This window comes from Callithrix jacchus, chromosome 2, assembly GCF_049354715.1.
Source record: "Callithrix jacchus isolate 240 chromosome 2, calJac240_pri, whole genome shotgun sequence".
Classification (NCBI taxonomy): domain Eukaryota; kingdom Metazoa; phylum Chordata; class Mammalia; order Primates; family Cebidae; genus Callithrix; species Callithrix jacchus.
Window position 1 is genome coordinate 58,950,603 of NC_133503.1, and position 142,976 is coordinate 59,093,578.

A 142,976-nucleotide genomic window follows, 5' to 3' on the forward strand; every position below is an offset into this window, starting at 1 on the left:
AATTACGGTGAACGCTGCACGCCAGGCCCATCTTGGTGGGGATGGGAGAGGTGGGCATGGTTGGTGTCCACCCCAGAAGCTGGGCTACCTAGCAGCTGTGAGTAATGCCCAGCCACGTCCCAGAGCTAGGGGGAGGTTAGGCTGTGTGTGGGGTGACAGCCACTCCCTGATTCGGTAGCCCTGGGATCCAGAATATTTCCGCTTTCTCTGACACTTGCTCAGGAGTCGAAAAGAACCACAGCTTGGGGGCAGAGGAGGCCTTGAGCCTGTGCCAGTGAACCTCCAGGTTAGAGGATGTCATTCTGCCCTCTGCCGGGCATCCTGGGCTCCTGGGATCAGGGGAATATGGCCTCTGTCCCAGCAGGCTCTGAAAGGCCTCTGAGCCTCAGTTTCCTCCTCTGCACCACTGAGCCGTGGAATCCCCCTCATGCTCTGCTTACAGGGCTGTTGGGGTTAGGGGAGGGTGGGACCCCTGTGAAAGAGCAGAGCCCTGAGGACTGTGCTTCTTTACGTGTCAGCTTAGTCTGAGGCTCCCTCTGCACCTGCTGGAGCCAGGAACTGTACTTCTGAGGATATGAGAGCAGCCCCAAGCATCCTGCCAGGGGGTCCATGGCCCACAGCCCTGAGCATCCTACCAGGGTCCCAAGGCCCACAGCCCCGAGCATCCTTCCTGGGATCCCACAGCCCCAGCCCGGAGCATCCCACTGCCTGCAGCCCTGAGCTTTGCACTGCAGGGGACGGCACCTGCTCTCTCTTGGACTGTCATTCCATCGTCCCCTCTCAGAGGGGAGAGCTGAGGGCCCTGGGAAGTGGCGGCACAGCCCTGGAGGCTCGGGTGCATAGAGACCTGTCTCCTGTCCTCCAAGTGGCCTGGCCATCGGTCACTATCAGCGCCGTTGGCGACCCTGTGGGTCCCTCCAGACCATTTGCTGACCCCTGAGCTCAGCCTGCTCTGCACACTGGCCAGGCAAGTGACCCTTTCCAAGTCTCACGGGTGCACTGGAGGGCATCATGTTATTGACTCCATGGGGTCCTGGGGGGTGAGTGTAATTACCGTGCCCAGCACATGGAGAGCCCTGGTAAACGCCAGTCCCTGTTTCTACCAGGCTACCAGGCTTAGGGTGCCCTCCAGGGCTACCCCAGGACACTGGGCCTGGGTTTGTTGGGACGTGGCACAGTCTTTGTGAATGACTTGACTTTCCTGGCCATCCCCTCCCTGAGAGAAGTTTCTTCCTAAGGACCCTGTGGATTTACGTATCGTCTGTGTGCAGGGCACCCATTGTGTGCAGAAGAGGAAGTGACCCATATGTAGGATTTCTCAAGATCGAATGTGCTCTGTCCACTGCCTCCCAGCACCTCCTCTCACTGCCCTGCAGGCTCGAGTCTCATCACCAACGCCAGGGCAGGCATTCTCAGTAGATGCTTAGTGTGGGACCTCAGCCTGACCAAAGGCCCTCGAAACCTTGCTCCCCCGAGTCCCATCTTCAACCAGGTTTTGTCGATGAGATCCTCAGTATCACCCCGGGGGGGCCGAGGCGCTGGACATGAGCAGTTATTTCGGGTGCAGTGGCCTGAGTTCAAAGCGCAGTCTCCCATCTGAGGAAGCTGCCAGTGGCCCCCAGACTCCTGGCTGCTGGAGGCTGGCTGTGCCCTCATTCTGCCCGCTTCCTCGTCCCTCACTGACTGGGGTTGGGGAGGCTTGGTTCCTGGAGGCCTTGCAGCCAGGATGCAGCATCCCCTCCTCTGGCTGCTCGAGGTGGCCCTCACCCCTCCCCAGGCTCCCCAGGCTCCTGTGACTTCACAGCCCCACCTCCACCCTCTGGGGGTCTCAGAGCCTGGAAGCCAGGGAGTGCTGCACCCCATCTCCCCAGGACCATTCATTCCTCATACCCTGACCTCCCGAGGGGAGGCCAGCCCTGTACCTCCTCTACTACAAACTGAGAGACCCTAAGTAGGCACCCTGAGTCTGCTCAGACCAAAGCTGGAATTCCAAGCTGGCCTGGGTTGGACTTCCTAGACCTGAAAGTGACTAAAAGCTCCAATGTGTGCCCTGGTGCCAAGAGGAGGCTCCGACAGAGCCTGGAAGGTGAACAAGGCACCATCAAGACCCAGTACCTGTGTGGAGCTGTGGGGCTTGGGGGACAGGAGGCTAGGGGACCTGGGGGCCAGGAGGATCAGGGGGTATGGGGCTGGTGGGGGCAGGAGAGGCCTGGGGCCTGGGGGCCAGGAGGGTAGGGGGCAAAGGGCTGGGGCGCAAGAGGGACATGGAGGCTGAGGGTACAGGGGGACCAATAAGAATGGGGGGAGATAGGGACTGGGGAGGATGGGAGGGTCGGGGAGACAGGAGGGACCCTGGGGGAGTCAGAGGGCCCAGGTGGGGCCAGGAGGGGCCTGGAGAGCCAGGACAATTGGGGGAGCACAAGAGGCAGGGAGGAAGGCTGGAAGGGCTTGGCATTCAGAAGGGGCCTGGGGACCTGGGGGTGTCATAGGGCCAGTAAGAGTTGGGGAGAGAGAGGGGCTGAGGGGGAGAATGGGAGGGGCTGGGGGGCAGAAAGGACCCAGGTGACCAGGGAGTGCCAGGAGGGACCAAGGAGAGGCAGAGGGGCCAGGAGGACCAGGTAGGCTGAGGGCACCAGGAGGGGCTGGGCAGGACCTGGGGGAGGTATGTGGGGGGTACAAGGTGGGGCCTGGTAGGGCCAAGGGGAGCCTGGGGGATGTAGGGGTGGTCAGACAGTGCCAGGAAGGGGCAAAGTTGGACCCTGAGTCCCACCTGCTGGGACGCTGTATCCCCAGGCCGCAGGCAGCTTCAGGCAAGTCCTGTGATGGTTTTCAGTTTCATATTTTGGTGAGAAACAGCCTGTTTGGGTTCCTCCTCTGGAATGTTTACACAGAGAGACTCCAAGACCCTCAGCATGGAGATAAACTTGGTCTGGCCCTGGCATAGGGCTGGGGGCCAGAGGGTTAGAACTGAGGAATTTCAGGAGCCCAGCCCTGTCACAGCCTGGGGTGGTGGCAGTGGGTACCCCTGCTCCCCAAACCCAGTCAGAACCACAGAGGAAACCCAGGCCAAGTGGGGAGGGTCTCTCAATCTCCACACAGAGGTCAGTGTCGACTGCTCAGAGTAATCCGGGAGGGAAACACCGGCTGTGTCCTCATGCCAGTCCCAGCCCACCTGGGGCCATGTCCTCTGGCCCCTCACTGGCCCTCACTGCCCTGGTGCCATCCTGAGGAAATCCTTGTCCTCTGGCCTGCCAGTCTGGTGGGAGGTGCCCAGGGGCAGACCACGGGGTCCCAGGGAAAGAGGCAGGGAGTCCCTGGCTGCCTCCAGGAAGGGAGATGCCCAGAGAGCTGCCCCAGCCTGGGGTCTGTGGGGAGCCAGGTTCTACGGGAAGGCCCAGCTCAGGCCTTTATACCCCAGGGAGCCAGTCCCTTCCCTTGATGGGTCCCAGGGCCAGAGAGATGCACAGGGGCGTGAGATGAGAGCAGAGCTGGGCCAGGGCCTGTGGGTCCAGCTGATGGCCTAAGCCCTGGATGGTGCTGGGCACAGCCCATGCCACAGGCAAGGACCCTCGGACTCCAGTGAGCAAAGGACCCTGCCAAGGACACACAGTGGCATGACTCCCAGCCCAGTGCTCCTCCATCCAGGGAAACCAGTGCCACCACAGACCTCCAGGGTCCCTCAGGGCAGCTGTCCCAACTAAGCAGATGCAAGGCAGGGGTGACACTGAGGAGGGGGCTCCTGGAGACCCCCACCCTCTGCACCCCATCCACACCTTCCATGAGCAGGGGGTGGAACTGGCCAGGAGGAAAGGCCTGGGGACAGGAGCAGGAGTAGTGTGTGGTGTATGGAGGCCACATTAACCAAGGCCAAGCACCCAGACCATGGGAGGTGATTGTTCTCTGAGCTGTGCTGGAGTTCAACATATCAGAAAGAACAGGGACAGAAGGAAGTGGATACAGGAGCCGCATTTCAAAGGCTAAAGAAACAATAAGTCTGGCCTGGACTTGGGGGCTGGGGGTGTGTGTGGCTGAGGTCTTCCTGTGCATGGCTTTCTGTCTGCACCTCCCTCAGTCACACTGGCCTCTGGTCTGTTCTGCAAGCTCCTGACTCCTCCCCGCCACAGGACTTGGCACAGGCTGACCCCCTACCTGGCATGCACTTTCCTCCTGGGTTGCTGTTCCAGCTTGCCTTCAGGGCCTCGGCTCCTGAGAGCCTTGCCTGGCCATATGCTCTGAGCTAACCTTTGCACCACTCCATTACCCTCTGTCTCAGTGCCCTGTGGCTCCCTTCTTGACACATCCTGGTGCAGGACTCTGCATGCGTGCAGAGGCTACCTCTCTACTTCACACGTGTGCTGTGGGGCAGCAGTCTGGGCTTTCGTTCATGGTTGCACCTCAACTCCTAGCTCAGAGCTCATGAATATTTGCTAATGAATACACAAAAGCCCCACCCTGATCAATCAAGGATGAAAGGAATGGAGAAAAGAGGCTTTTCTCTTTTGTTCCCCAGGAGGCAGATCAGGGGCCAATGGACAGCAGATTCCAAGAGTCTTATTTCAACTGCAGGTGTCTGCTAATGAAGCCTCTCTGGAGGGGTGCTGCTGCGCTATACCCAACCAGTCAGCTATCAGGAGGCAGGTCTTGTCTGTGGTCAGTTTGCACTCATGGACCTCGTTATTGCTCTCAAATCTGCTGCTGTCCTGCTTCCATCCATGGGAGGGAGGGCAATCGTTTGGAGGGATTCTTCATCCTTCAGGAACTACCAGGGGCCATCTCTCACCCCCACGGCATTTGGTCTAGGTGCCTCTGCCCAGCTTCTGTGAGAAGGGATGCCCCAGAGTGTTGGGAAAAGGAGCTCAGGGCCCAGGTGCCACCCAGCCTGGGAATTTTGTCCAAAACACAGTAATTCATACACACCGCCCCTGAATGTCCGCCTGGTAGCACCTCCCAACTTTGTTAATGGAAACCTGCTGATCCATAACCTGCGTGTGGCAGACATCTGCTCGGGGGTAATGTGGTGGTAATGTACATATCGATGATCAATCAGCGGATTTGCAAGAAAGGCATAAAGTATTTAATTATAATTGTGTTGGGCAAGTCTGTGTGGTGGTGGCGACATTTGAATAGGTCACAGCCAGCTCTCACCCTGTTATGTTGCTGGTATTAAATGCCACTCATTCTAAGAGCTGGGAACCTTTCTGAAGCTGCAGGATATCACACACTGGCAAATTGAAAATGTCCCATTGCTTTTAAAAATATGATTGATATCCTTTGCAAAACGAATGCTACACTTCATAATACACAGATTTCGCCTGGCACTGCCCCTGCCTCTCGCTGGCATTGAGTCTGCATTTGGCCACAAATACATTCTCAGAGAGTATGAGCTATAAAGACCTCAACTTGTTCTGAGACCCCCAAACAGAATCCTGTTTAGGGAAAGGAAAGGATTTTTGTTGTTCCAAATTAGGCTTTGCTTATCAGAACAAAGTGCAGCAACTCAAAAGGTAAAATGTAAATTTTATTTCCTCTGTTGGTAACAGAAAAATATATCTTCAGATACTTTCTTTGACATATACTTATGTATGGGAGCATCTGCCTCTTATGACCATCTAAATTACACCTCATAGGATTTAAATCTATGCTTTTAGCAGAACCGGCAGAGGGATAAAAATAACAGGCATGCAGACAGACACACAGCACACATCACAATAACACTACACACACACGTGTACACGCCATGCCGGTAGCATGTACAAGGCAGCATGGAGGGGTTGAGGAGCCCCTCCCCCCTGGGGCCGCATGCCTGCCATACAGGTTCCCATCCATGAACGGGCATGAATGAGAGCCACAGCCCCCATCTCCTAGGATCCTACACCTGGTGGGCGGTGGGAGCATCAGGAGCGCTGGCTGCTCTCCCAGAAGAGAGCTCTGGAAGCTGGAAGCTGACATTTGCAAAGGAGAGGTGTCCACATTGCAAGCCTCATTTCCACTTCCAGGAACAGGCATTTGAGGGCTCTGGCTCCTTCTCCCTGGGTGAAGGGTGCCCTGGTAGGCAGAGGCTGCGGTTGTCAGGGCCCAGAGGCTGGGGAGTGGGTGCATCTCCACGGGGCCAGGTGCTCACCTTTCTGAAGCTGCAGGATATCACACACTGGCAAATTGAAAATGCCCCATTGCTTTTAAAAATATGCCATCAGCAGTGGCTTTCTTCCCTCTTTTCAAAACAACTAACAGAATACATCGAGTCTATTTACAGGGTAAGTGAGTGGGGGAATACTGGGATTTTTCTGAATAGAGATGAAGCCAGGGCCAAGCGTCTTTTGCATGTTTTGGTCTGTCTCTGCAGCCTGCCTGCCTTCACTGCCTCCCAGCCCCTGTTTTTAAGGGTCTGATAAAGCAAGACTATGTAATTCCCAAATGAGACAGACAGCCTTGTTGGGTGCGTTTTTTGCTGTTCTCAAAATTAGCCAATCATTGTCACCGAGTGAATCAGATTAGGTGTAATCCATACTAATGTTCAAATTAAGTCACTGAAAGCAATTAACTCTGCAAAAATGGGCTGGTGAAAAATGATAAGGCTGGTCAAATAGTTTCACTGTGCATAACTGTTGTTTTTTAGAATGCCCGTCTCTACACAGTAATTACATCATTTACATTTTAAGTGAAGTGCACCCACCTTGGATGCTTGTAATTGTGTACTGAGAGGTGTGGCAGGAATTTTATCAGCAGTCTGCTCTCTTGGGAGCCTGTATTCTGGGAAACAACCGATGGAAGTTCTCTGAATCAGGGTTTACTCCCTGCTCAGCAGAATCAAGAAATTTGGACTTTGCTCCAGCATCATCCCAAATTTGGGCCCCTTCTTCCCACATTTTCTTTCTCCCCTCTCGTATAAAAAGCATAATGGATTTCTTAAACTGTCACCAAAATACTCAGCTGATGAAATAAGATACATTTATCACGTCCAATCACTACATCCCTAACACAGACAGCATCACAAGCCTTGGGGTGACTAACTCATGGGGTCAGTTGAGGTCTATCTTCATGGTTTGTGCCTTATCACTATTATTTTAACCATGGGGACGATGTGAGTCAGCCCCCTAACCACACACTGGGCACTTGTGGCTTTTGGGCTGTGTAGAGAGCTCACTCTCAAGTGACCCAGGAATGAAATGTTACCCGACTCTGGGAACATGACCCTGTGCCTTTATTCCTCAGAGCAAGAGCAGGAGGTCAGTCTGGAGCAAAGCCTTAAGTAAAACTGGAACCCAGTTGGGTTTTCCCTGCAAGAGAACTGTTTTCTGAATGGGTAAAGTCACAACCCCAAAGTCTATACCTTTAACGAGCTCCCCAATCCAGGACTAGTGTGGCACCTGACCTTCAGTGTGCGGGAGGAATTGCAGGATTTGCCCAACTCTGGTTTCTTGGCTTAAGGTGGGGCTGGAATCATCTTTCCAGGGAGGGTCTGGGGAAGAACCCTGACTGAGCCTGTAGGGGCCTCCAGAGTGGCCCCACATCACATTGTCCAAAAGTGGAGGCCCACGTTCTCCAGCCGCGGGTATCTGCCCTCCTGTGCAAAACCGGGCCGCTTGAACCCCGGAAAGGGGTCTGGGGAGGAGAGGATGTAGTCTATGCTGAACTTGAGGTCCCGGGGCTGCTCCTTCCCCGGGATGGTGAGGCTGGCGGGGGGCTTGCGGCCCGGGGCGCCCTCACCAGCGCTGTCCGCAGCCAGGGGCCCCTGCGCGGCTGGCGGCTCGGTCGGACCCGGGGTCCCCTGGGCTGCCCCGGAGCGCGGAACCCTAGTTCCCTCGCGCTTGGGGCCGCGCCGCCGCCGCCGCCGCCGGTAGTTGCCGTTCTCGAAGAGGTCCAGCAGCGACTCGCAGCCACCCGCGAAGGTCCAGTAATTGCCTTTGCCCTTCTCGTGGCCCTCGGTCCGCGGCACCTGCGCGCGCGGAGGGAGGGGCTGGGAGCGGCTCCGCTGTGCTGTGCTCCCGCCCGCCGCGTCACCCCCGGGGTGCCCTGGAAGGGAGCGCGGGTGGCGCATTGTGCGGGTAGATGCGGCCCAGGGGGCTGAAGACGGACCTCCCTGCGGCCGCCTCCCTGAGGTCCCCTCCCGTCCCTGCCCCCAGAGGCCCTGGCGCAGGTGTCGCCACGCGAGGAATCCCGAGGCCCGTCGGGGCGGCGCTCACCTTGACGAAGCAGCTGTTGAGGGACAGGTTGTGACGGATGGAGTTCTGCCAGGCGCGCTGGTTGGCGCGGTAATAGGGGAACTTGCGCATGATGAAGTCGTAGATACCGGACAGGGTCACCTTGCCCGCGGGGCTCTGCTGAATGGCCATGGCGATCAAGGCGATGTAGCTGCAGAGCCCGGGGGTCAGGAGGGGTCTCCGCCCGGCAGCCCCCCTCCTTTCCCCACCCCGCAGGGCGCCGTGGGGTGCAGAGGCGGAGGAGCCAGGCGGAGTTGTGGAAATGACCCGCAGCTCGCGGCCCCCGCCGCCACCCAGACCCCAGAAACTCTGCCTGGGCTAGGGAGGCCGAGAACCTTCCCTGCCTTTCCTGAAAGGAGGGACAAATGTGTCCTCCTTTTTCTGAGCTCCGCCCGAAAGAAGGAAGCCATCTCCCCTTCCTTCGTCCCAGGCAAGTTCTGGCCCCTGCAGAGGGAGTGTTACTGTCTCCCAAACCCCGACCTCCGCCCCTCAGTCACCTGTACGCGGGCCGCGTGAGCCGCTTGTCCTCGTCTGAGCTGCCGGCAGGGTAGTCGTCGGCGTCGTCATTGAAGCAGTTGTAGGGATACTGCGAGCTGTCAAACATCCTGGGGGCCCCAGCTGCAGCTGCCGCCTCCTCCGCGCCGCCCGCCGGCTTCGCGCAGAGCCCTTTCCGTGCGAACCAGCAGCTTCTGCACTGCCTGCTGCTCTCAGCCCGAGTGGGAACCTGGGCTCCTGGGGTCCCCCGCCTGCCCCCACCCCCGTTCTGTCGCGTCCAATCCCGGCGCGGGGGAGGCCCCAGCACCGGTGAAGCGGCCGAGGGGAGCGGAGCGGGGCGGTCTTGGTGACCCTCTGACCACCGCGGGAGGAGGGAGGAGGAAGCGGCCCGCTGGGTGGTCCCACGGGCGGGGTGGTCTTCCCCCACAACCTTGCGGCCTACCGCTGCCTTCCTGGGGCATCTCACTGCACTCCCTGCGCTCAGGGAAGGGCTCGCTCCGTCCCCGTTCGTGGAGGCAGCTTGGGGTGTCCTCGAGTGCTCCCTGCACTGGCAGAAGTCTCCTGGGAGCGCCCCGGTCCTGTGCGCCCGGGTCCTGTGAGTCCTGTGCGCCTGAGACTCACGGTGCTTTCCGGGCGCCAAAATTCCCGGGTGGACACTTGGGTCTCCACAGAGTGCACAGCCAGGAGTGGGAGTCGGAGACCCGGACTGTCCCCACTCTGCCACCCACACTGTCCACCACTCCCGCTCCCCACTCCAGAGCGGCCCGCCCGGGATTCAGGCCAAACCCGTGGGGCCCGGGGGACCTCTCCCGGCCTTGGTCGCCGGGTCCGCTGAGCATTCTCTGCAGCCCCTTTGCCCCACCCCGCTGTCTCCTGCAGCCTGGAGCTGAGCCCCAACCAGGGCGGGAGGGTGACTTTGCTTTGGCAGAGTCGCTGCTTCACGGGGGCGCCCCTCTAGGTCAAAGCTCCCATTTAGGCTCACACAGAGGGGAGAGAAGAGAAGCCATCCAGGTTAGGAAATTCTGGAGAAAGTAGAGAGGCAGATCTTATGGGAGTAGGGGGCTTTGCGTCACAATAGACAAGCGACTGATAGCATTTTTATGAATAATCTGCAGGATTCTGACCCAGAGCCAAGTCTGTGAGTCAGCCTCAGGCCAGAAAGCCCGGGATAGATACAGTCTTCTTCCAGAAATTTCCCCTGAACCTTCAGCTCTGAAAAGACCCATACTGTGGGGCGGGGGCTCCTACTTGAAACCCCAGCATTTTGGGAGCCTGATGTGGGGGGATCACTTGAAGCCAGGAGGTAGAGACCAGCCTCAGCAACATAGTAAGACCCCTGGCTCTATAAAAAATGAATAAATGAATGAAGTTGTTAAAATATGAGCTGACTTACGCCTCTGGCCCCCAGATGGCCCCAGGGGGGCCTGGAGCTGTCCACTGCCCTTGGTAAAACGGTGTCTGTAGTCAGGCTTAGCGCCCATGGGGGTCCCCCTTGGACAAAAATGTGGTACATGGGGGTGGAGACACGCAACTGCCCCTTCTGGGGTGGGCACTGGGCTGGGGTGGGCACTGTGGTTGCCTGGACTCATTTGGGATTTGAGTCACACTTAGGCTTAAACACTCTCAATGACTCCATATTGTCCCCTTAATCAGATGTCAAAGCTAAAAACAGGGAATGAGGAAAGGAAAAATGGTATATCCCCTCTCCAAGACAGTTTGAGTTTCTTTAAAATCTGACCATGTAGCCACCATGACCCAGAAGTTACATTGGTAAGCATCTATTCCCAGAGTGAAACCCCAGTTATAGTCACACAAAAACCTGTTGACTAAGGTTTATAGCAGCTTTCTGTGTGATAGTCTAAAACTGGAAGCAAGCCAGAAGTCCATCAATAGGTAAATGGTTAAATAATCCATGGTGCATCCATGCCGTGGGCCACCACCTTGAAAAAAAAAAAAGGAACAAACCACAGATGTGTGCCATGACCTCAGTGAACATCAACTGTGTGAAAAGCCAGTTTCTAAAGGCTACGGACATGATTCCACTTACATAATGGTGCGTGAGGTCCACTGTGTGAAGATCAGGTGGAGTCACCAGGCCACGCAGCCACCGCTGGAAAATACAGCCAGACAAAGAGAGGCTCAGAACTAGAGAGGGAGACAGAGAACAAGAAGAACCAAGACACTTCCACTAAGTGAGCCTGTGCACCTAAATTGCAAGACACCCATGGAAATCTAATGCTAAGAAAGAGCCGCACAGGTCCACCATTGGAAAAGGAATTGACTTCTGATGAGATACTTTTTGTGAAGCAGTTTGAACAAAGCCTGATGGCTTAATATAAAGATGTAGATTCCCTGTCAGATACATGACTTGGAAATACTCGCTTCCATTCCATGAGTTTTCTTCATGGGCTTGATAACATCCTTTGCTGCATAAAAGGTCTTAATTTTAATGAAGTCCAATTCACCTATTTCTCTTTTGTTGCCTGTACTTTTGATGTCATATATACTCATGCATTTCTTAAATCCAATGTTATGAAGATTTTCTCCATTTTTTTCCTAAGAGCTAAACTATTCACCCCTAAAAAGGAGGGAAATTTTGATATGTACTACACATATCATGTCCCTACCCCATATACCATTGAAAACATCATGATCAGCGAAATGAGCCTGACACAAAAGGACAAATGCTGTGTGATTCCACTAGTATGAGGTCCCTGGAGGAGTCAAATTCATAGAGACAGAAAGCCAGTTATGAGGGCTTGGAGGAGGAGGGAGGGAGGCTTAGTTCTTTAATGTGTAAAGAGCTTATGTTTGGGGTAGGCTGGTGCAGCAGCTCACACTGTAATCCCAGTACTTTGGGAGGCCAAGTTGGGTGAATCACTTGAGGTCAGGAGTTCAAGATCAGCCTGGCCAACATGGTGAAACCCCACCTCTAATAAAAATACAAAAATTAGCTGGGCACGGTGGTGTGTACAGTGATAACAGTAGCCTGTAATCCCAGCTACTCAGAAGGCTGAGGCAGGAGAATCGTTTGAACCTGGGAGGTGGAGGTTGCAGTGAGTCAAGATTGAGCCACTGCACTCCAGCCTGGGAGATAGACTGATACTGTCTCAAAAATAAATAAATAAATAAGAATAAAAATAACTCAAAATGGGTCATCGACCTAAATGTAAAACTTCAAACTATAAAACTTCTAGAAGAAAACACAGATGAATATATTTATGATCTTTGGTTAGGCAAAGATTTCTTTAATATGACACCAAAAACATTATATCAACAGGAAAAAATGGATGACTTACAAATTAAATTAAGAACTTCTACTCTTAAAAGACAGCAGAATTACAAGACAAGCTGCTAACTAGCAGAAAATATTTGCAAAGCAAAGAACCCAATTTTTAAGATGACACTTCACCAAAGAAAATATAGCACATAAAAATTTGCCCAACATTGTCATTCACCAGGGAAATATACATTAAAACCACAACAAAACACCTCCACACATCTGTTAGTACAGCTAAGAAGAAAAAGAGAACAAAACTGTCATGGTTAATTTTATGTGTCAACTTGACTGGGCCACAGTGCTCAAATATTTGGTCAAACATTATTCTGGATGTTTCCGTGAAGGTGTCTTTTGGATAAGATTGATGTTGAAATCGGTGGACTTTGAATAACGCAGATAGCACTCCACGATTGAGTGGACTCATCCAATCAGTCAAAGACCTGGACAGAATGAAGACTAAGCTCCCCAAGCCACAGGAATTCTGTGGCGGATGCCTTCAGATTCCTTATTGAGTCTTCAGTCTGTGGATCTACACCATCCGATTTTGCCAGGCCTCCACAGTCACAGGAATCAACTCCTTAAATTCTCTCTCCCCTCCCTGTACCTGCTACACAGACATGCATGCACGCACACACACACACACACACCCCGCCCCTCATTGATTCTGTTTGTCTGGAGAACCCTGATTAATACAACAACCAAATAAAAACCACCTCCAAATACTAAGTTCTGGAGAGAAGATACAACAGGTGGAACTCTCACTTGTTCCTTGTGGGAATGCAAAGTGTTTCAGCCATTTGGGCATCTAGTCTGGCAGTTTCTTACGGTTATACATATATTTATCCTATGTCCCAGCCATCCCAGTCCTAGGTGTTTGACAAGTCAAATGCATGCTAGTATAGAAAAAACTGTTTATAAATTTATGAAGTTTATAGTGGCTTTATTTTTTGTCACTAAAACCTGGAAACAACCTAAACTTTCTGGTGAGCAAATGCACTGTATTGTATGCTGGAATACTATGCAGCTGTGAAAAAGGAAAACCACTGATGGTTGCAAGGCTGAACCTCAATGCATTATGTGGAATGAAAACAATGCAGTCAAAAGGTTCTTACTGAATAATTCCACTTACATAACATTGTTCAAGACAAAACCATGGGGACTAAAAAGGTATCAGCAGTTGCCAGGGGCTGGGGGTGGGAGGAGTCAGGTTCTGGGCAACGGAGCTGTTCTTCCCTTAGCTGTGGTGTTGAATGCATGGCTAGATGTGCTTGTCAAAACTTGCCCAGCTGTACACTAAGAAGCATGGATTTTACAGTATCCAGGTTATATCTTATTTTTAAAACCACTTTGATGATCTTAGAGATAAAAAATAGTCACTGCATTAAGCAAGGTAGACCAGATGCCATTGAAGATAAAAATTAGGAAACTGGAATATAAAAATATAAAACTGAAGAACACAACAGCTCCAAGACCCAGAGACACCAAAACAGCTGATGGAGCAGTTAAGAGACAAGAAGGGCAAGTGGGGAGACTGTGGAGAGGGTGTGGCAAGGAAGCACCACATTGACTATCAGGGATTTTTCAAAATATGAAGGAAAGCAGAGGTTCTTTGATCTGAAGGGCACTTGCACACTGAGCAGGACTAATAGGATCCATCCACCCACACATACATGCCTCAGAATGAAACAGAGGCAGGCCACATGAACCCAAACTGGAGCTTAGCCCAAGAGGGTTCTTGGCTTTGCCTTGGAAAAAATTCAAGGGCCAGCTGGTGGTAGAGGGAAGAGAATAGCTTTATCAAAGTGGGATGTGTCACAACTCCGTGACTGCTCCTGAAGAGCAGGGCGACTGGCAGGCAGAGAGCCATGGCTCAGGGCCATTCTGCAATTATGTTTATATCCACTTAGATTAAGGGGCGGTGCATGTAGAAATTTCCAGAGAAGAGATAGTAACTCTTGGGTGGTGGAGTCATGGTCTTGGAAGGGGCAGTAAATTCTGGGTGTTGCCGTGGAAATGGTAAACTGACAGGGCTCTGGTGGGTGTGGCTTGTGGAAAGCTGCTCTGCACTGGCCCTGTTCTAGCCAGTCCTCAATTTGGTCCAGTGTATGAGCCTCACCTCTGAAACTGAGTCTTGCCTCCTACCTCAAAACTGCAGAAGAGAAATCCTGAAGCCATCAGATAAACCACGGGCAGATGTCCAAAGGCATCAAACTTTAAAAGGAGTGCATTTAGTTGATCAAACAGCATCACGTGTTCTTATAACCCAGAAAGGAGCTGGACCTTGGTGGTTTAAGTAGGTCTCCTTATATGAGAGCAATGCTGGAGAACATTCCTATGTAAGATGACCTTTTTCTCTTTTAAAAGTGTGGTTCTCTGTTTTTGTGAGGAAGGAGAGCTTGCAGTGAAGTCAGGGCATTGAGTTCATGCTTTACACCACATGTCTGTGCAAATCTTTAGAATGAAGGGAAAACATAGCCACCTTGAACGTTGCCAGTGCCCTCTAGGACCAGAATCATGAACACCTGGCAGGGATGGAGACCATGGCTGCCACAGGCTTCTGGGTTTCAGCTGCAAGAGGAGCCGTGGCCTGGGGACAGCACTGGTCACAGGAAGAAGACGGCCTTCTGTGTTATTATGTGAAATGGAAGCCCTTACCTCTGAAAGGGAACCAAAAAACCCAAGATGGTGATCGCTGCCCAGAGAGGGGGTGCCAGGGCCCCTGGGCCACCCTGCAGGAGCTGCTAAAACCCTTTAGCCTTCGTCTGATGTGTTCTGCTGTGATCTCTGTTGTCACCAGCCGGCTCAGCAGATCCAGAGAGCCGAACAAAGAACCAGCATCTTTGGTATTGTACTTGATGTACTGAGAACATTCTCCTGCTTTTGCCTTGTGTGGCCACTGTTAGCCATGGGGAGAAGCCTGTTCACCATGCACAGTTGAACTAGAAATGTGTGAACTGAAGACCAGTGTCATTCACCCTGAGATCTCTCCCTTCATCTGTCTCTCCTCAGATAGGGTGGCAGTGGAGGGGGCCCTGGAGATGGGGAGAGGATTTGAAGCAAGAAGTGCGTAGACCCTAAAAAAAACAGATGCTGGAGACGGCAACATAAGTTGTCTACTTATTTTGGTGAATAGAAAATAAAGTTTGGTTGGTTAGAAAACCTTTCGATGTAGCTATGAATTTGGGTGTTCTGAAACATTTGCTTTATTTACTTCTAAAATAACCTCTTGGTTTATTTGGGGCCTGGCAGTGACAAGAAGGGCTTCTCTGATGTTTAGCCAAAAATTGCCTAAAGCACCAATGTAGGAAGTAGAAAAGTTTCTCTTCAAAGCTTCCCTTCTTGTTAAGGAATAAATCACAGCCAGGTGTGGTGGCTCATGCCTGCAATCCCAGCACTTTGGGAGGCCGAGGAGGGTGGATTGCCTGAGCTCAGGAGTTTGAGACCAGCTTGGGCAACACAGTGAAACCTCATCTTTACTAAAAAAATACAAAAAAAAAAATTAGCCAGGCATGGCAGCGTGTGCCTGTAGCTACTCAGGAGGCTGAGGGAAGAGAATTGCTTGAATCAAGGAGGCCAAGATCATGCCACTGCACTCTAGCCTGAGCGACAGAGTGAGACTCCATATCAAAAAAAAAAAAAAAAAAGAATAAATTATAAGTTAGAAATAACAGTTTGCTTTAAACACTTTCTTCAAGGTCTTCTTGCTTTTTGCTAATAACTCTTTGTTAAGCCCTATTCTGTGTCTGTCAGACACGCTTGCAGGCACATAGTACATTCTATGTCCTGGTGCTCTAACCAAGACATTTATGCTATTACTTTTCTAAGTCCTTTCCCAAGCAACTTCTTTTCCCTTCCTTATTTGGACTTAATCTGTTCCTTTTTTTCTCCATTGCCTTTACCTATTCAAGAAAGTATTAAGTTATTAGCCAATCAGGTTTAGTTTTAGATTATGAGGTCTGGCTCCAACCAATGGAAATCAGACACAGCAGTAAGGATGACCAAGACGTGCAAAGGACAAACATGTCTGCTTTTCCTTTGTTTGTTGTATTCTCATGGCAAAACTGCTGGCAAGTACACCCTTTCAGCAGAAAGTAAAATTGCTTTGCTAAGAGATCCTTTGTCTCTGTGCTGATTTTTCTTTGCAGCACCGAGCATCTGTTTCCAACAACCAGTAATGATAAGAACAAGAGCCATGACAATGACAACATGCCAGCAGCAGATGTACATGCACCACATGCCGGCTGAATGTCAAGACCTCCATGTCACCTGGCCCATGACCATCTGTGAGCCATCCAACGTCTCTGGGGCAGAGGCTGATCCTGCCACCTACCGTTGCACTGCCTGTGGCCTGTGAGGTAGGGTCCAGCCTGGGCACTCTCGCTCCAAACTCCAGCAAGGGGCACACCCAGCTACCAAATTCCAGCCCTGGGAACATGGTGGGAGGGGCTTCCCCCACCCGCATATGCAAGGGAACCAGAGACCACCAGACATCAGCCAGTCGGGAGCCACAGCCTGTTTTGGGGACGTTCATGAGGACCAGCAGTTAATCTCACGAATCCAGCAGTTCTCAGACACATCCAGTGAAAGGCATGTGTTCTAGACAACAGGTGCAATAAGATGCTGTTAACCCTGAAAACAGAACGATGACTTACCATTGTTTCTGACACATACCTATGTGGCAAAAATAGAAAATTATAATCTTGATAAACACAAAATCTAAGCTTGTATTTGGCCCAGAGGGGGATAGAGGAGGATGGAATTGGTGCGGAACAGGGCGGATTTTGGACTTCGGACTTCGGAATTATTGCTGTGATATCCGGTAATTTTTTTTTTTTTTTTTGAGATGGAGTCTCCCTCTGTGGCCAGGCTGGAGTGCATTGGTGTGATCCCCGCTCACTGCAACTTCCGCCTCCTGAGTTCAAGTGATTTCCTGACTCAGCCTCCAGAGTAGCTGGGACTACAGGTGCCCACCAAAATACCCGGCTAATCTTTGTATTTTTAGTGGAGATGGGGTTGGCCCATGTTGGCCAGGCTGGTCTCGAACTCCTGAGTTCAAGTGATCCACCTGCCTTGGCCTCCCAAAGTGCTAGGATTACAGGTGTGAGCCAGGTTATATATTATTTTTACATTTTTAATTAAAAGCTGTTTTTTGTTATAGAAAGCTTATAAAATAGAGGAAGGTATAAAACATCTCCTATAACTCTGTCATTCTGAGCTGGCTGCTGCTCACACTGTGGTATATATGTTTCTAATTCTGGAGTGTCAGTACTGTTTGTAAACTGCTGTCACAGACTGTTCTTTAAAAACTTGATTTCTAATGTCTGCAGGCTGTAAATGAATGTGTCAGAATTCATTTACAAAACATAGTTTATATGTATCTGGGGAGCACGTAATTTCAGGAACCTCATAATATGAATAATCACCTGCTGATTTGTAACTACAGATTTATTAATGCTGAATTTCCTTAGACATCAGACACAATTTTTGAAAAGAATATTCAGAAAATCCTTAGGAGAAGTGTCTGCTTTGCTGGGGTGCTCTTTCTTCACATTTTAAAAGTCATTCTCTGAACTAGACAGCTACTAGGGATGCATAAATTTTCAAAAATAAAATCAGCTGATATTCTGAAACCACATAATTCAAAGCAAGAAACTATATTCTAGGGATTGACTTTTTATGTTACTTTTTAGGATTAGAAGCCTGGGACATGTATGGTGGCAAACGCCTGTAGTCACAACTTTTGGGAGGCTGAGGCAGGAAGATGGGGTAAGCCTAGGAGGTTGAGGCTGCAGTGAGCCATGATTGCACTCCTGCACTCCAGCCTGGGTGGCAGAGCAGGACTCTATGTCTTAAAAAAAATGGTTTTATTGAAAAAATAGAAGCCTTCAAGGTTTGCCCATCTGAGTACCTACCAGCCTCTGACCCTGTGAGCTCCCCTTTCAACCTGACAGTCACACCCAGGACCTTGGGATGGTCAGGTCTTTTCCCATCGGTTCTGCCAGAACTCCTCAGAGTGAGGAAGGAGACTGGCTTTTCTGCTCCTGCCTCACTCATGCCTGATGCGTGGAGAGGTTCAGGAAGAAACAGAGAAATGAGATACACGTTGTTTTTGCAGCCCAGCCTAGCTGGCATTGGAACACATTCTGCATGCCTGCATTGATTGCGCTCCTGGCAGCCAGCATAGGTGAGGAAATTAGCATCCTGTGATTCTCCTTGGCAAGCAGTCACTGCTGCTTTAATACCAGAGACAAAATACAGCATTTACAAAGTCTCAGGATACAAAAATTCTCAGCAGACCCTTGTGTTTTGGTGTCAAGAGCCGCAAAAGAAAGAGCGCAGCCCATGACATCAACTCTTCCTTTGAAATGGGGCTGGTGATCCCCCTTCCTTCCCCCCAGCATCTCATATGAGGTCCTTCTGCTGAGAATGTCTTTCCTGATGGCTCAGTAAGTAAGTGCCTTCACCTCTCACTGGCCTGGGAGAGTCACCCTCACCTCCCCAGTCAGTCACTGTGGCTGGGAGGTTATGAATCTCTCTCCCTGGGAATGCCAGGCCTGGTGCCCGAAGGCGAGGTCAGCCCTACCCAGGCCTTGAGGACTGAGGTTGGAAGGTGGTGGCCCCATATAAGAGTCAAGGGTCCGTTAAAAGAAAGAGGGAACAGAGTCTGGGTGCTTCAAAACAACCATTTCCACCACATTGGAATAAATTGGGGAAGTTTCTCTGTTGCTAAAGAAAGGGCCGTGAGTATCCGTTTATAAGAACTGCTGGTGTTACACTTGCTTATTTTGTGAAGTTTTAGGGGAGGTGCCTCATCCTTTCCCAGGGAAAGAGACTCTTGTAAACAGTGAGTGGCATCATTAATTTTCACTCCCCTGACTCAGGGTGCTCCTCCTGGGCACACCTGTGAGCATAGCAGAGTGAGTGGTGCAGAGTGGTCCGACCTAGCTCAGGGTCATGACTGAGGCCCCCTCAGCATGTCCCAGATCCTACTAGTTACACATTGGAAAACAAACACAATAAATCCTGGCCACAGCCCCAGGGTCAGGGAAGAAATGGAAATAAGACCAAAGTCCAGGAGGAATTTCCCCTAACTGCTCCATCACGGGGAAGTATTTGGAGACCTGCCTGGTGACCCCACTAAACATGCTTTGGCTCAAAGAAACGTGAGGAGAAAACCTGCCCCTTTCTGTACCCACGCTGGGTTCATGCTGCAAAACCAGGGTATGTGTCTGCCTGTGCCCTGGTTCCAAAGAAGCCAGCACCCTAGAGAGAGCCTGGGTTCTCGTCCGCCTTCCCATCCATGGATTCTCTCCAGGGTACCGGGAGCCCAGCTGGGTGTAGAGTGAAGGAGCCTCCCAGAGACCACACAACACCGATCGCTAGAGAGGTGGTCCATGATGAGCCCCATGCAGCTGTGCTCCCAAGCCTCAACATGCTCATCTCTGTGATGGGTCTAATTCCGTGGGCTCTCTAGACCCATGTCATTATTAATTAGCTATCTCAGCTGGTTGTATGACTCCAAAATCAAGTGTTTATCACTGTGTAGCCACAATAGGCATTTGGAAATAGCACAATGAATGTCATTCCCTCAACTTGACCCAGAAGGGAGGGAAGGCAAACTCCAGCTGACACAGTCAGAACAAACTCAAGATTTGGGTGAGCCAGGCTGGGTGGTGGTGGTGGCACTGAACTCCCAGGGGCTGAATATCATTGAAATAGATTGGTGAGGTTTCCCTCCTACTGACAAGAAGATAGCCACGAACACACATTTATTAAGATCGTTGACATCAGACTTGTTTCTTTGGATAATTTTTGAGATGTACAAGTATGGCCATAATCAGCTGAAATTTTGAAACCACATAATTCAAAGTGAGGAACTGTTTTCTGGGAACTGACTTTTTATTTTATTTTAGAAAGTTCGGCTACGCATGGTGGCTTACGCCTATAATTCCAGCACTTTGGGAGGCTGAGGTGGGCGGATCACCTGAGGTCAGGAGTTTGAGACCAGCCTGGCTACTAAAAATACAAAGTTAGTCAGGCATGGTGGTGCACACCTCTAATCCAGCTACTCGGGAGGCTGAGGCGGGAGAATCACTTGAGCCCGGGAGGCAGAGGTTGCAGTGAGCTGAGATTGTGCCATTGCACTCTAGCCTGGATGATGAGAGTGAAACTCCATCTCAAAAAAAAAAAAAAAAAAAAAAAAAAAGGAAAATTCATGCTTCCCTAGGAGCCGTCTAGTTCAGAGAAAGAAGAAGAAGAAGAACAAGAGGAAGAGGAAGAAGAAGAAGAAGAAGAGGCTGAGGAAGAAGAAGAAGAAAAAGAAAAAGAAGGAAGAAGAACAAGAAGAAGAAGAAGAGAAAGAAAGAATGAAAGGAAGAAGAAGAGAAAGAAAGAAAGGAAGAAGAAGAAGAAGAAGAAGAAGAAGAAGAAGAAGAAGAAGAAGAAGAAGAAGAAGAAACAACAACAAAAAAAAAACGAAAGCAGGAACAAGCTCCCCAGCAAAGTGGACCCTTTTTCTAATGATTCTCCTAATATTATTTCTGATCTGCCAGAGAAGATAAATTAAGGTGCGTCTGGTGTATTCATCCACGATTCCTCCTCGTTTCCACCACACACATATTAGGACACGTTTAAAGATGATTTCTAAAGGGCTGCTAATTCGACTAGGGGATGTGGACCTCACCTTGGCTTATATGTTAATGATGTAATCAATAGATCACATATCAATATATTGATGATGCTGGTAACCATGACTGCCTCTTTGAGAGGGCAACATGGCTGTTGGCTCAGGGAGCACAATCCATCTATCCAGGCTTCCAGTGAGAGGAACTATTTATGGAGGCATGCCTCAGTCTAATGCAAATGGTTTTTGAAACCTGAATAGCTGAGCACTTCTCGCTGGCAGCCCTCTGGGAGAGGAACGTTCGTGGGGCCACTCTGGTGAAGGATCTAGCCATCAGGGTTGGCACCTGCTGCCAACTTCCTTTCCTTAATGAGTTTTTTCAAAGAATGGAAAAAGCTTAAAAGCATTTACTCTTCAAGGAGTTTTGCCTATACTGTAAGCATATTTAAGTGCACACTGAACAGGCACACAGCAGGCGTCCTTAACTGCCTGTGCTCTGTAGCATGGTAGAACACACCGTGTGGATCCTCAACGCAGGTGTGATGGAGGCTGGGGTCACGACATGCAGGTGTGCCCAAGAAGGCGGGGCAGCCGGGATGGGGGCACCAGGAGGGGCCATCCACATCCAGAGGAGGGGCCCATGGTTAACAGGGCCCCAGGTGGAAAGGGTAGGGGTCTCTGTCCCCTCAGGAGAGTGAGTGCAGCACTCTGGGAGGAGGGGCCAGCAGCCCTGATGCCCACCTGGTGGCAGCCCCTCCCCCAACACTCAGCAGGACAGGCCTCAGGGAGTCTCCCAAGCTGGCCACACACAGAGACAAGGTAACAGACATCATCAGATGTCTTCACTGTGAAGATGGAGCATAACCAAGAATAATAAACATTTAAAAAATAATTTTAACTTTTATTTTAGGTTTGGGGTACATGCACAGTCTTGCCACATGGGTATGTGGAGTGATGCTGAGGTTTGGGGTGCAAGTGATCCCATCACCCAGCTACTGACTACCCAACAGTTACTTTTTCAACCCCTGCCCCCTCCTCCCTGCTCTGGGAGTCTGTGGTGTTTACTGTTTCCATATTTATGTCCACGAGTATCTGATGCTTAGCTCCCACTTACTAGTGAGAACATGTGGTATTTTTTGTTCCTGTGTTAATTTGCTTAAGATGACAGCCTCCAGCTCCATCCAAGTTGCTACAAAGGACATGATTTCATTCTGTTGTATGTATGGCTGCATAGTATTCCATGGTGCACACACACATTTTCTTCATCCAGTCACCATCAATGGATGCCTAGGTGGATTCCATGTGTCTGCTCTTGTGAATAGTGCTGAGATGAACATATGAGTGCATGTGTCTTTGTGGTGGAAGGATTTATTTTCTTTTAGGTGTATACCCAGTGGTAGGATTGTGGGTTGAGTGGTAGCCTATGGTATGTTCTTTGAAAAATCTTCAAACTGCTTTCCACGGTGGCTACTTTACATTCCACCAACAGTGTTTAAATGTCCCATTTTCTGCTCAGCCTCCCTGTCATCTGCTGTTTTTTTGATTTTTTAGTAATAACCATTCTGGCTGGTGTGAGATGGCAGCTCATTGTGATTTGCATTTCTAATGAGTAGGGATATTGAGCATTTTTTCATATGTTAGTTGGTTTCTTGTATGTCTTCTTTTGGGAAGTCTTTGAGTCTTCTGCTAACTTATTAATGAGGTTTTTTTGTTTGTTTGTTGAATTGTTTATGTTCCTTATAGATTCTGGATATTAGGCCCTTATTGGATGCACAGTTTGTGAATATTTTCTCCAATTCTGTAGGTTATTTACTCCGTTGATAGTTTCTTTTGCTGTGCAGAATCTCCTTAGTTTAATTGGGCTCCACTTGTTAATTTTTATTTTCACCATAATTGCTTTTGAGAATTCAGCCATAAGTTCTTCCCCAAGGTTGATGTCCAGAATGGTATTTCCCAAGTTTTCTTCTAGAATTCTCATAGTTTGGTGTCCCACACTTAAATTCTTAATCAATCTAGAGTTAAGTTTTGTATATGGTGAAAGGTAGGGGTCCCATTTCAATTTTCTGCATACAGCTAGCCAGCTATTCCAGTACCATTTATTTATTTATTTATTTATTTATTTAGGGAGGGAAGGAGGAAGGGAGGAAGGCAGGAAGGGAGGAAAGGAGGAAGGGAGGGAGGAAGGAAGGGATGAAGGAAGGAAGGGAGGAAGAGGGGAAGGGAAGGAGGGAGGGAGGGAGGGAAGGGAAGGAAGGAATTCAAGCAATGAGAGAGACATTGCCGACCTGGATCTAGAGGTTTACAAGTTGATTTCTTTTTTTGAGAGAAGGAAAGAAAAAAAATGAGTAAAGGAGAGAAAGAAAGAGGAAGAGAGAGAGGGAGGGTGAATGGAAATATTGCTTTATTCTGAAAAAAATGGGTATTAATAATGGCCAATCAATGTTTCATTTAAACCTATGAGTAAATGTGATGTGGTATTGACAAGAATGTATATTTTATGTATTTGAGGTGGAGAGCTCTATAAATATTTATTGTTTACTTGTTCCAGATCTGAGTTCGAGTCCTTGATATCCTTATTAATTTTCTGTCTCATTGAATCTAAGTCTCTATGTATCTGGGTGTTAGGATCGTTAGCTCTTGTTGTTGTATTGATCCTTTTACCACTATATCTTTGTTGCTTTAAAATCTATTTTATTGGGGGAGGACTCAAGATGGCGCTGTGAGAACAACCCAGGATTGAGGCTCTCGCTGGACACGCGGAGAAGGTGAGTCGGGGACGCATTTCCAGACGAACCTTTGCTGCCCACAGAATGGGGAAACTCCCAGACATAGAACAAACGCGGGACGCCAGCCAGAGATCTTGACTGGTGTAGCCAGCAGCCGGTGCGGCTGCGGCCTGTGCCGGAGCACAGAGGCGCTCCACAGAGTTCTGCACAAAAGCACACTGTTCCGGGTGCCCTGTTGAACTGGCAACCTGAGACCTGAGAGGGCTGAACTTGAGACTGAACGGGACTTGAACAGTGAGCCAGCCCAGGAGAAAGCGTTAGGGGTAGCACAATGCGACAAACAAAACGGTGATTCCAAACGCTCGCTGTTAGGAGGTTCCCTTAAAGCGCAGCTCCGTGCGGGAGGGGCGTCTGCCATTACTGAGGCAATCAGCCCCTACTGAGGTACACGCCCATTGCTGACACAGCCTGCTGTTGCCAAGGCAAACCGGTACAACAGAGAGACTCCACCACAGGGCGGAGCCCGTGGCTGCAGGGCGGAAACTGCAGCAGAAGGGGAGAGCCTGCAGAAACAGGGCGAAACTCACACCAGCAGGGCAGAGCCTCAGCAGGACAAGACTGCCTCCTAGCTGGGCAGGACAACCAGGCGGACACTCAAAAATAAAGCCCCAACCCCTTCAGAAAGAGCAGCTGAGAAAAAAAGGGCTTTTTTATGAGTTCTGTTGCAGCAGAATTAAACATAGCAGCCTAACAGCCCTGAATGAACATCAGAGCTCACAGCTCAGCACTTGAGCTCCTATAAAGTACAGACTGTCTCCTCAAGCAGCTCCCTGACCCCTCTATATCCAAAAGACTGACATTTGTCAGGCATCATTCTGGGACAAAGATAGCAGAAAAAGAAACTGGTAGCATCCCTACTGTTCCGCAGCTGCAATAGGTGCACCCCAGACAAGCAGGGCCTGGAGTGGACCTCTGCAGTCATACAGCGAAGGGGCTAGACTGGTAGAAGGAAAACCAAGTAACAGAAATACTTCATCATCAACAATCTGGGTGTCCATCCAGAGACCCAATCGAAAAGTCAGCAACTACACAGACGACAGGTGGATAAATCCACAAAGATGGGAAGAAACCAGTGCAAAAAGGAGGAAAACACCCAAAACCAGAACACCTCGCCTCCTAGAAAGGAACAAAACTCCTCACCAGCAAGGGAACAAAGCTGGATGGAGAATGACTGTGATGAAATGACGGAATTAGACTTCAGAAGGTGGATAATGAGAAATTTTTGTGAGCTAAAAGAACATGTTTCAAATCAATGCAAAGAAACTAAGAACCTTGAAAAAAGATTCGAGGAAATGATAACAAGAATGGATAACTTAGAGAGGAATATGAATGAATTAAAGAAGACGAAAAACACAATACAAGAACTTCGCAAAGCATGCACAAGTTTCAATAGCTGAATTGACCAAGCAGAAGAAAGAATTTCAGAAGTCGAAGATCAACTCAATGAAATAAAATGAGAAACCAAGATCAGAGAAAGAAGCGCAAAAAGGAATGAAAAAAGTCTCCAAGGAATGTGGGACTATGTGAAGAGACCTAACCTACATTTGATAGGCCTACCAGAATGTGATGAAGAGAATGAATCCAAGCTGGAAAATACTCTTCAGGACATTATCCAGGAAAATTTCCCCCACCTAGCAAGACAGATCAACACTCAATTGCAGGAAATACAGAGAACACCACAAAGATATTCCGCAAGAAGAGCAACCCCAAGGCACATAATCGTCAGATTCAACAAGGTTGAAATAAAGGAGAAAATACTAAGGGCAGCCAGAGAGAAAGGTCGGGTCACCCACAAAGGGAAGCCCATCAGACTCACAGCAGATCTCTTGGCAGAAACTCTGCAAGCCAGAAGAGAGTGGGGGCCAATATTCAACATCCTTAAAGAAAAGAACTTTCAACCCAGAATTTCATATCCAGCCAAACTGAGCTTCAGAAGTGAAGGAAAAATAAAATCCTTTGTGAACAAGCAAGTACTCAGAGATTTTGTCACCACCAGGCCTGCTTTACAAGAGCTCCTGAAAGAGGCACTACACATAGAAAGGAACAACCAGTACCAGCCATTCCAAAATCACACTAAATGCTAAAGAGCATTAACATAATGAAGAATCTACAACAACTAATGGGCAAAACAGCCAGCTAGCATCAAAATGGCAGTATCAACTTTGCACATAACAATATTGACCCTAAATGTAAACGGACTAAATGCACCAATCAAAAGACACAGACTGGCAAATTGGATAAAAAGCCAAAACCCATCAGTGTGCTGTATCCAGGAAACCCATCTCACATGCAAGGATACACAAAGGCTCAACATAAAGGGATGGAGGAAGATTTACCAAGCAAATGGAGAGCAAAAAAAAGCAGGAGTTGCAATTCTCATCTCTGATAAAATAGACTTTAAAGCAACAAAGATCAAAAGAGACAAAGAAGGCCATTACATAATGGTAATAGGATCAATACAACAAAAAGAGCTAACAAGCCGAAACATATATGGACCCAATACAGGAGCACCCAGATACATAAGGCAAATTCTTAATGACTTACAAAGAGACTTAGACTCCCACACAATTATAGTCAGAGACTTTAACACCCCACTGTCAATATTATAGACAGATCAACCAGACAGAAAATCAACAAGGATATCCAGGGCTTGAACTCAGACCTGGAGCAAGCAAACCTGATAGACATCTACAGAACCCAAATCCACAGAATATACATTCTTCTCAGCACCACATCACACCTACTCTAAAATTGACCACATAATTGGAAGTAAAGCACTGCTCAACAAATGCAAAACAACTAAAATCGTAACAAAAAGCCTCTCAGACCATAGTGCAATCAAGTTAGAACTCAGAATTCAGAAACCAACCCAGAACCGCACAGCTTCATGGAAACTGAACAACTGGCTCTTGAACGTTGACTGGATAAATAACGAAATGAAGGCAGAAATAAAGAAGTTCTTCGAAACCAGTGAGAACGAAGACACAACATGCCAGAATCTCTGGGACACATTTAAAGCAGTCTCTAGAGGAAAGTATATAGCAATAAGTGCCCATGTGAGAAGAATGAAGAGATCCAAAATCGACACCCTATCGTCAAAATTGAAAGAGCTAGAGGAGCAAGATAAAAAAAACTCAAAACCCAGCAGAAGACAAGAAATAACTAAGATCAGAGCTGAACTGAAGGAGATCGAGACACGAAAAACCCTCTAAAAAATCAATAAATCCAAGAACTGGTTTTTTGAAAAGATCAACAAAATAGACAGACCACTACCTAGATTGATTAAAAAGAAAAGAGAGAACAACCAAATAGATGCAATAAAAAATGATAAAGGGGAAATCATCACAGATTCCACAGAAATTCAAACCATCATCAGAGAATATTACAAACAACTCTACGCACATAAGCTAGCAAACCTGGAAGAAATGGATAAATTCCTGGACTCCTGTGTCCTCCCAAGCCTAAACCAGGAGGAAGCTGAAACTATGAATAGACCAATAACAAGGGCAGAAGTCGAGGCAGCAATTAAGAGCCTACCACACAAAAAAAGCCCAGGTCCAGACGGGTTCACAGCCAAATTCTACCAGACACACAAAGAGGAGCTGGTACCATTCCTTCTGAAACTATTCCAAATAATCCAAAAAGAAGGAATCCTTCCCAAATCATTCTATGAAACCAATATCATCCTGATACCAAAACCCGGCAGAGACCCAACAAGAAAATAAATCTTCAGGCCAATATCCATGATGAACATAGATGCAAAAATCTTCAATAAAATATTGGCAAGCTGATTGCAACAGCAAATCAAGAAACTTATTCATCATGATCAAGTAGGATTCATCCTAGGGATGCAAGGCTGATTCAACATACACAAGTCTATAAACGTAATTCACCACATAAACAGAACCAAAAACAAAAACCACATGATTATCTCAATTGATGCAGAGAAAGCATTTGACAAAATTCAACAGCCCTTTATGCTAAAAACCCTCAATAAACTCGGTATCGATGGAATGTATCTCAAAGTAATAAAAGCTATTTATGACAAACCAACAGCCAATATCATACTGAATGGGCAAAAACTGGAAGCATTCCCTTTGAAATCCGGCACTAGACAAGGATGCCCTCTCTCACCGCTCCTATTCAATATAGTTCTGGAAGTTCTAGCCAGAGCAATCAGGCAAGAAAAAGAAATAAAGGGTATTCAAATAGGAAAGGAGGAAGACAAATTGTCTCTATTTGCAGACGACATGATAGTATACCTAGAAGACCCCATCGCCTCAGCCCAAAAACTCCTGAAACTGATAAGCAACTTCAGCAAAGTCTCAGGATATAAAATCAATGTGCAAAATCACAAGCCTTCCTCTACACCAATAACAGACTTAAAGAAAGCCAAATCAAGAACGAACTGCCATTCACAATTGCTACAAAAAGAATAAAATACCTTGGAATACAACTCACAAGGAATGTAAGGGACCTCTTCAAGGAAAACTACAAACCACTGCTCAATGAAATAAGAGAGGACACAAACAGATGGAGAAACATTCCATGTTCATGGTTAGGAAGAATTAATATCATAAAAATGGCTATACTGCCCAAAGTAATTTACAGAATCAATGCTATACCCATCAAGCTACCATTGACTTTCTTCACAGAACTGGAGAAAACCACCACAAACTTCATATGGAACCAAAAGAGAGCCCGCATAGCCAAGTCAATTCTAAGCAAAAAGAACACAGCGGGGGGCATCACACTACCGGATTTCAAACTATACTACAAGGCTACAGTAATCAAAACAGCATGATACTGGTACCAAAACAGAGATATAGATCAATGGAACAGAGCAGAGGCATCGGAGGCAACACAAGATATCTACAACCATACAATCTTTGATAAACCTGTCAAAAACAAGCAATGGGGAAAGAATTTCCTGTTTAATAAGTGGTGTTGGGGAAAACTGGCTAGCCATGTGCAGAAAGCAGAAACTGGACCCCTTCCTGACACCTTACACTAAAATTAACTCCAGATGGATTAAAGACCTAAACATAAGACCTGGCACGATAAAAACCCTAGAAGGAAATCTAGGCAAAACCATCCAGGACATAGGAGTAGGCAAGGACTTCATGAACAAAACACCAAAAGCATTGGCAACAAAAGCCAAAACAGGCAAATGGGACCTAATGAAACTCCACAGCTTCCGCACTGCAAAAGAAACAGTCAATAGAGTGAATCGGCAACCAACAGAATGGGAAAAAATTTTTGCAGTTTACCCATCTGACAAAGGGCTGATATCCAGAATTTACAAAGAACTCAAACAGATTTACAGGAAAAAAACAAACAAGCCCATTCAAAAGTGGGCAAGGGATATGAACAGACACTTTACGAAAGAAGACATATATGAGGCCAACAATCCTATGAAAAAATGCTCATCGTCACTGGTCATCAGAGAGATGCAAATCAAAACCACATTGAGATACCATCTCACGCCAGTTAGAATGGCGATCATTAAAAAATCTGGAGACAACAGATGCTGGAGAGGATGTGGAGAAAAAGGAACACTTTTACACTGTTGGTGGGAGTGTAAATTAGTTCAGCCACTGTGGAAGGCAGTGTGGCGATTCCCCAAGGCCTTAGAAATAGAAATTCCATTTGACCCAGCAATCCCATTACTGGGTATACATCCAAAAGACTATAAGTCGTTCTACTATAAGGACACATGTACACGAATGTTCATTGCAGCACTGTTTACAATAGCAAAGACCTGGAATCAACCAAAGTGCCCATTGAGGATAGACTGGATTGGAAAAATGTGGCACATATACACCATGGAATATTATGCAGCAATCAGAAATGATGAGTTTGTGTCATTTGTAGGGACATGGATGAATCTGGAGAACGTCATCCTCAGCAAACTGACACAAGAACAGAAAATGAAACACCGCATATTCTCACTCATAGGTGGGTGATAAAAAATGAGAACACATGGACACAGAGAGAAGAGTACTAAACACTGGGGTCTACTGGGGGGAAATGGGGAGGGCCAGTGGGAGGGGGAGGTGGGGAGGGATAGCCTGGGGAGAAATGCCAAATGTGGGTGAAGGGGAGAAAGGAAGAAAAACACACTGCCATGTGTGTACCTATGCAACTGTCTTGCATGTTCTGCACATGTACCCCCAAACCTAAAATGCAATAAAAAAACTTAAAAAAAAATAAATTAATAAAAAAATCTATTTTATCTGCTATGAGAATTGCAACTCCTGCTTTTTATTTATTTATTTATTTATTTATTTATTTTTGCTCTCCATTGGGTTGGTAAATCTTTCTTCATTTCTTTGTTTTGAGTCTTTCTGTATCCTTGCTTGTGAAACAGGTCTGGATGTAACTTGCTGTTGGGTTTTGGCTGTGTCTTTTGATGGGGGATTTAGTCGATTTAAATTTAGGGTTACTGCCATTTGATGTTAACTGGCTGTTTGATCCATTCGTTGATGAAAATTCTTCTTTATGTTGGTGCTCTTTACTTTTTGGTATATTTTTAGTAAGGCTAATACTGGTTGTTTCTTTCTGTGTGTAATGCCTCTTTCAGAAGCTCTTGTAAAGCAGGCCTGGTGGTAATAAAATCTCTGAGTACTTGCTTGTTCATAAAAGATTTTGTTTTTCCTTCAGTTGTGAAGCTTAGTTTGGCTGGATATGAAATTCTGGGCTGAAGGTTCTGTTCTTTGAGGATGTTGAATATTGGCCCCCACTCTCTTCTGGCTTGTAGAGTTTCTGCTGAGAGATCTGCTGTAAGTCTGATAGGCTTGCCTTTGTGGGTAACCTGACCTTTCTCTCTGGCTGCCCTTAGTATTTTCTCCTTTGTTTCAACCCTGGTGAATCTAACGATTATGTGCCTTGGGGTTGCTCTTCTTGAGGAATATCTTTGTGGTGTTCTCTGTATTACCTGGGGTTGAATATTGACCTGCTTTGCTAGTTCAGGAAAATTTTCCTGAATAATATCCTGAAGGGTATTTTCCAGCTTGGATTCATTCTCTCCGTCGCATTCAGGTACACCTATCAAACGTAACTTTGGTCTTTTCACATAGTCCCACATTTCTTGGAGACTGCTCATTCCTTTTTATCCTTTTATCTCTAATCTTGTCTTCTTGTTTTCTTTCATTAAGTTGGACTTTGACCTGTGTTATCCTTTCTTCTGCGTGAACAATTTGAGTGTTTAAACCTGTGCATAATTCTCGGAGTTCCTGTATTGTATTCTTCAGTTCCATTAATTCACTTATATTCCTCTCTAAGTTGTCTATTCTCAATAGGATTTCGTCAAACCTTTTTTCAAAGTTCCTAGTTTCTTCACGTTGGGCTACAACATGTTCTTTTAACTCACAGAAGTTTCTTATTATCCATTCCCTGAAGAGTGATTCTGTCATTGGGATGCGCTCATTCTCCGTCAAGCCTTGTTCCATTGTTGATGTGGAACTGTGATCATCTTTAGAGGGAGAGGTGTTCTGATTTTGAGTATTCTCAGCCTTTTTATGCTGGTTTCTTCCCATCATTGTAAATTTATTCTCCTGTTGTCTTTGAAGTTACCAACTTTCAGATTAGGTCTATTGATTAGATGTCCAAATTGTTAGTTCCCAGGGCCAGAACGGCAGTGTTAAGACTGATGGTGCTTTTCTTGCCCAGTATTCTCCTGTCTGGCTTCCTTCTTGTGTCTGTAATGGACGACTCTGCCTTCCCGGGGCTCCAAACCTCAGTCAGAAGGGGAACCAGTCTCATTTACTCTGCGCCACTGTGCTGAGGTGCCGTCACAGCTGCTGCGCCAGTCTCAGGAGTCATGCTGGGGACCCGTGTGGGTCCTCCAAACCTCGGTCAGAAGAGGAGCTGGCCCTGTTTACTCTGCTCTGAGAGCTGCCTCGCTGAGGTGCCGGTGAAGCCACTGTGCCGGCCACAAGAGTCGTGCTGGCGACCCGTGTGGGTCTTCCAAGCCTCGGTCAGAAGGGGAGCCAGCCCTGTTTACTCTTCTCCAAGAGCTGCCGTGCCAAGGTGCCGGCAAAACCGCTGCGCCAGCCACAAGAGTCGCGCTGGTGACCCACTGGGGATCTTCTGCTCCGTGAGCGACCAGAATTTGTCTGAAAGTGTGGCGTCCTCTAGTTCTCTGCGCTTTGACTGAGAGCTGCAATCCCGAGCTGTTATCAATCAGCCATCTTGGATCGTTCCCTCCAGTACCATTTATTGAATAGAAAAATCCTTTTTCCATTGCTTGTTTTTGTTGACTTTATCAAGATCAGTTGGCTGTAGGGATGTGGCTTTATTTCTGGGTTCTCTATTCTGTTCCGTTAAGAACATCAAACATTTAAAGGATGTGGTGTCCAGGAAGAGAGACAGCAAATTCAACATGAGAGGGACTGACTCTGGAGGTCACAGGATGAACAGAACACACAGAAGAGAATTTACCAATAAGCAGATTTAATATTACCAGAGAGTTAGAGCGGACATGGCACCCATGAGGAACGGGGCCTCCTGACATCCCTGCTGAGCTCGCAACCATAGATACTGACCAGCTGGATACACAGCCAGCTCCACCATCCCTGCTAATGCCATTTGGGGAGAAATGCACCACTCCTCCTGAGCCCCATCCAAGCTGTAGTTTCAGAGTGAAATAAATGATGGTTCTTGTCTTGAGTCACTAAGTTCTCAGGGTGGTGTTAACATAGCAGTGGGTCACTAGAGTACCAGCACAGTGTCAAGTGGAAGTCACGTGAGCAGGCATTCCCACCTCCTCAGAGGAAAATCTTCCAATATTTAATGAATGGTTCAGGATCCCACAGGAATTAGCCAGTTTGGGCGGTGGGGAAGGCAGAGCAAATACAGTTGCCAGATTTGTTCTGTAGTGTCTGGGAGCTGGGGTAGGATATCTTTGGGGCCACTTTGAAAACCCTGCCTGGCACATCCCCAGCAATGTACCTCTGCCCATTTTCTAGTTTCTCACCAAGACACCCCCAGCTCTTTGCAGGCAATAATAACAAGAAATTATAACAATTCCTGGCGTTTTTGACACAATCTCATCTAATTTTTGCAACAACTCCATGAATAGGAGCTGTTATTACACCATCTTATATTGGGGAAACCTAGGCATGAGCAGTGAAATAATTTCCCAAGTTTGCAGAGCACGTAGCAGGGCTCAGGACTTGAGCCTTTACTGGTTAGTCTTTGTGATCCTGGAACCCGAGCTCTTCCAAGCTAGGCTACCCCCACCCACCTGGCTTATCCTGGGGGAGTGAGCAGATGTCCCCCCAGGCCCCACTTCTGGGCAGCTCAGAACAGACAAGGGCCCTGGACGTTCTCCTGCCTTAGGAGGGAAAGGGAGCATTCACGTCCTGTGTCTCACAAGAGGAGATCTTCAAAATTGTTTTGTTTTGATGATTTCTTTTGTTCCATTGCTCCAATCATGAACTTGGAGGAGAAGTGTGTGGTTACGGGTGAGGGTCTGCTCTTGTTTCTGACAATGGCTGGACTATGTCAGGACATGATGAATAAACACAACAGTGACAGCTATAGATAGAATAAAAAGAGAGTTGCTGCCTGTCACATTGGTACAGGAAATAAGTGCAAATAGAAATTTTTATGTGAAGCAAAGAGCCAAAAAGAAACAAAAACAAACAGAACTACAAAGAAACACAAAATTTGAAACTATAAAACTCTCTCTCTCTCTATATATATATATATATGTGTGTGTGTGTGTGTGTGTGTGTGTGTGTGTGTATAAAGCCAGACCTCTCAGTTTTGATAATAAATACGAATGTTTTAGATTCCTCATTAAAATAGGGAGAACAAAGTCAGACACATGCACAAAAGAATGACTGAAGAGTTATCGGGCAAATGTAAATTAAAAAAATAAAAGTGTCAATCTTAACATCAGCATAAAATTAAAGTAAAAATACCAACAAAAGGAGTCATTTTATAGTTATAAAATAGATACTCTAGTTAAAATATCACATACTTTTTCTGAATTACTTAGTTCTCAGAAATAGAAAGCAAAAATGATTAGAAATAAAGGGAGAATCAACAGAAGGCACTAACGGTGAAGAAACCTTTACTGTCTTTCTCAGCCTTTCAGGGATCCACTAAATAAAGCCAAGTTAAGTGGGCTCTGTTGCTGTATTATTTAAATAATTGTTAAATTTAAATAAATAAGTATATAGAAAATGTCACCTACAAATAGCACATTTCTTATAAAATATACTAGGCTAAAATAACCAAAAATACCAAAACCAAGCAAATCTCAGCCATCTCAAATGCAAACATAATGCATCCTACCTTTTAAAATAGAGTGCAATCAGAATAGACTTGGTATGAAAACGTCTTATCCACTAGAAATTAAGGAGCACTTGGCTAAACAAACAGTTGGATTAAGGAGGTAATTAAGATGTAATTTCAGGCTCTTTAAGAAATATTATAAGTGTAGCAAAGGTCAATGCAGATTCTTAAATGTTTTCATTATTAAACAAAAAATATTACATGGAATTAGTCAAACATTGAACTAAAATAACTGCACACACATATTCATGTGTGTTTATTTATAATTAAAATAGCAACCTTGAGGAAAACAGAAAGGAAGAAAAAAAGGTCAAAGCAAAAAACTAATAGTTTTTAAAATCCAGAGAATCAAAAACGAATCAAACATCTAATTTGGGGGTGAAAAGAAGATCACAACACATGAAATAAAATAAGAGAATTTGGGCAGTGGGGAAAGAGAAGGAAGGCCATCCATAAAACAATTCATTGATAAATTGGATTTTTTTTTTTTTTTTGAGACAGAGTCTCACTCTTGTCGCCAGGTGCCAGGCCGGAGTGCAGTGGCACAATCTCAGCCCACTGCAACCTCCACCTCTGGGGTTCAAGCAATTCTCCTGCCTCAGTCTCCTGAGTAGCTGGGACTACAGGTGCATGCCACCACACCCAGCTAATTTTTGTATTTTTAGTAGAAACAGGGTTTCACCATGTTGGCCAGGATGGTCTCGATCTTTGGACCTCGTGATCCGCCCGCTTCCCAAAGTGCTGGGATTACAGGCTTGAGCCACCGAACCCAGCCCAGTAAATTGGATTTTGTTAAAATGTAAGACTTTTGCTTTCAAAAGACACTGTGAAAAGAATGAAAAGACAAGCCATAAACTGGAAGAAAATCTTTGTGATGATCTGATGAGGGACTTGTAACTAGAATACATAAAGAAGTTTCAAAACCCAACAATGGAGACATCAGTGAAAATGCTAGAGTAGGGAACCCCGAATCCATCTGCCTATAAAAGCAGTGAATGAACCAGCAGAAATGATCAGAACCGACTTTCTTAGAACTCTGCACATGAATCAAAGCTTGCAGCAACCAGGGGAGTGCATGATCACGAAAACAGAGCTGAATCTCAGTAAGCAAGCTCTGTGGCTTTTTGACTTTCCCTGGACCCATCTACCACTCACCAGCTTGGTAAGGCCTTGAAGACAACAGTACACATTCCCAGCACCAGCAGAGGAGGGTTCAGACCTTAGGATGTGGCTATGTTGCAGGAAAGGGGTCTCGATTCAGACCCCCAGAGAAGGTTCTTGTATCTCACACAAGAAAGAATTCAGGGTGAGTCTGCAGAATAAACTGAAATCAGGTTTATTAGGAAAGTAATGGAAGAGAAGAATGGCTACTCCATAGACAGACCAGCCCAGAGGGCCACTGGTTGCCCAATTTCATGGTTATTTCTTGATGATATGCTAAACAAGGGGTGGATTATTCATGCCTCCCCTTTTTACACCATATAAGGTAGCTTCTTGATGTTGCCATGGCATCTGTAAACTGTCATGGTGCTGGTGGGAGTGTAGCAGTGAGGATGACCAGAAGTCACTCTCTCTCTCGTGGCTATCTTGGTTTTGGTGGGTTTTGGCCGGCTTCTTTACTGCAACCTGTTTTATCAGCAAAGTCTGTGTGACCTGTATCTTGTGCCGACCTCCTGTCTCATCCTGTGACTTAGAATGCCTAACTGTCTGGGAACGCAGCCCAGCAGGTCTCAGCCTCATTTTAGCCAGCTCCTATTCAAGATGGAGTTGCTTTGGCTCAATGTCTCTGACAACTGTGGCTCCCAGATGGACAGCTTCAAAGGGCTTGCCTTACTTTCACAAAACTTGGAGCTCTTAGGAGTCTCCCTATAGGCATTTGTTGAAACACTTCAAGTCAAGTGTATTAGTCACTGCTGCCTGGGACAAGGGATAACAGTTGGGGCAAATAACAGATAAAGTATAAAGCTTGGGAGGAAAGACTGCGGATTGAGATGCTTTGGAGGATACAGATTTTGAGGGTTTCTGCATATTCTTTGGAATCTAGAAGTCTAGGCACATACCCAGGAGTGTGCACAAGTTTAGAAAAGACCTGAGAAGACTTCACGCTGTCACCTCTGGCTGACCTTCAGCTTCTGTGCAAACAGGAAATGGAGGCTAAGGCAGAGTTGAAAATTGCCTCAGTGTTGAAGGGTTCCCCTAAACACATAAAAAGCCCCTCTTTCAAAGACTGGGAGGTATTTTGAGCACGTATGTGCTGTGTTTTGAGTGTTTAAGGAACCCTCTTGTCAATGAAATTTTACAGAAACCTCCATAAAATATTTGAAGAAACTTATTCTGGGTCAAATATAAATGACAGTGGCCCATGACACAACCCTCCAGTGGTCCTGAGAATGTGTGCCTAAGGTGCTCATGTGCCCAAGGTCAGTGGCCTCTGCCATCACGCTGGCTGCAGCAAGAACGCATAGCTGGGGCTGCACACCCCATGCTGCACACCCCTTGCCCTCCTGGGCAAGGCACCCAAACTGCGGCTGTGAATCCGAGCCTCCCTGTGCTTTTGGAGGGACCAGGAGCAGGCAAAATCTGCCTGCCAGGGTGCAGTGGGAGGAAGGGAGCCTTCCTGGGTTCCTGAGGGTGCAGGCTGCAGAGATGCCTGGGTCCTGTGCCTTGGAGGGCAGCTGCAGCTGCACCAGGGGAGCTCCCGCCCCACCAACTTGAAGGGTCAGGGACCCTACTTGTCCCTGGCTCCTGGCTCCTGGCTGCTCTATGAAGTGGGTGGCCCATGGTCCCTGCAGACTCTGGTATCTACTTTCATTGTCTGGCCTCTCTCTTCTCCCAGCACCTGTTCAGATCTCAGAGCAGGGTTGGGGCCGAGCCCTGGGGGCCATGAATGGCAGCAGGAGGCAGACTGATTCCTGGGTAGCGGGGGGTAAGTCCTCAGTAAGGCTCCACCTTCACCCAGGGAGGTCCTGTAGGCTGGAGGCTGGACCACCAGTCCCCAGGACTAGAGTGGGGACCCATAGTGCTTCTTCCAGGCCCACCCATGGCCACCCATGGACCAATCAGCATGTGTTTCCTCCCCTCTGAGGGCCATAAAAACCCCGGGTTCACAGGAGGCAGAGGTTGGTGAGTTGAGATTGCGCCACTGCACTCCAGCCTGGGTAACAAGAGCAAAACTCTGTCTCAAAAAAAAAAAAAAAAACACATTTGACAAAATTCAACAGCCCTTTATGCTAAAACCCTCAATAAACTCAGTATTGATGGAACGTATCTCAAAGTAATAAAAGCTATTTATGACAAACCAACAGCCAATATCATACTGAATGGGCAAAAACTGGAAGCATTCCCTTTGAAATCCGGCACTAGACAAGGATGCCCTCTCTCACCACTCCTATTCAATATAGTACTGGAAGTTCTAGCCAGAGCAATCAGGCAAGAAAAAGAAATAAAGGGTATTCAATTAGGAAAGGTGGAAGCCAAATTGTCTCTATTTGCAGACGGCATGATAGTATACCTAGAAGACCCCATCGCCTCAGCCCAAAAACTCCTGAAACTGATAAGCAACTTCAGCAAAGTCTCAGGATATAAAATCAATGTGCAAAAATTACAAGCATTCCTATACACCAATAACAGACTTAAAGAGAGCCAAATCAAGAACAAACTGCCATTCACAATTGCTACAAAAAGAATAAAATACCTAGGAATACAACTTACAAGGAACGTAAGGGACCTCTTCAAGGAAAACTACAAACCACTGCTCAATGAAATAAGAGAGGACACAAACAGATGGAGAAACATTCCATGTTCATGGTTAGGAAGAATCAATATCATGAAAATGGCTATACTGCCCAAAGTAATTTACAGAATCAACACTATCCCCATCAAGCTACCATTGACTTTCTTCACCAAACTGGAAAAAACCACCATGAACTTCATATGGAACCAAAAGAGAGCCCACATAGCCAAGTCAATTCTAAGCAAAAAAAGAAAAAAAAAAAACACAGCGGGAGGCATCACACTACCAGACTTCAAACTATGCTACAAGGCTACAGTAATCAAAACAGCATGGTACTGGTACCAAAACAGAGATGTAGACCAATGGAACAGAACAGAGGCATTGGAGCCAACACAACATATCTACAACCATACAATCTTTGATAAACCTGACAAAAGCAAGCAATGGGGAAAGAATTTCCTGTTTAATAAGTGGTGTTGGGGAAAACTGGCTAGCCATGTGCAGAAAGCAGAAACTGGACCCCTTCCTGACACCTTACACTAAAATTAACTCCAGATGGATTAAAGACCTAAACATAAGACCTGGCACCATAAAAACCCTAGAAGAAAATCTAGGCAAAACCATTCAGGACATAGGAGTAGGCAAGGACTTCATGAACAAAACACCAGAAGCATTGGCAACAAAAGCCAAAATAGACAAATGGGACCTAATGAAACTCCACAGCTTCTGCACTGCAAAAGAAACAGTCACTCGAGTGAATCGGCTACCAACAGAATGGGAAAAAATTTTTGCAGTTTACCCATCTGACAAAGGGCTGATATCCAGAATTTACAAAGAACTCAAACAGATTTACAGGAAAAAAACAAACAAGCCCATTCAAAAATGGGCAAAGGATATGAACAGACACTTTACAAAGGAAGACATACATGAGGCCAACAATTATATGAAAAAATGCTCATCATCACTGGTCATTAGAGAGATGCAAATCAAAACCACATTGAGATACCATCTCACACCTGTTAGAATGGCGATCATTAAAAAATCTGGAGACAACCGATGCTGGAGAGGATGTGGAGAAATAGGAACACTTTTACACCGTTGGTGGGAGTGTAAACTAGTTCAACCGTTGTGGAAGACAGTGTGGCGATTCCTCAAGGCCTTAGAAATAGAAATTCCATTTGAGCCAGCAATCCCATTACTGGGTATATATCCAAAGGACTATAAATCGTTCTACTATAAGGACACATGCACACGAATGTTCATTGCAGCACTGTTTACAATAGCAAAGACCTGGAACCAACCCAAATATCCATCGATGATAGACTGGACTGGGAAAATGTGGCACATATACACCATGGAATATTATGCAGCAATCAAAAATGATGAGTTCGTGTCCTTTGAAGGGACATGGATGAATCTGGAGAACATCATTCTCAGCAAACTGACACAAGAACAGAAAATGAAATACTGCATATTCTCACTCATAGGCGGGCGATGAAAAATGAGAACATATGGACACAGGGAAGGCAGTACTACACACTGGGGTCTATTGGGGGGAATAGGGGAGGGACAGTGGCGGGGGAGCTGGGGACAGATAGCCTGGGGAGAAATGCCAAATGTGGGTGAAGGGGAGGAAGGCAGCAAAACACACTGCCATGTGTGTACCTATGCAACTATCTTGCATGTTATGCACATGTACCCCAAAACCTAAAATGCAATTAAAAAAAAACCCTGGGTTCAGTCAGAGTGGGGCAGAGAATGACCAGAGGATAAAGAGGGCAGAGAGATTATGGGAGGATTAGCTGCAGAGAGGACCTACCTTCCGTGCTGATAGCTGGAGATATGGAATAACCAGAGGGCAGAGAGGAGCAACTGTCTCTGCTGAGGGCCGCAGAGATGACCTGCCTACAGATAGGAGCTGCCCTCTGCAGGGCCTCTTCTCTGCTGAGCAGACATTGGGATGACCAGTTTGCAGAGAGAAACTATCCCAGGTCCTCCTCTCTGCTGAGAACTGAGCACTCCACCCATGACCTGCCTACAGATAGCAGCTGCCCTCTCCAGGGTCTCTTCTCTGCTGAGAGCTGCAGACATTGGGATGACCAGTCTGCAGAGAGAAACTATCCCAGGTTCTCCTTTCTGCTAACTGAGCACTCCATAGATGACCTGCCTACAGATAGGAGCTGCCCTCTCCAGGGCCTCGTCCCTGATGACAGCTGAGCACTTGAGGGCGTGATGATCTGTCTACAGAGAGGAGTTACTCACTGCGGGTCTCCTCTGAGCTGTTGTAATGCTTAGCAAACCTCCTCTTCGTTTTGTTCACCCTCCACTTGTCTGCATACATCATCCTTCCTGGATGCAGGCAAGACCTCAGGCAAAGGCACCACCAACCACAGACGTTTCCGGGAAGAAAACTGACACCCCAAAGGTCCTGTAGCACTTGTTTTATACATTTTAGGGAGGCATGAGACATCAATTAAATACATTTGAGAAATACACTGGTTTGGTCCAGAGAGGCAGGATAATTCAAAGGGGGGCCATCGTGGTTTCTAGGCTATAGGTAAATTTAAACATTTTCTGGCTGATGATTGAGTTTATCTAAAGACCTGGGATCAATAGAAAGAAAACATCCAATTTAAGATAAAAGATTGTGGAGACCAAGGTTCTTTTGAAGTCTCATAGTGGCTGCCCTTAGAGACAACTTATGACAAATGTTTCCTATTCAGACCTTTACAAGGTGCTGGACTCTCGGTTAATCTCTTCAGGATTGGGAGGGCCTGGAAGAAAAAGATCTGGCTATGTTACCAGAGATTCTTTACAGATGCTAGTTTTTCTCCACAAAGGATGGCTTTGCGGGGCCATTTCAGAATGTGGCAAAGAAACATGTTTTTGGATAAAATATTTTTATGTTCTTCTTTATCATGTAATGTTATACCAAAGTCAGATTGGAAAGTAAGTCACAATACACAAGCTTAAATAAAATGCATCTGATGAGAATTTATGGTTTGTAGGGCACGACTCCCCAGACCCCTTAGATAGAAATATGGGCAAGAAAAGAAAAAGCCAGAGCTTAGTCCTCACTCTGTGGAATCATTAGCTGAGAGTGAACTAAAAGACGAGAGATGTCACTGATCACATACAGCACAGAATACAGACTTCACAAAATTAGCTCAGAAAAGTCACTAAACAGACAAATACTAAAAATAAGCAGCAACAAAATAAACTAAAACAGAAAAAAAACTACATAAGCAGCAATCAGTTGTTTCTGATTGTTTTTGCCAGTTTATTCATTGCTTTTATGGACACATGGATTTTGGAGTTCCCTACTCCAAATCTGGGGAGGGAGGAGATTTTCATAGCTGCTACATTATAATATTCCAAATGTCTACTTTTCAGAAAAACATTACAAGCCATGCGAAGAAATAAGAAAATATGGCCCATGGATGGCAAAGGAAAAAAGATCAGCTGAACCTCTCTCTGAAAAAGCAGAGACATTGATGGGGCTTACTAGACAAAGACTTTAATCAACTATTTAAAATATGTTCAAAGAGCTAAAGGAAACAGTGGGAGATAAAAGAAAAACTTCAGCTAAATTAAGTTTAAAGGAGTTAAATTGAGCAATGAGTGACTGGCAAATTGGGTAGTCCCCAGAATCACAGCAGGTTCAAAGTGACTCCAGTGCAGCCACGTGGTGGAAGAAGATTTATAGACAAAATGGGAAGTGACGTACAGAAATCAGAAGTGAGGTACAGAATGGCTCTGTTGGCTACAACTTGGCATTTGTGTTGTTTGAGCACAGTTTGAACACTCAGCAGCATATGAGTGGTTAAGTATGGCTGCTGGGATTGGCCAAGACTCAGCTATTGTTACAGATGTCAATTCCTAAGTTAGGTTTTCAATTTTGTCAACCTATTAAGCTAGGTTGCAGCTTGTTCACAAGGACTCAAATGTAGAAGTATGGAGTCCTTCTCTGGCCATATTTAGTTTGCTTTAACATGGGCAAAGAAAGAAAACCAGAAGAATAATGTTTGAACAAGTAGAGAATTTCAATTAGAAATTATGAAAATTAACCAAACAGAACTTTTAGAGATGAAAACTAAAATAACTGAGACAAACATTTCACTAGAGAGGTTCGATGGCAGATTTGAGCAGGCAGAAAAAGAGAATCAGCAACTTGAAGACAGGTCCATTGAGATTATTCAGTTCGAGGATCAGAAAGAAAAAGGGATAAAGAAAAACAAGCAAAGCTGGAGAGACCTGTGGGCCCTGGCAAGCCACTAATTGTGCATAGTAGGAGACCCAGAAAGGAGAGTGAGGAAGGGACAGAGGATATCTGAAGAAATAATATCCAAAAAGTCACAAATGTGATGAAATACATGACTCTACACATCCAAGAAGCAAGTGAGGTGAACTCAGTGATCTTCATGAAGTTGTCAAAGGCTATAGAGTCCTGAACCCAGAGAGAGAAATGCCCCTTGGCCTGAGTTGTTCTGTGGTTTGGTCCCTTCTGATAAATGCTGGCTTTTTCTGTCATGTTGAGTCATTTTTATTTTTTATTGAGAGCTTATGATGTGGTCGGGTTATGCCAGTGAACAATGCTGATAGTAAAAACCCCACCCTGTTCATGGGCTTATGTTCTATTGGAGGAAACAAATTATTGATCAAAAGGTGACTAAAACGATAATCTAGGCGAGAAAAGTACTATGGGGAAAGAAATATGGCAGGGTCAGGGGTCCAGGGTGTGTGCATCTGGGTGTGTGTGAACGCATGAGTGTGTGGGTGATCATGGGCTGGTCACAGTAGGTGCCCATGAGATAACAACTGTGCACAGACCTGAAAGAGGTGATGCACCAGCCATCTAGGTGGGGGGAGGAGTCTGGGCAGAGGGGCTGTGCAGGTGAATGCCCAATGACCAAGAAGCATCCAGGCCAGGGGCTAAAGGAGAGCTTGTGAGAGGAAGAGAAACAGGAAGCCCTTAGCAAGTGGACAGAGACCACCTGCAGAGGACCCTGAGGGCCTTTGCAAGGACTCCACCTTGCCCTCTCGTGGGACAGGGATGATGCCTGCAGCAGAGGGTGGTGTGATCTGCTCACACATTCTGGATCTCTTGGACTGCATGCTAAGAAGGAGCTTTGTGAGGGTAACTGCATGCCACTGGAATTTGGAACCAGGATGTGACATCAGTATCCAGGAAAGTGTAGGGTGGGGGCATGGAGGGAGGGGTGGTGTGGTTCTTCCAGCTCCATAAGTGTAGCTGAGTGCATGAGGGGTGTAGGGGAGGAGAGGAGTCAGGAAGAACCACCAGGGCTTGGCTTGAGTTCCCAGAAGAGGGAGCTGTTATTGATGACGAGGGAAGGCTGGGTGGGGAGAACCTTTCGTGGGGGAAGAGTTCGGGATCAGCTTAGGTGGAATTTGGGATGTCCACCAGCCATCCCCAGGGAGGGGGGTAAGTCTGGGATGCAGGAATGCGGACTTGGGAAGTGTTCCTGGAGTGCTCCCTTCCCACTCCTCCCTGCTGAGGCCTCAGATGCCACCCCTCCTCCACATCCTCAGCCTCTGCCTGGGAGGAGGGGCAATGGCCTGGCAGGAGCCGACCCTGTCCCTATACAGGGCCCTGAGTTGTGCTTACCAACCTTTTCCTCCAGACAATTCATGAAGATGGTGCAAACTCACCAGCAAGTTTAAAGAGCAGTGCAATGAACACGCACAGATGCTTCAGTTTCTAAATCTGCCAGTTGTTAACATCTTGACTCATTTACTTGACAGAAGAGCACAGTTTGCATAAAAGGTATTTTTTTCTAATTATACTCTGGGTGAAATTTCATCCCCGAGCCGAATTTAGTCATCTTCTTGAACTTCCAGTGAGTGTTTTTTGCTGCAGCCTTTCAAAGTGAGTTGCAGATGCCATTACAGTTCACCCTGAAGACCTCAGCCTGCCTCCCCCAAGGACAGGCACGTTCTCCTCCATGGACACAGTGTCAAGCCCAGGATATGTGACGTCAGCACAATAATGTCACTAACATACAGCCCATAGGCAAATTCATCCAGTTATTTCCAAAATATCATTTGAAATATCCTTCTATTTTTATTCTTATTTATTTTTTGAGATGGGGTCGCCCAGGCAGGAGTGCAGTGGTGCTATCACAGCTCACAGCAGCCTCCAGCTCCCAGGCTCAAGGGCTTCTCCCACCTCAGCCTCCTAAGTAGCTGGGGCCACAGGTGTGCAGCACCATGCATTTCTAATTTACTAATTTTTTTGTAGAGATGGGGGTCTTGCTGTGTTGCCCAGGCTGGTCTCCAACTCCAGGCCTTAAGCAATCCTCCTTCCTCTGCCTCTGAAAGTTATTAGTATATTTTTAGGTCCAAGTATTCATAGATCACATGTTACACTGATTGTTACATCAGTTTGTTCACCTCTCATCTGAAACACACGGCAACTTTTTTTGTGTGGGTTATTTTGTTGTTCTTTGTTCTTTAAGCAGGAAACTCAATTTGCAGACTTTCAAACTTTCATTGAAAGGAATTAAAGAATGAATGAATTTTACCATTACTGAGCTGACCTTGAGGAATTGTGGCACAGGTATCTGGGAATGAGAGTGGCAGCTGGCTAGCCTGGGCGGCCGTGAGAAGTTCTGCCTCTGAGCCAGAGGGCAGGAGAGGCTGCTGGGGTTGGGGAGGCTGGCGGTGGGGGAGGATGTCCCCGTCTAGTCTGCCAGCTCCTCAGGGAAGGCAGAGATGGGCTTGCCACCTTATAGAAACTTCTGATAGGCCCCAAATTACACAGTGGGAATTTCCCGAGTGCCTGGGAGACAGATACCCTGGCCCCACCCCATGTGGAACTCACAGAGGGTGTTTAGAAGACCAGACCATGACTCTGGGCCCCGTGGCCAGCTGGAGCATAAGCAGCAGGTCTGAGAGATGTCTTGGAGGATCTGAGTGGGCCGGGTACCACTGTGAGTAGCCTCGTCCTCACTTCTGGTCCCTTCAGGGACCAGGCCCAGAGCACCTGACTTGCAGCTAAGAAAGGTGGGCGAGGAGAGGGTGGCTTTGCCATGGCTGCCCCCAGCAGGCTCCCTGGGTAGCTGCTGAGTGAAGCATTTCCCATTGAAGTTATATGGGAGAGAAAGGACGGGAGAGACCAGGGAGAGAGGCCATGGGTGAGCTCTGGGTCCCCTGGGCTAAGACAGGGCTGCCTTGGCCACTAAGAATGGAGGGTGTCTCTCTGAGCCCCTGGGAAGAGGAGAGGTGTGAAGAGCTAGAACGTGACCCCAGGAGAGCAGAGGATCTCCAGAAACCTCCAGGACTAGATGGAGGAGGAGACGATCTCAGGAAAGAGGAAGGTATCCAGACACTGCTGTACTGGATGGCTGAGGCAGCTGCAAGGTTCTACTGAGCGCTCCTGGCCTCCTCCCTGCCCTTCCCATCAGCCAAGCAAGCTGGGGTCAGGGGAGGAAGGCAGAGAAGGGAGAAGCCCCCTGAATCCTCACTGAATCCATGGTCAAGGGCAGAGCTTGGAGTTATGTCTTGGACTCAGCAGTCTCATGAACTGAAGCTAAGACACAGAGATCAGTGGCCTACCCTGGCTGCAGGGATTCAGGGCCGGCTGAGCCATCCTCCAGAGGCCAGTCAAGTATAGAGGGGACAGGAAGAGAACCTCCGTTTTGTGCACTCCAGAGACTTGCCGAATGTCCTCCAGTGATCTTGGGTGTCTCGGATAAAGTCTGATGCGCCCGGTCTTCGTGGATTTGCCCTGACCTGCTGGCATATCCCAGAATGGTATCCTCCTAGGACAGTGCCTGCCTTGTTCCCATTCCATCCCCACCACCAAGGGCAGTTCCTGTAACATAGTAGGTGCTTAGTAAACATGCGTTCAGTTTATAGACACATAAATGTGTCTCTCGTTTATCGCAGCATTTCAGCACGTGGCCAGTAGATGAACATAGGACCAGGCAGAATGTGCAGGGCCTCAGGGCTATGCAGGTTTGAGCTGTGGTCTTTGGCCCTGGTTGTAGGGCATGAGGCTCTGTTTATGTTCATATTTCTTGAGGTGCAGCTGATGGGGAAGTTGGATTTATTCTTCAGGACAGGATTCCCAGCCGCCCTGGCTGGTGTGCAGCTTTTCCTCAGAAATAAGAATTTCTACACCTCGGGGGACACCACCTTTTAGTTTCTGAAAATCTGGAAGTCATGACAGCCATGAGTTATAGTAATTGCTTCTTACAGTTTAGCAGATTCAGGAAACCTGCTCTGGATGAGAGCTGCAATTCACAGTTAATTGGGTCTCTGCCACATTCACATCTAAACATCTTTGAGTTTTTGTATGTAATACATGATATCTCTTCTAAATGAGATTATGGCTCACCCTAAATGGAGAGCGACACTTGGTATCCCCGTTAAGAACAACAGCATGCTTAGAAACAAAACGAACGGAGCTTTGAAAAAGAGATAAAATGCATCTGGATTGAGTTAAACGTGTACTTCCAAAATTCATGTCCTCCCAAAACCTCGGAATGTGATCTTATTTAGAAAACAGGGTTGGACACGGTGGCTCATGCCTGGAATTCCAGCATTTTGGGGAGGCTGAGGCAGGAGGATCACTTGAAGCCAGGAGTTTGAGACCAACCTGGAAAACATAGAAAGACCTCATCTCTACAAAATAATTAAAAATTGGCTGGGCATGGTTGTGTGTACCTGAAACCATGCTCTATGGATGAAATGTCAGAGTCGTATCAGAATAGGAATTAATGAAGTGAAGGGGTTGGGCCGGAGCAGATCTCCAGTGGGCAGCCATACTTGCGTAGGGGCTGGGGGCTTTGGAGGCTCCGGAAGGCCAGAGGGCTTCTGCAGTTCCCCCCACCCTCCAGGGCAATTCCAGACCTCTGGTTCCATATTTAAGGGGGGAATGTCGTAAACGAGTTGGTGTGCCAGGTACAGAACTTGTGCCCTGCTCATTCGGAATGAACGTACTGAAGAAGAACCCAGTTACCTGGCAGGAAGTTGTGATGTGCCAGGACTGATCTGGGTTCTGGGGAGGCAGGAGGGGGAGATGCACAGAGTCCTCATGGCTTGGGCTCTGGGCCAGGCTGGACACCCAGGACAAGGCTCCTTGTTTCTCTGCTGGGGCAGCCCCGCACCCGGACACTGGTCCTTGCTTTTCCCTGGCTGTCCTCTAGATGGAGAAAGTGAACCAGGCATAAGCAGGTGTCCTGGGAGCCTGAGCTCGCTTGGGAACAACCTCCAAGGTCCCTCCAGTTCACAGGATGGCCAGAACCTGGGACCCACAGAGACAGGCAGGACAGGCGCTCTGAGAAGGGGCTGGCTGGCCCGAGCCCCCCATGGTAGCCAAGCTAGGTCCCTGGCCTGGGCAACCTAAACTAGGGTTATGGCTGGTACAGGCCAGCAGGCGCCATCACTCCCAGACCCCCGCACAGCAGCCTCCCTGGGGGGTCTCCTAATTCCTCTCCCACTTCTCCCAGGGGCTACTTCAGGATAAGCTTCAGGGTGGAGCAAATGCCTCCCCTTCTGGAGGTTGCCCTACCAGTAGGCGGCCGGCCACAAGTCCCTTCTTCCAAATGCAGGTGATCTTCCCAGGCCTTGGAAAGGGTCATGCAGAGGCCTCTGTGCACAGGAAGATGTCCACATCCCCCACACACTGGGGCTTGAGCTCGGCTCTGCAGACAACTGTGTGGTCTGGGCCAGTCCATCTTCCTCAGCCCCCTCAGGCCCACCTGGGCAGGCAGAGGCTTCCGGAGACGCCTCTTGCTGCCTGCCCTGGTGAAGGTCCTCCTGGGGGACAGTGGCTTGGGGGTTCTGTGGATTGGACGGGCTGAAGGCGAGGTGTGCTGAGGGTGTCGGGAGGCCTCCCCAGGAGATGGGAAAGGGCTGAGCAGTGAGTCCCAAAAGGGCAGCCTGAGATACCCTGCGTCCAGACCCCCTGGGTAGCTGGCTAAAGGCCTTTGCCCCTCACCTCTGCCCTTGGGCTTGGGGTCCTGGACTGGGAATCTGCATATGGAACTCACTCCCAGGTAAGGACAGCGTAGGTGCCTCTGGTGAGCTCCCTGGGAGATCTGGGAACTGTGCGCTTCCAAGATGTGGCCTCTGGCTGGGCGGTGTCCTCTGTTCCACAGCAGGCTTCTGCAGCTGGGCTGGGCTGTGTCTCCCACCCGCACCCCCTGGAAGTCTATTCTTCACCTATTGTCCTGTGGCCCCGAAGGGTGTAGCCACACATGCGTCCCATTCATATATTTATATTTTCATTCATTTACTTTAATTCAGAGAAAAGTGGTGCCCACCTTCAGCCCCATGGTTTCTGGCAGGTGCATGGCCCGGATGGCTCGGGGGTGGGGGTTCCAGCACCTGGCAGGAGCCCCCTTGTGAGCCAGCCCCCTCCTGACTCTCAGTTCTACAAAGTGAAATCACAGGTTTTCCCCTGGTTTTAAAAAAATCATGTTTGAATTTCAACTCCCACATTTCTCACCGGCCACTCTGGCAAGACACTGTCCCACTTGCAGACAAATCGGCAGCTTAGTGCTCCGTGGGAACAGCCCACACCAAGGGAAACTCAATTGAAAGCCCTTTTCCTTCATTTTGTTCAAGATGTCTCGGCCCTCTGCCTTGTCCCCCTGCCCCCTCTCTGCACCACCTGATTCTGCGGACGTTCTGGGAGGGTTTGTGCCTCTATGGCTGTGCGTGCAGCGTGGGTGTTGCTGGTAGGTGGGAAGAGGGGGGCTGTCAGGGTGGGTCTCACAAGCAGGTACTGTCCTTACTGAGCTCCAGAAAGTCGCCCCACCATCTGAGTCCTGGTTTACACGGCTGTGAAGTGGCACACAGGGCCACAGTTCTGACCCCTGATAACTGGAGGAGCAAAGCAAGGATGATGAACTTGGGATTCACTTCGGGCATCCATGGGGTCTGCCATGGGGCCAGGTTGACCCTCCCCGGGAGGCCATCAGCTCTAACCCAGCTGGTGGTGTCAAACTGCATCTGAATTTGTATCAAACCAGCGAATAGTGCTTAAAAAAAAGTCTGAAATGGCACCGCACTCATGAAACCCAGCAGGCCCAGCCCCTCCTGCCCGTAGCAAAAACTGGGAGAAAATCACCTTCTTTGTTTTGCTGGGTGTGTTTTGTTTTTGTATTTACCTCTGTTTCCAAATAACAGGCTTACGTCACAGCTCAGCATCCTCCCCACCCCAAACACTCCCTTCCCCAATATGGTGACATTGCCTTTTCTTCTTTATGGAAAAATAACACTGGGTGTTCCTATTATGAAGCATCTGTGGCAGCACTCATGGCTGAGCCATGGCCTCCCAGTTGTTCCAGGAGCCTCGCCTCTTCCCTGGCTTGCTCTTCTGGGTGGGTGCCTGCCTTCTCTGCAGGGTCCTCTTACTGCTCCTGTCTCCATGTCCCCCTCAGGTGTCCTCTCGTCAAGCACCCAGGGGCCTCTGCTGCCTCACTGCACCCGGTTCTTTCATCTCCCAGACACATGTCCTGGTTTGGGGTGCATGGGCCACAAGCCGTGTCTAGATCCCGTGTGTGAAACGTGACTTCATCGGCTTACCCCGGTGCTTCTGCGGGGAGGGATGGTGCTGCCCCGCAGCCCTAGTCCTGCCGTGGAGGAGGCAGAGGTGCTCCAGTTCTGGAGCCGAAACCATGCTCTCCTCGCCTACTGGCAGCCTGGAACATCCCGACCCTGAACACCGAGGTTCTTTCAGGCCATCCTGGCCTTTCTTCTGACCTTTCTTTCATTCTGCTAGAAACTGGGACGATTTATTTACTTGGAATTATTAGTTTTTTCTCTTTTTTTTTGGAGACATAGTCATTTGCTTGCTCAGGCTGGAATGCGGTGGTATAATCATAGCTCATGGCAGCCTCGACCTCCTGGGCTCAAGTGGTCCTCCTGCTTTACCCTCTGGAGCAGCTGGGACTACAGGTATGTCACTGTGCCTGGCTAATGTATATATTTTTTGTAGAGATGGGGTCTTACTGTGTTGCCTAGGCTGGTCTTGAACTCCTGGGCTCAAGTAATCCTCCTGCCTCGGTCTCCCAAAGTGCTGGGATTACAGGTGTGAGCCACCGTACCCAACCCTGGGATGATTTCATCTGGAAGTTCATGTCCTTCAACTCAGGTCAACCTTCTTTTTCCATTTCCTCACTTCCACTTCTCTGCCGTGTGTCCCTGCTGATCAGCACTGGGCTTGCTGCACAGGTCCTCAGTGGTTTCGTTTTCTGATCTCCCTTGCTGTTCTCTGGCAGCTTCCTCAATCTCTTCTCCTCCTCCTGTCAATACTTCATCCACCTGCGCTCCGCCCGCACTCCGCCCACCCTAACACAAGAGCCCCTCCTATTCCCTGGAGACCTCATGCCATCCCCAGCTGCCCCATGCCCTCCTCGTTGGTCCACTGTCTGCTGTCTCTGCAGCTTTGCTCTTAGCACAGTGTCCATGCTGTGTGTTTCTCTGTGCTTTTGTGGCTCCCATGACAAAGGCTCTCGCACGCATTATGGTTCTTGTGTGTCCTTCCATAGTGGACAGCAAGGGCCATGTGTGCTGTCTGGACCATCAGCCTCACCCTTGCTGCCCCTCCACCCACCCAGACTTTAGCTGTGATGAGCTGGCGTGAGCTTCATGGGAGCCCTCCTCCCCTTGATGTGGTTCCATGCTTTGGCTCCATGCTGGTGGTGCCATGTTTTATACCCAGCCCTGCTGTCATCTGGTGCCTGCTGGACTTGACCCCCGGGACACCACACACTTCTCCCCTGCCCTTTCTTGGTCTTCCCCCAAAGTCCCCCACAGTGAAGGGTGCCCCATACCTTGGGCTGAGGTCAGATCCTGGTGGTCACACTTTCTCCTTCTCTTCTCCCCATCTCCAGTCCAGCAATAGTTCTGGCTGGTCTCTTCTGGGCCCTAGAATCTGCTCACTTTCCCTCCCTCACCGTCAGTAGCCAGGCAGTGGTGGCCAGATGATGGCGACAGCTGCTCCTGTGCCAAGCACTCCCCTCAGTCCAGCCTCCAGGGCATGTCTTTTTAAACACTAACTTAATTCTGTCATGGCGGTGCGTCCCGACGTTGGCACTGCTGGGCCAGCCCCACACTGTGTTTCTCCACCTGCACACCCAGCCCTGCTCTTGGCATCACTGCCTCCCCTTCAGGCTCCTTGAAGCCCCTCCTGGAGGCTGTCTGCATGAATTAGCTCAGGACGCCGTGACAGCACCATGGATGGGGCGGCTTCAACCACAGACAGTCCTGGAGGTTGGAGTCCAAGGTCACAGCACAGCAGAGCTGGATCAATTGGGCCTCTTTGTGGCTCATGGACACCATACTATCCTGTGTGTGTGTCCTGGTCTCTTCTTCTCATAAGGGCCCTCCCCAGATTGGACGGGGCTACCCTAACCCTCATGTGACTTAATCACCTCTTCTGGTTCAGTCTCCAAACACTTACCCGATGGGGCTGACTCCAGGCAGCGGATGGCAGAGCTGCAACATCCCCCTCACTGCCGCCTACACAGTCTGCCTACCTGAGTTCATCCTCTGCCCTCCCGCCTTCCGCTGTGTGCAGGACTCTGTCTGTGACCTGCCAGTGCGTTTACTCTGCGTCTTGCCCTGCTCTGCAAGGTGACAGTGATGAGGACAGAGCTGAGTCTCTTCCCCATGGCACCTAGTCTGGCACAGCATGAGGTGCCTGGGGGCTCTGTGGAATGAGAGGGTGAGTGGATGCAGGGCCTTAGAAGATGGGGCCACTGAGACTGGCTCCACTCTGATTTCTTGGGGTTCCTGCTCCGTGTGACCCTGGGCAGGTGACAGCTAGAGTGCTGGCTTCTGCCTCTGCCCCTTGCACGGTGCCAGCAGGGGAGGTGCTGATTCAGGAGCCCAGCCCCATCTCTGCAGCCCCTGCCTCACTTCTTTCACCTTCTGGGGGTCCTCAAGGCAGGGAGAAGAAGCAATGAGAGCCAGCTGAGTCCCCTGGCTAGGGACTCAGTGAGAGGCCAGAGCCCAGTGTGCAGCGAGCAGAGCTATGAAACGAGGGCCAGGAGAGGTGCAAGCTGACTGTGGAAGGGATGCCAAGTCCTGGGGGAAGGCCAGGCCCTGTGTTGAGGCAGGGAGGCGGGGAGCCTGCGGTAGGGGTCCCTCACATCGCCCCTTTGTTTCCTTTGAGGAATCCTCATGGTCTGCAGTCCTCCACGAGTCTGGCCAAACAGAGAGCCTGCTCTTCCCTCCCCTAGAGATCCCCCCCAGTGGGTCCTCTGCACCCCTTCCCAGCTCATGAGGTTTCAAGCACTGGATTGACTGTTCCAGGAATGTAAACTGACTTACAGGGTAGGAGACTTTCCCTCTGTAAGCCTCAGTTTCCCCATTTGTAAAACCAGAAAAATAAAACCAACCTTGCAGTTTTGCTTTAGAGACGAGTAATGATTGACCTTGATGGCTTGGTGGGCATGGAGCACAGAAAACAGTGGCAGCGGGGTGACAAGTGACCTTGGGGAAATGGCTCAGGAGCAGGGGGCCCGCCCCTGGGAGCTGTGACTCCCACACTCTCGGCTCCCTGACGCTCAGTGTTAAGTCTGGCAAGCCCTTGGCCCACAAGCTCTCCTTCCTCCCTCCTGGGCTGGGTCTTCCTGAGGCTTGGAAGGAGCTAGAAGTCTCCCCAGGGGGTCTCAGGGGCAGGTTTAAGGGCCTGAGGCCAGCAGTGGGAGGGGCTGGCACCTCTCATGTCAACCCTCAATCACAGCAGCCCCACCATGCCCAGCTGTGGCCGCCCAGTCCTGCTGGAACACTGGGCTGCACCATGCCAGGGATATCTATGGGGGCTGCCAGCAGGGCCACTATGGCTTTGGGTTGCTGCCCCGTCCTTGGATAGCAGCCCCAGACTGACCACCCTGCCTCAGAGGCAGGGCCTCACCTGGCCTGTCTGCACCAGGGCTTGGCAGGCAGCCCCCTCTGGCCCCAGCAGGCCTTGGCTCCAGGCCACCCAAGGCACCTCAAATGCCAGGTCTCAGCCATGCCTGGTTCTAGGACTGGCTGTTTGGAGAGGGGGTGTCAGGGACCTGTCTTGTGAGGCTGACACACATCTGCTGTACCTTTATTGCACTTGTACCACATTGCAAACTATTCCACAAAACTCTGCCAAGGTGAACCCACAGCTGCACACATGCAGCCCTGGAGGATGCAATGGCACCAACTGCCCTCAGCGAAGTCCAAGATGGGTGCCACAGGCCAGCGGGAGACTTGCAGGATGCCTTGTAACCAGGCCCTCCAAAACCATGTGGGCATCCGTCCACCAGCACACGGGCCAGACATCCATCAAGAGCCTCCTCCCATCCTCAGACGAGACCCTCCGGCCCTCCAGGAGCCCGGCCCCAGGAAGGAGAAAGAGTTTTAACTTGAAATAGGTCCCGAGTGTGAGAGCACCAGTGGTGAATGTGGCCTTGGGGGCCCTCGGAACCGGGGAGGACGGTCCTCGCGTTTGGTTTGGTAGGCGATCTGCCTCTGTGCACATGTCTCTGTTAATATACTTATTCATCATGTATAAATACAAAATAGTAAATAAAGGCTCCTTTCCCTACAGAAAGGATGGAATGCCTCCAGTGCCGGCTGCCTCTGTTGGTGGGCACAGACAGCGCTTCCTTCCCAACCTTCTCCCATCAAAAACGAACAAAACGTGTCCTATTACACCCGCGGAGCCTGGCCTTCTGAGGCTGCGGTTCCTGGCTCTGGATGATCCTGTCCTGCCTCTGAATTCACTGAATTCACTGAATTCACGATGGGCACATGTCTTGCTGGGAGCCCTGGCCCCTCTGGCTCTGTCCTGGGCTGTGCAGCGGCAGGCAGGCGGGCACTACCTCGTGGAGGCGGCTCTGTACTCAGTGTCCAGGTCATCTTCCACCACGCTGCGCAGACCGTCCCGCTCCACGCAGTCCCGGACGGCCTGCAGCACAACGCGGAGCCTCCGGTCCAGGGCCTCCAGGTGTGGCTGGTACAGCACAGGCGCCACTTGGTCCCCCTGCAGAGACTCGGCCATCAGCAGGCTCAGTTTGTACTCCTCCTTGGCCAGGAGCTGCAGACGCAGGTAGGTGGACTTCCGGATCCTGGGGAGGAGAGGGGTGTCAGGCCTGGCATGGGAGAGGGGAGATGCCTGGCCACCAGAAAGTGAGAGAAAGTGAAGGAGAGACCAAGAGAGTGGGGGAGAGACAGAAAGAGGGAGACAGAGAGGGAGAGAAAAAGACAGAGACAGACACAGACAGAGACAGAGATGGAGAGAGAAAGAGGGGGAGAAAGACAGAGACACAGAGAGAGAAATAGAGAGATGGACAGAAAGAGACACAGATAAAGAGAGGCAGAGATAGGCAGACAGAGAGAGACAGAGATAGACACAGAGACAGAGAGATGAGAGAGACCACAAGAGAGGCCCTGTGACCTGATGTCTCATCAGCCGATGAGCTGTGGATGTGGGCTCCGGTGCAGCCTCTTATCTGCACGAGGGGTGAGGGTGGCTGTGCAGGACTCGGGGACCAGTGTATTTCCCAGAGGGGCCTGGCGGGAGGATGGGGGAGTGAGGAGGACACCCACTTACCTGGGAGACACCCCAACTTGGCACATCTGCCCAACATGGGTGTTGCAATGCTTCCTTAGAGAAGTGCAAGGTGCCTGCCCTGCAGGCCAGTGTCCCCAGCCATGAGAGGAAGGAAAGGGGGGTGCTGAATTCTGCAGAAGGGGGATGGGCCTAGTCCAGCATGAAAGGAGGGAAAGGGGAACTCAACCCTGCAACAGGCGGCAGGGGCCAAGTCCGGTGGCCAAGCAGGGGACAAGGGTCCCTGTGTCCCAGCCGGTGTCTGGCCTGGCCTCAAATTCTCTTTGTAACCACGCTGGCAGGATGGATGCAGAGCAGAGGCCTGAGAGGGCTCAAGCTGGACCAGCCTGAGGCTGTGGGTAGGTGAGCCTGCACCTCTGGGCAGCAGAGTGAGGGTGTGGGGCTTATCCATTCCCGGTGTGCCAGCTGGGGCAGGGTGGGGAAGGCTGTGGCCTCCTCTGTCTCCTGCACGGTGGGGGCAGGTGCTCTTAGTGGGGAGGAGGCTGGAGCTGGAGCCGGCCCCGCTGGGGCTGTACCTGCAGCATTGCTGTAGTGGCACCAGGATGGACAGCTCATCGTGAGAGTACTTCCCAAACCTTCCGGAAGAAAAGCAGAATTGTCAAGGGCGCCTGTACCAGGTTCCTAACAACAGGCTGTTGGGCTGGGAGCCAGGCAATGGGTCCACCCTGCCTGTCTCCAGCACCCCAGGCAGTGGGTCCACCCCTGCTTGTCCCCAGCCCTGTATATGGGGTCCTGGCCTCTGGCCTGGGGAAGGGTCCTGGGCAGCTGAGTTGAGACGGCTCTTGGAGTGTCAGCCCACAGCTTAGACATGGAGACATCCTTACAGCCAAGCACAGGTGACCCCCACCCACAGGCTATTCAGGTGCCAGAGGCCCATCTCTCTGAGGACTCTGAGCCTGGGAATGGACATCCTCCTGCCCAAATTACTTGCCTCCATGCTTTGTTTATCAGGGATCACCCTCCCTGGTCACCAGGGTCTCACAGCACCACCCGAGACCACCCTGTCATAGGCCAGCAGTGGCCACAGGTGGGGCACAGAGCCTATTCCTGGCAGACTGGTTCCAGGTCCTGCATGCAGACAGAGGCCCGTCTATTCTGCTTGGTCCTGCTCTTCCTACAAGCAGCCTCTCTGGGCCTCAGTTTCCCAGGTAACACCAGGTCTTCTAGGACTTGTTTTGCAGTGATCCTGTGCCTCAGAGGTCCCACTCTTGGGGCAGCCCTCCCTCCTGATTGGGGCCTGGGGCTGCCCTCTGCATCTGGCCCTGAGATGGGCCTTTGTGATATTCCCATTCCTCCACTGGAGGGTTCCCCGCCCCTTGACCCGGGGTCTCAGCTGGGCCCCAGGTAGCTTGGGCCAGGAGGCGGCTGGCCCTTCCCTGGGTCTACAGGTGCAAGGACAGTCTCACCCTCTTCCGTTGTCTAAGTGGATAATGAACGTTTCGTTCCCAAACTTCTCAAAAGTCTCGTAGTGGTGACGGTCCATGTTTCCTGCAGAGAGAAGCAGAAATTGTCACAGCTCATGGGAAGCCAGGCCACATAGCTGAGAGTCCTCGGTGCTCTGCAGAGCAGTGTCTCCTCCTTCCAGCAAGACCTCTAAGCAAAGGCAGCAACTCTGGCCCCTCCCCAGGCCATGGGACAGCAGCTGGGCCATGGCACAGATCATGCCCTGAAGAGCACAATCTGCTTTACCCAGGGTGGGTGACACTGGGACCCCATGCCCTGCAGGACATACCCATGAGGAAGTCAAAAATAGTCATGTCCATGACGTCCAAGACGCGGTGGCTGCTGTCATAGGGCGGTGTCTGCTTCACCTCCTCGCAGTAGTCAGGGTCCACCTCCCACCTGTGGGGAGCCAGTGTGAGACGGCCAGGCTCTGCCGTATGGACAGGGGTGCCCAGGCCAGATTCTGGGGAGCCCAGCATACACCATGAGGAGCAGAGGAGAAACACTGCAGCAGGGACTATGGCATCTGCAGATAGACCTGCCTTGGCTGCAGCTCTGAAGCTGCATCAGTGGGAGCATGGGTTTGGGAGGGGACGGGGTCACTCCACCCTGTCCTGGGTTGACCACACCTGGAGCTGCCTTTAGCCCTGGGCCTCGTGTTTTTGGAGGGTCTCTGTGAGGAAACAGGACCGGACCACACACTCATGAGGACAATGTGAAGCTGAAAGAACAGGGGCCCTTTCTCCGGCAGGAGTGAAGAGAGGGGCAGGCGTGGAAGCAGAGCTCAAACACTGAGAGGTCACGAATTGAAGGACCTGCTGGGCAGGCTGACACGGGCCAGGGAAGTGTGTGGAATTCTCAGATTAAGGAAGCCCTTACCCACCAGCTCATCAGGAAGCAGATGCTTCATACGTGCCAGCATCACACAGTGGGCTCTATACCCATCTCTGCCACCCCTGTGGCCGTTGACTGCCCCATGCAGGCTGACAAGAGCCAGTCCCCCGGCCTGCACTCACTCGGCCTTCTTGCGTTTGTGGTAGGAGCGCCGCCAGGGGTTCCGCCAGGTCTTCCTCTTGGCCAGCGACAGGTCAGGCAGGAAGGCTGCCAGCGAGCCCTCTATCTGGTCTGGCTTCCCACACAGCGCGTGCTCCGTGGAGCAGTAATAGGAGCACTCGCCATAGAAGCAGATGTTGTTGGCTGCGGAGTGAGAGGCTGTGGGTTACCTGAGCAGCACAAAGCGGCATCCTCACTTGTGGTCTCAGGGCCCTGTGGCTGGGCCAGGCTCTGTCTGGTGCTTCTCACGGGCAGGACTCACCGGAGTTCCCTCATCAATCCCAGCAAACATTTCTGCCCCATGGCATAAAAAAGTGAACCCAAAGACCTGACTCCCCGAGGCCACACAGCCCCCTGGGGGTAGAGCTGGGCCCAAACCCTCAAAAATCAGGGGATAGTGTCTATGGCAACTCTACGGCTGATACTTAGTCGCTTAAAAAAATGCATGCGTAGTGTAAAGAAAGTGGATCTACAATTCACAGAATGGGAGAAAATGTTTGCAAACCACACATCTACTAAGGATCTAGCATTTAGAGTGTAGGAAGGACTCTCCTAACTCAATCACAAAGACGAAAACCCAACTGTTAAGTGGGCAGAGGGCCTGAACAGGTGATTCTCCAAAGGTGACACCACCAGCTGACAAGCATGAGGAAGATGGGTGCCATTGTCAGTCACCAGGGAGATGAATCAAAGCCACACATGCTTCAAAACCACCTCATGCCTGCTGGGATGGCTTCCTTCAAAAGGGCAGAGAACAGCAGCTGCTGGGGGAGGGGGCGGCGCGGGGAACTGCCGCCTCTGTGCGCTGCGGGTGGGAGCACAACGGCACAGCGCAGTGGAAACAGCCTGCAGCCCCTCGATGGGTTCGACACAGTGTCCTCATGTGACCCAGCAACTCCCCTCCTGGGTGAACCCCTAAGAGAAGGAAAAGCGTTTCCACACAAAAACTCAGACACGAATGCTCATAGCAGCATTGTTCACCGCAGCCACAAAAGGGAGAATTCACCCAAACATCCATCAACAGAAGAGGGACAGGCCAGGTGAATGAAATGAAACAAAAGGAAATGAAATGGACCATGCAAAGCAGTGAAGTCCTGACTCAGGCTGCAGCTTGAATGTACCTGAGGACTCTGTACCTGCAAAGGAGGCCAGACACAGGCGGCCACAGATCGTACGACCCTCTGGATAGAAAATGCCGGGAAAAGGCAAATCCAGAGAGACAGGGTAGGACACGAGTCGCTGGGGACTGTGGGGTGATGAATGGTAGCTGGCTGCCCACAGCTACAAGGGTTCCTTTCTGGGGTGAGGAAGACCTTCTGGATTTAGATAGTGGTGAGAGTTGCACATCATTGTGCATATACTAAAAACCACTGAATGCTTTTAAATGGTAGATTTTGTGGTACATGAATTATACCTTAATAAAAATAATAATAATTTTTAAAATGCAAGACTGTCGAGGCCGCTAGCAGTGGGGTTCACTGCTCTGATGCTGGACGACAGGCCGACGATGCTCTTCCTGCATTTATTTGCTGATTAAATCCAGGTTTTCACGCTTCATTTGTTTGTGGGGAAACTCTGGAAAGCCGGGGGCTGTAGAACTGGTGAGGATGTGGTTTTTGTTGGGGCAGAGCCTGGAACCTCACTCACAGCGCCCCCAGTCCCAGCATTTCTGCTATTCACACACATGGTTGACATCTCAGCCAAAAGGGCCCCTCCTTGAGCCACCCAGCCGGGCTGAGTGATTCCAAAGTCTCTCCGGCAGTCTTGAAGCCTCCAGGCTGCAGGGCTCCCCGTGGGAGCACAAGGCAGGCTTGGGAGGGCACTTCCCAATGGAGCAAACAGGAGGGTGGCTGGTCTGGGCTGCCCTTTCTTAGATGAACAAGCTGAGGTCCAGAGAGGCAGTGGGGTGGATGCCAGGCCCACTGGCCCCCCACCACACTGCATGCACCCGGCAGGTCCCAGCTGGCCTGACCCCAGTACCCCAATCATCTGTCTCCCCTCCTTCCCACACCTCCTCACCCCAGTGCCAGCGCTGGGTAATTACTGTAAGAATGATCAAAGAAAGAGCAGCTGCTAGTCTGCTGCATGTTGATACAGATTCATCAGGAACCCACAGTTGGACACAGCAGCCTTCATGGGGGCAAGAGCTCCATTTCAGGAGGAAAATCTTCATCAGAGCGCTCATTGGCTGGAGGCTTAAAATTCATCTGCTGCAACAGCCTCCGGTCCTTGCCTAAGCCAGTTTCAGATGGTATCGTGTCAAAGAGAAAGGCATTTCTCCGGCCAGAGCCTTTCCTCCGCAGATCCAAATTGGGTTTTAAAGGGGCCTCCCGGGAGGGGTTAGGAGGGCTTTGAGCTGTGTGACCTCAGGCGACTGCCTCATCACTCTGTGCTCAGCCCCTCCCTCGCCCAGGAAGTAGGGGTCCCAGCAGTGCCTGCACCACAGGCTGGGTATTACACAAGGAAACTGCATGAAGGCAGCTGTGAAGGTAATGAAGACTGCCTGTGCTTGGAGGGGTGGGTTTTCTGGGAGGAAACAGCGTGAGTCCTTCTCCATTTTAGTAATAGCAACAGACATGGACAGCAAGGAGAAAGCCAGGGTCCCAGACAAACCCAGGAGAGAACCTGCCTCCTCCAGTCACCAGAAAATGGCATCACAGTTGGCCTCCCAGAGAGCACGGCCTGGCAAGTGTGTGGCTCCTGGCAACGACCAAGATGGCCTCTTTACCCTGGGGCTGGAGTGTCTCTGACAATTCCTTTCTGTGACTGTCGGGGTTGATCCGGCAAGAGGAGAGTTTGCAAGGTGGATGTCTGCCATCTGCCACGCTGGACAGCTTAGGGCCTGGCGGACAGTTTTATTTCAGGCAGTGGCTCTGGCTGCCCGAAGCAGGTCCACAGCTGGAAACCCGTCTCTTTCAATGTGCAAACTTGCATTTAAGCTGGACACAGCATTGGAGAGAGTCCTGATGACTGTCCTGCCAAGCCCAGGAGACCGTGGCAGGAAAAAAGCCAAGTGAATGATGGCAAAACCCATCTGTTCATGCTGTGTCGGGCTGAGGGGCTTCCGGAGCTGCAGGGGACCTGGGCCTGGTCCTGGGGTGCTCATCTGCAGAAACGCAGAGCTGCGCCTGGACCACCTGTGCACCTCTGGGATGTTTGCAAGGTGCCGACAGTAATTTACATGAGAAGTAGGCGAGTGTGTTCCGTGAGCATTTGGTGCTTAGAAGTTGTGGGCTCTGGCTGGGGGTGGTGGCTCAGCCTGTAATCCCAGCACTTTGGGAGGCCAAGGTGGGTGGGTCACCTGAGGTCAGGAGTTCCAGACCAGCCTAGACAACATGGTAAAACCCCGTCTCTACTAAAAATACAAAAAATTAGCTGGACGTGGTGGTGCACACCTGTAATCCCAGCTACTCGGGAGGCTGGGGCAGGACAATCCCTCGAACCCAGGAGGCAGAGGTTGCAGTGAGCCTGAGATTGCGCCATTGCACTCCAGCCTGGGCAACAAGAGCAACACTTCATCTCAAAAAAAAAATAAAACAGAAGATGTGGGCATGACTGCGGCCCGGCTGTGCAGTGCTGGGGTCCTGACTGCCCTCTCTGAACCTGCACTCCACCCTACATGGGGAAGGGGAATGCCTGGGGTTCACCCTCCTGCTTCCCCTTCCCAGAGCCCACCTTCCCTGAGCACTGGCCCTGGTCCCTCTCAACCCCTCACCTTGCTACTGGCTCTCTCACTGGCTGATGGGTTTTTCCCTTTTCTGATTGATCCAAGGGGAGGATCATTCAGGCCATGGGAGGCCAGTGTGTTTGTGTGGGGGTGTCTGCAGTGGGCTCAGCCCTCTGATGTGCCCTGGGCTCCAGTAGGGCCTCTGAGGCCACCTAGCATCTGTGATCAGGAGACACAAGCAAAGCAAAGTGGAATAAATGAATCTGAACAGATTTTGTTCTCAGGAGAGAAAGGTTGGCTTCTGTACACCTGCTGCTTTAGAGAAAGCCAAGCCCTCCCAGAGGCTTCTGGAAGAAATTGGGCTGAAGGGCAGAGTGGCCAGAGTGGCAGTATTGGGGGTCCCAGGGGCTGCATTTGGAGGTGATCAGCAATGCTGGGCCCAGCTGCTCTGAAAGATTCCAGAACTCATCTGTCCACGCAGGGAGATGGAACTGCTGGGGCCTCTGGCAGCTGAGGAACTCTCAGGATTTCAGGGGAGAAACTTGCACTGTCCTGGAAAAGGCAACCAAGTTCTAGAAATCAGGAGTGGCCAGGGAAGGTTCCAGGGCATTTGGTTAAAGGGCTGGCTCCAGGGAGGTGTGAGAAGGGATTTCAGCCATGACACCAAAGGTGGTCTATAGCAGCCTTGTGGCACAGAGCTCAGGGGCGCTCTGGTTACCACAGTCCCTGGCCTGCTCAAGACCGTGGGATTCCAAACATCAGCCAGCGTGGGGCGTAGAAGTAACTTAAATCACCTGCTTGGACTGATAATCAATTCTTTTTTTTTTTGAGACAGGGTCTCACTCTGTCACGGGGGCTGGAGTGCAGTGGTGCGATTGTAGCTCACTGCAGCTTCGACCTCCTGGGCTCAAGCCATCCTCCTGCCTCAGCTTCCTGAGTCGCTGGGGTCACAGGTGCACACTACCACACCTGGCTGTTTTTCAGTTTTTGTAGAGATGGAGTCTTGCTGTGTTGCCAGGCTGAGGTTGAACTGGGTTCACGTGATCCTCCCACCCTGGCCTCCCAAAGTGCTGGGATTACAGGCAGGAGCCACCATGCCCGGCCACTCAGTAAGACCTTAAAAATGGAGAGGAAGCAGTCTGCCCCCACAGGCTCCTTCTACGACTAAGTGAGGAATCCTGGAGATGCTGCTGGGAGCAGAGCAAGGCAGGGCATGCTCTCGGCATTAATGGGCATTTATGACCCCTCCTTGTGCGACCCTGTGACCGTCTCTTTCAGTTGGTCCTGAACTGAGAGGCTGGTTTGCAATGCAGAGAATTGAGTCTAAGCTGGAGGAATTCCTGCAGTCATGGCACAGGGTGGTGGCAAATACATCACTGTAAAAGTTGCAAATAAAATTGTAAAAATACATGAATAAGAACCATCCATAGGCATCCAGGCATCCCCGGGGTGAAGCCCAGCTTAGTGGGCACCAGAGTGTGCATGGCAGGCTGTAGGATGGTCAGTCCTGTGGATGGTGGGGCAGGAGGCCGTGGCCAGATGGTGCAGAGTAGACCTCCAAATCCCCAAGGGCTGACAGCCGCTGGGGCTCAGGCATACTTGGGAAGCCCTGGACTCCCAAGGTGGGATGTGAGTTTTGGCCCCTTAAGAAAGATGGACAGCTCAAATCATCCAAACAGGGACTGAATTGTCTGTAAGCCAATGTGTTCCCATCACTGGGGGTGTGCTTGGCTCAGGCACAGCTGACTGGGGAACCCTCAAAGATCCCGCACTCAGGCTCTGCCTCTGTCCCGATTCCTGGTGTATGGGGCCAGGCACCAGTGGGCCAGGGAAGGGAGCCCTTCTTCCTGCCTCTCTGGGGCTTTCTGTCCTATTTTTTCTCTTATTAATGGGCTTTGAGAGGAAGAAAGCAAATGAGGATCTTGGTGAGCCCTGGCTGATGGAACAGAGCTTAATTAAATCATGGATTCGGGGGTCTGGCTCTGACAAATTCACGACTGCAGTTAAGAGAAAGTGCAGAGTGCCTACATTGATCTGAAACATCTGCAGGAAATGAGCTTTTAGGTCGAGGTTTTATGTGCCAGCAAATCTGAAGACGCAGCTAATCACGGGCCCTAATTGGATTTTATCTGCGTGAATTAAACTGACAGGCCAGAGGAGCAGCTGAGGCTCCCTACAGCGAGAGCCTCCAATCCAGAGGGCCCCTCCCCAGTGGCGTCCTGACTCTGTGGGGTTTCCCGGGGTGACTGCTTGGGTCACTTCATTCTGTGGTGCCCACCATTGCTGGGACCACTCTTGACATTCAAGATGGAAACGCAGGGGACTGAGTCCAGGACAGGAAGTAGGGTGTCCCCAGAGCTCAGCCAGGTGACTGGCGGGACTGTGATCAGGCTGTGCAGCAGGGGCCTGGTGCAAGGGAGGTGCTTGGAGGGGAGGGCTGGCCCCTCAGGAGAGCTGCAAATGCCAGTTCTTTCTTTCTTCTTCCTTCCTTCCTTCCTTCCTTCCTTCCTTCCTTCCTTCCTTCCTTCCTTCCTTCCTTCCTTCCTTCCTTCCTTCCTTTCTTTTCTTCTTTCTTTTTCTTTCTTTCTCTCCTTCTTTCTTCTCTCTCTCTCTCTCTCTCTCCTTTCTTTCTTTCCTTCACAGGGTCTCACTCTGTTGCCCAGGCTAGAGTGCAGGGGCAGAATCACCACTCACTGCAGCCTCCACCTCCTAGTCTCAAGCCATCCTCCTGCCTCAGCCTCCTCAGTAGCTGGGACCACAGGCAAGCACCACCATGCCTGGCTAATTTTCTTATTTTCTGTAGACAGAGGTCTGGCCATGTTGCCCAGTCTGGTCTCAAACTCCTGAGCTCAAGCGATCCTCCCACCTCAGCTTCCAAAAATGCTGAGATGACAGGCGTTAGCCACCACACCCAGCCCAAATGTCAGGTTTAAAGCAACTTGTGTAGATAATTAAGTAGAAAATCATGTGTTTATGCGTGCATTGTACTTATCACGTAGAGTCTTGAAGGTTTGATAAACCTCAGCACCAATAGAGACATCTATTCCCACCTGACGTCCAGGGAATCCCGTTCCCCTCAAGGGCACCAGGGACCAGAGACGACCAGCCCTGCTGACAGTCCAGCTGCCTCGCTGAGGTGGGGGAGGCCACCCAGCCTGTTGCTATGTGACAGGGGTTCTGCTGTGTGTGTTTAAATCTGGGTGGGGAAGTCCCAGGGGGTCCTGCTGGGTGTGTTTAAATCTATATGGGGGGGGTCCCAGGGAGGTCTGCTGGCAGGGCCACCTGGAGAAGGCTCCCTGGAGAGGCTAGGATCTTCCGAAAGTGAATCATTTCACCAGTTAAGATAAACATAAGCAAATGGTAGAAACAGCCTCTCTGTGCACAGTCGGACACTGGTTAAATGGTGACGGTAGCATGTGGAAGCTGTGTGTGGGTTGGCACACCGGGTGTGGGAGGGGGCACAGGGCACCCCGGAGTGGGAGGTGGGCTGGGCACGACACTGCACATGGTTTCCCTTTGTTGGAGGTACCCAAGCCCTGGTCGCTGTGGTTTGGTGTGGGCTCCCTGTGCGAGGCTACCTGGGGAGATGAAGAAGGTCCTCCATAGCTTCTTGTCTCGTGTGATGTCCCGGATCTCCTTGGTCATGTTGACCATCCTGCCAGCTACAGGAGGAACCCGGCGGAAGTCCAGGATCCTGGCAAGAAAGGGGCAGGGGAGGGTCTGTGCTCTGTGTGGCTGAGCAGGCCACGGTCTCCCTGCCTCCATATCAACCCTGCTCTAGGTCAAGTGGCTCTGCCTGGCCCAGAAGTGATGGGGGTGGGAGGGGGCCCCGAGGGACTGGGGCTGGTGATGCTCACTGATTGGCACACACTGCCAACTGCCTGCATAGCTAAAGCCTGCCCTCATTCCAGGGCTAAATTTAAAACAAAATTCAATTAAAGTAACCACTTTTAATGGTACTCTTTCTGAACCACACTGCATGCTCCCACTTGCTTAATTAAATGGAGAATGCAGGGCGTGAGCTTTTCTTGCTGACTAAGGACATGGTGATTATCCCCTAAGGCGAAGTGACCAGGTGTGGAGGGACGAGGGCTGTCTGCCGGGGCGTCTGCCCAGGGCTCAACCATGCCTCTGAGTGGAGCACCTGCCCCCTCCACTGGTCAGACAGCTTGATCAGATGCCAGGCTCTGTGTCCTGTTTAAAAACAGGTTGATCCAAGGAGGGAGGCCTGTTTCCTAACAAGTGACCCTCGCTGGCTTAGTGGCGCTTCCTTTCTTTTCATAGAAACCCTTTCTTTTTCTGGGTTCAGGCTGTTCTAGATAGCTGAAATATTTGAAATTCTGACTTGTGGGGATTTCTATAGTCACCACAGAAGACTTTGATCTTTGAAAAAGCCATTTAAACTCCAATGTGCACCTGCATCACCAAGGATCTTGTTAAAATGCAGATTCTGGTCCCTGGTCTGAGTGGAGCCTGGGACTCTGCATTCCGACCAGTCCAGGGCAACTCCAATGCTGCTGGCCCTGGGGCCACACTCTGGGCTGGATGCCTCAGGGCCCTGCGAGGAGGCAGGGGGGCTCTAGGGGACCAAGGGCGGCACCTCCTCCATCCACTGCACCAGTGTAAGGCCCTTCAATCCCCTGGGCCCCTCTGGACCCAGGGCCGGCCTGTGAACTGCCCCGGGAGGATACTGAACATGGACCCCCCACCACATCGTCAGCAGGGGAGAGCAGACCCTCACAATGTGTTCCCTTTCTGCTGGGTTGGAGCCCCTGTGGAGACAGGACCACTGGAGCTCCCAGGCCCCCTCACCATGAACATCGCTTCCTCCACCGTAGGAAGCCTGCTTTGGTCTTCCAGAGAATTCTGTGCCCTGTGATTCGCTGTGTTAAGATTCACAGCATTTATACTCCTCCCTCCTTCTTTCCTTTTCCTCTATTCCCAACTGCACAGCAGCTGCTGTGCCTCCCATATGCCCGAACTGTGAGGGCATAGGAGGGGCCCATCGGGATTAAGGTGCCCCAAGGGCAGGGACGAAGTGTTAGGAGCATGGCGAGTCTGGGCAAATCGCCTCTCACAGGACCTGTTTCTCATCTGTGAGACGGGATATGGGAGGGTCTCCCTGCAGCATGTTGTGTGGGCTATAACACCAGGGGCTGGGACAGGGCAGCACTCAGGATGCAGGGACAGCAGGCACTGGCATTGCTCAATGGTGTCAATGGTGACAATGATGTCTTGCTGTGTTCAGCATGGGAAGGCCAGGCTCACCAGTAGGTCTGAGTGCACGGTGGGGCACGGAGAAGGACAGGCTCACCTGTCCAGATGGAAGGCAGCAATCTCTGCGTTGTGCCTCTCGTAGTCGGAAAAATAAAAAAAGTCAGGGGGTGTCTCCTGCTCCCTTGTTTGTCTGAGAAGACAGGACAGAAACAGAAAGGGTTTGTCACTGAGAAGGCCTCCAGGTGCCGGGCAGGTGGGGTGTGCTTGGTCCAGCTCTCCAGAGCTGACTGTTCTCTTTCCAAGGGTTTTGCTAACTGTTGTTAAACACAATCATCATTAAAAATTAAATGATATCAACTTACAGTGAAATACATTCATTTCAGAAGTGACAAGTGTTAGGATCTCATCCCTTCCTGATTAGGGTATTTCTATTTCTTGCAGCCGAGGGTTTAAGTCCTCGCTAGCAGTGACGCTGCCCGTGCTCCCACCTCCACACTGGAGACCTCATAAAATCAGCCAAGGGGGCACACTTTTCACACCATGGAAATGGCCAGACTCTGCAAATCAGGCTTCTTCCACCTGAGGAGCTGCTTATTAAATATTTACAGCCCACTGCAGGTCCACACCACCAGCCAGATGGATTCTCCAGAGAAGCCGTAGGCCCCAGACCGCACTTATCCTGGAGACCAGAGATTCAGGCAGAACATGGGCCACTAGGGCACACAGATGGGGGGTGGGGTCAGGCCCTGGTATCAGAGGAGCCCCCCGAACTGAGCAAGATGGATGAACTTCTTGAGGTGTGGGCCCCGGGGCCAGGGTCAGGTTGGACAAGCTGCCCCTCACACCTACCCTCAGCTGCCCACCAGCTCCCTGGAAGAGCACTTCCCCAGAAGGGACGGGAGGGATGCTGGGAGCTTTCTTGGGACTGCCTATGGGTCCTCTTTCTGAAGCCTAGAGAGGTGACCTGACCCATTTTCCAATGCCTCCCTGCTTCTCGCCCCACAGGGCACCCTGGCCTGCAGGACCAGCTGGTCTGCCTCAGTTCCCACTGAGCTGGGGTCATGGCTCTCTGCTACTTTCCAAGCTTGTCTCCTGGTCCTCCAAGCTCCTGTCTTTGTGCATGCTGTTCTGCCCTCCTGGAATGACCTTCCCTTCACATCTCCAGGTGGCTGTCAGCATTTCCTAACATTGTCTGACAGTCAAGGCCACAATGTCTTAGCACTCAAGAAGTCAGCAGTCAGAGAAGTCTGGAGTTTGGGCAATAGTTCCTCCTGAGCTCCTCCCAAGTCTCGCATCCACACTCCCATCACAAAGGTTCTGACAAGGTCTGCAGACAGGTTGTTGGACACATGGTTTCCAGCCCTACACCGACTGTGGAACTCATTCTGTGTGCACAGCATGTTACCATGCCCTGCACTTTTGAGATCTGCTGGTTTAAGCTTCAAATGCAAGTCACTTTCAAGCCCTGGTTCAAAGGCGAACTCCACAAAACCTTCCAGGATGCCACAGCAAAGATCAGCCTCTGCCCCCTGCAAACCCCCCCTGGCCAGTGAGAGGAGGCGAATGCTGCTGGAACATCGGGTACTCCACCCATGACACCTGACATAAAGCCACAGCTGGGCCTCCAGCAGCTGCCAGCTGCCTTGTCTGCAGTGGATGCTGGCTGGCATCTGACCCTTCTCTGTCCCTGTTTCTCTATGTGGAAAGCGAGGGGCGGTGGAGGCTGACTGTGGGGGTTTAATGCTGCCTGGGTGCCCTGGGCTCAGGATACGTTGCTCTAAGCCTGCCCCTAAATCTCAGAGAGGCAGGATGGGATAAAGAACACCTTGGCAGCCCAGCACCAGGTCCACTCAACTCCCAGCCTGGCTTCTCCAGGACTCAGTGGATATGGGGGCTGTCAGGGGCCCTCTCAGCAGCAGGAGGCCTGGATCTGGGGTGTCCCTAAGTATAGGGGAAGGCAGATGCCCTGAGGAGAGCAAGGACCCCATTAGCTGCTCTCAGGGGTGCTCCCCATGGGACCTGGATGCCCCTTGGCCACTTGCTGCTTAGTGGGACTCCCTTGCTGCTGTCACCCAGGCCCGGAACCTGTGGGGCTCTCCCATGACAAATGAGACCTGGAAGTCACACACTCACTCACTTAGAGATGGGCACATGAAGACCAGACAGGGGGTGACTTCCTTAGGGGCCCCAGCATTGGTGGCAGAGCCAGGGCTCAGGCCAGGGATCCTGAGTCCTGTCCGTTTGCTTATCCATTCATTCATCATCCATCCATCCATCCATTCATTCATTCATCATCCATTCATTCATTCATTCATGCATGCATGCAGCAGAGACAGCATGCTTAGTACGCGCAAGCACTGTCCTGGCCTTGGGGAGAGAGAGGGCCCGGGCTGAGGGCAGGAGGTCCACTCTCTATGTGAACAGCCCGGGTTGAAAGGGCTCCACGAACTCCCTGCTACTGTCCTAGTGCTGGGGACTCTGCTCTGTGCCTGGTGGAAACCTGGGATTTCGGGAGCCAGGATACCTGAGACCAAGCCTGGAGCAGGGCCCCGGATCACTCTCCAGCCCTGACCGGCCCCTGGGAGAATCAGGGCAGAGGCTCTAGAGCACAGCAGGATGTGAGCTGGGGGTGCTTAGGCGGGCCTGTGGCTGTCCGCAAGGGTGAGCCAGGTAGTGGCCGGCCCAGCACCCAGGGAGAGCGACATCGGCTTTTAGTCAGGAAACAAGGCCAGCAGATGCAGTCTTGGGGTGTATTTCCTCCCCAAATGCCTCCGAACACTCACATGGCCATACACAGATTTGGATCCCATCAGCCCTGGGTGGACTCTTACTTGGGTCTCACTCAGATTCACAAGATGCTCTACCACCTGCTGCAGTGACCTGAGACTGAGTGCCCCTCCCCAACCGTTACACAAACACCGCTGCTGCAGTTTCCTCATCTGAAAAATGGGGTGAAGCTCCACCCTCCTCAGGGCCGCCCTGAACCTTCAGGACCATGGGAACCCAGCTGCAGACGCGCCTGCAGAGCAGCCAGGCCTGTGCAGTGGAGGCCGGGATCCCCTCCCAGTGGGCCCTTCTCAGGTAAGCAGCTCAAAGGCCTCTCCTGCACTGGCTAGGGGCCCCTGGCACACCCACCCTGGGACCCACAGTCACACTGCATGGGAGAGGCTGGGCTTGTTGTCCCAGGCCTGGTTCAGCTCTGGCTTGCTGTGTGCACCCTGGCACTGCCCACCCCCCAGTTTCTGTGTCTCCTACATGACCTCCAGGACCCCTCTGCTCTGCTGTCAACGCCTCCCACAGTAACAGCCCAAGAAGGGCAATGCTGGCACTGCCTTGTCCCTCCACCCTGGCCAAAGTACAGGAGGCCACAGAGGGCTGCTTATGAAAGGTCAGTGCCATTCTGTAAATGCCACAGGGCTCCGGCATCTCAGGCTAAGACTCCAGGGAAACAGGGCAGAGCCTCAGGGCTCTGGTAGGTCCGTCCACACAAGTATTTGACCGGTGTGGTCATGGTGGAAATGTTGACCAACCTTCATCCAAGATCACATCTAAGCACCAGCATGCTTCCTCCACAAAGGCTTGCCCCGCCCCCACCTGGAGGGAGACCCCACTCCATCCACGAAGGCTGGCCCCCACCCCCACCTGGAGGGAGACCCCACTCCAGGGCTTTCTTCCAGACCAAGCCCAGGGAGGCAACTCAGCCCCAACCCAGGATCAAATTTACCAGAATCGAATGCTGGTGACCTTTCCAGGTGCTGGAAACAGAGCTGGCCAAAACCCCTAGCTTGCATGCCCCGCAGCCCACATCTCCTACTCAGGGCAGACAGCATTGCGTCTGTCTCCAGCACTCCAGCAATGCAGACTCTAGACGCTGCCCCAGGAACTTGTCCAGCCCTTGGCTTCCCTGGCCGGGTCCTTCCTTCTGTATATGAAGCGAATGTCTGCCTGACTCCTGGGAGGGTCCTTCCTCCCATGCTGTTCTCAGAAAGCTGCAACCACAATTCTCTGTGTTCCCTGAACGTTTCTTGGTGGGGGGTTAAGGATGTGTACCATGCACGCCCTTTCTAAGAACCAGTCTGGGCCGCTAGAAATGCAGGGAACAGATCACTTTCCACGATTCCACATAACATCTGCCTGGGTAGGTGTGAGGCCAGATGGGGATTCCAGAAGCTACTTAAAAATAAAATGCAGATGGTGGGCTGGCACCTGAAGACACATTTGCCTCATGAGCCACTGCGACTGTGGGCATCACTGTCTCTGTGCACTTTTGACCAGCAGCAAAAAGAGCATGTGGGACAGGGTGGTGGCAGGTGCGACAGCAAACTGAATGCACTGCCTGCCAGGGTCGCCCTGCAGAGCTGAGGCCTGGGCTCACCAGGGATCCTGAGGTTCAAGAGAGAGTCCAGACCTTGTCGAATCTCCTGGTTTTTAAGTGCTGGCAAATGGATTTCATTTTTCTAAAACAGGGTTAAAGCAAACAGTCCGCTGGAGTCAGCCCACATTTCCAGGGGTGGTAGCTTCCAGAGTGTTGGATATTTCTGAGCTTAAAAGCTGCTGTTGTATTCAACTCGGAAGGATTGCCTTTGAGCAAAACCCATTCCATAGAACAGTAGTTCTAGTAGATTTTAATAACTTTTAGCTGGAAAAAGGGAAGTCCAGATCGAGGCAAGATTTCTCTTCTGTGAACTTTGAGCCTTACGTCTGCATACTGATTCCCCAGAACCGCCCAGCATGAGTCCAGGAGTTCAAGACCAGCCTGGGCAACATAGTGAGACCCCCATCTCTAAAAAAAAAAAAAAAAAAAAGAAAGAAAATTAGCCGGGCGTGGTGGCTTACACCTGTAGTCCTAGCTACTCAGAAGGCTGAGAGAGGAGGATCACTTGAGCCCATGAGGTCAAGCCTGCAGTGACCACTGCAACCCAGCCTGGATGACACCATGAGACCCTGTCTCTAAAAAAAAAAAAAGAATTATTTTCTTCAGAAAATTATCAGCCCTTCATTAGTTGGGCTGTGATAATTCACTGTAGGCCCCCAGGCAAAGCTCTGCACCGCAGGGTGCCCAATAAAACCATTATGAAACTGTCAGTTCCCATAATGTCCACTGCAGAGGCGGGGCCCAGCCCTCCCAGCTGGCCCAGGTCTCTTGTAGGTACCGCCCTTGGGGGCAGCTGTTCTCACCCTGGCTGGGTCCCCTGGACACACAGCCACTCCATGTCCCTCTGAGTCTGCCCCTGGTGTGGGTGCCTGGGGTCACCTTCTCACCCCCAGCCTGGCCTGGCCATCAGTGCCTCCTCAGTGATGGACATGACCTTCTGTGCCATCCAACTCAACAGCCACTGGCCACACGTGGCTGTGGGACACTCGAAATGTGACCAGAACCTCCAGGAACTGCGTTTTAAACCTGATTTTAAATCTAATGGGCACACCTGGCTAGCGGTGCGCAGTGCGGCTCCGAGATTCGGCCTTCTGAGGCCTCTGGTGTCTGCCTACTGTCTGTCCTGCTCGCCTGGTAGACGGAGCGGGTCACATCCATTCCCTCCCCCCACTCACTGGCCCTTCCCCCCACCCCGTGCTGCCTCCCTGGCTCACGGCCCTGCCTACCCTCCCTCCCCACTCTCCTCCTTCTGCGTTTTCAGTCTGTCCCAGCCACTGCCTCCGAGAAGACCCTCTGGAATCGTTCAGTCCTGTGGAGGCCCCTTGCTCTGTACACACAGGCCTGCAGATCCACTTACCCAGGCCCATAGACAGCACATTTCTGGCTATGGGTGTTGGCATTCCGCTGCTGCCACAGACTCTCGACAGCCCACGTTCCAAACCCCAGAGGGTAAGAGCAGCTGCCTTCCTCCCAGGGTTGTTGCAGGATGAGGCACACACAGGGCCTGGTACACTGCAGGAGCTCACCGTGTGGTGACATGGACGTCTCATTAGCAGGGGAAGTACAATGGGACGTCCTTGCAGAGCTCTACAGTCCTGTCAGAGCTCAGAGGGCCTCTGGGGAAACTGAGGCACAGGGAGAGGCAGGCCCAGGTGATGTCCACTGAGCATTGGCATGGGGCTAGGCCTGGATTGGGTGGTTTAGTTCTGACCACCCACTACAGTATGCACACGCATATACACACACAAACACATTCATGCACATATGCACACACACCTACACACTCACAAACGCACACACAGACACTCACAAATGGATGCACATTAACATGTGCACACATGTACATGTGCACAGATACATGTGCGTATGCACACATGCATCCACACACTCACAAATGCACACGTGGGTGCAGTCACAGATATGCACACTCACAGGTGCGCACACACACAACCCCCACAGAACAGAGCTCCAATCCTCTTGGAGATAAGGGGATTAGGACCTGGCTCCATGGATTTTTCCCTGGCACAGCCTTGCAAAGGGGCTGGGAAAGCGCATTTAGTGGCCCTGAAAAGACACAGTTTGATTTCCTCACTGCAAAGAGACTCAAAGCTCAAGCAGAAGATGAATGACTTGCTGACTTGAATCAACTGCACAAATCCAGTCATTAAGCACATCCCATCTGGCGGCTCCCACCTGACCCGAGTTCTGCTCCCAGGCAGAGGGCAGTGAGCAGTGAATTCTACTTCGGGCTCCGTGGCTGAGGCCCTCTGGCCACTTTCTGCCACAGCTGGGCCGAAAGCCTCAGGGAGGGGGCCAGACCCAGGTGCCCCAGCAGGAAGAAGCAGGAAGGGAACGGCCCCAGGACAAGGAAAAAGTGGCTTCCAACCAATCATCCCTTCAGGACAATTCATCCCTCTGTAAGCTCTGGCCCCAATTGGGGGTTTTCCAATCAGTGGAGAAACTTCACCAGTTCTCTTTACAACACAAGTCAGCTGGCCAGCACCCGCCCCTCCTCTACCTCACCCCCACCCACTGCCCACGGAGAGCCCATGCAGGAAGCCAGACCCAAGACTCCAGCCCCCTGCCCCCTGCCTTTGCTCATGCCCCCTACTACCCTGCCATGGTGTGTCTCAGCCCCTCTGTGGGGCACTCCTGGAGCCTGAGATAGAATATGGCTCTTCCCCAAGGAACGCTTGGCCCTGGCTACACTGGGTGGCATTGTTCACTGGACTCAAGGGAAAGGCCCCGGGGCAGGACTGTTCTATTTTCTGGATCACATACCTGGCCAAGTGCTTGCTTCAGAACAGGCATTTCATAAACAAATGAGTGAACGAGGACTCAAACAACGAACAGTCCAGAGAAGTCTAGAGCCATCTTCAGCCTTGAGCTCTTGCCACATCATGCCTTCCGTTTTTATCAGTGTCACCTCTACCACTATCACCATCACCACCATCGTCATCACCTCTACCATCACCTTCATCAACATCATCACCACCTGGTCATCACCTCCACCATCATTATCATCCTTATCATCACCATCACTACTATCACCTCCACATCATCATCACCTCCACCATCACCTTTATCATCATCATCACCATCATGATCATCATCTCCACTATTATCATCACTATCACTATTACCTCTATCATGATCATCACCTCCACCATCATTATCATCATCAGCACCATCACTTCCATCATCACTATCAGCACCATCACCTCTACATCATCATCACCTCCACCATCAGCTTTATCATTATCACCACCATGGTCATCACCTCCACCATCATTATCATCCTTATCATCACCATCACCACCATCACCTCCACATCATCATCACCTCCACCATCACCTTCATCATCATTGTCACTGCCATGGCCATCACTTCCACCATCATTATCATCCTTATCATCATCATCACCACCATCATCATCACCATCACCTCAACCATCACCACCAATCACTATTACCTCTACCATGCTCATCACCATCATCATCACCATTATAACCTCCACCATTATTAACATCCTTATTGTCACCACCACCATCATTATCACCACCATCACCTCCACCACATCATCACCTCCACCATCTCCTCTATCATCATAATCACCACCATGGTCATTACCTCCACCATTATCATCACTATCATTGTTACCTCTACCATGATCATCACCTCCACCATCATCATCATCACCACCATCACTTCCACCATCACCATCGCCACCATCACCTCCACATCATCATCACCTCCACCATCTACCCTATCATCATCATCACCACCATAGTTATCACCTCCCCCATTATCATCACTATCACTATTACCTCTACCATGATCATCATCTCCATCATCATCATCATCATCATCATCACCATCAGCACGGTCTCCTCTACCAACATTACCATCCTCACCATCATCATCACCACCATCATCACTGTCACCATTACCTCTACCACGGCTATCATCACTGTCACCATCATCACCATCAGTATCACCTCCACCATCATTACCATCATTATCACCATCATCATCACCATCACCTCCATCATCACTATCACCACCACTTCTACCATAGTCATTATCATCATAATCTTCATAATTTTTATGATCACTATCATCATCACCATCACCGTTATCTTCATCATCACCATCATTATCATCACAATCACCATCACCACCATCACTACCATCATTACCACCACTGTTGCTGTGAATACATACTAAGCTGTTATCACCTGAGGTACAGTGACAACGTGTGTGATGCTAAAATGTGAGCTTTTCTATCTGCCAATGATTCAGCCTTTGTCCCTCTCTCCTTGCCCTTGCCTACACCTCTGATTAGTTCATGCATGTGAAATCCAGGTGACTTCAAGCCCTGCTCCACTAAGAAGGGACCAGGCTCTTCCTCGAGGCCAATCTGGGGCTAGCACAGCTCCTGATTCCTTCATTTCATACTTGGGGCTTTCCAATGCCCCTGGCTGTTCACAGAACAAGCAGCTCTGTTCCCAGCCCCGAGGTAGCCTGCTCTGGGATCCTCACAGCTTTGACATCCAGGCCAAGTGGATCTGTCTGTGGGCTGTCCCTGGCTTCTGGATGCCCCCTTTCTTAGAACAGTCCAGGAAGTTCAGAGAAGTGGTGATGACAAGCTTTCTGTCCATGTCCCACTCCTGGAAGAGGCTCTGAAATGTTCCTGGAGCCTCCTGCCCTCTGGCCACATGTCCAGCTGAGCCCAACAGCCACTCAGACCCCAGACTTCAGGTACCCCTGCCTCATCTCCACATGAAACCCCATCAACCATCCTTATCATCATCATTATCACCATCACGTGCTCTGCTGTGCCCTGGTGAAATGTCCTCTGACTGATGAGGGAAGCAGTCACTCGCTGGGTGATTCTAGGCCTCAGTTTCCCTTTCTGCACAGTAAGAAGTAGGAGCCAGATGGTCCCAGGGGTCCCCAGGTGAAGGGAAGGGAAGTAAAGGGAATCTCCCGGAGAAAGGTCAATAAAAAATATTTACAAAAGTATGCAAGGGAGGTGAGCTGGCTGACATCCCCCCAGGCCCATCACAATGACCTCCCAACCCCCAGGCTGTCTATGGCTTGTCCTGGCTCTCACTAGAGGACACCTGGGGGGCACCTTTTCCAGATCCCATGGATGCATGTGCAGGGGGCCTGGGGTCTGGGCGCAGGTCACCCCTCAACTCATCCTTGGTGAGAGGCTGGGCTTGGCAGTGACCCACTCATGGCCTACTGAGTGCCCAGCATCCTGGTTCCTGAGGGGCGGCCTGAGCTCTGAGTGCCCAGTGTCCTGGCTCCTGAGGGGTGGCCTGAGCTCTGAGTGCACAGTGTCCTGGCTCCTGAGGGGCGGCCTGAACTTTGAGTGCCCGTGTCCTGGCTCCTGAGGGATGGCCTGAGCTCTGAGTGCACAGTGTCCTGGCTCCTGAGGGGCAGCCTTACCACATACATCACTGTTTTTCCAAGTGGAGTTCAGAGCCACCTGTAGCTGAATTGACCGGGGATGGGTCTGTTATCAGTGATGATTCTTGGGCCCAACCAGACTGAGTGGATCAGAATCCTGGGGACTGGGGCCGAGAAAGCTGCATCTCAGCTAGCTCCCACGGCCTATGTGCACGAAAGCCGAGAGCCACCCCAGGAGGACTCCTGACCCCTTAGGCACCTGATCCTCCAAGGTATCCTGACCCCCATCCCCCGATGTCCTAACCTTGTGCCCCAGGCATCTCCACAGTCTCTCCAGAGAGGCAGTTCCAGCCCAGCAGCCAGTGGTGGGAAGAGCAGCCATGGTGTCAGGACCGTGGGGACCCCAAGGGGCACTGTGTCCAGCAGGAGCTTCCAACACACAATTGGGCAGGGGCCGGCGACTGGACAAGGGACTGGTGCTCATCTGCTCCAGGCTTCAGAGCCCCCTGGGGACTGGGGCCAAAGTGCCCAGATCTACCTCAGATCCATCTGTTCTTGGTCTTTTTCTCAAAATAGCTCATGGTTGGCCCAGTTCAGAGGCAGATTGGTACAGTTCTTTGTTCTCTCTGATCCTGGATCTAGGGGAGACATCCTAGCACCAGGTTGGTGAAAAAGGGCCAGAGATGTCATGGATATAAGCATAGGGTGGGGAGGCCCAACCTCTCCCAAGTAAGGTCCCATGGTGGGCAGCTTTGCCCTACTTTTGATAGTATCCCCTCATTGAGTCCCAGGGGATGTCCTGCTGTCTGGCAGGGTTCTGGTGGGCAGACTATTTCTGCTTCTTATGTAAATCCACTCTGCACCTCTGCTGAAGAGAGCAGCCTCTGGCCACCATGGGCCTCTGTGAGCAACTGCGTGCTGGTCTCCTTGGAAGAACCCCGGGAGGGGAGCTACAGTTACAGGGCTTTCCTTGGGTTCTCAGCTGTCTTCTCATGGCCTCCAGGCTGACAAGACTGTCCTCCCCACCAGGGCCAGTGGCCCCTTTTCTCTGCTTTGACAGAGACACTCAGCATGGAATGCCCCTCCCTAACTGATATTTGTGCTTCCTCTAAGACCCGCCTCCAGGCTGCCTCCTGCCTCCGCTGAGCTCGAGTCTGTGGGTCTTGCTCTCCAGAGCTTGTTTTAAGTCTCCTGTAGGCCATGAGTGAGTACCTTGGGCAGAGGCTACATTTAATCTTTCCCCATGAGGCTGCCTGGGCAGAGCCAGGCACCCTGGGAGCCCCAAAGGGCAGAGACGCTCACCAACAATCACATTCAGAAGTGGAGGCTTGAGGTCGGCAGTGAGACTAGGCTTTGCTGAATGTGCAAAGATGCTGGGCAAGGACAAGGCTGGTGTCCTGCTGGAAAAGGACAAGGCTGATGTCCCTGCTGGGGAAGGACAAGGCTGGCATTCCCCTACTGGGGAAGGACAAGGCTGGCATCCCCCACTGGGCAAGGACAAGGCTGGCATCCCCCTGCTGGGGAAGGACAAGGCTGGTGTCCCCTGCTCGACAAAGACAAGGCTGGCATTCCCTGCTGGACAAAGACAATGCTGGCGTCCCCCGCTGGGAAAGGACAAGGCTGGCATCACCCTTATTGTTTAAGGTTTCACCAGAATAACCGAGAGTGGTAGAAATAGCTCCCTGTGCACAGCCAGTGATGAGAGAGAAGGGAGAATCCTCAACAGAGTCCATCCTGGCCCATCCACTGCCCAAGCCACAGGGTGAGCCGACAGCCTCCGAGGAACCATCTGCTGAGCTACTAAAGATATTTTTGCAGCCAATAAATGCCTGAGAAGATCAGTTCTACTGGTCACAGCAGGAGGTATCTGTGGCTTCAACCCCCTGGCCTAAGCATGCAGGCTCCTCAGGGCCAGGCGGCTCGCAGGGGCTGCAAGGGACACTTCAGGCATTGCCAGAAGCCAGCAGTGCTGGGCAGCCTGGGAAGACTGCAGTTTTTCTCTCCGACCCTGCAAGGTTGAGAGGAGAGGGGCATCCTTGGCAGAGACTGCCTCTCGTCCCGGCCGGGGGGTGCTCAGCCTCCCTTCTGCACAGAGATCAGAGGGGGTGCCACTGACTCAGCCACTGGGAAAAAGGCTTTGGAAAAGTACTGAACCCACTTGCAGAAGGGAATGGACTCAGCTGAACCGGTCATCTGACCACCCCTCCTTCCTCCTGGGTGCCCTGACAGAAGGTGTGCCAGGTGAGAAGGGCAGGTGACACGCTTGGGCTCCTTTTCCAGGAGTGAGGGTTTGAAATATGGAAGATGTTATCAGATCTAGCGGGGTTGGCCGAGCAGCAGAGTGTGCCATGGGCCTGACTGGTTGGGGGGATGGGACAGTCACCTGAATGTTTCCTGGAACAGGAATGGTCAATCCAAGCATGCTGGGAGCCCTGCGCCCAGGCCCAGAAGTCATGGTCTTCCCCAGCATGGTGAGCATCGCAGAAGACTGCCAGGGAGTGGGACAGGTAGGCAGCCCCATCCGCCACTGACCCTCCATGCAGCATAGGCCAGACACAGCATCCCTCCCAGCAGCGAGCTGAGCTGACCAGCCGCTCCAGCAACTCTGATGCTGCTGGCCCCACCCGAGCCTGAGGAGACGGGGCTGCTGCTGAGGGCAGGGCCAGTTACCCAGGACCCCCTCGGCAGGGCTCAGGGAGGGGGTTCTCGTTTTGCTTTCTATGGGATGATAAACAAAACATCACATTTGAAGAAGGAAATTAGTAAAAACATATAAACAAGCTGACTAAGTGCAGGAATAGAACTCCCCCCACCCAGCAGTTGGGGAGGTGCGTTTGTCCTGAGACTCACACCCACAGTCCTCACGTGGATGTGGGTCTGGTGGCCACAACCCTCATTCATGTCACGGGCTCTGCTGGGCTGCAGGGCAGAGCTCACAGATGGGCAGTCCACGTGTACCCGGCATTTGAGAAGGTGCTGGGTTCGTTGGATGGCGGGGGCGGGAGACATCAGCGTGCTTAATGTAAACAGCTTGAAAATGCCACAGCCTGGGCTGATGTGATGTAACATTTTTCTCATTTTCAACACACAGGGAACTTGCGAGAAGCAAGCGGTCTGTGGCCCATCCCTGGCATGACCATGACCCATTCCCCGCCTGGCCCTGCCCTGCCTGTCTAGCTGCAGTGTTGCAATGCAGCTGAGAGGGGTGCTGGTCTGGGGACTCCTGGAAGGGGTAGGCCGAGGTCCCCATGACACATCTGGTGCTGTGGGTTTCTTGGGATTCCCCTTGGAGAAAGAGCTGGGCTCCACGCCCCTGTGGTATGGACGGGAGCTTGCTGGCCCACAGAGGGAGGGCCTGGGCCAGGCTGTCCATCCCAAATCTTCCACGTGACTCTGCCAGGACAGCCTCAGAATGGGAAGGACAGGGCAGATTTTTAACACCTGCCTTTCTGTTCTTCGTAAGTCACTTACTGAACTGTGGACAAAGGAGCCACATGCTGAGGGCAGACACCGGGCCTGGGGACATCCCGGTGGTGGGGGCTGTAGAGCCCATGCAGCAGCTCCTCCTCCCCAAGAGCCTTCTCTGCAAAGCCCCCTGCATCAGACACGAGAGGCACCCATAGCCTGCGGCCCCAGAAGACCAGGGGTCAGAGGAGTCCCGGTCCTGCCACACCGGTCCTACCCTCGGCTCACCACCTCCAATACAGGCAGTGGTCAGGGCCTAGGACCCACACCACTGCCTGTGAGGCCAGACCAAGCTGCATCTGGCCACATCCAGCCTTAGTCCTGGGCAGGAATGAAAAGTTCTAAAGGCTGACTTCAAAACCCCTGACTGGGCTTGTCACCCTCATAAAAGCACAGCTGAGGAAAGGGGCTCAGGCCACAGCTCTGAGGTCACCATTCCAATAAGGGCCTGAGGAGGGAGGACCCAGCAGAACCAGGTGAAATTCAGGGTCTGAGCCCCCAGGAAGGTTCTTGTGCACACCTTGTCACTAAGGAAGGCCCCACACCTCTACCTGCCAGGACGGCCACTACCTGCCGGGACAGCCACTCTGGACCTCAAAGCCACCTGAAAGGCAGGCACAGGAAGGCAGCCCCCAGGGGGACACTGAGCACCTGTGATGCCCATACCCTTTGAGTGGCTGCTCAGGACCAGTTCCCAGGAGCTGCCTGCAGCCCCCAACACTGTGCTGCCTCTCTCCCTCCCACCAGAGCTGGCCACACCCAAACCCCTGCCTTTAGAAGGACTTTCCTCAGTTCTGAAAAAGAAAAAGAAAAACAAACCACAACACAGTAGCTGTACTAATTGTGGTTATTCCTACTAAAGTGAGAATGACTACTGAGCTGACGTCTCCCAGGCCTTTTGTGGTGGGCAGAATAATGGTCCCGCAAAGCTGTCCACATCTGAACTGCAGGACCTGTGACTTTGCTGCCTCACATGGTGGGAGGCAGGACTGTGCAGAGGTGACTAAGGCAAGGCCCTGGGGAAGGGGAGATCACAGGGTCCCCATAAGAGGGGCTGAGGGGCCCCGCCGATGGGTGTTATTTGGCACCACCAGTGTGCTGGGACCCTCCTGGCCGCCTGCAGAAGACACCACACCGCCAGCTCTCAGGGCGGAAGAGGGACCCCAGCTGCAGAATGCAGGTGCTTCCAGGAGCTGGAAGGGCCAGGACACGGATTCTCCCTGAGCCTCCCAGGGAGCTCAGCCTGGAGGCCCTTTCAGACTCCTATACTCTGGGCTGGGAAGAGGACTCGTGTGTTGGCTGAAGACATTTGCAGGGATTTGTTCCGGTAGCCAAGGAGGGGAATACAGGATCTCCGGCCACATGAAGGCAGGGCAGACAGACATGGTGATTTAGCCCCAGCTGGGACAGGCTGTGAAATTCCCATCTATTTCCTGCAAATCCAGTCCTGCCGTCAATGCTAAGGTTCATGGCACTTAGGAAACACTACGGATGATGGAGAGAAGGCACAATCGTTTACAGAGGAGCCTGGGAGAGGGTGCCAAACACCACACATCTGTCACCGGGCTGGGTGACGCATCCTCACGGGAGCCCCCAGGGTGCTCATGGCTGCCCCCATTTTAAAGATAGGGAAACTGAGGTCTGGAGAGAGACAGAGGTGTCTGTGGAATTGCACGGCTGGAACAGGGCACAGCTTGCACAGGAACCAGGAGTCTCTGACTCTGAAGTCTGTGCTTTTTTCTTCAGGGCCATCTAGAAATCACACACAGGCTCCTGCTGTTCTGAAAGTCTGTGTTTCCTCCCAGACCTGAGACCCTCTGAGCCCTGGACTCCTCCAGCCCAGGAAGGCTCTAACTCCTCAACCCATCCCCAGAAAGGTCCTGGCTCCAAGAGGATTGGTTGTTTCTCTGAAATCCAGGGCTTCGTAATAACTGTGGCTTCAGTGGGAGGGATACCAGGCTGGGCGTCCCATCCTGCAATGCGCAGGATCCCAGCACGGCTAAGGGTCTGGTCAGTCACTGTGTCTGGCCTTCCCGGAGCTGGCCCCTCCAACTGCTGTTAGGACCACGAGTCACTTCCTCACAGAATGGTTCCCACTGTTGCTGTTAACAAACATCTCCACACTCTTCAGTTTGTGGGAAAATAGAAAATGTTTGCTTTGGTTAAAAATAGAGGAAACTGGCAGCTTATTACCAACGCCGATGAGGGACTACAGCCAATAGTTAATGGGGCTTTCAATCTGAGCTGAGAGTGCTGTGCTAAGCAGTCTGAGTGAATTGATTCCCAAAACTCTGGACACCCTACTCCAGTCACGGAGACGGTCAGAGCAGGAGATGACCCAGGAACACCGTGGCCCCGATCCAAGGCATGCAGGCGTGAGGAGAGGTGGGGGCTGGGCCATATTCTTTCCACTGGACACATGGGAGAACAGAGGCGGAGGCAAGGTCTGCTCGTGAAGGGCCCCCGACTCCCACCTTCTCCAGGTGGACGGGGAGCAGGTGTGCCCTGGGGTTTCTCCAAGAAGCAATGCAGGGGAGGCAGTTCAGGACATCACTTCCCATGGAGCAAAGAGCCACTATTCTTCCTTGCTCCCACTGCTACCCATCCAGGCCAGTGGCTGAGCAGGGAAAGGGGAGTCCAGTCTGATAGGGGAACCAGATGCCTTCCCCGGCTCACCATGTTCCACAAAGCAAGGAGAGCCAAATGAGGCTGATGGAACAAATGCCAGGGCTGGGGCAGAGACCAGGAGCAAACCATCAGGCCGTCCCCTGGGCAGGGGCAGCTGCTGGGGCCGGAGGGTGGAGTCCTTGGGTGTCCCGCTCAGCACTGAGGGCCGCCCCAAGGATCTTGGGCACAGATGGGAAACTGAGGCCCAAAGAGGGGTGGGCCAAACACCACCCTTTCATGCATTATGGAAAACCACCACCTCCCAAACCCTGCCAGACAGGCAGAAAGAGAGCCGGTGCTCGAAAGGCCCTAAGAGCAGGAAAGCCTATACACACGGCTGGGTGCCCACTCAGCCAGACACACGTGTACCTCACCGGGCGCCCACTCAGCCAGTTACAAATGTGCACCTCGCAGATGCTCCTCTGTGCCTGAGGCCTCCGCTCACTCTCCCAGAAACGGGCAGGCAGCCTCCTGACCACATCTGGACTTACCAAGAACACCGTCCCCAGCCCCGGCCATGTGGTGCAGCTGCTGGAGGACCTCTGCTAGGACCTTCCTCCCACCAGGCCCTGCTGATGGATGCTGTTTATCACCACCTGAGTGTCAGTCCACGTTGGGACCCTCCTCCCATAGGGACCTCGATGCTGGGACCCTTCTCCCATGGAGGGGCCTGGACGATGGATGTCATTTGGCACCACCAGTGTGCTGGGACCCTCCTCCCATGGAGCCCCACTGAACAGAACACTGTGTTGTTCTATACCACTCATGTATCAGTCAATGCCTCCAGCCCTGGCCACCCCAGGCTCCCTGGAATATGCTGTTCCTGCTCAGCCCTCCAGGGGCCCACACTGCCCTTGAATGGACTCCCCAGTGCACTCACTCCTGTACCCTGTCTCCATGATGGTTTGGGGTGGGCCACGCCAGCCTTCCCACTGCTTGGGTGGGACAGGCCCACTGGGGCTGCTACTCCTGCCTTTGCATGGCTGCCCTGATCTGTGTCTCCCAGCATCATCTCCTTGGCCATCTTTCCTTTCACAGCCCACTGCAGCCTCAACCTCCTGGACACAAGTGAACCTCCCACCTCAGCCTCCTGAGTTGCTAGGGCTATAGGCACACGCCACCATGCCCAGCTTATTTTTTTATTTATATTTTTTTGTAGAGATGGGGTCTCACTAGGTTGCCCAGGCTGGTCTTGAACTCCTGGCCTCAAGCGATTGTCCTGCTTTGGCCTCCCAAAGTGCTGGGATGACAGGTGTGGGCCACTATGCCCCCTTGGCCATCCTTCCTAGTGAACAGACGTGCCCTGCTCACATGGAGAGACACCAAGGCCCTATCTGAGATCATTGGCCATGGTGAGGCATGTAGACCAGATGGCCTGGCCACCCTCCACCCATCCACAGCCCCCACATGAGCCTTGTGAAGGGCTCCTGGTGTTCTGAATGCCGGGACACAGAGGTCTGGCCATGAGGCTCCCATGGCCACTGTAATAATCAGAGACGGGGGCACTTGAAGCCACACAATCTGTCCTCCCCCTGCCTGGGGACCTGAAGTTCAAGTCTGAGGTGTGGGCAGGACCAAGCTCCCTGTGGAGACTCCCGGGATGACTCTTCCTGCATCTCTCAGCTCTGAGGGCTCCAGGAGCTCCTGGTCTTGCGGCCACACCCGTGCAACCCCATCCCTTCACCTTCTCCTCTGCGCCAAATCTCCTTCCACCTCCCGTTTGTAAGGACAGGGGATTGCACTGAGGTCCCAGGGAAACTCATCATTCTGAAGTCTTTCATCACACCTCCAAAGACCCCTTTTCAAAAGAATCTGATGTTTGCAGATTCCACGGTCAGGACCTGAGACACTCGGGGCACCTTCCAGGCATTGTGGAAGAGGCCAGCTGGCCCTTCTCCACCCGCCCTCAACCCCAGTCCCTCTATCCCATTTCACCTGTATTCCTTTCTCCAGGGACAAACTCAGGGAGGCCAAGAACTAGACAAGACAGACACTTTCTTACTCCTTCTAAGCACACAACAGATCCCTGACTCACTCAATGAAGGCACCGAGGCAAAAATTAGCCTTTCTATCTTGGGTAATCTTCTCATCACTCACACAGGAGAAAACAACCACCTGTCATTATCGAGATATATTAAGCTGTTTAATGCCAGGCTTTCAGCTGACAGAACTCTGGAAGGTGAGGGGCTCTCCCTGGCAGTGACTTCAGCACGACCTTTCAGACTCTGAGTTCGCAGCCTGCCCTTCCTGCCCATCTCTGCATCACTTGTTCCAGCCCCGTGGGGAGATGTTTGGCAAGACATGGCCGTCTTATTTAAAACCCCTGACCCCTTGCTCACCCCTCATTTGTCATTCTTATGATGTGCCACCGCTGTGGTTTTGACTGATCTGCGTGAAGATGGTGAGCTCTCCAGCCACAGAGCTGTAGGCAAGAGGGGCCCCACCAGGCTCGGCCACCACATGGACCAGCTGCAGCCGAGGGCATCCCACTCAACACAGCCTCCTTTTGAGAGTCAGGAGAACCGGGAATGAGAACGGCACAGATCCCAGGAAGGAGCAGAGGGTAGCAGTGTGTGGAACTGTTTCTACACCAATTGGGACGTAGTGCAGCCAAGTTCCCAGAAAACACATTCCTCACAGCAAAGGAGGCTGCATCGTGTGTGCTTGGAAGGAAACCCACTCCCCACACACCGGAGCCCAGGCAATCCGCCTGTTTTACATGGACCTGGAGGTTCTGAGGTTATGATGAAACCTCTGATGTGAAGGGCCCCTCCTCGGTGGGACTTTCCCTACTTCTGGTCCTGGAGTGGCCTCTGTGGGGCTGACGGGGAAGCATCTTGGCAGTGGGGGTGGCGGGGTGCATCAGGGCAGGGTTTGGGTCCTGGTGTTGCTACTCACCCTGGCTGTGAATCCCCATTCCTGAGCGAGATGTCTGGTAGGTGGTCTTGGAAGTGGCTCCCAGTGCTGAGTTTTGGGAGGAGGCATCCCTAGCATAGGACCCTCGAGCCAGCAAGAGGTTGTTCTAGGTCAGGACTATGAACACGTTGAGAGGGCTGCCTGGGACCCCACTCGTGCCATCAGCGGGAGCTGTGTGAGTCACGGCGGCCGTTCAGTCAGGCCAGTCTTGGTGGAGGACGCAGGATGAACCCACAGGTGCCGTGGAGGCTGGCAGCTGTGCTGAGACCCTAAGGACCTCAGCTCCAGGCACCAGCCATCCAAACCCAAGCTTCTTGTTGGGACACGTTATTCCCTGGCTCACACCAGCTCCCTGGAGACGCTGCCCTCAGAGGAGAGCTGCTGGTGACGGCAGTGGGCGTCGCCCCTTCCACCCTCCACGGTCTCCATGGCTCACAGGAGAGGGACGGGGACACAGACCTGTCTTGTTGACCCCACACTGAGCTGTGACACCAGCCCCCTTGGTGGCCAGTCTCTGGGGGTCTCTTCAACCAGCAGAGGGGCCTGAAGGCCTGAGTCCTCAGAGTCTGATACAGTCATGCCAACGAGGGCCCCTAAGACCTAAGGATGAGAGATTTTCAAGCTTTTCCAATGAACCTGCCTTTTTTAGAAACCATGGGGCAGGCAGCACCAAGCCGAGACCCTGCCCAGGGTGGGGGTTGCCTACTGACTTTTATTTTCTCAGAATTTCTCTCATTGGCCATGGGCCTCATCACAGCCATGCCAGGCGGATGGGTTTTCCTCCTGGTGTTTTGTTACATAGGCACAGGCCTGCACATCTGACTGTGCCTGGCTTCCCCACCAGCTCTGACAGGTAGGTGTCATGCGGTGAAGGCTTTAGAACCATTCAGGTGAACCCTAGGACCCTTCTAACCAGCCCCACATTCCCCTCCCAGGTCTGTAGGAAACCTCTGTGATAGCTCTTCAGCAGGAGACACAGAAGAAGGAGAAAATCATTTCTTTGACCGGAAAATCATCTCCGAAGAGGCTCTTCAGCCTCTTACGGTCAATTTAATGAAAATCAATTTTAAGATGATTCAATGATTTGTAACTGTAAAGAAAGTCTAAAGTCATTTCCACTTAAAAAGAATTGCAATGGCTTAGACTTTATTTCAAAGGCAAACAGGGAAAAGAAATTGCTTGAAAGTTTAAGACCCACTGTATTTTTAAATACGTTTCTGTTGGCTCATCCGGTATTCATGGATAGGACTCAGGGGAGTACAATTAGAGTGGAAATGAACGCAGGCTCCTGGCAGCCCTGAAAACACAGGTGCGTGTGTTTTTCTGCACTGAAGCCCTGTGATTCTTCATTTCATTTCAAAGTAACAAGAGGGTGAACTCCTACTTACTACTGAACCAAGATTAAATATTTAATGCCAAGGTTACTGTTATCATCGTGTTTTTCCTCCATGGAGCCCTGGATGTTTTTTAAAAATTAAGTAAGAAAAATAAACTAAATACACAGTTAGGGGCTTGTGTTTTAGCCTATTCTCTGTTTGTTTAAGGGGATCTTAAATCTGCAGTTTCCTTCTGGGGCATTAAAAACAACCAGACCTGATCAAACTGCTTTTGAATGAAATCCCCCGGCTTCCATTTTCTTCCCCAGCACAAGGAAAATGAAGACCATATTTTCTTTCCTGTCCTTTTCATCTTCCCTCCCTTTCCAGACAATTAGAATGAGGGCCCACACACCAGCGATACCCTGTGACCGTCATCAGAGGAGAAAATACAGAAAGACATTTGATATTGCTGCTCAGGGCAATGTTTTTGGAAAAAATGATTTCCTTTGATTTTCAACAAAAGGGATAATCTTTTCCAGAAGCCCCCATAGAAGCAAGCACCCTTAGTTGGCCAGGGCTGGCCAGCCTTGGAGGCAGAGAAGGTCTAGTTGGAATAGCTGAGGAGAGGGTGCCAGTGGGGACTTGGACAGCTAGAGGGCCAGGCCTCAGCTTCCCCATCTGTAAAGTGGGTACAGGGCCCGGAACTGCATTCTCTGCGGGTTTTTGCTGTTTTTACCATTTATTCTTTTCCCTGTCAGCTTCTCTGCAATGGTTACATAATGGTTAATAATTCTTTTTATCTTACTAAGCAAGGAAATGTGCAGCTGCCAGGTGAGGGCAGGAGAAGGCAGTTACCTTCTGTGGCCAGCTTTGGTTGATGTCACTTTGGCCACCATAAATCACCGGGGTGTATGGACAAGTGAGAGTGACCTCAGCAGCCGGAGGCTCCAGTCCTGGTGGATTCAGGCCTGTCGTGGGCAGTGACCACAGGGTGGAGTGATTGCTTGTGCCCGTCCCCACAGAATTGTGAGGGGGTGGAGTGTCTAAACACCACATGTTGTGGGGGCCATGACTGGGGCACGCGGGGCCTCTTGAGAGACCCAGCCCTACAGCTGTGTGGCTGTGGGACAGCGATTCCCTCCTCCCTGAGCCTTGGGCCCTGGTCAGTGCTTCAGCTCCAGTGAGGGTGACTAAGCCTTGCGACACGTCCCTCTGAGTCAGCCCATGCAGGAGAGACGCTGTTATTGTTGATGTTGTTTTCAAACCTCCCACCTCCTGCGCTGTGACCCTCCAGGCTCCTCCAGTTGGACCCCTCCAAGCTGGCCTTCTCCGTGGACTCAGAGACCTCAACCACTCATGAGACAAAGGAATGGAATAGTGTCGTCTTCGGTGGGACATGGGGCCCGTGGATACCAGGAGGGCGGCCTACAGGGGGCCCAGCCTAAACCGAGTGGGTTTGGGAGGTGAAGCTCCTCCAAAGGCCTCCATTGCACTACAGGCCACAGACCCAAGCAGGTCAGGTGAACCCCAGTGTTTGACCCCAAGATCACCCGGGCTTCTCCTCCCATTTGGTCTCATGGAGCTCAGCGAAACCCAGGTTGTTCTGCACAATGAGAAAACGCTCAGGCGGACAGCTATAGTGAGACCCCAGTGACGGTGCTGGTGGGGAGGGAGGGATCCCTGGACAGACACAGGATAGTCCTGGTGTGAAAGGCTGGTCTTATGGAGCTCAGTGAAACCCGGGTTGCTGTGTGCAATGAAAGAATGCTCAGGCAGATGGCTGCAGTGTGACCCCTGTGATGATGCTGGCACACAGGGGTCCTGAGGCAGATGCAGGATGGTCCTGGAGCAGAAGGCTGGGCGGGCTCAGGGGCCCCAGAGGCCCCTCAGGGTCAGTGCCTGTTCAGCCTCCTCATATTTCCAGCAGGGCCAGAACCCTCCTGCTTCTAAGATGCCTGGGGAGCACTGACGGGTCTCTCAAAAGCTCATTTTAGGATTGTCCTTCAAATGAATAAAGTTCATTTTTCTTCTGACTATAAAAATAAGCCATGAAACTGGAAGCAGCATGAACGTCCTACACCCAGGGCCTACAAGGCCAACACAGGGTTCCCCTGTGGCGTCCATTAAGGGCCCACCTTGCAACTGGGCTACAGGCTGACTGCTCGGCAGGCAGGTACCAGGTACCATCCCCATAGACTCACGGCAGGATCTGGGACACTCCCCCACGTAGACAGGTCTGCTGCAGCATCCCTCGCAGGGACACGTCACCCTCACGGCATCTGCCCCGACATGTGCCTGCCTGCCCCTCTGCTCCCCCTGCACAGTTTGCAGCTGCTGCCTCTGCTGGTCCATAGTAGCCAGGGCAGCACTGGAGGGTGAGGCAGATGGGCTCCATGGACTCTAGCCCAGCAGGCTCTGTGTTCATTCACTTGCTGAGAACTACAGATCAAGCACCTACTATGTGGCACGTACTGGGGACACAATGCTGGGCTCAGTTAAGACTCAGTACCACACTCCAGGCCCTCCTGTCTGCCACAGCACCACGTCCCCTTGTGCTGCGCTGCTTTCCAGCCCTTGGTTGGCACCACGGGGCCCCTCCCTTCACCTCTTGCTGGGATCCTTGCCCCAGAGTCTCAGAACGCCTGAGAGGGGCAGGACCTCTATGGACTCTTGTGCACTTTAAGCCATTCCTCACCAGGCAACTGCTTCCCGCACCTGTCCCAGGGCAGTTTGCTCCTTTGCTGAGGGCCTGAAAGACTTGGGACCCTACTGAAGGATAGGGGTGTCCCCAGCTGCTCTCAAACCCATCTGTGGGCCTGGGCTGCTGTGGACACCTGAGTCCCTCCATCCTCCCTGCTGGAGGCTGGACCTGGCCTGCTGCGACCCTCCAGGGCAGCACTCACTCCCCCCTGACCCATCACACCCACTGAGAAGCTTTCTAACAAACACAGAACACAACAGTGCAGCTGCCCTGGACTTCCTGACATCCCTGCATGACCCCTGGCCTTGCCCTGTTTCCTGAATTGCCCTGTGCAGGGCCTAGTGCCCTCATGCAGTTCTGGCCTGCTGCAGGCCCCTCCCTCCCGAGTGCTCAAATGCTATGAGCAAGCGGCTTCTGCAGCTCCCGCCCGACTAGAGAGGAGGCTACGCCCTGTGCCCCAGGCCTACCATCCGGACCCTTACTTCTCAGGCAGGAGAGACCTCCTGTCCTTGCTCCCCAGGTGTGATGGCTGGTGCCCAGGGAAAATGGAGCCGATGGCTCCAGGTCTCCTAAGTGTGTGAGCACCAGATGACCTGCACACCACACAGAGCTTCCTGTGCACACAGGTCCCGCCCTCCCTCCAGCCTCTCCCCTGCACATGTGGCCAGCACAGTCTCTTCTGGGAATGTTCTGCTCCAGACCTCCCATGGTGCCGACCTTGCAGTTCAGGTCTCAGCTCCAATCCCGCCTCATGGGACTTCTCCAGGCGGTGCCTGCACAGAGGCCACCTTAAGTCATGTTTGTGGGAGAGACCCCTGAAGGTCAGTGGAATAACACCCCTGTCGCCAAGCCCATCTGCCACCTTCCTTCCTTGCAGGCCCTCCACCATCTCCCCTCTCTGAAATGTTTCTGCATATTTGTTCACATGTGGATTGACCACACCCCCAGGAATTTACCCTCCACTTGAGGTGGGACCCTTTGTGAAGAGAATCCCCAATCCACAGTAGGTGCCCAGTTGGGAAGCCCAGCCACCCAGCAGGTCAGGGCAGGGATGAGAGGAGAATGGACTTGGCCTCTACTCGAGGGCCTAACCACTGGAGATTTATAAGGGACAACCTCTCAGGCAGGACCCAGGAGGCCCTGTGCACGCCAGGACCCAGCAGCTCTGGGCCCAGGGACCCCACAGCAGCAAGGACAGCACATGGGGCTTCAGGCAGCTTCCAATGAAGTGTATCAGCATTCCTGTAAAGGACCCTGGCTTGGCTTCCCCCAGGGAGGCCGCAGGAGCTCCTGAGAGCCAAGCAGCTTTGCCAGGCCAGAACCAGGGTGGGAAGCAGGCTTGGAGGCTAGCCCACACCGAATGCGGACACAAAGGGGTCCTTGTCCAGGTCTGGTCAGGCCCAGGCCTCTGCTGGGTCCACACCCACCCAGCCCATTGGGCAATCTGTTTGCCTTTGGAACTGGCAAGGCCACAGTGGAGAGAAACATGCATTTTTATCAGCAGAACAGAAAATCCTTCGAAATTCCAAACCAATCCCTCACTGGTCCTCAAAACCATTTTATCTCCCCAAGCCTTAGTTTGCAGGGTGTGTGCCAAGAAGGTTTCCCAAGACTGCTGCCCCTGGAGAACTCCAGCTCACTCCACACCAACTTAAGGGTCTAGTATCCACCTCACACCCACTCAAGGATCTTCCGAAGAGTTTGCTGAGGAGCAGAGACCCCTTCTTTCCTTCCCACTGCCTGGCACAGCCCTCAGCAAAGGGTCCTGACGTCTCTGCAGGGGTCACAGACCCATCAGCCTGAGCTCTCACTCCCGGGGTTGTGTCTGCCCAATCCTGAGGGCCCAACCCAGTGAGCATGGAGCAGGTGCCGTCCCCAGGTTCTCCTGACAATCAGGGCACTGTCCCCTGGCATGGTTGGTTTCCTGGAGATCCTTCCCCTTCCCCCCGCCAAGGGCTGCTTCACACTCTCCAGTGCTTACCTTTAGGGTCTGGGCTCCTGTTTCTCTGGGGCCCTCCTGGGCCACTAAGGGGCTCCCTGCCAGTGGGTCTTAGCCATGCTACATTAGTGCCCACCGTGCTCTCTAGGTTTGCATCTGGGCCAGGACAGCAAAGCCCATAGAAGACAGTGAGGCTCCTGTCACTCTCCCACCCCCATTTCCCAAGTCCGTGGCCAGCTTTGTCCCCAGTCAGGCAGATTTATCTCCTGCGGCTCTGGTTCAGGATCCTCCACTGCCCTGGACACACTTGGAGCAGAAGCCTTGTGGAAATATTTCTTCAACTCTCTGCCTCTCCAGACCCCACTGGAGTTCCAGGGAGAGCAGACACCAGCTGCCCAGATACCGGCTGCCTAGAGGCCTCTGAGGGGTCTCTGGCTATTCACACGCACTGCCCTGAATCTCTACCAGAGGTCAAGCACTGGGTGCCACAGGGGAGGGGGGCCGAATGCCAGGTACCACAGCAGGTCATACACTAGCGTCAGCAGGCCATGCCTGAGGGTCAGTGTGGGTGACAGTAATGGCCTCGTGCAGTGCAGCGCAGCGCTGTGCAGAGGCCACGCAGTGCATGCAGCGGGAGCCCTCCAGGACGGGAGTGCAGGAAAGAGGCCCAGCATCCAGGAAGTGTCAAGCCCAGGCCTGTGGGTGAGGAGTTGTAGCCAAGTGTGGACACCTGAACACCTTGCTTCATCGAGAAAAGCAGCCAGTGTGGTTGTGACTGGGCTTGAGGTGTCCAGTGAATGCTGTGCCCTGCTTGGCAGCTCATGCAACCCCATTTCACAGATGAGAACGCTGAGGCCCAGAGAAGTTCGAGAGCCAGCCCACAGGTGGCAGGCCTGAGCATCCAACCCCTACCTTGCCACTCCTGGCCTCACTTGTCCTCCCAACAAACCATCCCAGGGCCGATGGGGGCAGGCAGCCCTCAGCCCGTTGTACAGGACTCCAGGTGGCTTACTGATAAAGATCAACTTATCAATTTATAAATAACATCGATAAAAGATCAATTAAAGAGTGGCTGCAACCCCTCTCCCCACCGACGTGCACTGTAGGCCAGGCCCCTCTTCCTTGTGAGGGTAGCCACTGTGGCCAGCCCCCACCAGGTATTCATCGAGCCTCTCAATCCTCTCCTCATACAAATGGAAATGGAAGTTGTCCGTGCACAAGCTTTATAGTGCCATGCGGACCCAGGGTCATTGTTCTGCCATCTTTATTATTAATACTGCATCTGTTTTGCCCTTCTTGCCACATGGGACTGCAGAGACACCTGAGGGCGTATCTGCCTGTCCTGAGGTGCAGCTGCGTGGTAAGCCTCAGAAGCATTTTAAGGGAAAGACAGCACCTCCCTAGGGCTGCCCTTCACCCAGCAGCTGTCTGCCACCCAATGTATTCCAGGGACGCACCTCACCTCAAGTCGAGCCTGAGTCCACCGTCTCAGCACCCCTCCCAGGATGACCTCCAAACTCCCCCAGGCCCAGGTGCGTGTTACCCCTTGATGCTCAGACAGCCAGACTCAGCTCTACCCTAAAGGGGGCACCCAGGAGGGGCTCGAGCTCACCCACAGCCCGTCTGTCACCACCATGTCTCAACCTAGAGGAAGTGACAGGAGCCAGGTATGATGACCCTAGGAGGGGCGTGAGCAAGCATCTGACCCCAGTTAACACCCCACTGCACCTGGGTCCTACACAATACCCCACATAGGTGCGAGGTCGAGGCCAAAGCTGTGTCCACCTCTCCCACAGGCCTAGGGTGGCCAGCAGCCCCAGGGTACTTGGGAAAGCCTTGTCTGAGCCACATCTGCTCATTCCTGGGAGGCAACTGGCTGCTATCCTCCCTTAGCTTGGTAGGGGAGGCATCCAGCTGAGGCCCCAGAGCTGTGGCTTGGTCATGGGAAGCCGGTCAGGCAGGATGCAGTGCCTTTTCACATTGATATTATGCTGCGTGCAATAAGGCTGTTCAGGGTGGGTCCCCCTCCATCTTTAATTCCTCTTCACTGCTCATGCTCTGCTGCCCAGAGACATGCCTTGGTGGGCCCTGTGTTAACAGAGCTCAGAAGGAGGGCTCAAGTTTCTGCGTCTAGAAATACTGACTCAGTCAGCAAGCCTTTCTGCAATGACTTCTGCTCATATATCTCAGCTGCGAGGAATTCCTGGGCTTTGGGACAGCTGTTCACAGACAGTTTCTTTGGGAGACATGGACACACACACACACACACACACACACACCCCCACACACACACACGTGTTTCTATTCTTTGCAAAAGGAAAGAAAAGTAGGCTACACCAGTGAGTACTGGTCCCAGACGCTGGGCCCAGGCCTGCACAAAGGACCAGGAAATGAAGGGGGATGGATGCAGAGGTAGGAACCCTGCCCCAGACACCATAAACCCAGCTCGGCAAACACCAGACAAATCCGAGTGCTGAAGGCCCATTCTCCATGTGGCGGATGGCCAGAAACTCCCACGCTGGGAAAAGCAGGGAGGGCAGGAGTCTCCGGAGAAAAGACTCCCGGTCAGCATCAGGGACCAGGGCTCCCAGCTGGCCTTTCCTCAGCGAGATGTTACCCCACAGGCTGGGAACCTACAGGCAGGACCTGGACTCATGCCTGGCCTGCCGCTGGCTCACTGTGTTTAAACTTCCTGAGCCACAATTTCTTCCTCTGTGAATGGGACTTGAAAATAAAAACAACCCCTCCACCTGAGTGGCTCTAAAGGTCAAACGACGAGAGGTGTGCTGGCGAGCTCTGACACCTGCCCTCAGGAACCAATAACCCACAGCCACCCAGTGATGCAGAGCCCCCCAACTGCCCACAGCCACCCACCTATCCAGTCCCCAAACTGCTCAGAGCCACCCATGACCCCCAAACAGTCCATGGCCCCTCGACTACCCACAGCCCCCAACTACCTACAGTCACCCAACTACCTACAGCCACTCAACTGCTCACAGCCATCCAGAGGCCCACAGCCACCCAGCCGCCTGTAGCCCTCAAATGCTCAGAGCCACCTAACTACCCCGTCACCTGTGTCCCTCCCACTCATCTATATCCTCTCATACGACCATGGGCCCTGCTCCCTGACCCAGCTCCATCCTCTCAACATCACCATGGGCTCAGCTCCTCCCACCCAGCTCCATCCTCTCAATACCACCATGGGCTCAGCTCCTCCCACCCAGCTCCATCCTCTCAACATCACCATGGGCTCAGCTCCTCCCACCCAGCTCCATCCTCTCAACATCACCATGGGCTCAGCTCCTCCCACCCAGCTCCATCCTCTCAATACCACCGTGGGCTCAGCTCCTCCCACCCAGCTCCATCCTCTCAACATCACCATGGGCTCAGCTCCTCCCACCCAGCTCCATCCTCTCAATACCACCATGGGCCAAGCTCCTCCCACCCAGCTCCATCCTCTCAATACCACCATGGGCCGAGCTCCTCCCACCCAGCTCCATCCTCTCAATATCACCATGGGCCGAGCTCCTCCTGTCCAGCTGGATCCTCTGAACTATATGGGTTCAGTGCTCACTTGCTCACTCCACCCTCTTGTGCACATTCCTCCTTTCACTCTGTACATGGCTCCCACCGTTTACCACGTCCTACCTTCCAGGGCCACTTTGAGAGGCTGGACACACAGAGCTGCCTGTCTGCCCTGGAGCACAGGAGAGTGTTGTGATGAGGAGCATTTAGATAGCACCTTTTGGGCCTCCCACGTCAGAGATCAGACCCCCATACAGACATCGGGTCTGAGTCATGTTTGTGTTCCCTGAGCTTGGTGGGAGGCCAGGCCCAGGCATTTAGTGTTTGTAGAATGATTGCATGAATATTTCTACCTGGACATGGTCACAGCCAGTGTCATGGGCAGCTGCCACGTGCCCAGAAGGCTCTTCCCAGGACGCAAGATGGAATCTGTAGCCAACAACTTGCTTGCTGTGTCCACTGGACTCAAACCCCAAGATGCTTAGTCCTCCAAGCTGGAAATGCGGTGACAGGCCTCTCCAGCCCTGCATGTGTCTCGAGACCTCTTCTTCCAATGCCCTTGTTGATGGATGGGAACGCTGAGTCCCAGGAGAGGAGGATACTCGTTCAGGTCAAACAGCAACAGTGGTTACACCAAGCCCATGGCTCTGTGGCTACACGGGCATTCCTAAAGCCCTCACCCGTTACGCTGACTGTGCCAAGCCCAGGTATCACCTCCTGCACCACTCCTTACCTAACACACAAGCTTTCAATTTTAAAACATAATCACTACACCGAAAGCACAGGCAACAACAAAAGTAACTACATCAGATGTCTTAAAATTAAGCTTGTCCCTTACCACATATGTGGTAAGGGTCTTGTATCCAGAACAATAAAGATGTCTTAAAACTTAATAACAAAAAGACAAATAACCCAACTGTAGACGATGGCAAAGAGCTGCATAGATATTTCCTTTAAAAAAGATGCGTAAATGGCCTGTGCGCACAGGGAAAGATGCTTGAGTATGAGTCATCGGGACATGCAAGTCAAAACCACATAGAACACCACTTTGCCTGCACTGGCACGGCTGCCATCAAACAGACAGACAGCAACACACACTGACAAGGTGCTAGAGAGACTGGAGCCTGGGGACGAGCTCGCGGGATGACAAATGGTGCAGCAGCTGTGGAAAATGGATGATCAGTTCCTCCAACAGTTAAACGCAGTTACCATCATAGCATCCGGCAATGCTCCTAGGAATATATCCACGAAAGCTGAAACCATGTGCCCACACAAAAACTCACGCACAATTGTTCAAATTATCCTTAATTGTCAAAAGGTGGAAACAACCCGAATGCCCATCAACAGAGGAACAAATAAACAGCCACACCGTGGAATATTACTCAGTCATGAAAAGCCGTGAGGCGCCTATCCATGTTACAGCACCCACCTGTCAACACAAAGAACTACACAATGCATGGTTCCAGAGCTTTGGAAATTTGTCACTCACAAAGGACTACACAAGGCAAGATTCGAGAGCCCTTGATGTCAGTCACAAATGACTACACACTGCACGAGCCCAGAGCCCTCCATGTCAGTGACAAATGACTACACACTGTATGACTCCAGAGCCCTTGATGTCAGTGACAAATGACTATACACTGCACGATTCCAGAGCCTTCCATTTCAGTCACAAAGGAATACACACTGCACGAGTCCAGAGCCCTCCATGTCAGTCACAAATGACTACACACTGCACGATTCCAGAGCCTTCCATGTCAATCACGAATGATTATGCAATACACGACTCCAGAGCCTTGGAAACATGTTAATCACAAAGGAATACACAGTGCGTGATTCCATTTGTATGAAAATCCAGGATAAGTAACTGATTAGTATGAAGAAACAGAAAGTAGGCCAGTGTTTGACAGGGGCTGGAGGGGGACAAGGTGGTTGAGGAGTGATGAGAAAATTGTGAAGGATTTCTTGTTGGAATCACGGAAAATTGACTAAAATTGACTGTGGTGATGAGTGCCCAACCCTGTGCTAAAAGCCACTGAATTGCAGGCTTTAAGTGGTTGAATTGCATGGCGTGTGAATTACATCTCAATAAAGCTGACTTTAAAAAAAGAACTAAAATATCTTAATGTAACCCTGAAGCTAAAACACCCAGGAGCTCTTGGGCTAATGTGCTGGCTATATATGCTTTTCCGTGTCTATTATAAATGGAGACCCTGAAACTTCCACTGGTTACCCCAGCCATGTACACTGTGCAACACCCCAGGCCTGGCCTCTACCTCACTGCTGGCCCCTCATGTACACCCTCTCACCTTACATCTAGCATCTCAGAGGAGAAACGCTGTGCCCATCAACAGAGGAACAGCATAACTAATCCAGAACTCACCAAGCCACTGTGAGTGCAGAGAGCAAACTCCTTTATTAAAGAGAACTATTTTTTTTTTTTGAGATGGAGTCTCACTCTGTCTCAGATCTGGGCTCACTGCAACCTCCACCTCCTGGGTTCAAGTGATTCTCCTGCCTCACCCTCCTGAGTAGCTGGGATTACAGGCATGAACCATCACACTAGGCTAATTTTTATATTTTTAGAAGAGATGGGTTTCACCAGGTTGGCCAGGCTGGTCTTGAACTTCTGGACTCAAGTGATCCGCCAGCCTTGGCTTCCCAAAGTGCTGAGATTACAGAGGCGATTCTCCTGCCTCAGACTCCCAAATAGCTGGGATTACAGGGGCCTACCACTGTGTCCAGATAATTTTTATATTTTTTTAGTAGAGAGGTGGTTTCACCATCTTGGCCATGCTGGTCTTGAACTCCTGACCTTGTGATACACCCGCCTTAGCCTTCCACAGTGCTGGAATTACAGGCATGAGCCACCGTGCCCGGCCTGGATTTTAGTTTCTTAATGCTTTCGTCTTCAAACCACAGCCTTTGGGGAAGAAGAAACATGCATCTCCAGGCCCTGGGCACAGCCCCCACAGGTCATCAGGGTGCAAGTGGCTGCAGGACTATGATCAATGACAGGCCCGGGCCCTGATCAGCAAAGGAGGGTCGAGCACCAGGAACTGCCTTGACCTGACCTGGGGCCGGGGAGCTGGGGCCGGGAGAGGACCAAGCTGGCAGGGTAACACCAGGTTTGTGAAATGTGTGCACACGCCCAACTGAGGTGGGGTCCCTGCCTCTGCCAGCAATGTACTTTGTGGGAAGACTGAGTCCCAGGCCAGCCTCTGGACGCCACGGCCTCGAGCACATCCTTTCCCTTTCTGGGTCTCAGTTTCCCCAACTACAGAAGGCTTTTCTCAGGCCTGTTTTCTGGTAAGCTCTAATATGACCCCTACCTCCCCACTTAGTCCTCCCTTCACACTGGCCTCCCTGGGTGTTGGCACAGCCCTGCCCAGCCTGTCCGCCGGTGGCCTTGGCCTTCAGGCAGGCTGGGAAGGCAGGGCTCTGACAAATGGGCTGGGGGCTGAGTCCTGGGGAGGGGGCTCTGGAGCTTGGCTCTACCTCTACCTGCTGCAGGACCATGGGATTTGACCTCTAAAGTCAGCCCCACATGTGGCCATGCTGGGGACAGTGAGGTGCCCACCATGGTGGGGGTGAGAGAGGTTTGGGGAGGCCTAGAGAGGAAGTGGTTGAGGAGGTGAGGTGGAAGGTTGTGGGCAGTCTGGGAGGTGGAAGAGACTGGGGGAGGTCCGGGGAGAGGTTGGAGGAGGCTGGGGGAGGTGGGAGGAGGCTGAGGGGAGGTGGGAGGAGACTAGGGGAGGTCCGGTGAAGGCATGGGAAGGTCCAAGGAAAAGAGGTGGGAGGAGGCTGGGGGCGAGGCCAGGGAGGGTGGGGGAAGGCAGGGAGAGGTACAAGCGGAGGCTCTGGGGAGGCTGAAAGGTTGGAGGATGCTGGGAGAGGTCCGAGGGGAGGTTGGGGGGAGGCTGGAGGGAAGCTGGGAGGAGGCCCCGGGGGTGGCTGGCAGGGGAGGAGGAAGGGAGAAGGCTGGAGGGAGGTGGAGGGTAGGTCGGACACCCTGGGCTTAAGGGGACACGGGATCCTGGTCCAGGAGGCACTCTACCTTCCTTCTCCAAGCCCCAGTTCCCTCGTCTTCACGCAGCGGTAAACGCTACCTCCTAGAACTCACAGAGCCAGATGAGGATGAGACAGACATAAAGGCTTCTGATAGAAACCTTACGCACAGGCCTGGCCATGGCTACTGAGTGCCATAAGATGCTGGTTACCGCAGGGCCTGGCACAGAGCAGAGGTTCCGTCAACGTCACTGTTTTGCCACCAACCACAGCTGGGCTTTCCAACTCCCCCGAGATGAGAAATGGGACTTCCGGGATTCACACGGACCATCAAATAGAAGCTGGACAAGCCAGTGCCCAGGAACACCCGGCTCTCTGTGGATGGGACACAGCGCTCGAGGCCCTGAAGCTTGGTGTGACGGGGCCACCCCTTTCGGGGAAGCTCCTGAAGGAACCTGGAAACATTTGCTAGGGTGGAAACTGTACCCACAGGCGGGAGGTGGGAGTCTGCTTCCCACAGCCATGGCTGCGGCTCAAAGCCAGCTCAAGGGAGATGAAGACGCCACCATTCGGCCACCTGTTCCCACTCCCGTTACTGCTAGGGGAAGAGTCCACCCAGCAGCAGCCCAGACTCTTTTGTCTCCTGTCCACCCCCAGCTCCACACCACAGCATCCTGAAAGGAGGGATCTTCAAATAAGATCCCTCCTTCACCTAAGCCAGGAAACACTCAGGTCACCATATGATGCCATCTCTCCTGGCTGGCCTCCTCAATGGCCAGGGGTCATGAGAGGCCCAAGGAGTCTGAATTTCACATCCACACACAGAAACAAGGAAGGAAGTGCCTGTGATCTCAGGTCCCATGCAAAGCCGGCTGTGAGACCTGTGGGAGCGGCAGGTCAGCTCCGAGTGCTCATCCCACCCCTAGCAGCAACCTGTAGCTCCAGGCCCTGAGCTCTGATGGCTTCTGTGTAATTTTTTTGAATGGCTGCTCCTCAGCCCTGTGTGAGCGGGGATGTCCTTAGCCCCAGGCTCAGGCACGAGGCTGTGACTCATCCACCGGCTCCAGGCAGTCCTGGGTCTGAGGCAGGACTAATGGGTTTTTCGGGGAAGCCTGGGGCAGGGTCACCTCCCTCTGTCGAGTCCATCTAGGACATTCGTCTAGAGAAATGAGAGGCCCAGAAACTAAGCCCGACTGCAATAATCTGCCTCCAGCCACAACTAGCAAGCAGGCAGCTATATTTTGTTTGACCTGCAAAGTATATTAAGAGCTTCTGAATTAGTTACCACCAAGACTAAACAGGAAAAAAAATCCATATTTCTAGCTTATCTGAAAAGTTAGAAATCAGGCCAGATGACCAAGATCCGGTGAGCAGGCTGCTGGCCCCCTTCCTGTGGGATGCACACCCCTCAGCCTGCCACAGGCCCTACCCAGCCCATAAGCCTCCCTGGCATGACCTGCATGTCCCTGAGGGCATTTGGGTTTGCGACCCGTGCTTTAAACACAGTGAATTTCTCTTGTCAGTGCATAAATGGCCTTGTCTGCGACTAACAGAAGATGGCAGAGCAACTTTGGCTCACTGGAGGCAGCAAGCCCCATGACCTACACCACAGTTATTCACCCCGAACTTCCCGGGGTGGCTGGGTGTCCAAACACCCCTCGCCACCCCTTGCACAAGCTGTCATGTGCCATGGAGTGCTTTGGTATTGGTTTTGGTGACATGGTTTCTATTTTCTCCAGAACAGGGCACACGGCTCACTGGACCATATTCAGTCCATTTTGTTGCATAAATGAAGTCTTATTAGAACTCAGCCTCCCCCATCACCATGTACTGCATTTGGCTGCTTTGGGACTAAGACCATTCACTGAATTACTGTGAAGAGACCATGCTCCTTCAAAGCCTGAAATAGCTATGGCCGACCCTTGGCTGGAAAGGTGTGCAAGCTCCGGAGGCGTGCTGGAAAGGGGCAGAAGTCACCTTTTAGAGAGGCATTCTTTTGTGTTCATATTCCAGGTTTCTTGTTTCAAATACAAATGCTTATTCTCACAGGGTAAGAATAACCACCAGTAGGTTTTCAGTCCTATAAAAAGGGATGAGGTGGGGAGGCCGTGGGAGAGGAGAGAAAATGAGGCCACCTCTGTTGCTTCTTTGCCATCATGGGGAGAGTTGAGTGGTCACCCACAGTCTCCAAAAAGCACCCTGGGAGGTGACATGGCCTCCCCGGCAGAAACCGAGTGCCTTCTCGCTTCCAGCTCCAGCTCCTCATGCCCCACCCCTCAGGCTTCAGCACTTACTTCATGGGTTTGAACAGCGCTTGCCCATAATTCTGGAAGGTCATGATGAGCTTCAGCTGTGTGCCCCCCGACTTCATGGCTGCGGAAGGAGGGAGAGAAACAGGGTCACTCGCTGCCCTCATGCCCCTTCTCCTCCTGGGTGGATGAGGGCTCCTGGCTCCAATCCACACACTGGCCAGCTGGGTCCTCCAGGCATGGCCCAGGGGTCCTATCCTGCCTGGGAAATTTGAGTTTTTTGCAAGCAAGCTCCCACCTGGCTAATGAACTCCCTGCATGATAATAGGGTTGAGTCCTGGGGCAGATCTCTCCATGATCTGATCACAGACACAGTATACACACCCATGTACACACACCACACACATCTACACACAAACATACATGCACACACACACACACACACACACACATGCACACACAGTGACAGGGGCCTGACCCCTAGAAGAGACGACCAGGTGTGCTTACATTGAGACACATGTATACACCCACACATATCAGCACTCACCACCATACATGGTCATGTTTGCACCCACACGCATGCACACACACCCATGTATACACAACACACACACTACACACACCACACCCATACAGCACACACCACACACCTACACACACCACACCCATACACTGCACACCACACCCATACACCACACACACCACACCCATACACTACACACCACACACACCTATACACCACAAACCTATACACACCACACCCATACACTGCACACCACACCCATACACCACACACACCACACCCATACACTACACACCACACACACCTATACACCACAAACCTACACACACCACACCCATACACTGCACACCACACCCATACACCACACACAGCCACACACTGCACACCACACCCATACACCACACACACCCACACACTGCACACCACACCCATACACCACACACACCCACACACTGCACACCACACCCATACACCACACACACCTACACACATCACACCCATACACTGCACACCACACCCATACACTGCACACCATACACCTACACACACCACACCCATACACCACACACCACACACACCACACACCACACACACCTACACACACCACACCCATACACCACACACCACACACACCTACACACACCACACCCATACACCACACACCACACACACCTACACACACCACACCCATACACCACACACCACACATACCTACACACACCACACCATACACCACACACCACACACACCTACACACACCACACCCATACACCACACACCACACACACCTACACACACCACACCCATACACCACACACCACACACACCTACACACACCACACCCATACACCACACACCACACACACACACACACCACACCCACAAACACAAGGGACTACTCTCTAGAAGGGCTGGCCAGGTGTGCTTACCTGCCTGCAACACTTCACATACCCACTCATGTCAGCACATACTTACAGGCACCTACATACCAACAAACACCAACATACATTTACCTACCCACAAACACCCCACACACACTTACATATACCTGCACAACCACACACAGCCACTCCCTCACCCACAGACGTCCCCATATACCCCCTGCATCCCCACAGTGCACACCCACACACACTCATGCACTCCACCACTTGCGTATGGGGAGAGGCACCTCCCGCTCATGGTTTCTGGGGAGCTAGAAAAGCCTGAGCAGGACGACTTTGGGGAGACCTGGGGCTGAACCACCTGTCTTACTGGAGGCAGCTCCTGTGGTCCTGCAAGGACTCAGCAGCCTGTGGAAGTCTCCAGAAGCCTCTCTCTAGCTTTGAGAAGGCTCAAGAACTCCCAATAGGACCCTCTGTCTACCACCTTGGGGTTTCCTTTTTGCCGATGGAAAATGAAGGGAGCTGGGGGCTTCCCACAGCAGGGGCAGTCCTAGGAGCTAAGTTGGCCACAGTGAGGGCCTTCACGCTGCCCAACACACGGGGTTATCATGTGGTGTGGACTGGCAGGGTCGGCCACATGGGGGATTTTTCCAGTGTGAGGAGGCCTCACAGAGCCACTCCAGGCACGGGTCTGATTCTAACATCATGGGCATGAACAAGAGCCAGGAACCCCTGCCAGGACAGACATAAATGGAATGTGATGGGGCGGCATCTGAGTGCCCGGGTGCACAGGTGAAGTGGGAAGCAGTGTGGGGGCCCTGGGCCCTGGGCACAGCTCAAGAGCAGCCTCCCCAGGGAGCTGCTCTCACAGCAAGGGGCAGGTCGGGCCCCAGCCCCACAGGGGAGAGCAAGTGCAGTCCCTGAAGGAGACAGTGGGTACGTCTGCAGGGCTGAAGGGGCCACGGCCAATACATCACAGTGGACAGGAGGGCGCAAAGGTGGGATGGGGGCTGGTGAGCCACGCAGGTCTCAGGGGTACTGAGGAAAGGTAAGAGCGGCCAGTGCAGGGCAGCAGGGTATAAGGGGGCATGCAGATGCTGTCCCTCCTGCTGCTGCTGTCCTGGAGCCAAGGGTGGGCACAGAGGCGGGGGAGGCTGTGGAGCGGCAGGAGACGGTGGCAGTTTGGATGAAGATAAAGATGGAAAAATGGAAAATCCAAGAAATATCTGAGGATCTGAGAGGTATTTTTCAGAGTGGTATGGGATGTGGAGCAGGGGACAGACAGAGAAGGAATGGCATGAGGGAGGAAGTCTGAGCCTGGCCAGCCTGCAATGATGGAGATGCTCCAGGGATGCCATGGTTCCTCCATGTGGCTGGAGGGCACCGGTGCCTGCCTCGGACACAAAGCTCAGGAAAGACCCAGCCCTGCAGGAGATGGTGGGATGGGGGAGCCTCCTGCAGATGAGTGGGTAGGTTTGGCGGAAGAAAGCCCAAGGCATTCCCTTCAGACAGGAAGAACTGCCCCAGAGGAACTGAGGTCTCGGTGACAGCCGACTCGGAGGGAGGGTCAGCATGAGGACAGAATGCTTCAGGGGATGGCCTGGGGGTGCCATGGGTGCTTCCTGAGACACTGAATCCTCCAGGAAGGTCAAGAGCATGGGAGAGAGCACGGACTTGAAAGCAGAGTCCCCCACCATCCACCGGTCATCACTTTTGGCACCAGGGAGGAGCTGGCACCTGCCTCAGGGAGGAGATGGAGCCTGAGCCTGGCACAGCCACAGAAACTGTCAATGGCCTCCGATACCACCTCGAGGTGGTGTGCTCGGCTTCCTGCTTCTGGGCATCTCTGAGGGGTCTGCACCTCCCTCACCTCAGTTTTCCCTCCTGTTAAATGGGGCCCAGTGGCTGAGTGCAGTGGCTCACGCCTGAAATCCCAGCACTTTCAGAGGCCAAGGCAAGAGGCTTGCTTGAGGCCAAGAGTTTGAGACCAGCCTGGGCAACATAGCAAGACCCCATCTCTACAAAAACATTAAAAAATTAACTGGTTTAGTGATGTGTTTCTATGGTCCCAGCCACTTGGGAGGCTGGCATGGGAAGATGGCTTGGGGCCAGGAGCTCAAGACAAGCCTGGGTAAGAGAGACCCTGTTTCTAAAATACAACGGGGCTCAGGACACAGACACCCATTCTGCCTCCTTTCCAGGGTCCTGGTGAGTAAGGTGGTGCCCCATGGGACCTGCCAGAACGTCAGTTGCTCCTGTAGAATGGGGGTGACACACCTCTATCCAGGACTACTCTTGGGACTACATGGGGACAACGCTGTGAGTGCTCAGAATGGCAGTGGTGCAGGCACTCACCACAGTGAGGGCCACATGATGCTACGTCCCCTCCCTGAGCACTGAGAACAGCAGTGGCATGGGGACTTGCTACAGCCAGGGCCACACAAGGGCCACATCACCTCCCCAAGCACTGAGAGTGGCAGCAATGTGTGTAGAAAATCACCACAGAAAGGGCCACACTATGCCACGTCCCTTCCCTCAGCACTGAGAATGGCAGCTGCATGGGGACTAGCCACAGTGAGGGCCACACAAGTGCCATGTCCCCCACGCAATCACTGAGAACAGCAGTGGATGGGGACTTGCCATGGCAAAGACCACAAGTGCCACGTCCCCTCCCCCAAGCTCTGAAAATAGCAGCAGTGTGGGGGCTCGCCACGGCAATGGCCACTCACACGCCATGTACCCTCCCCATTCTGGTGGCTCTTGCTACTCCTAGCTCACCACCCCGGCCTGACCAGGTCACCTGCCCATTACCTCCAGGCAGCATCTGCTCCAGCCACTGCCCTGTCAGGCACCACGTTTGACAGGCCCTAGTCAAGAACAGAGCTGGGCCCAGTGCCCTGGACCACTGTGTAGTCAGGTCTGTCAGTGAAACTCCGAGGCCATGCCCTCCTCAGGTGAAGGGAGCAGCAACAAGTCTCATTTCTCTCCAAAACACTGCATAGAACCTGAATGCCAACCTCAGGCAGGCCAGCAGCTCAAGACTCCGCAGATGGGCACATCCCAGCTTCTTACACGGCACCGGAGGGTTTTTGATGACAGCAAATTGCATATGATTTTACCAATAAGCAAGACAGCCTGTTAAACACTTAGACTCCACAACCATTTTCTTCCGAATATAGTGCACAGAGTTTTAAAACTGGGATATCTGGATGGGCACCTAAAGCTTGGTGGTTCTCTCCCAAAGGTAAAACTGTGGGTGACTTTGTTTCCATTTTTCCTTGACTGTGCTTTCTAAGTTTCCACCATGAACAGTGACTACATTTTTCAGTAAGGTAAAAAAAGAAGGGATGATTAGAAAATTGGTGGCCTGATTAAGCTCCATTTGGGGTTCCCATTCCCATTTAATAACTGGGGTCACAGGATTTAACTGTTCCTTCCTGGGCCAAGTGCGACAGCACAGCAGCTCCTCCCAGGGCTTCTGATCCCGGTTTTAAAAATAACAACATATTATCCACATCCGGTCAGTTCAGTCCTTCTTCTTCTGGAAGAAGGTCCATATGTCTGCACTGCCGTTTCCCTGGTCCTGTGCTCAGCTGTGAGGCTGGCTCCTGCTCACGGAGCAAATAAACAATTAGAAATTAAAGGGCATGAAGATCTCACCGCCATCGAGGACCTCAAGCTTCCCGTGGACTGCGGGCCGTGCTGCCCACCTGGGCCCACCATTCAGTCTCCCAAGTGGGTCTTCTGCTGGAAGACATTTGGAATTCTGTGGTTTCCCTGCAAAGACCCACACATAAGCTGCTGTGTCTCAGCAAAGGCCGACAGTGTTTGTCAGGGATGGGTGGAAGGTGCAGACGCCCACCAGCCTGTGCACTGAAAGGGTCATCCCTGCCCTCCCACCCAGGAAGGGGCCAGCAGGTGGCAAAGCCAGGAAACAGACAATGTCTAGAAAAGAAGGTGCAATTCTGGGTTTTCTTAAAGACAGACCAAAGTTCACAATGCTTGGGAAATCTCACCTCATTGCTGGGAGAAGCCCTCAGTGTGGGCACGGGCCCTGGGGACGGAGCTGAAGGAGATGCCCTCTGTGTGGACACAGGCTCTGGGGACGGAGCTGAAGGAGATGCCCTCTGTGTGGGCACAGGCCCTGGGGACGGGGCTGAAGGAGATGCCCTCTGTGTGGGCACAGGCCCTGGGGACGGGGCTGAAAGGGATGCCCTCTGTGTGGACACAGTCCCTGGGGATAGGGCTGAAAGAGACACCTTCCTTGGTGCAGCCTCCCCTGCCCCCAGTGAACAGAGGTCAGTCATAGCCTGCCCAACCCCATCCTGGGGAGGGACCTACTGAGAGCTGACCCCTCTGATGCCCATGAAGCTAGCTGAGGTGGGGGCCGTCCTGGCACAGACCCCAAAGTCACCCCACACTGTAAACAAGCCTTAGACTCACTGCTAAGCCCTCTCCTACCTACCACCCTCCTTCCATCTCCCTCTGTAGCCACCTCCCCCCAAATCCAGGCCATCATCATCAACCCAACAGTGCAATTGAACCCCAGTGCGCCTCCAGGCCCCTAGTCCCAGTACAGTAAAAACATACTATGCAAATCTGGTCAGTTGAGTCCCTCTTATTCTGAAGAAGTCCTCTCTGCACTGCCCCATCAGCTACCTGCCCTCTCTATGCACACGGGAAGATGTTCACACAGGCCGGATTCCCCAGTGCAATCCCACCCAGAGGCCACTTATCCTCTCTACGCACAAGGAAAGATGTTCGCATAGGCTCCATTTCCTGGTACAATCCCACCCAGCATCCCCCTGTCCTCTCTATGCACAGGGAAGATGTGCACAGGTCCCAATCCCCGGTGCAGTCCCACCCAGCGGCCACCTGTCCTCTCTATGCACACGGGAAGATGTCCACTGCCTTTTGAATAGGTTCTCTCTATCTAGAATGCTCTCCCCTTCCGGCCCACCTGCCCTGAGCACCTTCCACCACTTAATCTGCCACCTTTAGACCAAAGGTGACACTCTGCATCTTCCCTTGCCTCCCTGAAGAATCCTATCCCCCAGATATCTGTTAGTATACAGGATTCATTCATATTGATTAATCATTATTCATCTACACCACTAGTTAACATGGCTAGTGAATGTAATTAACGTGCACTAGTTACACAAGTTAACATGCACTAACAGTGCCCTGTGCTGTTATACTGTCAGCACCAAGAGCTCATGACCCCACAGACCCTCGGACGCTGCTGGGTTTTGCACACTCTCTCCCCCCAGATTGTGGTGTGGGGCAGAGGCGATGTAATATGCAGTGGTCTCCTCAGAAAGACTCCAAGAGATGCTGGCATTTCTTATGAATCTAAGCTTCTTATATAGAAAGATGATGCTGCTATAGAAATACTAATGGATTTTGGCACCTGGCCCCAGTCAGTGCGGCCTTGGGCAAGTCACATACCCGGGAAAGCTCCAGCAACCTACTGGAGTTCTAGAAGGAAGAACCAAGAGCAGTTCTGGAGAGAGAGAGAGAAAGAGAGAGAGAGAGAGAGAGAGAGAGAGAGAGAGAGAGAGAGAGAGAGAGAGAGAGACGGCCTTGAAGGAAAGAAGTGTGTAGCCCAGGGCCAGCAGGGTGCTCATGGGGATGGGGATTGGGTGCTGGAACGTAGGATGCAGGCACCACTCAGCCTTGGTTTCTGGTGGGAGCACAAACCCTTTCTAACAAGAACCCCAAGCTGACTTTAAATTAACCAATTCTACCTCCTAAAGACCTGTGGACCACACAAACACATACAGATGTGTGGCGCCGCAGTCAGTGTGGGCCCTGACATTGCCACCCTTGGCCCTGGCCATCTCGCCTGGGAAGTGGGCCAGCATCCATCCTGGGAGGTCATGGTCAGGTGGTCCCCATCCTATTCACAGCCACTGTCTGGCCTCAAGGGTCAGAGGGAAGCACAGTTATTCCTAAAGACGGATGGGGACAGCTGTTGTGCTGGGAGTAGGGCCTCACCCAAGGAGAGCTCAGATCTGAAGAACGTGACACGGGGAGGGCTCAGGTCACCCTGTCCTTCCCACCCCACACATCTCATGAGGACAGCTGTGTGTGCTGGAAGTAGGGCCTCACCCAAGGATGGTTCAGATCTGGAGAATGTGACACCAGGAATATTCAGGTCCCCCTGTTCTTCCCGCCCCATACATCCCTAAGCCAAAGAGGTCTTCAGGGTGTCCCAGACTCTGGGTACCCACACATACCCTCATATACCCACCCACCTTGGGCACTGAGGAGCATGGTTCTGAGGAAAAGGGCATATGGTGTGTCCACCTATTAGCCAGCAGTGGGTACCCTGGGGCTGGCATCAAAGAGGCTAGAACTGTGGGCCCCTATTTCGAGGTAAGGGGCTGGAAGAGCTGAGAGCCCACACCTGCTCTGTGCCTGGGTCTGCCCGTCCTCGACGCTCCTGGGGGCCTCAGATTAGAGGCAAACCCACATCAGCACTTCCCAAAGTCCCATCTGTCACACACCACCCTTGGGACACTTTCATCCAGACCGTTATTTATTTCACGCTTTTCTTTAAGGCCCCTTGTATTTTGAAAGTTATGTTTTTTAAAAGATAACTGCAGCCTTGCCCCAGTGGGGACCATGTCCCCAACTGCAATTAAAAGGAAAGTTGGCAGGAGCGCATCGGGGCACACTCTGGCAGTCAGGGGGCCAGCATGGAGAGGCTGGTGCCTGGGTGAACCCAGGCCTCGCCAGCATGAGCTGTTGCTCCTGACCTATCAGACGCTGGGAAGGGAGTTAAGCGGGGACTGAGCTATCTGCTGCCTCCTCCAGACTCCACCTAAAATGTCCTTTGCAGATGGTCATTGCCCTTTCAGGATGATCCAAGGTCCCCCAGCCCTGGAGCCGTGGGCATCCGGCTAATTGGGCATCTTCCGTTTTCTCTCTCTAGGTCGGCCAAGCCAGGTCCTGGCACCATGATCTGCAGGGGCAGCTGCCACTTGGGATGGGCAAGAGGCGGAATGGTGGCCTTTCTGGAGCTGGTGTTGCCTTCCAAGGAGTTCTGCCCCCAACAAACAGACAGGGTGGCCATTCCCTCCTGGGTACCTGCAGGCAGCTCCCTCTCGTGGGCCGACCCAGTGGCAGGCCCTTAGTTCCTCCAAGCTCACCGGCCGATTAGTCCTGGATTCTAGCTAGATTCACTAGATTCATTATTCCCTTTTTCCAGATCAATTAGTGTCGAGGACTTTTGTCCTGTGGAGTCATTTTTATGGGTTCAGGCATGTTCTTGCAGCCACAGGCTTTGTCTCAATCTGGATGGAGCAATTGTGAAGTCTGTATTTCAGTCCAGAAGCTGCCCAAATCCTTACGTGCCAGTGTGATGACTTTTTTTTACAGTAATTCCAAATACAGAGTAGTTAATTGTGTCACTTATTCTTTGCATCCATAATTGTGCATGATAGCAATTTAATTATCACCAGCCCCAGCCGAAGGCACTGCATGCCTGATTTCAAGCTGAATAGAGGTAGATAATATCCCAAGACTCTTTAAAGGTGGCAACGGCTGGTTACCAGGCAGCCAGGAGCCCAGCTATAAATAAACCTCTGCTGGCCATAACCAGCTGTACTTAGACCACGTGGAGCTCCATGAATTGGATTGAGTAGTTCTGAGCAGGAGAGATTTAATGGAACCATTCTGAGGGAAGGCTTTGGAGACTCGCAGGCATCATTCTCCATTACAATGATATTTCAGGACTCATGTTTAATAGTAAGATGAATAACTTGAGATTAAAGTGAGCACCCAGGGGCCGGACAGCTGAGGGGACAGAACTCGGAGCCTGGAGCCAGCAGGTGCTAATCTTGGACAAGCCTCCTGCTCTTGGAGCCTGGGTTTCACTTGCTGCAGAGCTGTGGTTGGAAGGCAAGGCTGGCCTTTGAAGGCTACTCCTGTTGGGCTGCAGGTCCGGTCTGGAGGCACCAGGCTCTAAAACTGCCTGATTGGCAAGGGCCTATCCAGAGGGTGCTATCTCAAGCAGCTGGGTCTTCACCTAGAACCTCCAACTGGAAGTTCATACACAGAAGGGCCCTCAGAACAGCTGTGGCTGAGTCAGGTGGGCTAGGCAGCCACAAGTGAGGGTCAGCAAGCAGGGCAACCGCCCTCTAGGACAGAGTACAGCCCCCGGTGACACTGTGGCCTGGCCTAGGCCAGCCCACCTTGCACTGTTCCCTGCAGACCAGGAGACCTGGCCTCTGGGCATGGTGCAGCTCCCATGGCACACCTGGCTCACACGTGAGGGTTTCCTGCTTCATCAGGAAGACAGACCTCTTCACAAATGAGAACTCACCTGTAAGCATCTCCAAGCCCAAGGCAGCAGGGAGAATTGGGCTCAACATCCAGGCTGAGACCCAAATGAGGCTCGGGCACTTGCCTAGCTCTGGCTTCCCCAGATGAGGAGGACCAGCATGCCTTGAAATGCTGCTGCCGTACAAAGACCCCACCCAGCAGTGAACTGCGCCCAAAATGCTGCAGTGATGGAGACCCCACCCAGCAGGTGAGCTGCCTCAAAATACTTCTACCCAGCAGGTGAGTTACCCCAAAACACTACTGTGGTGGAGATGCCAGCTAGCACGTGAGCTGCCCTGAAATGCTGTAGTGATGGAGACCCCACCCAGCAGGTGAGCTGCCCTTAAAACACTACTACAGCTGAGACCCCACCCAGCAGGTGAGCTGCTCCAAAATTCTACTGCAGTGGAGACCCCACCCAGCAGATGAGCTACTCCCAAAGTATTGCAATGACTGAAACCCCACCCAGCAGGTGAGCTGCCCCAAAACACTACTTCAGTGAAGATCCCACCCAGCAGGTGAGTTACCCCAAAATACTACTGCAGTGGAGACCCCAGCTAACATGTGAGCCGCCCTGAAATGCTGTAGTGACAGAGACCCCACCCAGCAGGTGAGCTGCCCGAAATGCTGCTGCCACACAGAGGCCCCACCCAGCAGATAGGCGTTTTCAGCCTCTACTCTCACCTCTTTGCTTGTATTTGCACATTTAAACCTTAACAACCCTGTGAAGCCGGCATCTTCATGGCCCATGTTCTTCTTCAACATCTTTGTGGGCAGAAGTATTGGGGACTGCAAGTATTTCAGATGACCAAAAGCACAAGTGGTGCGTACACGCTGCAGATCATGTAATGCCCACATGGGTCTGGGGCAGAACCCCATAACTAAATATACCCTGTTCTTCAGAGGAACATGTGAATATTCACTGTAAAAGAGGAAAATAAGGATTTTTTAACTAGCCTCAACAATTTAGGTTTTTGCCCCCAAATAAGTTCAGGTTGAGTCAGGTTTTGCCAGTGAATGGGTTTTGTATGGCATTCAGATTTGCAAGTCAGAGGTTACAGGGTCCAGATTATGACCATCTCTACGTTCTAGGTGAGAAACCACATGCTGGAGAGGTTAATCCGTTTGCCCAGTGCCTCTCTGGTTAGTGGCTGGCAGAACCAGGATTCACATCCAGATCCCCTGGGCCAGATCCTGCTGTCCTGCCTGGGTGCTGGGGCTTTGTCTGCCCATCTTCCCTGCAGGCCCTGCTGGGCACTTGCAGAATGACTGTGAGCAACCAATCTGTCCTCGGATGGGCCCCAACCCAAGAAGACTGAACTAGAATCAAAGTGGCCAGCACGGTCTAGGAGGCATGCAAGCGAGATCAGCTCAGGCAGCTTTTTGGAAGGAGTAGGCTGTGCCAGAGCCCTGGGGTAGGGATTCTCCAGCAAGGGCTCCATCCATGGCACTGCAATGTCAGGCAGCCGAGGCACCACTGCCCTGGGACAGTTGGACCCAAGAGGGTCGCAGGGACCTGAGGCCAGCCTGCCCAGATGGACAGAGGACTCCTGAGGTGGGCAAAGCTGCCCGAGGTCCCAGGAGGCCCTGCGCTTTCCCTGAGGCTGCTCTAGGAGCTCCTGGGCACAGAACTCCTGCAGCGCTGCAGTGTTGGTGTTGGAAAACCGACCGATCCCCAAGGGATGTGCGGTGAGCTGCAGTGCCTGCCAAGGACCTGGTGGCTTTTGGAATCCACAGAGCCCTCCCTCTGTCTGCTCAGACCCTGCCTGTGCACACGAGGGGGCTGTTGTGGAAACCCACACAGAAAGCACTGTTAACATTTCACATGCACCACCTCATCCTATCCTTGCATCAATCCCAAGCAGCAAGACCCCACTGGACAGATGGGGAAAATGAGCTGGAGAGAAACTCACATGGGCAGCAGCATGGGAAGCTCCAAAGGCAAGTGCTACACCTCCCGAAAGCCCTGGCTGCCTGTACAATGCTTTCGCATTTCTCTCCCTGCCGAGACGGACCCCACCTGGAAGGCGAGCTGCCCAAAGGGCCCTATGGAAGGTCTCCTCAGCCCTCCAGTGGAGCCCTCTCCTTTCCACATGCCCTGGCTGTGTGTGTGGCCCTCAAGTGCTCATTCCTCCTCAGGATTGGGCACTGTGTGTGTGCCCTGTCCTTGTGGGGCTGTCAGGTCCACAGAGGTAGCAGATCTCCTTGAGGCTGAGCTCATCTTCATCCCCTACCACTCAGAGAGGGGGTCTGAAATGCAGGAGGTACCCAGTAAAATCTGTGGAATGCACCAACAAGTTGGTCGGATATTTCCTTAATGGCCATGCTTACTTTAAGGGGCAGAAGCGACATTCTGGCTATGGCTGTCTGCAGGACTGCTCCCCAGCACAGTTCGAAGCCCCCAGCCCCCTGCAGGGTTAGGAGAAAGGCAGAGCTTTCACAGAGCGGGGCTCGAGGGAGGGGAAGGTGTTCCCTCCAGGCAGTATGGAGGGAAGAGGATGCCCAGTGTGTCCAGCTGATCTCTTTTATGAGGTGAGCTGATCATGAGCTGCAAGATCCATATTCCCATGAGTGGGTGAGTGCCCAGAAAACAACTCAGGACCCAGCAGAGACAGCCAGAAAGAGCCTCTGAAGATCTCTGGAGAACCTGCCTGGCTGGCCTGATAGGAAACACCTTAGTTCTATGGCAGCAACTGGACCAACTTCCAGGATTCTGGAACCCTTTCGGCACCAGGATTACTTCTGAGACACACATGAAGCTAATGGCGGGGATGCCAGCCTCATCACACAGTGCAAAGGCCTGCCTTCAGGGTCTCATGGCCTCCGCATCCGCCCACAGCTGTGTGCACCCAGGCCCACTCCCTGCAGCCGCCAGGAGCAGCTGCTCCTAGCAAAGGGCCTCAGCCCCAGCCTCACTGCCTCTCAAGCACTGGTGACAAATGGGACCTTCACAAACAATTGCCTACAAGCTGAGAACATGGCACCAAACCTCCATGCTCAGAAACTGCAGTGGCACATTTTCCTGAAATTAGCAACTGGACGGACTTTTTCTGTCCAATTCAGCAGATCCCAAGGTACCTGGAGATGTTGCCTTCAAATTCCCCCATCTGGGAGTCCCAGGACTCCATCCTGAGGCCTGCACACTCCTCCTCAGTATGAAACTGCACAGTGTCTTGCTGAACTCTGATGGAAGACGGCTTCAAAACCACAAGAAGCAGGCTCTGGGCTGTCTCTCCACCTAGCCAGGGTCATGTGCAGAAAAGCAGGGGAGCCCTGTGCACGGGCTTTTGGTGGAGGGGTCACTGCCACCAAGGATCCCCTCTATTCCTCTATCCAGGAGGGAAGGACACTGTTGTCCAGTTGGCACCCGCAGGACCACCCAGGTGAGGAGGCAGAGTGCAGCGGATGGGCTGTCAAGGAGTCTCCCTGCTCATTGTGCAGCAGATCAGTAGCACATCCAGTGTAACAGCACAGGAGACTCGAGGCCTCTGATCCTCCTGGCTGCCCATGCAGATCACCTCAGAATGTGATGCTGCAGTAATGAGCAAACTCTCTAATGCAAAGCCTGCACCGGCACCCCGACTCCAGCCCCAGCCAGCAAACAGACGGCCTTCGAGTGCACCCAAGGACACCTACCCACGCTGGTGATCCTCTGGGAGCTGAGGTCGTGCAGCAGGGCCTCGATGGCTGGGTTGTGTCTGGAGTACAGTTCGTACCGATTGATGCCAATGTGGAATTTGAGCCAGTTGGGATAGGAGTCCATGGCCGCCTCCCCAGTGGACAGGAATTCTGCACCTTCAGCACCTGCGTGCAGCCTGCAGGGCACAGTGAGGATGAACGAACGTCAGCACAGAAAGAACAGGCCTGTAAGCCAGATGACAGGGGAGTGGCCCCCGACGCCAAGGTTTTTAACTTTGGGTTCAAGTAAGTGCAGATTTATCAAAGGTACCTCTGCTTAAAGAAGGCCCTGCAATACCTGCACTTTTTTCTGTGGCTGCTCTTCCGCCAACTAATAACACAGCAAAAGGCCTGTAATTCTTATTCACCCTCTAGAGACGCCACAGACAGCTATAACTACAGCAAGACTAATCCCAGGGCATCAGTGCTGCCCTGCCATCTCCGCCACGTCTGTCCCAGGGTCACCGAAATGGCCCAACAATGATGTCAGCTGTAAGTGCAAGGGGTTGACGGCCCTCCCCAGAGTAGTTGACCATGGACTGCATGAAAATCACAGACACGCCCAGTCTGTCCCGATCCTTCCTGGCTCTCTGCTTTTGTTCCAACAACCAGGGGCAGAATGATGCAAGAGGCTAAATTTGATTTTAATGAGAGCAGCCTTGGGTGGGGAGAGAGGAAAAAGGCAGCATTCTCTCCAGTCCAGGCTCCCATGGAGGACCCGCAGCCCACGTGGCCTGTCCTCTCATCTATGGGGTCAAGGGAGCATTCTGGAGGAAGGACAGACTCTGTCTGCCTGCCTGCTGGGCTGCAGGGAAACGGAGAACTTGTCCTAGCTGGAATTTGCCTAAAGCTGAGGTGGTTTCTGCCCCAGCTCTGTCTGTGTCCAGGACCCTAGCCTGGACACAAGGGTGGGCTAGGGTCCACTTCCCTGGCCACTGGCTGCTCTGGGCAGACGTCTCTCCCAGCCCAGAGCCACAGCCCAGGCTGCAGCTCTGGTTCTCAAGTTTCTGAGCATTTCAAGCAAGGCTCAGAGGCTTCCAAACAGCTGGTGTGTTTAGACAGAGAACACCAGGCTTGGTCACATTTCAGGGGAGAAGGGACTTTCAGTGAGATCTTTTGGAAGCCTGGTCTCCCCTCTGCTGCTTAGGTAACCTGCAGGTAGTTACTGATTCTGGCCTTGCTGTGGTTAATCTTCCACTGCCTTGGGTTGCAGCATCTGCTTGTTTTGATCTGTGTGGTGGAGGGAAGGGCCCGGGGGTGGGGAAAGGGCTTAGCCAGAACTGTTTAAAGAGACGTTCCTGGCCTGGCTTCTCACACTTTTACTGAGCCATCATCCCTTTGCAGCTGCCCTTACTGGGTGGACCCCTTTGTTGCACCTCATGGCTGCCAGCAAGCCCCTCTGATAATTCTGCTGCAGCCACTGGTTTTAAAAGACTCAATAGGCACATCCAGGCCTTTTCCAGGGTACCCACCCAGGACACCCTCACCAAGTGTCTGCAAGATGAACAGCAGCTTGCCCCCCTCCCAGGGAAAGGCGGCTTTCCTTCCCTCACCAACTCATTCATTCATTGTCTGACCCCATTTCCCAAGCTCGTGGCCCGGGCGGGCCAGGACTTGCTCTATAGGGAGCAGGATCTGTCTTCCTCACCAGCAGCCACAGGGCACAGCTCCCAGACCATCAGGCAGCCCCTCCCGAGGAGGAGGTCATCCTGGAGACAAAGGCAGTGCCCTGAGCTAGAGGCAGCTGCGTCCTGCCCGGCCTCTTCCATGGGGTGGGGGACAGCCCTCTGGGGGCCCCTGAAACTCTCCACACCATGCCTGGGCTCACCGCTCCCTTGGGGTGGGCACCTGCCCGCCCCCACTCACCAGTCCGGGTTCTCCGCCGCCTTGGGGCTGAGCCTGGTGTAGCTGTTCACGTTAAACAGGACGTCGTCCTCCGTGAGCTGCGGGACTAACACCTGGTACAGCGGGTGCTCGAACAGCCTGGCCAACAGGGGTCCGTCCCCGCCGGGGCCAGGGGGCGGCTCGAAGCGACGCGGACCGGGGTCGCGGAGCAGCGGCCGGTGCGCGGGGTCGCGGGGTCTCAGCGCGCCGGGGTTCCGCCCACGCAAGGCGCGCTCTGCCGGCTCGGCCGCAGGCTGCAGCTTCTCTAGCGAGTGGGACGAGAGGTTGGAGGAGGGGTCGGAGCTGAAGTCCTGCAGGATGCGCAGCGTGTGCTTGTTGGGCCAGCCCGCGGCGGAGGCGGCAGAGGCGGAGGCGGGGGGCTCCCCGGGGCGGCCCCGAATCTGGGCCCAGCCGGGCGCGGCCACTTCTCCGGCGGGCTGCGCGCACGAGCAGCCGGGCTCCCCCGAAGGCCGCGCGCCCCGCCGCTCCAGCCTGGGCAGCAGGTCCAGCGCGATGTGCAGCGCGCAGGCCACCAGGAACACCATCAGGATGAGCACGCGGAACCGGCGCACCAGGATCATTTTCGCGGCCGCGCGCGCGGGCTGGCGGTCCCGGGCTTAGAGCGCGTTCCGCCCGCGCCCCTCTAGCTGCAGCTAGGCACGAACGCGGCGCCGCCTCGCGGGTCAAGGTCCATCCGCGCCGGGCCGCTACCAGCTCTTGGGCTGTCACCGGGCCCGGACGACGTGCGGGGCGCCCGCCGCCGAGGCGCTGGCTCCCTGCGCCATCCCGCGGCCGTCCCCGCTCGGCCTCTCCGGAGCGGCCGCGCCCTCAGTCGGGGAGCCCGGGGGCCCTGTTCCGCGGATCCGGGCGCGCGGGGGGCGGCGGGGGCCGCGGCGAGGGGAGGCTCGGCGCTCGCAGCGGCGCGCGCGGGGCTCATCGGGCGCGCGGGTCCATCCCGGTCCACAGCGCGGTCCTCCCCGCGAGCTCCGTGGGCCGGGCGGGCGGGCGGGCGGGGAAGGGGCGGCTCCTCCAGGCAGGGCTCTGCTCTCGCTCTGCGCCCGGAACACCGGGGCTGGAGGGCGGAGGAGGTGGGCCCGGGGGGCGGCCGGGGGTCCCGGGCAGGTGCAGCGGCTGCCCCGAGCCCAACTCCCGCGCTGCCGAAGCTCTAGCGCCCCGCGCCCCGGGCGGGCAGATATCCGAGCGCCGCGGAGCCGCCCCCCGCGTCAGCGCCCACAGATTGGCGGAACCGCGGCCCCACGAGTCACGGCTGGGCCCGGGCCGGCGGCGCTCCCCTCCTTCCTCCTCCCTCGGCCGCGCCCCGCGACGTCTCTGCAGCTCCTGGCCGGCTAAGGAGAGGGCGCCTGCCTCCCGCGCTTTGCAGGGAACAGCGGCGGGGACCCGGGGGCGGGCGGCTGGGCGTGTCCGGGTCTGGGCATGCAGGCGGCTGCGGCGGAGAGGGGCGCTCCGGCCTGGGACCCCTTTCTCCGCCCAGGGACCCCCTTCCCCGCCCCGGGACCGCCTTCCCCGCCAGGGGCCGCCGCCGCCGCCAGCTGCAGCCTCTCGGCCCCTCCCCTGAGGAGCCCAGGCCAAGTCCCTCCCCAGAGCCGCTGGGCGTCTGCGCCGCCGGATGAGCTCCCCGCCGGGCAGCGACCCGCGCCCCACGCCCGTCTCCGCCAGGAGGAGGCGGAGGCGGCCACAGTAGAGGCCAGAGGAGCGACTGGGCCTAGACCCAGGGGCCCCCCGGGGCGGCGGAGCCCCCACCCACCCGCGGACGCGCCCGACTTAACCCTCCTGGCGCGCCAGGCGCACTGGGGGCCATGAGAGGGTCTGGTGTGCTGGGGGCGCCTCCCTGCTCCTAGGGACGGAGTGTGTGAGTGCAGCCGCGCGTATGCACGAGTGTATGTGTGTGTTTGTGTGTGTGGGTTTGCGTGTGCATGTGTGTGTGGACACAAGTGGGTCTCATCTGTCACCCACACCCAGGGGAACGGTGCCTGTACAACGTGGCTTCTGTGGCCAGCAGCTTCTGGGCCTCCCTCCCCCAGTAGGGAATCCGAGTTAATGTGGATGTCAGCCTAAGATCCTAGTCAGGGAGATCAGTGTGTGCGAGGAGGCCACACCCCCTGTCCCCCAAGCTGGCCGCTGCCCCAGTGCCCAGATTCCCGGGCAGGCCAGCGGCCTCTCCAGAAGCCCAGCTGGGTGGGCTGGGAGCAGGGCCTGGGCCCCTCCTTTTTCTTTCACTCACTGTCTCTGTTACCTGGGCCCTCATGGACCTCTCTGAGCCTCAGTTTCCTCTTATGTGAATTATGAACGTTGAACCCAGTGTTACTGAGGACTCACTCATCTCTGTGCCTCACCCAATGCCTGGCACCCACTAGATACTTATAAGTGGAGTTGTTCCCGCTAGCTGGTCAGTGGAATCCATGGCTCTTGGGCCATCTGAAGTGAGTGAAATGCTCAGTGCGGCCCACTGGGAGCTGGATTGGAGGCTGTGTTGGGTGGGGCAGAGACCAGAGTGAAGGTCGGTGTGACCTGGAAGTGGGCCACTGCCAGGGAGACAGCTTCACCCCTGTGAGTGGACCTTGTCCTTCCTTCCACTCACATGGGCAGCATATCTGTGTGTAGACAGGGTCACCAAGAAAGGTCAAGGAGGGTGAGGAGGAAGGTCTGGGGTGCAGGAAGAGTCCCAGGGGAGGGGACAGCAGGGACAGATGCCTGCAGCAGGAAGGAGCTGTGTTTTGGCCTGTGTTCTCCCAGCCCAGCAAGTGTCTCCCTTGGATTTCGGAATCTGTAGGCTCCTGGCCTCCCCCGCCCACTGCATCTCTCCCATGGTCTGCAGGACCTCGATACAGAGCTGTGGCCAGTGTCTCGGGGCAGACATGGAAGTGACCAGATGCCATGGAACACAATCATCTGGTGTCGGGGCTTCATGGAAGCTCCCTGGGAACTTACTTTCCCTCACCTCCTGCCCCCCAAGTCCCCCAGAGTGGGTTCTTTGGGAGCCCAGCTGCTCTTTGAACCCCACTCCTCTCCCCTCCCACCTCACCCCTGGAGTGGTTCTCTGGGAGCCTGGCTGCTCTCTGGACCCTTGTGCACTCTTGGACAGCTCCCTCACACAGGCTCCTGCTTCATCTCCTCTGTCACCTACTTGGAACAGTGGCCTCTACCTCTCCAGATCATCTGGAAGCACCCCTCTCTGCTGTGCCTCTGTCTTCCTAACAGCACCCGCTGTGGTCTGAAGACACTTTCTTCTGCTCCTGTTTATTGTTTATCTCCCCAAAACACAAGCACTCCAGTAAGACAGGAGCATTGCTTGCAGATCTGCCCAGGGCCGGGCACAGAGTAGGCTCTCAGAGGGGGGACCAGAAGCCCTACTCCAAGTGGGGACCAGGCGTCCACAGGCTGCGGCAGTGTGTGACAAAAGTCAGAAGACAGGGCCCCACTCAGGAGTGAGAAGAGAGTGGCCAGCCTCGGCCAGACCCTTCTGCCTGGTGCCTTTACTGGGCTCTGAGGAGGAATTTGGTGGTTCCATCAGCCCACTCATGGACACCACAAAAACAAAGAGAAAAACACATGCAGATACACACACATGATGTGCACATGGACACAGATACATAGATACACACAGATACATAGATACATGCAGAAACACACACATGGACACATGGACACACATAATACATAGATATATAGACACATACACACATAATACAGAAACACACAGACACATGTGGACACACCACACACAGATGATATGCACATAGACACAGATACACACATAGATACACACATTGATACAGAAACATACACAGATGCTCACATGTGGACACACGTGGACACAGATGATACATAGATACATAGACACATGCAGATACTCACACAGACATACAGACACACAGATGACACATGCATAGACAGATATATAGACACACATGCATGAACATGGACACACACAGATATACACATGAAACATGGAAAGACATATGGACATACATATAGACACAGATATACATACAGACAGATATATAGACACACATGTTGACACATGGACATACACTATACACATGGAGACACAAATATACACAGACACAGATCTATAGACACACACGCAGATATAAATAGATGCACAGACACACACATAGACACAGATAGATCAATACACATGGACACACATAGATATACAGACACAGGCATGTAGAAACATATATACACACAGACTTACATATATACACAGATACTTATATGTACACCCAGACACAGATATACACACAGAAACACATACCAACACAGATACACACATAGATATACATAGACACAGGTACCCAGAGATATACACAGATACACAGTCACAGACACACAGACACAGATACACACATAAATATACACAGACAGTTACATGGAGATATACACAGACACACAGTCACAGATATACACACAGACACATGTATACACACAGACACAGATATGCACACAGACACAGTAATACACATAGATTTACACAGACACAGGTACACAGAGATATACACAGACACACAAACACAGATATACACACAAACACAGATATACACACAGACACAGATATACACACAGACACCAATACACACATAGATATACGCAGACACAAGTACACAGAGATATACACAGACACAAATATACACACAGACACATGCACACAGACACATAGATACACATTGACACAGATACACGGGTATACACACAGACATGGACAGATATGCACATAGATACATGGACAGTTACATACACATTCAGATACACACATAGATACACAGACACACACATAGTCACATATAGACACACACACAGCCACGCACATAGACACACACACAGTGTCACACACAGGTCCTGAGCCTCCCTGAACCCTCCTTTGTGCAGAGGCCAAGGCCCCGCTGGGCCAGGATGGCTGCTGTGCAGGTGGGGAGACACATGGAGAGGAAACGCAGCCCCATTAGAGACCAGGGTGTGGCTCTGAGGGCTTCCTTCTTTCAAAGGGGTGCTTAGCCAAGGTGAACATCAGGTGGTGACAGGAATGATGAGACTAGACACGGCAGGGGTTGGCGTCTGTTCTGGGTGTGAGGCGATTGCTGTCTTAGACTGTGTGGTCTGGGAAGGCCCCTGGGCATGACTTTACACAGAAGCTTGTACCTGTGGGCTGAGCCCGTGGAAATGCCAAGGCCTGGGGCAGAAGCATGTTGACCCTCTGTGGGGAGAGAAGGCCTGTGAATGGGCATTAAGTGAGGGGCCAAGTGGCCTCTGTGAGGTCCACAGGTGGGGCCAGGCTGTGGGCTGTGTCCCGAGTGAGAGGGGCCGTGGGAGGGTTGGAGACAGAGAAACAGCCTTGGGTCGGGGGGAGGCTCACCTAGGGACCAGCTGGGTGGGTCTAAGGAGGGCCGAAGGATGGGCAGGGAAGGCCGCTGTGCGGTGAGGATGTAGGGAGATCCAGCCAGAGCCCCAGGAAAGAAGCTGCTACCTTGGATGTGCTGGAAATGAGGAAACTGCTTCTGGATTGCGAGGCCTCAGTGTGCAAAGCCATAGGACAGATGGGCTCCCCAGGTATGAGGGGGACCAGAAGACCAGAGGGCTGAGGACCAGGCCACCCCCCCACACCACCCTCTGAGATGCCAGGAGGGCACTAGTGCTCTTAATTGAAAGTCTTGGTGCAGCTGGAGGCATGGAGGATTCCTGGGGTAAGCTTTGTGCCAGAGGGTGGAAAAGTAATTCTCTCTGCACCCTTACTAGGCTTTAGTTGGGACAGACTCCTATATCCAAAGACAGATAACAAGAGAAAAACAAACAGAAGCTTAATAGCTTGTATACCTTGGTCTGCGCAGGAGATACTCAAGGGACAGAGTACGTCTCAAAGACGTGGCTTGGAGCTCAGGCTTAAATACCATGTTCTGCAGAAACAAAGAAAATGGGTGTGGGGAGGGGCCCAGGAAATTACCCCAAACAACAGCGGCCAGCCCTTCTCTATGGATGAGCATCTCTGGTGAGCATAGCCGGCCTTCTGGCCTAGAGAGGGAGGCATCCTGGTGAGTACAGATTCCTATACAGATGTGACTTTCTCTTAGGGAGGAGCAGCTTCCACTCTTGTTTTCAGAGTTTTTCCTGTAGCTGCAGTTTCTCAAAATAAGCAGCTCAAAATAATGCTTATGCCAGAGAGGCATATTTTGGGTGGCATATTCCGGTCTGCTCTATGTAGAATCGAATGAAAAATGGGGCAGAGGCCAGGGAGGGGACAGGATGACTTTCCATCCCCATCCCCGAGTGAGGGAACCTGCTCCTGAGCTCTGGACCTTGGGGTCTGGAAGGGACTCTCTGAGGACACGTGGAGAGTGAGGGTAGCAGCCGCCTCCTCAGGTTTCCCCAAGGAGACCTGCCTTGAGAGGCCTGGGCTGGGCAAGGGTGGGCAGCTGCCCTGCCAGGAGGAGGGAGACAGGGCTGCAGCTCGGGGGTGCAGGGTCACTGGGGTCCCACCCTGGGGTGCTGGGACTGGCCAGAAGACATACTGGGGTTTCCCAATGGGCCAGGGAGGGAGGAGGAGCTTTCCAGGCAGAGCATGACCCCACACAAGAGGCAGAGGCAGAGTCGCTGAGTGTTCCTGTCAGGTCCCTGGAACTGTGGCAGGGGAAGAAGCCACAGTACCTCCTGCCCTTTAGAGCAAGAGAGGCTGTCTGTCCCAGTGTCACCTGGCAGCAGTCACTCTTCTGAGCCTGGTTGGAGCCCAGGGCTCCTCAGATGAGCCAAAGCCTGAGCCCTGAGCTGCCAGCCAGCCTAGATGGAACCACTGCTAATCTTCCCAGGAGAAACAGGCCACCATGAGTAAATAGCAAGGTGTGAGAGGAAGCGCAGAGTGGTGCCACCCATGTAAGGAGGGGAAAGAAGGAAGCCTGTCTAAATGGCTGCATGGAGGCTATCGGAACAGAACCGAAGGAACTCACGAAATGCTCATCCGTGAAGTGGGCACTGGGATGGTGTGGACAAGGGTGGGAAAGATGCTGGGACATCAAGTTTCTCCTCCTCCATGGAGGAGAAAGTCATCCCGGGAGCTGTGGCGGGAGGATACTCAGTCCACAAGCAGACAGGGCTTTACGTGCCTCCTGCCTCCCCCCAGAGGCCCTCACGTCTTGCTGAGGCCCCATCAGCTACAAGATGACGGGCTTTCCTTCCCACATGGATGGGGGACGTCTCAGCCTTCCAGATGCCTTCCTGGGGTGGGACAGAGGAGAGCACCTGGAGATCCCCCTGCACCTCCACCCACACCTGGCCTGGAGTGGCCCAGTGGAAAGTCCGGGTGGGGGTACTGGAGGGGACTCACAGCTCAGGGCTGGCACCTGCACCTTTCTGGATCCTGCAATGTTTTGCTAAGGATTACTCATCCAAGACCTACCCAGAGGCTCCGGAACTGTTTACCACAGGCCAGCTCTGGCCGCAGGCTATTCTCGGAACCTGGTGGGGGGGGGGCGCGCAGCTGGGCTGGGGGTGGGAGGAGGCTGGGGTTTTGGGTGGCAGGAGGAGGAGGCCCATCTTGTCCTTACCCAGCGTCCAGTGAGCGCCAGATGCTGAGCCATGTGCAGTTCTAATCCTGGCCCAGTGAAGCCAGAACAGGACAGTATTCCTCCTAATCCAGGCCTCTGGCTGCAGGTGCTGATGGGGAATGGGCCTGGTTATCGGGGCTTACAGGGGAGCTGGGAGAGCCTCTAGCAGGAGAAAATATGAGCTCTGCATTTGCTGGTCTGGGTTTGAGGGACACAGGATGGTTGGGGAGGGTTGTACTGGTCCCTCCGGCTGCCATCTTTGTCCAGCCAGCCAGTCAGCCCCAACGCTAGACTTCTGGGCCAGCTCCATGCTGGACTCCTGAGCTATCTATCCCCCACCCAGAGCCTGAGGGGTCTTTGAAAATAGGACTCATTTGTTTTAATTAAAAGCAACAGATCAAGAAGCTATAAACAAAAGAATAAAACAATTTAAAAGCTTAACTTTATTTTGTACCTCTCAAATACAGGATTTATATTTTTTCTAGTAGACATGGAGTATCCACAAGAACTGACCATATTCTGATGGTCATAAAAATGTCAAGAAATTCCAAAAGGCAGATAATCTAGAGTCTGTTCACAGAGTCCGCATACACAGGCCCCTGCACATAGGCACCCATGTCTACAGCTTGTTCACAGACACAGAGTAGAATAATAAAACGAAAGCTGGCTTTAAAAATATATCTACCTGGAAATTAATATCACAAATAAAAACACTCATATGCAATTTGTGGGTTATGAAGGAAACCAAAAAGAGCATCACAGTCTGTGTTAAATAAACACAGATGAGAACAGAACCTGCCGAAATCTGTAAGACGCCCCAGGGCGGTGCTTGGAGTGGCAACCACATTCATTAGAAAATGATAATGACTGAAAATAAATGAGGCCAGTGTGATGGCTCATGCCTGTAATCTCAGCACTTTGGGAGGCTGAGGCTGGTGGATCACTTGAGGTCAAGAGTTTGAGAAGAGTCTGGCCAACATGGTGAAACCCCACCTCTACTAAAAATACAAAAATTAGCCAGGTGTGGAGGTATGCGCCTGCAGTCCCAGCTACTCCGGAGGCTGAGGCAGGAGAATCTCTTGAGCCCGGGAGGTGGAGGTTGCAGTGAGCTGAGATCGTGCCACTGCATTCCAGCCTGGTGACAGTGTGAGACTGCCAAAAAAAAAAAAGAAGAAAAGAAATGAGTCAAGCTTTCAGTTAAAGAAACTAGAAAAAGAACAATAAAACAAGCCAAATAAGGAAGGAACAAATTCATAAATTCATATAGAACAAGCTAAAAACCAGTGCAAAAAAGAACCAAATGGAGCTGATGAAGAAACAAAGATACCTCCTCAAAGGACACAGAAGCCAGTTTGTCAGATTAATGAGAAAAGAGAAAATTAGCGCCCTTAGGGCTGAGAAGGGATATGAAGTAAGAAAGACTTTGACCAGAGTCGCAGAGAACCGCACACCCAACACCATCATATTCCATAATGCAAATGGAATTGTTATTTTTTTTTTGGTGGGGGGAGAACTGATGTATTTATTAGGATTGTGTGTCATTTTGTCCAAGAATATGGCATACACATCTTTCCATTGGTTCAAGTCTTCCTTTGTGACCTTTTGGAGTTTCTCATTGTTTTCCTCATAATTTGTCTCTCTCTTTTTTTTATTGCATTTTAGGTTTTGTGGTACATGTGAAGAACATGTAAGATTGTTGCATAGGTACACACATGGCAGTGTGGTTTGCTGCCTTCCTCCCCATCACCTATATCTGGCATTTCTCCCCCTGTTATCCCTCCCCAACTCCCCACCCCCCGCTGTTCCTCCCCTATTTCCCCACCCCACAGACCCCAGTGTGTGATGCTCCCCTCCCTGTGTCCATGTGTTCTCATTGTTTGGAATGGTTATTTTTAAAGAAAAATTCAAATTGCCAAAATTGACTCAAGAAATACAGGGGCATCTCTAATCTGAAAATCCAAAATTCAAAATACTCCAAAACTGGAAACTTTTTGAGCACCATGAAGCCACTGGTGGAAAACTCCTTAGGTGATGGGTCAGAGTCAACATCTTATTGAAATCATTAAAAATAGTGAACAAATTACCTTCTCTGTGTATAACATATAGATGAGACATAAATAAATTTTATGTTTAGACTTAGGTTCTACACCCCAGATATCTCACTGTGTATGTGCCAATATTCCAAAATCTGAAAAATCTGAAATCTGAAACAGTTCTGGTCCCGGTACTTTCTGCACTAGAAAATGGAACTAGGCCAGGCATAGTGACTCACATCTATAATCCCAGTGCTTTGGGAGGCCAAAGTGGCAGGATGAGTTGAGGCCAGGAGTTCAAGACCAGCCTGGGCAACATAGCAAGACCCATCTCTATAAGAAGTAAAAAAAAAAAAAAAAAAAATTAGCTATGTATAGTGGTATGTACCTGCAGTCCCAGCTACTTGGGAGGCTGAAGCAGGAGGATCACTGAACCCAGGAGTTTGAGGCTACAGTGAGCTATGATTATGCCACTGCACCCCAGCCTAGGTGACAGCGTGAGATCCTGCCTCAAAAAAAAAAAAGAAAAGAAAAGAAACGGAGCTAAGGGCACACCAATCACCATTAGAGAAACTAAGGGTGGTTTAATATTTACCCCTAAAACAGAAGCCGGGCCAGACAATTTATCAACTATTCATGGAACAGATACTTCCTGTTACAGAAATTGCTCCAAAGTAGAGGAAAAAACAGAAAGTTGCCCGCAGCTTCAAGAGATTTCCATACACTGTCGGCCACAGATGAGGCCATCTCACGTAGACACTGAGATCACATCAATCACTTCACAGACAAAATAGAGAATCATCGGACTATTCCACAGGTGCTGAAAAACCACTGTGCAAAATTCAACACTCCTGTTAAAAGTCTTGTCCAACCATGAACAACAGAAACTCGCTTTCTTTGCTGGGGGAATCCGCTAAAACTTGCCGTCCACAGCAGTCTTCTGCTACAGTGAGGACACGCTTCTTAAATTAAAAGCCAGGCATGGCTCATTCACCTTGAAAAGTTTCAGTGTTCCTTCCCCTTCACAATAAGCCCCTGTCCTTGCCACCTGGCCTGCCTGGCCCTAATGTCCAGATGACTTGGAGAACCAACCCCCACCCCTGGCCTCCCTGGCTGCTCCCCTCAGCCTCCTTTGCAGGGTTTTTGAGTCTCCTTCCCAATCTCCTAGCTCCTGCCACTGGAGCTCTTGGCCTAGTTGAGACCCCTGTCTCCACCCCTCCCTGCTGAGCTCCCACAGACCCAGAAATTTTCAGCCGTGCATCAGCAACCCCACATGTATGTCCTGAGCCTGGATCTCTCTGCTGAGCTCCAGAACTCTCTGCTTGGGTGACTCATAAGAGTCTCAGACCAGCAAGTCCAAGACAGAATCCCTCCCAACACCGCTCCTTATGGATCCTCCTGGTCTAATGTTTGCTGAGGCCTCGAATCATGGAATCATCCATGATACACCTCCTGTTAATGCAGTTTCTGAAATGCATCCCTTACCCATCTCATCGCCTGAACTGCCGACTGAAGAAATCACCTCTGTCACCTGGATTCTCGAAGTAGCTCCATCCCACACAGCACTAGAGAGGTCCCAGTGGGACAAACAGAACAGTCTGGTTTTCCATTCAGAGCTCTCTGGCTGCTCCCAGCTCAGAGTGAAGTGCAGGGCATGGCTGCTGGACCACCCGGCACCTCCCTGCCCCATGACCACAGGCCACTGTTTCTCCTCAGGACCTTGCACCTGCTGCCCCTATGACACTTCTCTGGAGAGGAGCATCAAGGGCTTCCCTGGAGCCTCCCTGCCCACCAAGGCCCTGTCTGTCCTCACCCAGCCGGTTTTCCTCATGGCCTCACCACCTGACACCACTTCTGTGATTTTCAGTTTCCTCTATATGCTACGTTTTTTCCCGTGTTATTTTACAGTTATTTTCACCGAATCCCACTAGGGAGGAGCTGGAAGAGGGGCCTGTGTGCATCCACCTCCCAGCTATGGGCTGCCCACCCCATCCTGCACAGAAAAACTCAATACCTGCCAGGCATCCGAGATGAAATAGCTTGTTTTTGTCCTTTATCATGGAGGAAAGAGAAGTTATAGTCCTGATTTTATATAACAAAATGATATCCTAGAATGTACAAAATAATCCCTCTTTCCTTCATGGAAAAGTGAAAGTCATGGAGTAGTAGGCAGGGATTGTGTGTCGGCCTCAGTTATAAGAGCAGGGGTGGTTCATGTTTCAAAGTCTCAATAGTGTGTGGATGTTAAAGATTAGTTATTGGCATCTGGCAGGTCAAATGTGAAAACCTGCTCATTGCCAGGTTAACCAAGCTGCCCTCAGTATGCTAAGCTGGTATCAGCGAAGGAAACAGGCAGTCAGAATTCACAACCAAAGGGCAAACCTCATCCATGACCACTGTGCCAGCTGTCGCCTTGAGACCTGCCGCCGAGCGCAGGCACTGTGTCCACATGTGTGTCATGGACTCCTAGAAGAGCATGAAGCTGGAGCACCCAGAGAATTCCAGTGATGTGTCAACCTTTCAGTCGTGAGTGCTGTGCTTAGCAACTCCTGGAGTTCACAGTCTAAATCCCCGGTCTCAGAGCACCAGCCCTGATGAAGGGAAGAAGGGAGGGCTGTGTTTTGGGGCCTGTGCTGCTTGTTGGAAGAGCCTCATGGGCCGAGGGGCTGGGAGACCAGGCTGGCCTCTGCTGCAGCCAAAAGGACTTCCTCCTCCCTGGCTGAAGTTCACTCTGGCCTGGCAGCCTCTGCTCTGTCTTGGCCACGCGCATCTTTCTCCTCTTTCTGGGCTACTTTCTTCTTCTCTGCAGGACTCTGTTTAAACGTCTCCTTCTCCGGAGCCCCTCCTCATCCTGCGCCATCCTGAAGCAGTTTTATCCTCGATGGGAACCTCTGCCTGCTTCTCCCACCCTTGATAGCTGTGCCTGCAGGAGGCGGGCAAGTGACACCATCTCTGTGACCATAGTGACCTGTGGCCAGTGAAGAAAAGAAGCGCAAACTTGAATTCTGCATTCGCTGAGCAGCTGCTGTGTGCCTGGCCCTGCCTCTGTAGGAGACAGAAGGGAGAGAAGGAAGTGGGTCAGATGTGTCCCCTACAGCCCTCAAACAGAATTCTTAGGTCTCTATCAAGAAGCTGCTTACAGCGATGGCCAAACTTCCAGGCCTACAGATTAGTTACATAAATGATTTCAAAACACGTCCAGGGGCCAGGCTCACAGTGGCTCCTGCCTGTCACCCCAGCACTTTCAGAGGCCGAGGTGGGCGGATTGATTGAGCCAGGAGTTCAAGAGCAGCTGAGGCAACATAGGGAGACCCCATCTCTACAAAAAAAAAAAAATTAGCTGGGCTTGGTGGTTCATGCCTGTTGTCCTAGCTACTCAGGAGGGCTGAGGTGGGAGGATCACCTGAGCCCAGGAAATCAAGGCCAAAGTGAGTGGTGATTACACCACTGCACTTGGCCTTAGCAACAGTTGGACCCTGTCTCAAAAAAACCCAAAAAACCAAACAGCAAGGGCCTCTGCTTCCTGACCCTCAGGGGTCCTGCAAGCCTGCAGCCTTAGAGAGAAGATGTGCAGGACTGGGACAGCCACACCAAGTTCCTGCCAGAGTTGGGGAGGCACATCCTGCCTGGGGCCCCAGAGAAGGCAGAGCCAAGGGCACAGCATCCAGGGACACACAGCCCCTGGGGATGCCACTCAGGGACCCCAGAGAAGGCAGAGCCAAGGGCGCAGCACCCAGGAACACAGCTGGCCATGTGCTCTGGGGATGCTACTGGAAGGGGCGCTCTGTGCCCTAAGGGGCCCTTGAAGGTAATGGGATGGCCTTCAGGCTGCTGAGCTCCGAAGCCACATCCCCAGACCAGACACCCTGAGGACTGGAGGAGGGAGGAGCTGGCCCCACAGCAGATGGCACTTGGCCTATGGCCGGCCTCAGCGCTTTGCACGCAAGGTCTCAATGAGTCTTTGCTACAAAGCACGTGTTGCTATTATTGTGGTTGCTATTTTTACAGGGAAGCTTGACCTCACCAGCCTCACCCACCCAGCCCTATGCTGGATTTAAGCTGTCTTGGAATTCTGGACACTTAGGAACATGACGCCAACATCTGCTTCTTGGGGCCTGCCCTTCCCTGGGGCTCCCCATGCTAGAGGCAACAGGTGGGTGTGAGAGGGTGCTGAGACCTCCAACAGACCAGTGCCATACAAGGAGCTGGGCTAAAGGCGGGCTTGGGGCCAACTTTTAGGTTTAGGTCTGGCTTGTCCTTCACCAGCCAGATGGCATTGGGCATGTGGGGAGTGTGTGGGGGAGTCTCTCGGAGCTTGATTTTCTGCTGTGGGAGGGAGCTGCTGGCTCTCAGCTTGTCCTGAGGACTAAATCGGCTGCCGTCTGTGGCCAGGTCGTGGGGCTCTGAGTCCTTTCGTCGCTGGGGCTCCGCCCTGCCCCCAATTCTGTCCTGTGATGCTGTAGGCCAGTCTTCAGTCCCTTCCTAAGCCTAGGTCCAGCATCTGCCAGGGGCCAGGCCCTGGGCTAGGAACCCGGCACTGGGAGGCCCCACTCTTGTCCTGGGGAAGCTCCAGCCTTGGGAAAAGCAGGTGAGAGATGAAGGTCATAAGTACTTGATGGGGCGATGCATTGGGGAGGTGAGGGAGGCCAGGCAGGGTCCGTGGAGGGGCCTGAGAGGTGAGGGGCTTGGGCAGGGTATGAGGAGGGGTCCTGGGAGTTGATGGGGGCCAGGCAGCGTCCGAGGAGGGATCCTGGGAGTTGGCAGGGACCAGGCAGGGTCTACGGAGGGGCCTGCAAGGTGAGGGGGCCAGGTAGGGTCTACAGAGAGATCCTGGGAGTTGAGAGGGGGTGAGCAGGGTCTGAAGAGGGGTCCTGGGAGTTGAGGGAGGCCGGGCAGGGTCCATGGAGGGGCCTGTGAGGTGAGAGGGGCTGGGCAGGATCTGCGGAGGGGTCCTGGGAGTTGAGAGGGGGCAGGCAGGGTCCAAGGAGTGGTCCTGGGAGTTGAGGGGGGCCGGTCAGGGTCCATGGAGGGGCCCATGAGGTGAGAGAGACCAGACAGGGTCTGCAGAGGGGTCCTGTTTGCAAGCCCAGCAGGTGGACAAGCAGCAGCTCCGTGGGGGAGACAGCTTCTGCAGCTCCCTGTGCTGGCTGTGGTTGTTTCTGCATTGGCCTGGCTGTAGTTCTCAGCGGCCACTTGGAAGCGCATTGTTTCTTACAAAGGCACACGTCACGGCACGGAGTTGAAAGAGTCTGAAGAGGATTTGGGGGGCTGCTCAGTCACAGCCTAGATCACTGTGAGGCTCAGATGTTATCAATTAAATCGTCCCTTTCCTCCAATAGGTGGAGCATGAGTGTGTGTCCATCAACACTTGCTAACTTGCATGCAGAAAGCCAAAAGTGTTAACATTTACAGAGTAGAGTACTTTTACCTCCAAGTTGGCAGTGACATCATCCTGTTTTTTTCCTGGGTACGGAGGAATAATTTCAGAAGGAGGCATTTTGTAAAATTAAAAGGTATTCACCAAATATTTCATGCATGAGTGTAATCTACAAGTTTGGTGATTAGAGATGAAAATGCATATATTAGACAAATATGATTGGGTGTTTAGAAGCAAATTTTAGATTCAAGTGAGAATAAATTACAGGGAACTTCTTATCAGAGCCTGTTCATGTCCGGGTCTGGAGCAGAAGCCTCAGGGTATGGCCTCACATGTAGGGTGCGTGGGGTTCTCTCTCCTATTCATTCTCCCCTTTTCCCAGGGGGAGCAGCCCTGCTGCAGCTGGGGAGGGGGCCATTGTCTCCCTGCACCCCACCAACTCCACTGCCAAAGGGGTCAATTCAGGGTCCAACACCCCTCCTTCTCTGGCTGTCAGTGAGAGCCCAGCTGTGCCTGCCCTCGGTTCCCACAGGCTCTGTCCTCTGAATACCAGGCTCCAAACACCTGGCCCTCGGGGTCTCCTGGGGAGCCCTTTCGAGGGGAATACCTGCCTTCAGGGCCTCTGAGTTCAACCAAGACAACCAAGGTCTGGTGTCTGATGGTGAAGCCATTAGCAAGAGAACATGATGCTTGCTATTGTATCACTCGTCACCCAGAGGCCATCAGCATGTTGAAGCCACTTTCTTGCTGTTACAGGGGAGGGACAGCTAAGGAGGCCATCAGACACCAAACGCAGTGATAGTTTTAGGTGTAAAATTATTGCACACAGATAAATTCTGGAAACAGCTGCCTAGAAAATTCTTTATATTGGAAAGTGTGCTTTGAGGCCATTATGCAGGATTTTATAGCCATTTCTTGGCTGAGCTTCAGGATGGCTTATGGCTTTGCAGAAAGGCATCATCACATTTTATGAATGACAGATGGCTCTTATCACACCTTTGCATGATCGCTTATGGTACTAGGGCTGCGATGTCTGAGCTGTGGGGACCCACGTGAGTGCTCCAGGCAAAGTCTGCTCTTTGGGCCTTGAATCTGGATCCCATGTGAGGCCTGAGGATGTTATTTCTTCCTCTGATCTCCGGCTGGTGGACCACTGTGGCAGAACAATGGGGGCCCCCAACCCCACATGCTCAGGTGCAGGCCTGTCTAGGGGAGATTGATGGCTCCCAGGGGCTATGGGATAGTGCATAGGTCCCAGGGTCCCCCCCGGGAGGGCTTTGCACTCCACCCTTCATTTCCTGGACCAATCCTGGCTCTTTGTCTCCACTTCCATCCCTTCTTTCCTTGGCTAAAGCCTGTTCTCCTTACCAGAAGGTGAAATGAAGGCAATTCCTTTTGTTCAGTCCCCTCCAATTCTAAACTGTCTAGAGCATGGACGGCTCCCCCATGTCTGTGCCACCCACTCACCTCCTCACCTGCTGTCCCCTCCACTCCTGACCCCATCTAGAGCATGGGATGCTGTGCTGCCTATGGCCATGGAGAGCCCTAACGTAAGGGAACCGGGCTGTAGACCAGGGCCTGTAGCCAAACCATGAGCCTCTTTTTTAAGCTACTGAATGGGCGGAACATGACTGTTCAGACAACTGGGGTGGACTTGCTCCTTTCCACTGTGCCTCTGCTGGGCCTTACCCTGGTGCCCCTGGTGAGCCCCGGCTCAGAGTGAAGGAGCCTCCACCTCATCCTCCCGTAGCTTCATCCCCATGCTCCCAGCACAGTGTGGCCACTGGTCAGCTGCTGGCAGCACATACAAGAAGCTGTCGATGGGTCCAAGCATCTTCCATAGCTCAGCACCCAAAGCAGCCCCTGTCCAGTGATAACAAGCCTGCCCTATGGGGCTAGGCCCTATCTCCTGTTCCTCAGATTTACCCACTTCTCTCTGCCAAGAGCAGGCTTGAGGAATATTCAAGCTTGAGATCTCATGGCCTTTCTTGGACTTCTGTCCTGAGGTTGCCTTCATGTATGCTTGACATAGGAAACCTAGGTTTCTGCAGCAGGAGAGGGGCGTGGCCCCCGGCAAGAGCATGTGTAGGGCCAGCTGTCACAGAGCCTGACATCCTGCCCAGAGCATCAGCCCATCACCTTCAGATGGGCCCTAGGGCTGCACTTGCCACCTGGGGGACAGGCCAGAGGCGGCCAACGACCCCGGATGATGAGGGACAACATGGCTGTGCTTGTCATCAAAGACTTCCAGGGAAGAGCTGGGATGTGTGGGTGGGATTAGGGCACCTGGGCCAGCCAGCTTCCAATGATGGGGGCTGCGGGCAGGGGAAACCCAAGGATAGAAAGCCCACTGGGGCTCCAGCCTTGACAAGGAGCCTGAGAGCTGGGCTGTCACGCTGCTCTGTGAAGGGCTGGATGGTGTGTTTCAGCCTTGAGGTCACTCTGCCTCTGGTGCAGACACTCACCTCTGCCGCTGTGGCCCAGAGCAGCCTTAGATACATAAATGTGGTGAGTGCGTGTGGCTGTGTCCCACATACTTGTTTATGGATGCTAAAATTTGCATTTTCTATAAGTTTTCACGTCACAAAATACTCTTCATTTTTCAACCATTTAAAGGTATAAAAATCATTTTTAGCCTTCTATTCAACAAAAACAGAGGCTGAATTAGGCCCTAAAGCTGTAGCTTCCACCCCTGCCTTAGATGATTCTTTTGGAAGTATTCTAGCTGGACCTGGTGTTTCCCACCTGTGGTCCCAGCTACTCAGGAGGCTGAGGCACGAGGACCTCTGGGTCTGAGAGTTTGAGGCTGCAGTGAGTCGTGATTGCACTCAGCCTGGGTGACAGAGTAAGACCCTCTCTCAATAACTAAACAAATAAAGTAAAAAGACATAATTCTGTTTGGATATTGTAAATATAGATTATTTTCTGAAGATTCAATTTATTCACACTTTTTTATTTTTTTGAAACAGAGTTTCGCTCTTGTTACCCAGGCCGGGGTGCAATGGCATGATCTCGGCTCACCACAACCTCTGCCTCCTAAGTTCAAGCAATTCTCCCGCCTCAGCCTCCTGAGTAGCTGGGATTACAGGCACGTGCCACCATGCCCAGCTAATTTTTTGTATTTTTAGTAGAGACGGGGTTTCACCATGTTGACCAAGATGGTCTCCATCTCTTGATCTCGTGATCTACCCGCCTCAGCCTCCCAAAGTGTATTCACACTTTTTAAAGACCACTGTGTTGCAGCAGGACTCATATCTGCTGCATAGCTCAGAATTTGTGAGTTTCCTCTTGGACTTACAGACAGCCCACATCAGTCCGGCCCTGGCCAGGTGGTGGGCAAGGGTGGCTCTCCTAGATCACCCTAATGCCCCACTCTCTATAGTTTACTCCACTCAAAGTACCCAGGACAGATCCTCTTGTGGCAGGGGAGTCCCCCAAGGAGCCCGAGGCCGAGTAGGGTGGGTACGAGCTATTGCCCAGCTTCATGCATGAGAGGCCTGGATTCCCCAGGTCAGGCAGGCTCTACTCCATTAGGCCATCCCATAAGGAACTTGTGTGACCTCAGATTCAGGGTCCCGGCCAGAGGTGTGCGCCCACACTGCCGACCTTTCCATGGTCCCCCTGATGTGGGCACTGCTGAGGCTGGGGAATTGTGTTTGCTTCACCTCAAGGGATGTGTTCTGCCTCCTCTCCCGCCCCCTTCCCTCCTCAGGGTGGGCTTTGGGCAGCAATTGGCTGCCCAGGGCCTGCCTGACTTCCTCCCCCTGCACCAGGGACCTGAGGCTCTGGGGCCCACTCAGTGCAGAGGCTTTCCAGCCTGGCTGGGCATGGCCCTCCTCCTCCAGTGTGGATCCTGGGGACAGCTCTTCCCCCAGCAGGCCCATACATTTAGAGGACCAGGCTGCTCTCTGCAGGGGCACTGGTTTGTGATGCGAATTTTAAAGTACAGGATTACAGAAAGCTTAAAACATGGATTATTTCTGACCATCAGAAACCATACAAGCTACGTTTGCTGAAATCACTCTCAAGGGCTGTGGAAAAGAGACATAATCTGAACCCTAACCCTAGCCCAGGAAGACCCAGCTCTGATCCACACAGGTCTCTCGGGACCCGAGGCCTTTGTCCGAGCCAGCCACTCTCTATCGCTCCCTCCAACCACCCTTCCTGGAAAACTACACACCCGTCAGGAACCTCTTCAGAGATCACCGTGCCTGTGAGCCCTCCTTGATGGGTTTGTGTCTCTTCCCAGATGGCCCCATGGCAGCGTGGCCATCTCACATGCTCTCCTGGGCCAGAGGTCTTGAGAGCTGGGATTGCCTCACCCACCCCTGTCGTCCCAGCCCACAGCCAGCATCGCAGAGGGCCCAGCTCTCCCTCCCACTGTTCCCTGCTGCCTCTGCACCGCATTCCCTGTGTCTCCTGCCCTGCCTCTCCCTCCACACTTCAAGGCATGCATCAACTCAGCAGTGCCTAAGCTCCTCCCCAAGGACAGTTTCGGGATCTCTTGTCCCAACCAAATAAACCCTGGGAGCAGCCAGCTACCACTTCCTGCCACTGTGGCTTCATCTAGGACCAAAGTCCATGGAAGCAGCTTTTCTTTGACTCCCACAAAGGGGTCAATTGAGGATGCAACCAGAGCCTGGTGTCCCTGAGAGCCATCAGGGAAGGTGCATCCAGCAGCTCTTGGGTCAGGACTTTGAGAGGAGCCAGCAGCAGCTAAAACAGTGATTTCTCCAAATGTCACAATTCAGCAACAGGCCTGCTTCCGCCAACACTTAGGCTGCCGCTGGTGTTCCCGCCTGGGTCCGATTTCCTTCAGATGCATTGCCCAGTATGCACGAATCTTAACAACCTTGTCAGTTGCTGTCTGCTGTGGGAGAGGTAGCTTTTTATCTATAAAATGTGAGTAATTCCAGCTGTCATTGCCCACCCATGATCATAGAATTCAGAGATCCATCAGAGGCTCCACCTCCCGGCTGCTTCTGGTCTGGGGTCCACTCACAAGGGGTCCAGATACAGGGGGCAGAGGCCATGTCAGAGAGGCTGCCCCACCAAGAGGCCTGCTGGAGGCCTGAAGCCTGGCTGTTCTTAGATGGGCACACAGGGACCCGGGAGTGAGCGTTTGCTGAGCGCCTGCTGTGTGCCTGTGCCTGGCACCTCTAATCACTGTCTTTTTTTTTTTTATTGCATTTTAGGTTTTGGGGTATATGTGAAGAACATGCAAGATAGTGGCATAGGTACACACGTGGCAGTGTGATTTGCTGCCTTCCTCCCCTTCACCTATATCTGGCATTTCTCCCCATGTTATCTCTCCCCAACTCCCCACCCCCTGCTGTCTCTCCCCTATTCCCCCCAACAGACCCCAGTGTGTAGTGCTCCCCTCCCTGTGTCCATGTGTTTTAATCACTGTCTTGTACAGCATCAAGCCCCCCTGCAGGCAGGTCTTCTGTCCCATGTAAAGTGAGGAAACAGGCTGGGGGACACGATTGGGTGCGATGCAGCCCCAGAGCTTGCCATCTCCCCGACAAGGCCTTGCAGAGCAGATGGGCCTGCGTGCAAAGACTGCACCTTGGCCAATGCCATGTCCGAGCTGTGAGGAGACAGGCCCAGCTGCAACATCCTCCTGCACTGCCTCCTCTTGAGTCTGGCCTTTGGGAGGGAGGGCAGTGGATCCGGGCCTCAGAATCTTCTCGGTTAAAATGAGGAGAGATCATTTCTGAACTCCTAGCATGATGCTGCTGTCCTGAGCTCACACTGAGCACACAGGTCCTTCCTCACCATTGCTGCTTTGGGGGCATGCCTGGCATTCCCTCTGTGTGGCTGCCTGTCCAGGTTCCACATGCTGCAGGATGCCCCAAGTAGCAGAGGGCAAGGCCGGTGGTCCTGGCACACAGGGAGCCTAGGGTCTCTGCATTTGCCAGCTCTGGGGCTGGAAGCCTGGTTTCCTCCTCTGTGCACAGGAGGAGATGCAGATTGTGCAAAATTGGAAACCAGGTCTGTGAAATATGGCTGCCCCTAAGCTGCTCAGTATTAGGAATCTGCTGGAAGACAGATGTTGTCAGTGTGGCAGAGCAGGAGCCAAGACTCTTCATGTGGGAGGAGCTCCTGGGAAGTGGAGAGAAGGTTTAGAAAGTGAGTAAGGGGTCAGAGGCAGCAGGTCAGGGGTGTCCAGTAACCACAGGGCCAGGGGCAGGACACCTCATGATGTCAGCCCACCCTTGGTGGCACCCTGGGAAGAGAAGGAGCTTCTCTATGGTCCTGGGGGCTTGCAGCATCTCCTGGACAATGAGAAGCTCCCTGACATGGATGTGGATGGGTTTCAGCAGAGTGAGGCATCCTCCCCTGGGCCAGCCAGGTCACCCAACTGACCAGCAAAACTATGGGGCGGTGGCCGACTTTGTGGTGCTGGCTGAGCTGCTGAGCTGCTGAGCTGCTGAGCAACCCTGGGTAAGTCAGTTAACCTCTCTGTGCTACTATTTCCAATATTTTGAATGACACAACAATTATGCAGTGTAAGGTATCATTACTGTAAGAAATTGCATCATTATTTCTCTCCTCCAGGCTGACAGAGGAAACCTGGAGAAGGCCCCAATAGGCTGTTCCCACTCCTGCCCACCTGGGCAGCAGAGCATGCCCACCAGAGCCTAGGCGTTTCAAGACCTATCAGCCAGCAGCAATGATGGAGAGCCCAAAGGCGGGGTGAGGGAAGGGATGTTTGCAGTTATGTGTCTGGACAAGTGTGCATGTACACATGTATGCATGCCTGTATCCATGTGTGTGCTCATACACACAGCTATGCACACACCAAACACACATGTGCATACATGCCTGTACATTCATGCACACATGCATGTCCATAGCCTGCATACACAGCCAAATGTGCATATGTGCCTGTCCATACACATTCACATATATGCCCATATACATATGCATTCATGCACACACATGCCAATCACATATGTGCATATACATGTAGGCTAATGTGCATGTGTATGTACCTCACAAGCACATTTATGTGTTTGTGTGTATATACATGCACTGTATTCATGTGTGTTCATGTAAACACAGGTGCGTGCATGCCTGTGGACACACATATACACAGTCACACACTGCCATCTTCAGCAAGAACCACAATGCAAATCTTATGTGTACCCAAAGTGAAGTGGGCAGCACTGGCAGAATCAGACATCACAGGCAGTGCCAGGACTGATGCAGGACCTGCCGTGGGAGTAACATGTAAGAGACAAAATTTAAACACACCCCCGCCTGCAAAGCACCCCACACACTCACAGAGGCCCGGTTTTCCTGCTGGCTCTGCTGCTCAGATTGGGCTGACACCAGGCTCCTTGGTGCCCAGCCTCACCTGCATGCCCTCCTTTATGACTGTAGCTTGCAACAAAGTCTTTTCGTCTGTTTCTTCATGGTTCTCTCCTTGAAACAGGGAACTCAAGAAGAAACTGCATTGTTTTAGCACCTGAATACAGAAGTGCGGTGCAAGCCTTGAGCTGCATCCTGCATTAAAAATAATCAAGGCCCAAACGCAAGGAGACTTCAGCTCTGGGGATGGGCGTAGCTGGCAGCTCAGTCCCAGGTGCCACAGGTGGTGACACTTAGCCACACTGAAGACCTCTATGCTTCTCTATGGTCCTGGGGCTGGGAATGCCTCTTGGCAGGGAGGAGCTACAGCAGGGAGCAGCAGTGGTGGTGCAAGTTGGGGGAAAGTAGAGATACCAAGGTCTTTCCAGGTGCAAACCTCTCTGCATCTTCAAGGCCTGTACCTCTAAGAGCTGGGATGCATGGCCACCAAGCACTGGGGTTTTGGTTGTCCTGTCCTGGCTCACCCTGCCATGCCTTTCTTGCTTACACTCATGGCCTCCCAGGGGCGATTTTTGGCCCCTCTGCAGGGAAAGGGCAGCTCAGAGGAGCCGCAAGGTGGGGTCATGCTGGGCACACCCAGATGTGTGATCACCACGCTGGCTCCAGCTAGCACAGGCAGCATGAGGCCGACAGAGCACCTAGAACAAGCCCCATGCAGCATTTTGCCAGCTGGGAAATGCAGGGCTCAGTACCCAAAAGACCAAGGAAAGATATGAGGCCTGAATCACCTTTCCAGCTTTCCTCCAAAAAAAAAAAAAAAAAAAAAGCAGAAACTTTCTCTCTAGGCCAAGGATAAATTAGCTAAGAACAAATGCAGTGCAATGATCATTCATCATCACAAGCCCGGAGAGGATCCTGGGAGCCCTGTCCTGGCCTTGGGACTCAAGGGCAGAAGCTGCTGCTTTCCCTCATTATTTCTATTTTTAAAAATTGTGTTCAGGCCTCCTGCAAAAATAGCAAGAGGTGAGGCCATTTCAAGCACTAACATGCTCCTCTTTTGTCAGAAAACCCCGGACTGCAGGAAAAAGTGGCCAGGACTTCAGCCATGTGGCACCAGTGGAGCTGAAATGGTCCTTTGCTATGCCCTAATCCATTGACCAGTAGTATGGGGGTAAACCGAGGCCAGAGAGGGCAGGCAGTGCCCAGACTCATCCAGTGATGAAGACCCCAGCTCCTATGAAATGCAGGACCCGGTGGCCAGGACAGGAGGCCTGGTGTCCCTTGGTTGACACCTTGGCTAGGACAGTGGGGCCTGGTCCCTGCTTGGCAGAGGAGCTGTGAGGGCAGAGCCCGTGCCACTAAGCCTCACAGTTCTCTGCTGTCCACTGTTGCCAATGCACCTGCCTCAGCCAGCGCTGAGATCCTGTGTATCACCTGGCCCCAGAGAAGCTGTGCACCCTCAGGATCCCACCACAGGGAAATCAGGCCCTGTCCCTTTGGAAGGCAGCTAAGGGGTGCAGAAGTGCTTGGGAGCCTCTTTTGTGCATACCTATGTGCACATGTGTGTGTGTACATGTACAAACACACACATGTCAATGTGTATACCCATGTGCATATATGTACATGTACAAACATACATGCGGGAATGTGCATGCTCACGTACATATATGTGTACACGTACAGACATGCATGTGTGAATGCACATACACATGCACATACAAACACACATGTGATAGTGTGTATGCCCATGTACATATCTGTGTACACATACAAACATGTAAATGTGTATATCGTGCATATCTGTGTACATGTACAAACATGCATGTGTGAATGTGCATACCCATGTGCACCTGTGTACATGTACAAACATGAATGTGTGAATGTACATATGCATGTGTACATGTACATACATGTGTGAGTGTGCATACCCATGTGCATGTTTACATGTACAAACATACATGTGTGAATGTTCATACATGTGTATGGGTGTGTACACATACAGGCACTCATGTGTGAATGTTCATATGCATGTGCATGCACGTACATATATGTGTGAGTGTGCATGCCCATGTGTGCATGTGTACATGTACATGCATATGTGAATGTGCATGCCCACATGCATGTGTGATTGTGCATACCCATGTGCGTGTATGTGTGCATGTGTGCAGCCACTCCCTTGAGGCCCAGGGCATGGGGCCTCTTCTAAAAGGGCCAGAGGCTCTAGCTAGCTGCCTGCTCCTCCCTACCCAGGGAGTTGGGCATGGGTCCCCCATTTCGAGGGCTGCCTTGAGACTGAGACAACCCTGGGACCCAGGCCCTGCCTCCTCACACTGGGGAAACTCAGAGAGGGTGACAACCGAAATTCACTGCTGGTCTGTCAGGCAGCAGAATGCCCTCAGATGCCACTACCTCTCCCTGGCATGCATGGAGCCTGGGGTCCCAGGGTCTTGCTGCACGTCACCTGCTGAGTGTGGCTTAGGAATGACAGTCTCAGAGTAGGAAGGTCCCTCTTTGGAATTCACCCTCTGCGAGGCTCTGACCTTGGCTGGTCCCTCTTGGTGGCTCGCTGTGTCTGGGCCCTGGCCTGACCCTATAGTGACCATGTGCTGGGAGTACAGAGTCTCCCTCAGGACCCCAGGGCCCCTGGGGACGCTGCTGCTCCTCAGCCATGGGTCCTGCAGAGTCCACAGCTCCACTCAGAAACCAGAACTCGGAATCTGAAATCAAGCTCACTGGACTAATCGGTATGTCTAAATGGTCCATAAATCCTGCGGCCATGCCTGTTTCCAACAGACACCCACAGTTAGCTCCTGCAGCAGGCAGGCAGGCAGGCAGCATTCCTGAGGCCCCAGGTTGTCCTCCCTCTGCTCACTACAGACCCCTACTCCCTGCCTCACCTACTGCAGGCAACCCAGGTGGCTCTGCTTATCCTCCGTTCATTAACTCCCTCATCTACAGCCCCTGGGCTGGCCCAGCTGAGAGAAGGTTCCCTGGGGAGGTCCCTACCCCATCTGTGGACACAGCACTGAGACCCCCTCACAGTCCTCAGAGAGTCCAACCTTCAGCACCAGCAGTGTCGGGCAGCCCCCATCCTCTGAGAGCCCAGCTGGACTGGGGCTGACCTGAGCCCCTCTGCCTAGCTCCTCCAACCAACTCTTGTCAATAGGTATATTTTTTAGACTTCCTGGTTTCCTAGCTTTCATCCCTCTCCTCTTTCCTCTGCTGAAGGTGATGTCACACATGGCTCGAGTGTGCTGCCTGATCACTCCTCTCCTGAAGCCTGTGTCACAGATGGCCAGGGTGCACTGCCTGAGAGGAGATGCTTCCTTCTCTGCACATACCTCTGGTTTGCTCAGGGACCCTCAGGTTAGCTGGATGTTCCTGTGAATGTGAGACACCCCCCCATCCCCACTCTCCAGGAAGGGCCCAGGAGCCTGCTGGTCTCCAAATCTCAAGGCTCTGCTCCCTCCAGAAGGAATTTATAGAGAGCAGAGTCCAAGACCCATGATGCCAGGATGGCAGGGGCAGCTGTGGCTCCTCCAACCCCAGAGCTGTGTCTGGTGTCATGTTCCCTTGAGCAGGGTTGGAGGTCAGGCAGCAGAATGCCCTCAGATGCTACTACCTCTCCCTGGCATGCATGGAGCCTGGGGTCCCAGGGTCTTGCTGCATGTCACCTGCTGAGTGTGGCTTAGGAATGACGGACTCCCAGCCTCCGCACCCCTTCCAGTAACTTCTGCTTGTCCCACATGTGCGTCCAACCTTCCATCCAGGCTGGACCCTCACATGGGAGCTGGGCTTTCCAGGGAACCTCCGCCCATCTGCACGTGCAGGCACTGTGCCCGGCTCTCTGCTCTCTGTGGTTGTTCAATGCAGAACTAAACCCTGCCCCAGCAGAAAAAGCACATGACTTCATATTGAGATTAAAAAAAATTTTCTGTAAATGTAAAGTTTAAAAATCACCTGAAAGTAAAATAATAATTTCTCAATATAATATTACTCAAAGAAGTTACTAAGTACTTTCTTGGGATTTGAAATACCCACCTGAAGACATGAAGGCAGAGACAGAAGAGGAGGTGTGAGCTTTGGGGCTCTGATCAACACCCCCTGGGCCTGAGAGAGCTCCCTCCTGGAAAACAGTGAGAAAGGGTTCAGTGCTGTGGCCCTGGGTGTAGACGTCCACACAGGGGCACTCTGGGAGCCCTTTGCGGGGATGGGACACAGACTTCTGTGGGTGTGTTGGGGAGGAGGCCTGGATGGCCACAGAGGGGCATGCCCTGCGGCAATGAGACCAGCTGTGTTGAGTGGCTGCAGTGGAGGGAGCTGCTTCCCAGACAAGGGGAGCTCGAGGTGAGTCTGGAGTTGGCATGGTTCCACTTTGGCTTCCACAGTAAGGTGCAGGCTTAGGACAGCCAACTCCTAATTGTGAAGGAGGTGGCTGTGTAAGCCCCTGATGGGAACAGCTTTGGATGCTGCTGTCCCATCATACACAGAGCTGAGACTTCATATAAATTGCAAAATGGCAGAGGTGGCAGTACCTGCTGGTATTCCTGTCATTGCTGCTCAGCAGAGGACCCTGACCTGGCATCCTGAACAACAGCCCTTGTTTCCCTATTTTCTGTGGCTGGGCAGCCTCTCCTGGCCACATGGCTCCAAGTTCACTCACGTGGCTGCAGGTGTGAGATTCTCTCCTGGGGCTGCTGCCCTGTGCACCTCTCCATGAGATCACTCACTTCTGGGCACTCCCCAGAGGACACCAGCAAGATGGCAAGAGAGGGCACAGTTGTCCCAGCCTCAGCCCAGGGGAGGCAAGGCAGCCTCCAGGCCACCCCAGGGACAGGCTTCACAGAATGCACACCAGAGGATGGGCTCATGGGGGCCAACATGCCTGTGGTCTACTATGTACCCCAGATGCCCACAGATGGCTGAGTGGGTGAGCAGCATGTGGGGTATGCACAGGAGAATGTGAACAGCAGTGAGAAGTAAAGATCCCTGCCCCTCTGACATAGCTACAACTGGACTCATCTCAGCCATGATGCTGAGATCTAAGGGTGGAGACAAACAGGGTGGGTTCACATTTATAGAAAATCCTACAGCAGCAGAATCAATCCACAATGTTAGAGCAGGGATCACTGAGCAGAAGGGGTAGGTGGATACTGATGAAGAGAAGACAATAAAATTGTGGAAGGTAGAAAAGTTCCTCTTTAAAGTTTCCTTTCTTGTTAAAGATTAAATCGTAAGTGTGCTAGTAACTTTGTTAAGCCATATCCTATGTAGCTGTTAGACATGCCATGCTTATAAGCACGTAGTATATTCTATGTCCTTGTACTTTAACCAGGGTATCTGTGCTTGATGTGCTCACAGGAATTTCCCAGCTCTCCATTGCTTTTCCCTGTTTAGAAAAGTTTTAAGTTGTTAGCCAGCCGGGTTTTAATTTA

The 142,976-nt window shown here is 52.3% G+C and overlaps 2 protein-coding genes across 4 annotated transcripts; both read right to left on the reverse strand.

Moving 5' to 3' along the window:
* Positions 1–5,500: 5,500 nt before the first annotated feature.
* On the reverse strand, positions 5,501–8,919 carry FOXL3 (forkhead box L3). Of its 2 annotated transcripts, none has more exons than XM_002764031.7 (3): positions 8,699–8,919; positions 8,184–8,352; positions 5,501–7,936 (listed from the first exon to the last, which is right to left on the reverse strand). In XM_002764031.7, exons 1-3 carry the CDS (start codon positions 8,803–8,805, stop codon positions 7,511–7,513), a joined length of 702 nt encoding a protein of 233 aa, XP_002764077.2. In that variant the 5' UTR covers positions 8,806–8,919; the 3' UTR covers positions 5,501–7,510. The 2 variants fall into 2 exon arrangements, with proteins under 2 accessions (XP_002764077.2, XP_035146169.1); XM_035290278.3 differs by having other exon boundaries at positions 5,501–8,013.
* Positions 8,920–52,480: 43,561 nt separating this feature from the next.
* Positions 52,481–116,428, reverse strand: FAM20C (FAM20C golgi associated secretory pathway kinase). Of its 2 annotated transcripts, none has more exons than XM_035290291.3 (10): positions 115,244–116,428; positions 113,336–113,514; positions 100,013–100,091; positions 65,483–65,575; positions 63,747–63,862; positions 56,465–56,645; positions 55,738–55,847; positions 55,412–55,493; positions 54,521–54,580; positions 52,481–53,502 (listed from the first exon to the last, which is right to left on the reverse strand). In XM_035290291.3, the coding sequence occupies exons 1-10, from the start codon at positions 115,840–115,842 to the stop codon at positions 53,253–53,255; spliced, it is 1,749 nt and encodes a 582-aa protein (XP_035146182.3). In that variant the 5' UTR covers positions 115,843–116,428; the 3' UTR covers positions 52,481–53,252. The 2 variants fall into 2 exon arrangements, with proteins under 2 accessions (XP_035146182.3, XP_054107507.2); XM_054251532.2 differs by lacking the exon at positions 52,481–53,502 and adding an exon at positions 53,509–53,947.
* Between the last annotated feature and the right edge of the window lie 26,548 nt (positions 116,429–142,976).

Coding starts and splice junctions, on each gene's coding strand:
- FOXL3 (XM_002764031.7), bottom strand. CDS start 8,805: ATGTTTGACAGCTCGCAGTATCCCTACAACTGCTTCAATGACGACGCC. Junction 8,353..8,698: donor CTCACGCGGCCCGCGTACAG/GTGACTGAGGGG, acceptor CGGGCTCTGCAG/CTACATCGCCTTGATCGCCA. Junction 7,937..8,183: donor TCAACAGCTGCTTCGTCAAG/GTGAGCGCCGCC, acceptor CCGCGCGCGCAG/GTGCCGCGGACCGAGGGCCA.
- FAM20C (XM_054251532.2), bottom strand. CDS start 115,842: ATGATCCTGGTGCGCCGGTTCCGCGTGCTCATCCTGATGGTGTTCCTG. Junction 113,515..115,243: donor GCGGCGGAGAACCCGGACTG/GTGAGTGGGGGC, acceptor TGTGCCCTGCAG/GCTGCACGCAGGTGCTGAAG. Junction 63,863..65,482: donor GCTGCCTTCCATCTGGACAG/GTGAGCCTGTCC, acceptor CTTTCTTGCCAG/GATCCTGGACTTCCGCCGGG.